This window comes from Seriola dumerili, unplaced genomic scaffold (assembly GCF_002260705.1).
Source record: "Seriola dumerili isolate Sdu_G_001 unplaced genomic scaffold, Sdu_1.0 BDQW01001815.1, whole genome shotgun sequence".
NCBI lineage: Eukaryota > Metazoa > Chordata > Actinopteri > Carangiformes > Carangidae > Seriola > Seriola dumerili.
Window position 1 is genome coordinate 1 of NW_019176070.1, and position 138,790 is coordinate 138,790.

Genomic DNA, 138,790 nt, shown 5'->3' on the forward strand with positions numbered 1-138,790 from the left:
ATGGCAAAAAACGTGAAAAAATGGCATAGTGTTTTAAGATATAATAACTTAAAAAACGACATAATATAGTCATGTATACAGATGTCATTGTATATTAATGCCTATAAAGTGAGAAAAACGACATAGTATAGTATGGCCAAAAATTTGAAAAAACGCCATAGTATAGTATGGCAAAAAAAGTGGAAAAAATGGCATAGTTTTTTAAGGCATGAAAATATCAGAAAACGTCATAATATAGTCATGTATACAGATGTCATGGTATATTAATGCCTATAAAGTGAGAAAAACGACATAGTATAGTATGGCCAAAAATGTGAAAAAACGCCATAGTATAGTATGGCAAAAAAAGTGGAAAAAATGGCATAGTTTATGTCGGCATAAAGACATAAAATACAACATAATATGGTCAGGTATACACATGTCATACTATATTAAAGCCTATAAAGTGAGAAAAACGACATAGTATAGTATGGCCAAAAATGTGAAAAAACGCCATAGTATAGTATGGCAAAAAAAGTGGAAAAAATGGCATAGTTTATGTCGGCATAAAGACATAAAATACAACATAATATGGTCAGGTATACACATGTCATACTATATTAAATCCTATAAAGTGAGAAAAACAAACCAGTATAGTATGGCAAAAAAAGTGAAAAAATTGACATAGTATAGTATGGCAAAAAAATGCAAAAATGGCATAGTGTTTTAAGACATAATAACTTAAAAAACGACATAATATTGTCAGGTATACAGATGTCATAGTATATAAATGCCTATGAAGTGAAAATAACAACCCAGTATAGTCTGGCAAAAAAAGTGAAAAAAACGACATAGTATAGTATGGCAAAAAAAGTGAAAAAATGGCATAGTTTTTTAAGGCATGAAAATATCAGAAAACGTCATAATATAGTCATGTATACAGATGTCATGGTATATTAATGCCTATAAAGTGAGAAAAACGACATAGTATAGTATGGCCAAAAATGTGAAAAAACGCCATAGTATAGTATGGCAAAAAAAGTGAAAAAAGGGCATAGTGTTTTAAGGCATAATAACTTAAAAAACCACATAATATGGTCAGGTATACACATAATATAGTATATTAATGCCTATAAATTGAGAAAAATGACAGTATAGTTTTGCAAAAAAAGTGAAAAAAACGACATAGTATAGTATGGCAAAAAAAGTGAAAAAATGGCATAGTTTTTTAAGGCATGAAAATATCAGAAAACGTCATAATATAGTCATGTATACAGATGTCATGGTATATTAATGCCTATAAAGTGAGAAAAATGACATAGTATAGTATGGCCAAAAATGTGAAAAAGCACCATAGTATAGTATGGCAAAAAAAAGTGAAATAAGGGCATAGTGTTTTAAGGCATAAAGACATAAAAAACAGCATATTATGGTCAAGTATACACATAACATAATATATAAATGCCTATAAAGTGAGAAAAATGACACAGTATAGTTTTGCAAAAAAAGTGAAAAAAACGACATAGTATAGTATGGCAAAAAAAGTGAAAAAATGGCATAGTGTTTTAAGACATAATAACTTAAAAAAATATGGTCAGGTATACACATGTCATACTATATTAATGCCTATAAAGTAAGAAAAACAACCCAGTATAGTATGCCAAAAAAAGTGAAAAAATTGACATAGTATAGTGTGGCAAAAAAATGAAAAAATGGCATAGTGTTTTAAGACATAATAACTTAAAAAAACGACATAATATTGTCAGGTATACAGATGTCAGAGTATATAAATGCCTATGAAGTGAAAATAACAACCCAGTATAGTCTGACAAAAAAAGTGAAAAAATGGCATAGTTTTTTAAAGCATGAAAATATCAGAAAACGTCATAATATAGTCATGTATACAGATGTCATGGTATATTAATGCCTATAAAGTGAGAAAAACGACATAGTATAGTATGGCCAAAAATGTGAAAAAACAACATAGTATAGTATGGCAAAAAAATGAAAAAATGGCATAGTTTATTTCAGCATAAAGTCATAAAAAACAACATAATATGGTCAGGTAGACAAATGTTACAGTATATTAATGCCTATAAAGTGAGAAAAATGACATAGTATAGTATGGCAAAAAAAGTGAAAAAATGGCATAGTTTTTTAAGGTATGAAAATATCAGAAAACGCCATAATATAATAATGTATATAGATGTCATGGTATATTAATGCCTTTAAAGTGAGAAAAACAACATTGTATAGTATGGCAAAAAAAGTGAAAAAAACGACATAGTATAGTATGGCAAAAAAATGAAAAAATGGCATAGTTTTTTAAGGCATGAAAATATCAGAAAAGTTCATAATATACTATGGTATAAAGATGCCATTGTATATTAAAGCCTACAAAGTGAGAAAAACGACATAGTATGGTACAGTTAAAAAAAGTGAAAAAATAACATAGTATAATATGGCCAGAATAACTAAAAATGGCACTGAAATACGACAAAGTATATTAATGCCTATAAAGTAAGAAAAACAACATAGTATAGTATGGCAAAAAATGAAAAAAGGGCATACTGTATTGAGGCATAAAAACATCATCAAAAACATCATAATATAGTAAGACATAAAAAGTCATAAAAACGTCAATGTAAAGTAAGGCATAAAAAGTCCTACAAACGTCATACTATATTAAGGAATGAATATTCATAAAAAGGTCATAGAAACTTGAAAAAAATGTCATAGCCATAAAAAGGCGCAAAAATGTCATAGTCTAGTAAGGCATAAAAAAGTCACAGTATTCATGTTGAAATGTTCATGGGATTTTTTTGACAGAAATTGAACTCATACATTGATATATCCAACATTTTATGTTTACTCCTATTAGCAACCTGACTGCTAACCTACAGAAGCCAGGATTAGCTTGCAAGTTAACACTAGCTAAAATAGTTAAATAACATCAGTTGATATTTTTCTGGTGACGTTAGGTAACACTGTGATATTCTGATACGACGTCAGCCTTCAGATAGCCCCAGCCTTTCAGTCAATCAAATGCTATCATGCCTAAATTGGTTGTGTTGGAGATGTAGCCTCTTGGAGGGCACATTGGAATGATCTAGTATGACTTCACTCGAAACATAGTGCGAAAGAGTTACTCAAATATTGGTAGGGACAATTCTGTCCTCCCAAAATATTGATAGGGACATGTCCCTATCATCCACATGCAAACCTTAGCCCTTGGTTCAAGTTAATCCAGACCATATGACACTTGACCAAGTGACCTCAAGAATATTCAACCTTCCACTGTCTCTCTGCACAGTGTGCTATGCACAGGCCCATTCTTCTTTGACTGACCTCTCTTTGACTCACACACATACACACACACACGGGGGGGGGGGGGGTATATGACCACTCGGTGACACTCACAGACAGACAGACACAATAGGAGACCCAGCACATTCCTTTCCCCAGGTGGTATAAAAGACGCAGCCAGATCAATGGCTTAATGGGCTCCTAACCAATGGTCGACGATCATTAACCCCTGACGAGTGTGAATTCCTCATAGCCTTAGCCAGACTATTGTGTGACCACTTTGTATTCGTACACAGACTATAGTGTGAGGGTTTTCTCTGTCGTGTGGAGCTGGTTAACTGCTGGAGTAGAGGTCTAAGGGAGATGGTGACAACACGTGCTTTCTTGACCTCTGTAAACTAAGGACATTAATGGCCAAATGGACATTAACATGTTCCAAAAAGGGGGACTCATGCAAAAGAGATCGACAAAGGCATAGATAGTTATGACTCCTCTAAGTTTCATGACAATTTAATAATGTGTTGTCACAGAAGACCTCAAGGACATGTGACTACAGCTAAAGAACAGTTCAGGGTTTTTTTTCCTTTGGTTGAAGACTGGCACTTAAAAACACTGAAAGGAAAGAACATATCAAACAGTTTGGTTATTTGAGTATTTGCAGTGATGCTACCAGTAAGACACCAAGCTTCTGCAGGAAAACTATATTAAGAAAGGTTTAAAGATTACATTTAAGAGTATAGGCATCACAATTTTCTGTCTATCCCAGAACTCCATCCAACAATGTTTCCTTCCACCAGATCACCTCTCTTCCTCACTTCACCTCCCTCCCCTAACAACTCTCAGATTCAGCAGGAGCTCCCTCATCCCCCAATACTCCATCCCTCTTTCTCCTCCAGGCCTCCACTCCTATTCCAATGAGTCCCTACAGCAGTGTGTGTGTGTGTGTGTGTGTGTGTGTGTGTGTGTGTGTGTGTGTGTGTGTGTGTGGAGGGCTCGTGGTGGGAGGACAATGGGCAGTAAGGGGGCTGGCTGAATAGGACCATTGAGTCTGCTCAGCCAAACAGAAAAGCATCTCCCATCTCACTTCAAAACCCACAGTTTCACTCTGTACAACCAGGCCTTTATTCTCCATAATTACTCCTTGACACACACGTATACACGCGCACACACACACACACACACACACACACACACACACACACATACAGATGCAGATACAGATACATACATAATGTATTATATATAAATATATTACATAATGTATTGCACCAATCACAAAAATAGCTGACTCTTGACACAGAAACATACTGTATGACAAGAGTCAATGTTCAATAAAAAACAGCTGAACCTGAAAGCTCCCATACAGAAAAATCATATACATATATGATGACTATAAAATTACACTACTGTATGTCCACAGAGCAGTTTTAATCCATGTGGAGATGAGATGATGATCAGTACAGCCACATAGAACCTGTATGCATGTCTCAATGAAGAATGCAAACTGTTTGTTACAGTAGGTTTGAAGTACATAGGTTATGTGTCATTATCGTAGACAACCACAACAAGCAAGAGTGGAGCCATTGCATCATATTCGCTGAAGAACACTGGTAAATACACATTTATCATGACAGTAGACATTCACAGTCTATATGAACATTTCAGCAGACAGCTTGTTGTTGTTTTTTTATTTTTTTCTCTCTTTCTCCAGAGCGTCACATTGCCTGTACGCACACTGTGGCTGGACTGCAGCCAGAGAAGTAGTAGCAGTATGTACAGATCTGACCACTTCCATGTGGTGTTGAAAGTCCAGCAGTAATGTGTGCAGCATCTCATGATCTGCAATGTAATGCGGTTGCATTTTCTGCTGAATTTTGACAATAACTGTTGCACTGAAGCAAAGTGCAACCAAAATATTTAAAAAAAAAACACAATGTCAGTACAGAACAGGGTTTGATTTGTTATTTATTACTAGATTACCAGCTGCTCACCCCATATCTGCAATATCCTTCATGTTTAGGTTGTTTGTTCTCTTACCATTGTTTCCAGTGGAACTTGTGGAATATTTTCTTCTTAATTTTTTTTGCTTTCTGTGAGTGTCTTTGCAACACTTTGATTTTTGGTGATGGTTAGAGTATTAACCATCTAGGATATTAGAATATCTATTTCTATCTGTACAGCTGATCTGACACCCGCATAAACTAGGCACCTGTGTTAAAAAAAGTAACCAGTGAGCAGTGAGTGGACACTCTCAACTTTTTCTCTCACTGATTTGACCATTTTTTTGGCACCTGGCCTAAATATAGGACAGGATGTGCACCCAATCGCCCTGGAAACAAACAATTCAGCCAATGCATATAGAGATTAATTTCCAAAGCCAACCAAGCCTCGTTTTCTTTGCTGTAATAGAAAAAATTGATGCAACAGCTGTGTCACAATATGTGTTAACAACCTAATTCACTGTAAGCCCTTTAACAAGAGGTATTAACGTGAACAGCCTGTCAGACAAAGGCAGCAGGCCTTGACAAAGAAAGTGCTGTCAGAGAGTGCAGTATCACCGACAGTTTTTGTCAGTGTTACACTGGGCAATTTAAACTCCACCGAGCTTGTTAGCCTAGATCCAGCCCTGCGGCCAGCCTGCTCATTGTGCGTCCAGCACACTGAATCATTGTGTAGGAGGATAATCCATACAGGGTAATTGGTACACCCTATCATGCAACACATAAGGACAACAGGGTTTAGGTATGGATGGATGGATGGATAGATGGATGGATGGATGGATGGATGGATGGATGGATGGGTGGATGGATGGAAGGATTGGATGGATGGATGGGTTGGATGATGCATCTCATGTGAATGATTAGAAGATCGTTATTTATAGAAAATTATTTAAAGCTCAAACATGAGCAGAATCAGCATTTGTCTCAAATCTCTCTCTCTCTCTCCCCCTCTCTCTCTCTCTCTCTCTCTCTCTCTCTCTCTCTCTCATACACACCCAACACAATTCCCTGAGTCCAGGGGGTCCAGCTGGGCTAGGTCATGACACAGTGGCCCCATAAGACCCATGAGCATGTGTGTGTTTTTGCTTTTTATCTATATCTATCTATCAATCTATCAATCTATCCATTTATCTATCTATCTATCTATCTATGCAAACACAACCCTTAATTCTCATTCTCTCCACCCAGCTTACAGCAGGTCTGTGTGTTGGAATGGCATGGCATCACACACACACACACACACACACGGTGGAACAAAGGCTGCAGGCAGCAAGAGCTGTGGTGTTGGAGTAATATGTGAGTGTGTGTGTGTGTGTGTATCAGGGACAGGGGTAGCTGGGTCTGGGGGGAGGGAGGGCAGGGGTGTTGAAGCTCCATATGGGCACCCCACCCCTTGTATCCCCCCTCCCTCCCCCTGCAAACAGGCAGATGTCAAATGGGACGTGCCTCCCCGAGGGGGCACAGGGTCACACTGCACAGGGGTAAATAACAGAACAGGAGGGACAGAGAGAGAGAGAGATGCCTTCCTGCCAGCATATCCCCCACCCCAAAACACACCAAAAGAGATGTACACACATGCTACCAGAAAAAAAGCTGCTGATACAAACATACCAACACACAGCCATAGCAGTGGTGCATTACTTTACAATCAATGTGGAAAAAGTTGTATATTAAACCAAATGTTTGATCAAACTGAATCACATTCAAATTGGTTTTCAAGAAGAAGAAAAAAGAAGAAAAACATTAAACTAAAAAGGAAAAAAACATGAATAAATATAATGGCTGTGAAAAAAAGTGTAGAAACAACCCATTTGAGCCTTCACTGTAATATAAAAATAGAAACATGCAGCACCTGTGTATAATCTCTCTTCAGGTAATGATCAATAACTTTCCTGAAAATCTTATCAAGTTCAATGGTGCATTTATGGTCATTTTTTTATTCTATTGTCATGTTTTATATCATTTCATACATGTTTTCATTAGACTGCATATGCTTTTTTTTTGCAAGCATGGCAGATTAGTTTAGGCCATAAAAGATCTCAGCCTGCTCTCACTGATTTAAATGTGGTCGCCATTTATGACCATGAAGTTGAACCAACACCTCTCTAAAACAGTTTCATTGAACATCATAACTTTCATGACGTCAGCATATATTGCTAGGCTGTTGTATTAGACTGCACTGGTTGTAGCTAAAACCAATGACTGGTGTGTGTTTGTGTGTGTGAAACATGTATGTCCCTAACACTGTTTGACCATGAAAGGAAATGCAACTCAACTCAAGGACAGGTGTCAGTTTTGCGTGTGTCTGTGTGTGTGTGTGTGTGTGTGTGTGTGTGTGTGTGTGTGTGTGTGTGTGTGTGTGTGTGTGTGTGTATGTGTGTATGTATGTGTGTCCATTCCCCTGCTTTGTTCAGGACTGCAGCCCATACCTCCACACACACACACACACACATACACACACACAGGCTGTTCTCTGTGTATTGAGCCCTGAATGGTTACGCCCGCAGGGCAGGAGTAAGGTTACTTTACATACTGCACTTACAGCTCCCTTTACCACTGGGGTATAAAATGGATTTGAATGAGAAAGAGGGGAACAGAGGGGTGGAAGGAGGGGGGAGATGGGTGAGAAAGGGGAGGAGGAGGGCCGGGGGACTCCCTTTGTGTAACAGGAGGTCTGCTGCTGCTCTGGCATGGCTATGGAGATGGAGGAGCGGGGTCACTCTCCCTGCTCTCCCTCCCTCTGTTCCTTTACTATAGGCTGGCTGCTCTGTCTCTCCTCCTCATCCCTCCCTCCCTCCATCCATCCCTTCCTCCCTATTAGCATAGCAGCTGCCTGATACAGGGCGTAGGGTGGGGAATGGCCAGGTTGCTGTGTGCATATGTGTGTGTGAGAGGGTGTTTTAGTGGAGAGGCATTGGATGGTGGTGGTGGGCCAGGGGGGTCTGGGGGGGGGAGGGTGGGTTGTCTTGTGGGGGTCCAGTCAATGGCGGTCCGTCTGGCTGGTGAATAGCAGCTAAAGCAGGCCCCCACAAGCTAGACAAAGGAGCCGGGAGGGAGGGGATGGGGTCGGGTGTGTGAGGGAGATGGAGGGAGGAGGGAGGGGTGGAAGAATGAGGCAGTGAATGGAGCGCCTTGTCACTAGCGCTATGGAAAGAAGCACAGAATGAACTGGAAGAATGAAAGAAAAGTTCAAAAAGGAGCGGAGGGCAAGGAAAAGACGGCCCGACCACCTGTCTCTCCCTCTCTCTCTCTCTCTCTCTCTCTCTCTCTCTCTGTCACTTTATTTCTTTTACTCCCCTTCTTACTCACAGGCAGACTTTTGGGGGTGGGGGTGTTCAGTGGTTGTGTTTAGCAACAGACATGTTTTTGTTTTCAGAGAGAAAGTGCAGTATCAGCAGGATTTCATTGCTCAGTGTCATCCACTAGTATCATTGACTCTGTGTTGATTTCACTACATATGTGGTGGTACTGTGCTTTAAATTATTTTGTGCTTCAGTTTATGAAATGACTACAACCAAAAAAGTAGTAGACAGAGTCTAAGTCTGTCAAAAAGGATGAGTGCACAGAAAATGTGCTGATAAGTTATAGGAAATGAGACTCTGGGATGTGATCATGGATAATTGTTACTAAGACAACAGCTAAACGGGATCCAAATCAACAATAAAAAATATCTCATCCCCTCATCAGTACCAGAAATCTGAAAGCAATGCAGAGAAGTTGTGCCTCATGTATGGATTATTAGGTATTACAGGCATCTCAAAGTATCATTTGCTGCAACAAACTGAAGTGCTGCAGGCAACATAGTTGCATGAAAACATGTCTATGTTACTGTTGAATGAAGAAATAAAACATTATATCAAGTTGTTTTCTTTCAGTTACACTCTTGCTTGTTACTCTTGGCACCAGGTGGCACTTGTGTAACTGACGATACTGAGTCAGGTTTTACTTCATTTCACACTCAAACTTTTTGCTGTTATGTTCATGCAACATTCAATGACAATGTGTAAAGATCCAGTGGATACTAACTATGATCAGCTGCTATTATAAACAGAGGATGTCAATATGTTACATGGACCCAGAGAAAGCGAATCACCATAATTACGTTTTATCAAGGTTTGTAGATAAGCATCACATTTAAATCAGTAATCAATAGTACTATATTAAAATTCACTCGAATCAGCATTTAGCTTCTGTAATTTATTATTTCAGTTCACTCTCGCTGCTGTCATACAGTTGTTTTCAGCCGCAGCAGGAAGCTGTTTTCAGCATAAAGCTTCAAAAAACCCACTGGACACTACATGCCCATTACCAAACAGCAGACAGACACAGTTAGGGACTATAGCTGCTAAACCTAATGGAGCGTTTAGAGGCTAGAGAATCATTTCCCTCAGGAGTTGATGGAGAGAACCAAAACAAAGCTAAAAGCTGAGTGAATTTTGGACACACATTTGCTAGGTAGACACTCCACAACTCCACAAGCAACTGTTTGCTGGCAAGTTCACCATATCACCTTCAAAGAGGATAATATGAAAGTGTCTTCATGGCTTGCTGTGCAGCCCCGCAACCTCTAAAATCAAAATAAATTAAGACAGGTTTAACACATATTTAGTCCCATTCTTTGACGTCATCATATAACAGAATGGAGGCCAGAGTCTGAGAGCATCTAATGAACGAGGCCTGTTGCAGACAGGTGTGCACGTCGTGGAAAATTCACCGAACAGCCGAGAGCACCGAGTACACGCCGGGGCTGCTGCTCTCCGGTACCATATATGAATCATTATTGTAAACATATTTAAAGTCCCCGCACACCCACATTTTCAGTCGCTCTGGCTGATTAGGCATCAAGTCAGGTGGAAGATGGGTGGAGCTATGCTGGAAAATTAAGAGACATCAACAAGCTATTAACATCTTCACTGATAAGAATGACAACATTGTCATTTTAAGGGTAGAATCCCATCAAGTGTGGTTTGTACATGCCCACACGGTCTACCCAGGCAACCCAACTGAAAACACCTGCACAGATGGGCTTTAGGTGTGTAGGGGCTTTAAAGCTTTACTCCCAAACAGCATCTAAAACACAGTGTTGTCATGATTTGGAATAAACCCAGTTTTAACATGGTGACTTTAAGCCCACATGGTTACAGTTATCAACCATTTCTGAAATGCCCTCATGGAAAACACTGAAAGCCAATGAGCCCTAGAAGCTGACCCTGTGCCTGGTGCATTCAAGTAACAAACAGAAAATCTTGCCACAGGGATAAATAAAGTCACATTATTTTCCCAAGTATGTTACACAGTCTTCTTAAGGTAAACCTGAGGTGATTTAAACAGTATCACAGGTGTCATGTGGAGGGCAACAAGAAACAAAAATATTACACATAGCGACGCCTAGTTCAAGATAATGGAAAGACTGTTAAACGTTTCCGTAAGTTCCTCTTTACATGGCTTTCTTCACTCAATATGTTCCTGAAGCAACTGTAAAGGTTCCTCATAGCTGTTCTCATCGTAAATATAAGACAGATCTCATTCAAACTGTTTGTACATTGTTACTCAATGACTGAGGAAGTCACACACACAGGATCTCACAATTAGAGCCCATATCATTGTAGACAGGTTGAACAGGAGCCATTATAAAACGAGAATTTCAATGTTGGCAAACCAATTAAATTGCATTTAACACGTATCACAAGATGTTCTGTTAATCTCTTGTCTTACAGATCAAGTGTTACCCTCTCAAATGAGGGTTGTAAGCATGGATATGAATATTTTATGAGACGCTGAACAATGGTCTTTTGAACAGAGATGAAAGATAATCACACAGATGCTCTTAAGATGCTGTAAGATTGATGCATCAACAATATTTAACTCTTATTTATCTGTGAAATACAAAAACAGACAATATATACACATACACAGAACTGCAACCAGTCAGATTTGCCAGTTTGGCCTGTTCACGCTTTTAATAAAGTGATTTTGATGTTGCTCCCTGAAGTTTTTCTGGATTTGATTCAATTCCCCAAACAGTTCTTCATCTGATTTTTCTGTCTTCTCTGCAAAATTCCTCCCAAAATGCCTTGTGTTGTCTGGCTCGCTAAAGCAGGCTGCTCCATGCAAAGGCCAGACCAAGACGAGCAAGGAAAGCCAAGGCACATGAAGAACCTATTAGGGGGCCTAGCAGCCAGCAGCAACCCTGGGAGGCCTGCCAACTCAGTGTGTGAACAATGGGAACCCAGCTCAACAAAAACATCCTGCAGAAGTGAGAGACTGGGAGGGAGGGAGAGAGGGAGAGAGGGAGGGAGGAAAGGACAAGCGAGCAGCAAGCCAGATAGCCCGTTCGGCCTGCCATGGTATCAAAACACAGAGGGGCTGGTGTTTAGAGGAGCTAACTTTCCTGGTTTAGAGTTTGTATCTGACAAAGAAATACATTAGCTCAGTGCACTTGATGTGGTCAGTGCACAACATTTGAGCTGGGGTCATCGATGGTTCAGCTGCAGCTCAGAGTGCAAGTTTAACAGCTGCTCTAACAATAGCATGAACTTTTACTTGTCAGTGAAAACCAGATGTAGGCTGCTGCTGCTGCCGCTACTCCTTATTTTCACTTGGCATTCAAATTCAAGATCAGACTGAAATGAAAACTCTCAAAAACCACAACTGTTAGGCTATTCCCATCACATTTGCAATCCCCTCTTTACTCAAACATTTTGCAGTTAACTGCAGGTCGACACCCAGTAAATGTTGCAACATGACCAGGTCTGACATGTAGAAAGATGTATTGTCGTGTCGCTTTTCCCACGATCCTCCCACGGCTGTCATGCAATATCAGTTGCAACTCAGCATTTTCATGAAATCAAAGGTTTCATTGCAAATAACCAGCTCCAGGCTCATTATGCTTGTTTTCATACTGCAACAAGTGAAGTGAAGACGAGATGAACCAAATGATTGGAAACTTTCATTTACAGTCAGTCAGTACAGAATACACACACACTCACACGTACACAAACAGTGTTCCTTAACCCTTTTGGCTGGAAATGAATGTGTGTTCCAGTCTTTTTTTTTTTCCCCCTCATAACCTTTTTGACTCACAACCAGTCAAAATGAAGTGAGAGTGATTAACAGTTTAACCATCTATTTTCAGGACCATTTCATGCACCATAACAGCAGGCCAGGAGGCTTCAAAGTACATATTTCACAAGAAAACACATAAACTTAGATATGAAAAAAAATCACAAGCAGCAATAGGTTTTGTTCCCGTACAATAAAGTGGCTGCTAATGTGGAGCCCAGAGCAGCTGATTGAGATCAGTGAATTTCTTTTAGGAGACGAGTAATAAAGGTTAGGAGAAAGGGTGGGTAAAATGAAGAAAACAAGGAGATTTTGAGAAAAAGAGCATAAATGATGAGCGCGAAACATACTCGAGTGTATGCAAAAGCAAAGAGTGAGAGGCAGAAGCAGGTTGTTAGCAGAGAGCTGAATTGTGGTGCAAAGCTTCAGCCTCAACAGTTAGAAAGAGAGCACAAGAGAAGAGTGTGTGTTGGAAAGTTTTTGAGTGTGTGGGGGTAACATAAAACCGGCTCTCCCACAACACACACAGGGGAGGGGACCCTTCTTTAAACTGAGCCTACCCACAATGCACTGGGCTCTTTTATCCCAGCAGTGAAAGGATGAGGCCAGATGAATGACAAAAGGAGAGAATGGGGATCTGGGTTGGGCCCGGCTTGGAAGACAGGGAGGGAAGAGAGAGAGATAGAGAGAGGGAGTGAGAGAAACACAGAGAGAGAGAGAGAGAGAGAGAGAGGGAGAGAGAGAGAGAGAGAGAGAGAGAGAGAGAGAGAGAGAGAGAGAGGAGTTTGGTGGTGGTGGTGGGGGGATGTTTCCCAAACCAACCTTTTCTATGAAAAATGCAGGAGGAGGGGGAAGGAGGGGAGGCTGAGCCGGTAGCTTTTGCTTGGGAGATGAGGAAGAAATGTATGCATACACAGTGAATTTGAGTTTAATGATTTCTTTACTGGCTTGTACACAAACGTACAAAAATAATACAGCACTCATCTCCACATGACATCACGTCATCATCACAGTGTTACAAACGTTCGAAAATAAAAGAATACAAACAAAAACAAAAAAAAAATCAAAAAATTAAACATGATGGAACATCTGCATCACTCATGAATAATCAGCTGTTTCCCCTTGCTTGAAATGAAGCAAGACCAGAAACACAACTTGGTCCAAAGAAGTCAGCACTTTTTTTTTATTTTTATTAAAAAATCATCTCACTCATGTACACCAATCCGGTGGCTGGCTCCTTACGTCATAAATGTTATGACCCTGGTAAGCCAAACAACCACACAACCGTGCAATTTTTAATCATGTTACAATGATCTTACCATCAAATGTATTATTCCCCTTTCAAAAAAAACAGGAAGACAGCACTTCAGAAAAGAAAGTGCCCCAAGATATCATCATCATCATCATCATCAGAGTTGATATATATATCCATATGTATATATACATACACCCAATCACAGAGATACACGCATCTTTGTTAAAAAAAAAAACATCGTGTTTTTTTTTCACAAAGTAACACACACATTAGGACATTATCACCTGGAGCATATATTTATACAATAGTATTTTGTTGTGTTTGTTTTTTTTCCATTCAGAAAAAAATTTAAATGTTGACACATAAAAGCCAACTTTTCAACAACAGTCATCAGTGCAATATTCAAACAAAAAAAAAAAGAAAAGAAAAAAACATCAAGTTTAAGACAAGCGATGCATATTTCATTTGTTGTCTGATATCAATCTATACCTTGATGTATGGATCTATCGCTTCAGTTACTTGTGGTTGTTCCAGGTTTAAAAATGGGAAGTTCTCAGTCTGGATGACTGTTTAAAACAGTGGCTTGGAGCCTCACGAGAAGCACACAGACAAACACACACACTTCAATTTAAAACAAAACACATACACACACACACACACACACACACACACACACACACACACACACACACACACATACACATACACTCAGCAGCTTCTCATGAGGTTAACCAGTGCTGCTGTGAAGCTTCTATACAACTGTTGGCCAATTGAGCAGTAGGCTTTAAAAAAAAAAAAAAAACATCAACATTAACAAAAAAAAGAAACATACAAGCAGCATTGATACAAACGTTAGGGTGCCATGACTTTCAAAATGCAGCAGGCAAGTTTATGGAACCAAATTCTCTTTTTTTCCTTTTCTGTGACATCCTGCAACAGTCATGTGTTTGATTTTTTTTTTAAGTCTTCATCGTCCAACAGTATTAGGGTCCTGCTCAGTAGTAGTAACTATTCCAAAGCCTTGTCTCCTGCAGTTACCCCGTAAAAACACTGGGGGCGCCACAAGCTCCGCATTTTTTGTGCAATAAAACTCCCTGCATTTATAAGTCTGCGATACAATTCCATTTTTATATGACTGAAAAAAAAAGACCAAAAACAGGCTGATGGAGAGAGGAGAGAGACGAGAGAGGAGAGAGAGAGAGAGGTTTATAGGGAAAACATGCAACAACGGCCAGTGACAGAGAGAGAGAGAGAGAGAGAGAGAGAGAGAGAGAGAGAGAACCACAGACTCCCTTGCAGAAAGGCAAAAATCAGGCTTTGCTTGTCAGAATAGGTTTGGTTGTAGTGTAAAATAAACTGTCCCGACTGAGGATGCAGGGATGGGTTCATTGCATCTTCTGTTTTGAAGTCCATCTGTCAGGCTACAAAGCAAAACAAAAAAACAAAAAAAACATACTGGCATGCGGATGATCACAGACAAATTGTGAATCTCTTCAGACTCCAAACAACGTGGCAGAGTGGTGAGAGAGCTGAACAACTTGAGAATACTTTATAGTCGAGGTAGCTGGCAAAAGGCAACCAAACAAAGTCCTTTCAATGGGAGGGGGGAGAAAGTCCACTTGAGGGTCAACAGGCGATAACAGGGGGTGGGGGGTGGGGGGTTCTGGGATGGTGGTGGATGAGGAAGAGTGGCAGGGCTACCTCCACACGGGACAGTTTATAACTACGAGTCTGAAGCAGCTTGAGTCACCCTAGATATTCTCACACTCATAGATTTTTTTTGTTTTAAGAAGAACCACAACATATTTAAAAAAAAAAAAATGCATCTTCTCAATGTACCTTCATAAATAAAAAAAAAACCCAGCCTGCTTTCACAGTGATGACTAGGATGTTAATAAAATACTGAAAGGAGATTATAAAGTGAATTCCAAATGCGACATTTTTTTTTTTGATACAAAGCGAAAGCAGCGGTTTTTCTTAGTAACACAGCGACCATTGGCAAAGTGGTCGCACTGGCCTGAAAAGTTGGACGCCAGCATGGCAAGATCTGCTGCAGCAGGCACAGCGCATTCAGCTACTGTCTCTTTACTCTTGAAAAAAAAACACAGAAATAAAGTAAAGCTATTGTGTACAGTACTTCACAACAACGATGAAGTCAGTTGTTGTTACATAATGATTACACATCTGAAAAGCGTGTTGGATAGCCATAATGCCGCTCTTTGAGTTAAAAAAAAAAAATCAATGAATTTAGCTATTAAAGAAAATAGACCACCGGTAGCCAACAGAGGGCAACCCTTCTTCTCTTGTTCATGTGTCTTCCCTTTCAGATATTCCAGCATGCAGCCATATAGCATCAAGTGCCGTGTTTTCATATAAAATAACTTAAAAAGGGTTTTACAAGTGAACAATGAGGAGCAACAGGTCAAATCTGTGCCCCCCACCCCCCACCCCCACCCCCCCCACAAAGAAACTATTCAACTGTACTGAGGATGGGAGGTCATGGATAGAGGAAAAAAAACTGGGCCATCTGCACTCTGGAGTCCAAACACACACATACACACACACATGTGATACACAGAGACTGGCTTCTTTTATAATGGACGACACGATCTAGTATACACATTCAAGAGGAAAGCTTTAGTACCAACAAACTCACCGAAATGGCGTTTCTTTTGTTAAAGAGTCGTGTTGAAGCTGAAGCGCTGTGTATGAACCATGCGGTGGCTTCACTCGGGAGTGCAGAGAGGGCCCCGTTTGGTTTACAGTGAGGGAAGATTACTGTGCAGGCCTATTTTGTATTTCCTTTTTATATAATTTGGCACAACTATGTAGATAATGGCAGTTTGTTTTGCTTTTTAAAAAGAGCCTGGCTTTCCCGTGTGTTGCAGTTTTATTTTCCACTTGTTGCTGTTGTTTTGTTATTTGTTACTTTTCTTATTTTACCTGACAGCAGAGACAGATCACCGGGCGCCAGAGGAGTACTTGGCCTTGGTGATGAGGTATAGCACAATGTCTTGGTGGCCCCCGAAGGCGGCGATGTGTAAAGCGCTCCACCCTTCCCTGTTGGCCAGCCGGATATCTGCACCAAACTTCACCAGCAGTTTTACCAGCTCCAGGTTCCCGTCAATAACGGACTGGTGGAGGGCTGTCTGCCCTTCTGGCCCGAAGGAGTTGACGTTGAACTCGCAGTTTGTCATGTTCTGCAGCAACGAGTGAAGCTCCTTGGTGTTGCCCTTCTTCACCGCCTCCTGGAAAACCCTCTGCGGCGCGGAGCAAGTCGACACATCCGCCTGGCTCATGGTTGCAGCTCGCTGGATGGTGGGGAACCAGTAATCCTGCCTGGGCTCTAAAGCTGATAATAATGTCTTCTCCCTGCTGAGCGTCTCTGGTCTGGTAACAATGCCACAGTTACACTGGATTATAACCAGCTATTAAGGCACTTTAAAGTACTAAAAGAGAAAAAAAGATCACTGTGTATATCCCAAAAAGGACAAGAGAGGAAATAACACACTCGGTGTGCAAAAAATGTTAATATTTGAGAGATCCTAAAATCCCTAAAACATTGAAGGGTGCTCTCATGCGATCCAGGGGCCCCTAGATGTAGTTTCCCCTCTGTAGCAGCAGCAGGTAGCCTATCGCAAGGGATGGAGAAGAGAGACGCCTCCGACTTCACTTGGGGAAATTGGAAGTCTGACCACTATCTCCACAGAGCAGCCTCCTCGTTGCTGGGTCCCCGCAGGTTTTTTCCTTAAACGGTCCGACCTGGTTCCTGGCTACGCATCCAGGCTATATGTCGCTGCTCATGTGGCCAGGGTGTCTGGGAAAGATAAAAAATAAAAATAAAAAAAACACAAGAAAAGTCAGCATGAATCCCGATTCCACATCTACAGACTGCGAGAGACCCTACATTCCGCCACATCCAGGAGTGAGCGAGGAGATCTCCGTGCGCACACGTTTACGCACGCATACACTGCTTGATTTTTGCCATTAAACATATCTGGGAATGTAATCCGCTGCAGATGTGTGACTTACCTGTGACAGATGGACGGGTCCGTAGCGACGAAAACGATAGAAATCCACCGTGTGGCCCGGTCTGTGTCCTCCGCGCGGTCCGCGAGTCTCTGCCCTGCGCTGCGCTCCGGGGGAATATTTTACGCGTCCTTTATATGCATGACAATACCTTCCCAAAGAATCAACTGTGGAGGAATGGGCGGAAACCCGGAGAGGTTATAGGCTGCCGGCTCGGTGAGTGGGAGGGACCAGGGCGCTGTGAATCTGCAGGGAGGGGGCGTGGCCTTCTGAGGGGGGAGCCAAATGTTGCTGTAGAAATATTAAACAAGCCGCCCGCAGCAATATTATGGTGAGCTGTATAGGCCTATATCCGATCTCCTGTAGCCGACCCCAGGAAGTGGACTCAAAGCCAGAGGCATGGTGCTGTCAGAGCTGGAAACCGCTGAGAAAACGGACACGTTGTAAAGGATCATCCACTGGATTATCATCGACAGGAACTTGAAACAAAAAGTCAGTCATGTCTCATTGACAGGGATGTAAATGGTCACTATAGCATCAGCGAGGATTTTACTCATGCAAAGCGAATGGGCTCCTGTAAAATAAACCAAATGGAAACTTTCTGAAAACATGATCTTTGACATGATTTTTTACGCAATCTATAAAATATGACAATACACTTTTATTTTGACTCACACAACAGGTAAAAGATCAGGGAAAACAATAACAGGCGGGTGGACTACACATTATATTTGTCTAAATTATTATTGTTTAAAGTAAAGTGTCTTTTTAAGCAATAAAAAACATCTGGATACATTAACACACTTTACTGTTACATTGGCTAAAGATGAAAAGCTACAGTACATGCTGCTGCTTGAGCTTTATGATACCCAGCCCTCTGTGCAGTGTGACCCTGACACGAATGAGAGACTGACTGACTGACTGACTGACTACCAGTGAACATCTCAGACCTCAGTTAATTTGTGCACAAATGTGAAATAAAATAAAAATGTATGGATCAGTCCCAGATTTAAAGTTTAATTCTCTGTGTAGTTTGAGCAGTGGCTGTCTCAGGTGTGAGCGCATCTTTTCATAAGTAAATATCTATAACCTCAGACAGTCAAAAGTCTCTGCTGAACCAAACGGACCGGGAGTCTCTCAAGTCATTTGTAGCGCTCTGAGGAGGCGCTTATAGGTGGCTGTTTAAATCATAAACTGCGGATATATTCCAGTTGTTTTTAAATGACGAGACGGTGGGACTTCACATAACAAAAGCCCTGCGCTACTTCCTTTTTGCAAGTGAAAAGAGATGACGCTGTGCGCAGATTGACACGCCGCTCAGCTGCGCCCGCCACCGTGGGAACTGGGCTCCTGAGTGTGTGTGTGTGTGTGTGTGAGAGAGAGAGAGAGAGAGAGAGAGAGAGAGAGAGAGAGAGAGAGAGAGAGAGAGAGAGAGAGAGAGAGAGAGAGAGAGAGAGAGAGAGAGAGGGAAAGGTGCTGATAGATACAGATAGATAGAAACACCGTTCGACGGAAAGAACTCATATGAAAGCGACAGAGAGATGGAGGGAAATAGAGAGAAATATGTGGAAACCACACATGTACATATCGGCTTCCCTCGCGCCGTTTGCTTCGTTTGGCTGCTGCATTCTCCATCTCATCTGTGTAACACTTTATAAACCGCTCTCCGCTCTGATGGTTTGGCGGGTTTCACACTGTCCTCTTTTTCCCACACTCTGAACTGTACATTTGGCGCACGTCTGTGGCTGCAACTGCCTGTACGAGTGTGTTCCTGTGCGCCGGGCCTGCTCGTCGGTGTGGGGGAGACAACACAGAGAACCCACACATTAAGGTCACAACCTACTTTATTTCACCTAACCTAAAAAACAAAAAAACCCGAAAATATGACTGAAAACATGATTGCAGCGATATATTAGATAAAGTTAGTTCCCATTATTCTTCTCTAGGTTGAGAGTGCATTATCAGACTGGGGCACCTGAAAGTAAACAGTTTACCACGTTTCTATGTCAACACACAAGTTGGTTTGTTGAGCTATACAGGCAACCACAGCAAACGTATTTATGGGTCCAGTTGTTCTACCAGAAACAGGAACTTAAACAACTACAACCAAACTTTAAAAATGATATAATATAGACTACAATGTGTCCTACTCTTCCCTTATTTTTTTGTTATTAACATCACTCACTTACTAATCAAATCGATCAGTGATTTTTTTTAAAGGTTTAAGCGATCATGTAAATCAAACTGGATCGTTTGGGCCCATTATTTTGTATTTCTGATAGATAGATAGATAGATAGATAGATAGATAGATAGATAGATAGATAGATAGATAGATAGATAGATAGATAGATAGATAGATAGATAGATAGGATTTTGTGCGATTTTGGGATATACAGCCAAAGGAAACCGACTTTAACTTATAGTAAGGGGAGTTTCAGCAGTGAGTGAAGTGGTAATGTGCACCTGTATTGTTGCTATGGTTATCTGCAACTTTACCATGCAGATGCATTTAGAACCGTGGTTTCCCCGTTCCCCCAGTTATGGTTAAAGGGATCCCAGTATAGCCTACTATGCAATTTAACCTGACACGTCCCAGCCAATCAGAAACGAGGGTTTCTTTTGCCCACTATGTAATCTTACACGTTTGTCACAGATTTGTTGAGATTCAGATCTTTGACTTCAGGACCTGCTCCAGTGAGAATAAAAAGGATGGAGAATATGTTTGCGGTGGTGACTGGGACTGTGATTCATCTGTTTTGGATAATTGTATAGGTGCATCTGCAGGTGACTGTGAGTCTGCTTGCTGCCTATTTTTTGTTTGTTCCTCTGCAACAAGTGGCCCACAGCTGCAAATGCTCGAAAACAAAGACTAACTCTGAGTCACTCATAGAAATGTGGTGAATAACCAACGCAGAACTTCTTACACAGGCCACAGCAACAGATGTGTGATGTGTGTTCCTCTATGGTTTTCATATAACACAGCGTGCCTCCTGGAGTTTATAGTTCAAAATTCTCACAGCATATAAATGTACACGTTATGGGTTATGGTTACTTTCAGATTTGAATAGTAGTTTTAGGAACAGTATACGTTTTATCGTGTTATATACATACGTGTATATATTATATATATATGTGGCATTTGCGCTCTTCTCTCTGCCCCCCCACCCCATATATAATATATATTATAATATATATAATATATATATATATATATACGTATATATATATACACGATAAATATGTATATATGAGAGAGAGAGAGAGAGAGAGAGAGAGAGAGAGAGAGAGGCTACATGTTTTTTCTTTGGGTTACTGAATGGCGCAGAACATCTTCTGGAAAATTAGGAACATCTGTCCGCTATCAGAGCTTTGGCTGCAGTGCGTCTGGACACTTGGAAAACATTTGCACAGACCGCAGGAGCCAAAAGTTTCTACGATTGGATGAGTTTCTCCCCCAAACTCTGTGGCATTTGCGCTCTTCTCTCTGCCCCCCCACCCCCCCCCACCCCACTTTGCTCTTGAGTCTTTCTCGGTAATGTTTGTCTGGGAGGCAGCCAAGACCAGATACAATCCTTGAGACTGTTAGGTATACTTGTTCAAGCAGAGGTAAAATGCTTTGATCGTTTGATCTCTGAATTTGTCTTTTATATATTTTGATACACAGGTCCAACTATTATCTCACCACTTGTGTAATGAAATATCTGACAGAAACAGAAAAGGCTAAATTCAATTTAAAACGACTAAAAAACGCATTCCCTGCGTGCGTAAATGCGCACGCCAATCACGTTCATAACTTGCAATTATCGATACTGTTTAAATCTGTTGTCATTTTGGGCTGAAGGGTGACCCGGGCACAGAGGCTACAACAACCCTCCCAAAACTCCAAATGGAAAGTGGTCACACAGAGATAATACAAGTCTATTCTGGTTCTGTTTGTGCAGCCATATCTCTGTTCTATTGCAGTGTGATGATAAACAAGACGTGTCTACTTTCCAGCGTCAGAGAAAGAACACAGTCGTGTGTGCAGTGTTGTGTTGCTGCGTTGTAAACGGAGCGCTGGACAGGTCGAGTCAGCTCGGTGCGCACTGCACAGGGCCGAGTTTTGGCGCCGAGACCCGGGACAGCCAGGGCCAGACAAGACAAGGAGGAGTCTCCCGTCCCGTCGCGTCCGTCGCGTCCCGTCGCTCACCAGGTGTTACTGTAGAGGAGAGGAGAGTCCAGAAAGGAAAAGTCACACAGAGGGGGAGATAAATGTGCAAGTGTCGTGCAAAAATGTCTATTTTTCATCATGACGCTTTAGCAACATTGTTCTTTAGCACTCATGCCAGAGAGCACGTTGAAGTAAAACTCAGTGTGTATGCGAGAACGAGAGCGAGAGCGCGAGAGAGAGAGAGATAGAGAGAGAGAGAGAGAGAGAAAGAGAGAGAGAGGTGTGACGTTTTACCGGGAGGGAGGGGCTTCTGAATCCAATTCATTCCGGGCACCACGTGTCCTCAGAGCGTGGGAAAGAGGCGAGCTTTTCTTCCCAGCAAAGAAAGAGCAAGGATCAAATAACACGGTGCTGCGGCAGAAAGCTCGCGCTCTGCACAGAGGCAGGGGCTGCGACCACCCGGACAAGGACGGGACAGGGCACACAGAGAGGGGCTTATTTGGGAGCTTGGGTGTCGACTTCATTCATAGCAATAAAAATACTTGAGGGCAGCTTAATGTTACTGTCGTTATTATAGAGTCTGCTTTAAAAAAAACCGCATGGAAACATGCCAAGATTTCTTTGGACTCCTGGATGTATGATTGAGCAAAAAAGGGTCATGGTATATACAACGACATCATTAGAGACAGACAGAAACTAAAAACTCAGGAGTCTTCTTCAACGCTCATTTTGTGGATGCAGTGATACTAATGACGTTTAAATTATGAGCCATTAATAAAAAATATTGTGGGGTGTCTGTTGCGAAAAATGCCTTGAAGTTCTGTTTTTCCTCCCCCAGCATGACTCTAACTTTGTCTTCTTCTTAGCTATTAAATACATGAGGAGGACCATGGATGACTGTGGTTCTACACCTGTATCTGCTGTTTTACAGTGATTCAAATGTAAACAGGTAGAAAAAAATCCAGTCTGATAGCCAGGATAGGAACAACCCCTCTAATATGGCAACCAAAGTGGCATTCTTATTAAAAGAATATGAGTTCTCTAGAAAGCATTAGTAAATAGTTTACAGTTACAACATATAAAACCTTTATGGGAGGAGTGTATTATTAGAATGTGGCATTACTAGAAAGTCATTATCATCACAGTATGCTCTCCTTGAGAACATGTAAGTCATGTCTGAGACAGAGATAATCCACATGATCTTCTTTGTCCAAGACAGTTTCTTGTTGGACTGACAGCCTATCACTGTTAGATTTACCTAGGGCATAGGAGCAGCAGGTTCACATGCTGAGTACAACAGCTCACCCAGCACTCACAACAATGAACAGTGAACTTCACATTCACAGCCACAGACGCCCACTTTTGTCACATTATTCTTCAGAAGTGACAATACTTGTCCTCACACATAACTGCATTACGGGCGGTATAACATTACTTGCTTCAAATAAAAGCACTATACCTACTTCTTCCAATGTCTTTAAGGTTGTGCAGCTGGTAATGTTGACTAAACATTTTACATCTGTAGCCTCAATGTGGTAACTCACTAAATGTTATACAAGGTTATTAAAAAAAAGCATCAAAATTAGTTGAGAGGAAATGTTTCCATTGTCTAGTGTCAGTGAATCATCCTGAGCTTCAAACCTCTGACTTCCTACTGCAGCCATTGTGATTCACTGAATAAACACATGTACCTCAGTGATTCACAGTATGACCTGTCTTTGGGAGCAACTGTGGCTTTTTTGATGCAAGTTAAGTGATCAATAAAATAAAGTGCACATCTGGCTTTGGTGAAGGCTTCTTATCTTTTATGAGCGTAAAAAGATTCAAACTCAGCACTGTAGTTTCAACGAAATGCATACTCTGTACAGAAAACACCAGAAAATCTTTAATTGTCGAATTTTCCACACACGACGTCTTAAAACCCTTTTGGGCAATCCAATTTTCTGCAATCACACAAATCTAATGTGGGATTTGTTAGCAGAGGGGAGGAGAGTTAGAAAGGAAGGTATGAGAAAATATGAAGGGATTCAGGCGGTTTATGTGTTGGGTTACTCTGTGACCCGTCTGCTCTGGAGCCTCGGGGCAGGAAACCCCCACACTGTTAGTGTTACACCTGACAGACATCAGTGAAGCTTAAATGATCTCATCAATCTGTCCGCTCTTAGTCCTCTACCAATGCTCTGCGAATTTTGAACCATATCAAAAGATAAAAACACCTGGAAAGGATTATGACTTTTCACGGATTAATAAATGAAATGAAAACTCTGTTTATTAACACATATTCAGCTTTTGCCTAAATAATTAAAAATTATATACATGTAATCACAGAGAATGGAAGTATACAGTATAACAGACTGCTAAAAAAGTACAAGAACTGAGTCCTGTCATCATTTAACCGTAGCTTTTAGGTCAAAACAATTAAAAAAAGTTTTCATCAAATAGAATATAATAGAAGCTGCTGAATGAACAAACTTAAGACCAATGCAGATACTGTACATACTTAGTGTGATTTATAGTTTGGAGATAAAATTCCCTAAAGAGTTAAAGTGTTTTTGAGGAATTAACACATTACAACTCAAATTATCTCAATACAAACCACAAATCACCATAAATGTGCCAGGGTTTAACAATGAACATAAACAACAACAAAAATTACAAAGTCAAGATGTGAGCATGACTTGTCTTTGGTTCATTGAAATTAAAATGAGTTTTTAACTCTTTAAAACACAATAGATTTAAAACCGTTGAAAATAGATACATTGGAAATGAAGTTTGGGATGACAGAATCGTTCATCCATATTCACCGCAGCTTTGTTTTTTTAATATGACTGTCAAGTTTTAATATCTGCTGGGTAACAGGAGGTCTGACTACCAAGGGCAGTAAGTTGATTTATTAACTCACCTATTTTTTATCAAATTATTTGTTATTTCAAGTGATACAAATTTTGTATCACTTGAAGTTGCTGTTGAAACTCACTAGTAATGTCAGCCTAAATTTACAATCTTTGCGCCTTATCGTTTTATCAAGTCAATTAGAAAAGTAAAAAATAGAACTGCTGTTATGTATGCAGCAGTTTACTTGGATTTCATGACAGCTGGGTGCTACATGTGCGCAACATTAGTCTGGATGTTTTTTGGTTTGGTAAACTGCAAGAGCTTTACATCAGTCAGTTCTGCTGCCCTGCTTTAACGAGTGCTGCAGCTGATTCACTGTCCTCGTCTGTTATGTGTAAGACCTCCTGAAACATGGAGAGGACACGGCCAAAGTGAGAGCCTTCCCAGAACACCTTGCCACATCTGGTACAGACATAGAAGAGCGGTATCCTCGGCAGGAGGGTAGGGGGCACGGTGTGGAGCTGTATGGGCGCACCCCCGGGAAAGGTCAGGGTGTCAGGGTCCAGCCCTGAAAGGGAGGCCCAGCGACACTGAAGGGCATACCTGGGGAGTTCAGGGGTCACGCTGGAGGTCAAGATGTCACCAAGCTTCTCCTCTTCCTGTTGATGGGACCTCTGTTGTGTGTGGTCACTGTTGTCCTGGTCCTGCAGAAATCCTACAGGCAAAACACAACAATTGTATGACTTGTTAAAAAGTAAAAAGGATGTGAGATTAGCCATAGCAAAGTCAAAACTACCTGAGCAAAAGCGCTGCAGACACATTAGCAGCTGGAGTAATGGCATGAAAATACATCCTCCTGTATTCTATTCAGCACCATAAGGAGTCCAGTAACAATAAACCCTCTCCCATCTTACAGAGTGAGTTTCCATGTAGGCAGAGGTGTTAGACTGACCTTTCTGTTTGAGCATCCTGACCATGTCCTCTCTGGGCACCGCCACATACTGATCACTGTTACACGCCTGGACAAACACATGAAAATAGTCATCAGCAGCAGGGTTAAAAGAAATGTCGAAATGAAAATGAATGTTGAAAAATGTCTTGAGAAGGAAAAACTGTATTTTTTTTTTCAAGTTGGTCTTCAAGAGTTTTCCTCATAATGTAGTCACATGGTTTGTAACTAATTACTGGTACATGTGCAGATTTACATCTTGCAAGGAAAAAACAAACACATTCATTTAAAGTTGTACCATGTTGTATAATTCTATCATGACCAAGAACTATTTCCATTGCCAAGACAATTTAAGAAATAGAGTTAAGGTGTTAAAACCAAACTTTTTTATAATGTTTTTATAATCTTTTATTTTCTAAACTACATTACTCTTATGACGCTTCTGGTAACTATAGTGACCAAAGTTCACCTGTTCAAGACAAAAAGTGTCAGACTTGTGTTAAGACCTGGTCTAAAGCAGGATCGCAGAGCCTAGTAACTTGTGTTGACCCATTCACACCGCTGGCAAACAGACATTTTTCCCCCGGTTGTTGCTTTGGTGTTAAAGAGCCTAAGTGTTACAGAAAGAGCAGATCACTGTATGAGTTTGTGTGTGTAGAGACAGCGTTTACGCCTCAGTAACGTTCACATGTCCATGCCATGCTATCCTTCTCCACAGTAAAGGTCTCCCTGGTGGGGACATTAGTGACCTCGTGTTTACCGGCCCCCAACATGCACACACATACTCGTCTGTAAGCCATCTTGACAGCATGTCAGTGCTAAAAGCCTTGTCAACACACCTGAGCTCCACCCAGCAAACAGCATTCCACTTAGAGGTGGGCTGTAAATCAAACCAAGGCTCGCGGACCTCACAAAAGCTTCAAGCTCACTTAAAGCCAGTTTGTCTCTCTTTACTTGGGAAAAGTTTGATGAAGACTGCAAATCAGTAGCATGCACCCAGCCAATGCAAAATTATGTCCTCTCTTCTGTGTGCACATGCAGAGCGGTGTTTGCCTCTGTGGTAACTGAGGTCAGAATAGGAGAAAGCGGCTAGACAGTGGAGGTGTGGGAATAGCAGAGGTGTCATCTCCTGTCTTGTCTGTGGGAATAAAGCTCATCTCTACCTCAGTACATTTTGTATTCTACCTTAAACACACACACACACACACACACACACACACAAACACACACACACACACAGACACACTAACAGGCTAACATGCATACACCACATAGACAAAACACATTACAATTTACACAAGTTACACTACAGTGCGCATAAACCATATGCATACAAATGCTCACAGCGCATACACATGGCTCACACATACGAGCGTGGCGGCAGCCAGGAAAACAGACCCAGCTATTTGCTCAGCTCAAAGTTTCCCAGAGTTGAGCAAGCCAGAACCTGCTCTGAACTCTCAAGGCTAAGCCACGGACGGGCAGGCACACACGCACATCGCCTCACACACACGCAACCTGGATGGAAATAATTCAATCTGTAATTAATCAAAACACAGTGAGTTACAAATGCAAAGATCCAGCAGAGATCTATTAGACAAATAAAGAAAGTGAAATGGTGAAAAATTTAGAAATTACAGTACGAAAAATGTCTCAGTGATGTAACACAGATCATAATGATATTAACAAATTTAGATATAAAACAGATTTGCTTTAAGTGCATTAATGGTTTGCATGGAAATGGACGTGACAAAATGAGCTTGGTCAAAGTGGTAAGAAATTATATTTAAATGAACACAGATGGTAGCTCTGTGCCTTCATTTAAGACTGGAAACTGGGTTGGATCGGATGATTTTGGTGACATTTTCTCTGTTTTTGGCTGACTGCAGGACATGAAGACTTGATTTTTCCACATCACCACTTAAGTACCAGAGTTTTCAGACATGCAGTTGTCACGGAGTGCATGCGAAGCACAAAGGCATACAGGTGCCTTCTCTGCAGGTCCCGCACATCTAGCAACTTGGAAAGCATTAGAGTGAAAGTGCTGTCAAACCAATTCAATTGTGGAACATTTCCACAGGCAAAATATCATGTTTGTGATAATCAAGAAACACAGCACATGGCTTCAGTCACCGCAATCTGTGCAGGTTGATCAGCTGGACTTTTTGAAGTTTTTATAGAAATGATGCCTGCAATCGGTCCACACTGCCATGTTATTGATTGTATGTTTAACGTGTGTGCATGTCCCCTCTAACTGTAACTCATAAGCTTCTCCATATTTGCAAACATTACAAATTATATTTCAATAATAGCTTTAATGTGGAGTTTTCACCAAATTTCTTCTTGTAATGTAAGACCACAGAAGAGTCTTAAGATCAAAATGCCACCAAAGATTAAATCAGCAAACAAATAACACATTATTTTTTATTCCTATTTAACCCTACATACGTTTTAGGCAGTTGCTACATTGCTGTATTTTCTTACTCTGCCTGTCCTTTGTTCTTTCTGTGTTTTTCAGGGAACCTCCTGCATTCTCACACTCCGTGTGGCCGTGCCAGAGAAAGAATGCTCCTTGCCGTGACAACAAAGGCTATCTAAAGTGTGATACTGTGTTTCAAAGGATGGGAGGTGGTGGAAAAAAGAGGAGAGAAAGGGGGATAGTAGAGAGGAGGTAGGAAAGAGAGGGAGGAGGGGGGTGGGAGATTTTTCCCTAACGTTCTCAAACACACACACACACACACACACACACACGCACGCACGCACACACACACACACACACACACACACACACACACACACACACGCACACGCCCACACACACACACACACACACACACACACACACACACACACACACGCACGCTCACAGTGCATTGGCTCTGTAGGCAGCTCCCATGGGAAAATCCTAGACCAATCTCAAAAGGCGGTGCTTTAAGGGCCGATGCAGATCACATGGTTAGAGCAACCAATTGGGCACTGGTGATTTGATTCAAATTGTGGTAAGTCAGGTAAGGGGCAGCGTGGGAACTGGAGAGAAGAAGAGCAAGAGGGAAGCAACAACTGCATCATCTTTTCCCTTTGAAAATGTCTCAATGTGAATATCAAGTCCGAGTTAAGGTTAAAAATACTTAATTCCACTGTCCAAGGTTTCTGTGGTCTAAAACATATACACAGTATATAAGAAAATAACAGATTTTTTCTAGAAGCTACAGTATCCCTTCCAAGGAGAGAAAAATAAAACATACAACACCAGAGATTGATTGTTTGCTCCCATCATCCCATATAAACGGGACGTTCTGCCATCTTTGATTCCCTGTCATTCTGTTGGGGAGATATAAATTTTTGTTACCACTGTGAAATGATGTAGTTCCATTGTAAGTGGGATGGCATGCTGAACTGGAAAAAGCAGCCTCATGCTACCAAATGATGAGTAAAGAGAGGCTAACAGGGTGCAAGCGCTGACTTTTTTCTCTGCTTTCCCACACAGCCCGTAGGTCATTCTAGGTAAATCTGAACGCCTTCCAACAGCGATAGACAATCTCATCCATGATTTTCACTGACGGATGCAAACTCAATGCAAAAAGTGAATTTTTTAATGGAGGGGAGAAAGGACTGGGAACATCTTACTTCTTTTAGTTTCTCTCCCACTGAAAAAAAGCTGACATCATCTCACTGTTAATCATTAAATCAAGTTGTTATCTTTGCGTGGAAAATAAAGCCTGCATGCCAGTCGTCAGTCGGAAATGGTGGAGGTGAGAGCGGGTCACGAAATTTTAACTGAATCGTCATTTCTCTTTACTAAGAAAACCGTTTCTGAAAGATAGAAATGAATTATAAATCCTTCCTCTCTCTTTGCCAGAGTCCCTTCACTCTGCTAGAGCTGAAAATCAATCATTTTTACTATGCTGTACCTCAGAGTTGGTAGAAGACTTTGTAATGTAATTTAATTAAGGTAATTGCTACCACTCTCCCCATGTAGAAAACTAAATGGTAAGATGATGGTACATGGGTAAATTATTTAGTTTATTCAGATGGGCTGTCAGACACCTACAAACTAGACAGACTACCTAAAAATGATATTGTATGTATAATGTAGTGGACACAGAAAGGACTCCACAAAAAAGCACTGGAAAATACAATTATTAGGTTACGGGTTCCAGTTTTAAAATAGAGATTTGTTTTAGCAAAAAACACATATTAAGTCATTCAGTCAACAGATGGGGAGTACAATATGATTAACACTGGTTTAAAAAAAAAAAAAAAAAAAGGACTAGGCATCTCTATAGCCAGATAAAAACTCTTTTATAGCCGTCTTATTATATTATTATTATTGTACCTCATATGCAATGTTTGTAGTTTGGTAGAGCCCTGTCAAAATGAATTCTTGCTGTATATGCTGTATCTTAACACCTTGAGCAGGGGTCAGTTTTCTGCTGCAGCAGGACCGTGAGGGAAATACTGCGGTGACCTACTAAATGTACTTTCCCACAGTATCCTGAGGGTCTGGCCAGTGTCTCAGCCCAGCAGTCTGAGGTAATTACCAGCTCTGTTAACTAACCACTACCACCTGACAGCAACCTGAACTTGGACCACAGCAGAGCCTGTCTGGGCTTGACATCACACACACCTTCCTCTGACTCACCTCACTCGCACACATGTACAAACATATGCACTCACACATACCGCAAAGGCATGCAGAGGATGTAAAAACTCACATGCATCTCTCTCTCACACACACTCTCACACACTCTCACACACTCTCACACACTCTCACACACTCTCACTCACACACACACACACACCACACACACACACACACACACACACACACACACACACACACACACACACACACACACACACACACACACACACACACACACACACACACACACACACCCTTCCCTGACTAACGTTGCACCCACTCATTTCACCTGCATGACACACAAATTATGGAAGTCATTATTTCCTCCATGATTTTACATTGGATCCAAATTCTCCAGTTGTGTTTTGAAAGTGAAAGCTTTCTGGTGCATATATGCTGCATAAACATACGGCTATTGGTGTGCATGAAGAAGAGATTACAAATCCAGTGAACATATTTGCAAATCAGCCAAGACAGATGTTCTGTGTTTTCTACTGTATATTAAATTGCTTTATTTTTTTTCCATTACTGTTTGATTGCTTGTTGTGCTCCACTCAATTCTCCAGGGGTTGAAGGGGTGTGACCCCGTTCACCAGCATCCATTTCTTTTTGGCAACGATTTCCATGAATAACATCCTCTCTAAGCTCTAAGTTTTGACCTTTTTCTTTGAACAAGCAGATTAAAAGTTCAAACCTCTTTCTTGCGCTATTTTTTTAATTAAGCAGCCTTTTACCCAGTAGAAACCTATTAACGCTTTAATTGTTGCTCATTCAAATCATTAAGTGGCCTAAATATATGAAATGCAGCATCTACTTCTCTTGTTCATTTTTATGGCATTTACTTTTTTTTTTTTTTTTTTTTTTTAAAAAAGGTGTCAGATTATTTATGTTTATCTAAGCCATTGTACAGACAAATCTCTGCATATACACATAACTAAAAACCCAAAATGTGACAATATATTCCAGTTACTGCATTACATTTGCTTTAAAGTTGAAACACAGCATACTGATTGTTATATGTAGGTAATGAATGGAAAATGCACTATACTGATTTAATGTGAATGTGGAGTTGTATCAGATCATCCGTAGCAACACAAGATGAGGCTGCTTATTGCTGTCCTTCAGAGTATGTAGAGAGACTTTTCTAATTTCATGTATTGCTTGTGCTTCCTTATTCTCTTCAATTCTTGCTCAAGCTCTTTTCGTTTCTTTCTCTTGTCAAATTTGTTTTCCATTTTGGATCATTTTCTCACCCTCTGCTAGGTCTCAAAATTTCTGCCTTTTCTTCCCTCCCTCCTTTGCTCCCTCAGTCCCTCTTTATTGGAGCTCACTAAAATGGGTAATGAAGAAGATAATAGTCTAGAGTCTAGCAGATAACAGTCTAGCCGTCACACAAATAGCACTAATGCTTTCCTTTGGCTTGGCACAGTCAGTTCATTCTGTTTTTTTACCCACTCAACCTTCAACCTCAACCTCCATCTCTCCCTCTCTCCAGTTGAACCTATGTCTTCTCTCTTGTTCTATGTCTTGCTCTACCCCCTTCCAGTGTTCCCCTCAGCCTCCCTCTCTCCGGTTTTCTCTCACCTCTAACCTCTTTCTTTCTTTCAATCTCCAAGTACTCTTTTTTTTCTCTCTCTCTCTCTTCAGACGCCAGATAGCTGGGGCTGGTCTAAGCCAAACAGCTCAGGAAAACAACGTGCTGAAAAGGTCCGTTGACAATGCTGTTCATTGGGCAATGGGTTTTGAAGAGGGATAGAAAACAGCTAATCTAAAAAACATAAAAAGCCGGATTAAACCACCAGCCAGCATCTATTGATACGTATGTTGCATTTTTTATGGGTTGAAATTAACAACCAGACTAAACAAGTTTGAGGGACAATGTGATGAGCGGCACATTCAACATTTGCCCTTTTGTGTTTTTCAGGTGTAGTACTGGTAAATTCCTACGTCAGTGTTGGGTTATCACAACTGAAAGGTGTTCTGTGACAGAAAATTCATCTGCAACAATTTTGAGAATCGATTAATCATTTGTATTTTAGGAACCTAAACTGCATACTTTTGGGTTTTTGTTAAACAAACAGCGTGTTTAAGAAATTATGATGGGATTTTTAAATAAAAAATAAATAAATAAATAAAAAATTTCTGACATTTCGTAGATGACAAGATTAATTGGTAAAACTAGAAATTACGACCTTGTGGTTGTATGCCTCTGCAAACCAGTCAAGTTGCAGGAAATGGTCACAATCTCCCCATCCTGAGTTACAGCATTGAATAATGTCCAGATGTATTTTTGCAGAACATTACGATGTCACAGTTAAGTTGACCTTTGACTGTTTGGATATAAAATGTCATCACTTCATCATTTTATCTTATTAGATATTTGTGTTAAGTTGTGTCATGATTAGCGCATGACTTCTTGAGATATGGAAAAGAAACTTGTTTTGTGAGGTCACAGTGACCTTTGACCTTTGACCATCAAATTCTAATCAATTCAACCTTCAGTCCAAGTGGATGTTTGTGCCAGATGAAATTAAATTCTTGCCAGGTGTTCCTGATAAATCGTGTTCACAAGAATGAAACAGACAGGTCAGGTCACAGTGATCTTGACCTTTAACCCTTGACCACAAAATTCTAATCAGTTCATCCTTGATTCCAATTGAATGTTTGCACCAGATGTAATGAAATTCCCTTTGGGTGTTCCTGATATCGGATCCTGATATCGCGTTCAAACGAAAGGGAGGTGACCTTGACCTTTAATCTTTAACCAACAAAATATAATCACATCGTCCTTGAGTCCAAGTGAATATTTGTGCCAAATTTGAAGATATTCCCTCAAGGCATGACTGAGATATGGCATTAACGACAATGGGATGGACGGACAATCCGAAAACACAATGCCTCTCCTGGCACCAAAGCATCATGAGAAAGCAATGAGAAGATAAACCAATAATGAAAATAATCATTAGTTTCAGCCCTAATCCTTTAAAAACTTGTCATGGATTCTGGACCTCTTTAAGAATCCTAGATGTGTTGCTTCTCTCATCAATGTATTGTAATGAAATAGAGAGCCAAAGTGAAACTGCTACAATTCCAAAAGTAAGAAAATCTCATTCAAACATTCAACATTTGGAGTAGAGACACAAAAGACAAGAAATGCAGCTTTATAACATAACTGGGTATATAGAGCAGTTCACTGCACTTGTCTGGACTGAATGGGTAGATGTTTTTGGACAGCAGAGACTGAAGCTAAAAAGATTTTGGAAAGTTGACATTGGAAAAAAAATGTTGGTGGAATCATGTGTTGTGCATGTGTGCAGTGCTGAAAAGTTTAACTTATAACATGATGAAGGGTTGAAATTACTCAAAAAAAAAAAAAAAAAAAAAAAAAAAAAAAAAACACTGAACAAAACCCTGCAAATATAAAAAGTTAAGCATACTCTGGTTTGACCCTGAGAAATCACAAATACGGCTTGCTTGTAGTTTTATACATGGAACGAAATAGTACTGGATCATTATCACAACCATTAACAAGGTTCAACTAAGATAAAACTCCACGTGCCCAGCTGCATAAGGTTGGGGACACCCTGGGATCCTGCTCTACCCATTTCCTTTTGGAAAACACAATAGTTGAGGAGACAAATGGTGGGTTTTGGGGTGCTGTCATAAGTGCAATAAAGACAAGTGGCTCTCTCACATATACAGCAACTGTATGTTAACATTTGTCTTTTTGACACAGATTTGGTGCTCCAAATGTTTGTCTCTGCAGGGTGACGTTTACACACGCTTACACACTAAAACGGTCTAAATATGCTCATTTTTCCCACCCATGCCTTCACTGCACTCATTCAACCCCATGTTACGACATCCACAGCTTTCCTCGACATGCGCTAACAGTTCTCAAACTGTCACTACACCCACACACAGCCCAAACAGAAATTCCACCCACCCAACCTAAATGCATGAACCAGAACTACATCTGCTCACACACACACACACACACAGACACAGACCCGTCATGGGAGAGCCACCGGCAGATTCCTTTGCTCAACGTTTATCGCTGCTGGTGCATATTTCACCCTTAAGCCCCCCTCTTCACCTCTTCTCTCATTTTTCCTTGTTTCTCATCTCTTCCTGATGTAGAGGCACGCAGGCATGCAGGGAATGTTATTGTAATGCAGAGTGAATCATCTAGGACTGTAAATATTGACAGTAGTGGCTGCTGCTGGTCAGATCTGTTCTCTCCTGAAGAACTGCAAGAGAAAGGAGAGGAAGTGACCCTCCCACACGGCTTCTTGACAGACAAGGTGTCAGTGTCGGGGTGGCATACCTGCTAATAATTTTATACATGTCCACTGGTTTGAAAGTTCAGTGCCTGCTTAACCAGATGTGGGAGTTCCTTAGCAACAAACACATGGTAGTGGATCGTGCACTGTCACAACGTGATTTAAGAAAAGACCACAAAGTGAGACGATGGTGAAAATGACCAAGGTGTAGACCTCATTTTTCACAGCCTGCTCAAGGCGGGAATGGTGTGCCTTTATTCCACCTCGCTGTTCTGTACAAAAGGTGCAGACATGGAATGGGGGCGGGGGCATTGATATTCTGCCCTTACGCCAGCAGCAGAAGTTGTTACAGAGCCAAAATGACATCTGTGTAAAAGGGAGAGCGGGACAGATGCCGATGCTGTTACGTTACACATCATGTCTCTGATACAGGGATGCCAGGATGCTATCTAAAATCATGTACCGGGGAGGCATTATGAAGCGTCTTCTTAACGACAATGTCTCTGTGTAAAAGGGGCTATTGTTTCAAACACTGGTGATTTCTCTTGCTATTTGATTTCAGTGTCCCAGCAGTGAACTTAGTAAGTCTAACCTCATTCCATTCTTTGTACTTCAGTCCAGTTCGAGTTCTTTTACAGTTTTGGTTTGTCTCAAAGTTTTTTCAACCTCATCTGCCGCATTGTTGTGGGAAACCAGAACATCTCATATATTTCAACAAGCACCTTTGTTTTGGTTTTCTTCTCTCTTTTCTCATGACTTCACTGGTAGGAAGTCTGACAAATTCTGCAACTTGCAGCATATTCAGACCAGGCCAGATTCATATGGGATATGGCACTTAAACAGGATCCCAGGGAAACAAATATGGTCTCTCATTTTGGTACAATCAGATGGATACGTCAGCAGACTAAGTTAAAAAAATTGGTCCCTTTGTGTGGGCTTTTACTGCATCATCCTGTACATAATACTCAGAAACAGCAACAAAACAACAGCCTAAGCAGAATTTTGTGCAATTCATAAATTCTGCACCATGTGTAGCCACAAGCTTCCGTGTGATGTGAATTTGGTCATCTTCCCATTCTTTCCATGTATACACAGTATACAAGGGATAGGGAATAAAGGGAAGAAGAAGCGACAGGTCATAATGATAGCAGGCTACAGTATATATACTTTCACACTTTTCGTCTGTCACCATGTTAGTCAATTGAAACTACTGCTTACACAGTCACTATATGTGTGTACTGTGTGGTTTTGAATTGGTATTGAGAATCATCGAATTTCAAATTTTATTGGTACTAGTATGATGATATTCCTAGGGCACACCCAAAAAGCTGGTTCTCAGCTCAGAACAAAGGTCAATAAGCAGTGTTAAGATGTGATTTTACTGGGACCAAAAATGACCAATTGGCCCATGAGACAATGGAGTGAGATGCTGTGCAAGATAGTAACATCATTACTGCTTCGAACTGTTATCAAACTCAGACCACTGCTGAGCTGCTGGAGCTACACAGACACATACATCTCATCACAGTGGACAGGCTATGAGAGGGTGAGATAAAGGCGAATAAAAGAGGGAAAGGGCTTAGGGTTAAGTGGCAGTAATGATGCAGGATAAGGCATCTATACGTGTCTGGGTGTCTTTGTCTGTCTGTGTGTGTGTGTGTGTGTGTGTGTGTGTGTGCGTGTGTGTGTGTGAGTGTGTGAGTGTGTGTGGGAGAGAGAGAGTTCAAACTCACTTCAAAGTGCCTCTGGGAGCCTTGTTCATGTCAACAGGAGACACAGGAGAGGAACACAACATTAGAAAAGCAGAGAGGTGGAGGGGGAGGTAAAAAAAAAAAAGGGGGGGGGGGGGGGGGGGGGGGGGGGGTAAAAAAGGAAGCAGTACACGATGCTTAACAAAGGCTGAAGGGAAAGAGAGAACTGAGGTGGAGGAGGGTAAAGGAGGGTTAAGGAGAAGTGGGTCGGAGGTGAGAGGTTGGGGTATTCGGGCAGAGGAGGGGAGGGGACTCACGGTGATGGGGTTCACCTCTAGTGTGAATGCAATGAGGTAAAACCAAAAGAAAGGACGATGGAGAGAGTTCCTGTGTCATACACCCTCTTTAATTCCACCCTTCCTTCCCTCCCTCCCCTCCTCTGTCCCCTTCCCTCCCTCCACCGCTGCTCCCTCTCTGCGACCGGCCCCAGCAAATTCCCTAGGGCCAGGGGCAGTCCCCTTTCAGTCTCCAGTGACACAGTAATTAGAAGTGTGGGAACTGAATCCGTCCCTCTTTCTGAGCCCCGTACTCCCACCCGCACCCCTCCCCTCTCTTGCTCCCTCCTTTCGCTGCATGCCCCCCCACCCCCTAACCTCAAACCAGCTCCCGGCCCCAGCCCTTCCCCTGCACTTCCTTTGCCACCTCTCCTTTTGTACCCCACCTCTGTTCTTGATCTCAGGAAGTGGCATCTACCCTTAGAAAGAAGTCTCACATGGCACAGGGCAGACGTGTGTTGATATCTAGGGTTAATGTTGATCTTATATTAAAATCAAAGTATCTGCAAGGCTGAATCATCCATATCTAATATGATACATACTGTCAAATACATACAACTGATGTTTTTCAGACACAATTTTAAGGATGCTGAAGACATGACGTCACCTACTGGCAGATTCAATTAAAAAATCATGTCTATTGAAAACCCATCCTGGTTAAATCCTCACAGGCCACCTGTGATGTTCATGGGATCTACACATCACACACACTCACACACATACGCACACACTCAACCCCATACCCTTAATTCACCCCCCTCCACTCCACTCCACCCCACCCCATCCCACCTCACCCCCGCCTCCTCTACAGCCACAGAGTCCCCTATCTCTTCGAACAGAGCAACGCTGTCTCTCCCGCTCTCTGTCAAGCCCACCACCACCACCACCCCAACCCCCATTCGCTATCTCCGCGGCGATAACCATGGGAACAGCAGCACTGTGGGAACGGGCCACCAGTTGACCAAAATAGACAGCAGGAAAATGGAGGGAAAGAAAGAAAGAAAGGGCTCCCTGCGTCCAAGGAGGCGTGTGTGTGTGTGTGTGTGTGTGTGTGTGTGTGTGTGTGTGTGTGTGTGTGTGTGTGTGTGTGTGTAGGAGGTCCATGGGATCATCCAGATAGACAGGTACTCAGGCACTCCAGTCACCTCTGGTTTCCACCGGCAACAAAGAGGGACGCTGGGTGGCTTGAGTTGCTACATTAATTCATTAATGGATATGCAGCTTTGGTTTGAGTTGGTGGGACATACTCAAAGCTGTCCTTCTCACACACACACACACACACACACACACACACACACACACACACACACACACACACACACACTTTTAACAGTCCTACACTTACTAGATAGCAGTGTTCCACACAAAAAGACTACACCCTCAACCACAAACACCCACACCCAAACTGCGCACTAATACTACACTATCACACACCCAGTCACACCCACAACCACGCACCTCTAAAAGCTCACATGCAAACACAAGAGTTCAGACTGAAAGTTTGCACAAGTTCAGGAATCAGATGACTGGAATGGTTGGCATTCAAAAACTTAAGAGCAGTGGTGAAAAGACTACTTAATACAAATTTCAAGCGCTGATGCAGCAAAACTTAAGCACTACAATGCTCTTTAATAAAAACAAATATTGACTGAAATACGTCACAATATTATATTAGCTCTCTGCCTTTTTTTAGAAAAAAACATGTTCATCATCATGATACATTTATTTTTGCAATTGGTTCAGTATTCTTCTCTTTTTTAAACTTTGTTAAATGAATTGAGGTTATTATTGCCATTTTATTATCTGTATTTAGAGACACGCTGATTTTTTATTTTGTGCATACATGCTGATGAGCCACTGGTCATATAAAATGGATATCAGAGAGTCCTTCCACTGAGCACATCACAACTTGAATACACACTTAGATAAATACATACATACGAACACTCTTGTCAGACTTTACGTCATGAGTTAAAATGCTGGGATACGGTTCCTATGAGAAGCATTAGATGCTGGTTTTCCTTGGCCTTAAAGAGGAGGAGGGAGGAAATGAGGAAAGACGGGAATTGCGCATCATAAGTCATGTTTTTTTTTTTTTTTTTTTTTTTTTTACCTACTGCGGGTCTAATTTTCCATTCCATTTATATCCCGCATGTCTCTCAGTAGCCGAGTCTTGGCCTCTACTCTCATTTTATCTCCCTGTATCTCTCCCCCAAACTTAGACTGAATCACAGAGAAACACTATTTATGCCCGATTTCTCCTCCTTGCTTTACCTCTTCCATCATTTGTTGGTACGATCCCTTACACTGAACCAGCCTCCTATCTATTTCAGTATTGCTCATTTCTTTTCCTCCTTTCCCTCTGTTGCTTTGTGTGTTTGTCATATGTCTCATCTGTACTCCTTGATCCATTCTCTTCTTTCCAATTTCTATCAATCTATCTACCCTCTCTATCTATCTACACTGCCCCTCCCTTTTGCTCTTTCAGGCTTTTCCCAGGCCAAGCAGCCTGACCTCTCCAGCTTTCTACCTCTTTGCTCCCTGGGGCTGGAGTGGGGGGTGTCTGCCTGTGACCATTCCCAACTTTCACTTTAATCTGACTCTGTGGGTAACAGAGAAGGAGAGAACAAAACAGATAAAATGTGTGTGTGTGTGCGCCCGCCAAGCCTGGAGCTCCCAAAGCAAACAGACTTCTAACCTCCTGATAGCATCACATCACGCAAACTGCAGGCTTTGGGAAGAACCACTGCAAGACATAGTTTAAGGTTTTAAGGCTGAGCTGGTCTCACATTCCCAAGAAATTCACATGTACATACAAGCAGCGAACATGACCACAGATCAGACATTTGAAGAATGTTCAGAGAATGTGCAGACCTTCACTTAGAACATAAACTGTGAAAACACGCAGTTAAAATGATGCCATTCACACTTTTCCACATGACAGAAAAAAAACATGCATGCATGTACACACAGAAAGTACAGTGGTGTAGTTCACAAACCAGAGACTATGTGGGGGGTTACCATCTATTATCTCTGTCTCCGTGAGGTTTAAATTTAATTGTTGACACAACTCATTCTCGGAAACCCCACACACACATACACAACATCACAAATACACAACTTCACACACACACACCCACACACACACAAGGTTGCCCTAACACACAGCGTGCACATACACAGGGGTGTCTGAAAAGCAAAAACAACTCAGCCCACAATGGATGGGGTTATTGTTGTAAAGATATATAGGTCAGTGGTTCCCAGTCTTGCTGATTTTCTATCTTATCAGCTGCATTAACCACATTCACATGACACTGAAGGTGTAAATCAGTTGTTTGTTGGTGGCTAGAACTAAAACTTGTAGAGCTCTGGTTCCTGTGCACCAGGATCTGGATCAGGATCTGAGCTTCTTTTTACATGTCTTTGTCTTGATTAGTTTACAGTTGCACAAATTATACAATTCTACAAAACTGGGAATCGTGGAGCATCCAACTTTTTTTTTTCTTTTAAATCTTTACAGCACCAAAACTATAAACAGGAGACAGGAAAACACATACAACAAAAGAATTTCAATACCCCTACTCTTGTGTGACTCTAAGCACAGACAACAGACCACACACATTCATCATGCAGAGAGACGGCAATCATGAGCTGAAAGGTAGCTAAAATTATGCAGTCTGTAACCTAACATTACCAAAACACAGCAGGGAAGGATAATATGATTTGCTGCCTAGAACTCCTTCATGCCATAAGGGATGTTGTTATTGTAAGCACAAACCTGGGATGCCTAACTCTTCTTCTCAAATACTGTCAAATGTCTACCAGAGCGTATGCTGGTGTCATGAACATGTGAAAAACTAACAACTAACACAACCATAAAGTTTTAGCTAATATTTTTCTGCTGTCTTGGGTGTTATGATGCAGTTTGGTTGTGTAGTTAAACTGGAATAAAAACCTACAAAGTTCATAGTAAATTTAGAAGAATGACGATCACATGGTGATAAGCAGTCTTGAATCAAACAGTAAACAGACGACTGGCAAGATTGACTTGTTTGCTTTAACAAAAACTCATGTACCCCTCATATTCTTGGCTTAAATTTATAATCAAGTTATTCTACCTCCTGCAAGTCACGACAATCAGATCGCAATATTAAAAAAACTCTGAAAATAGAAGGTTAAAAAAAAAAAAGGTTTCACCTGAAAGGCATAATTTCTAATATGACATGTGAGCAAGGATGGTTGCCTCAAAAGTATGACTGCATGAGGAAGAGTTACCCGAGCTACTTAAGTGGGCCCTTGTGCCAGAGTTGTGATATGAACAACCCTAAACCTCTCAGCAATTTCTCGCTGGCAGGTATTAGCATCGCTGACATCCAAGTTCTCATTCAAGTTGTGTGCAGCGCAGGCAGAGTGGGCTCGGACGGTTTGCTACATTGCACTGAGCGTTGAGTGTGGGAGAATGATGTATGATTCACTAAGCTGCAAAGACCGAAGATCACATTTCACTATTGCAAGGGAAACCATTATACCATGACCACAGACACAAAGACAGTCATACCAGCAGTATCTGGGAGAGGAAAACACAATTGTTAGGAGTGGTTCTCACAACAGTTTTGAAATGTTACCTGCTTGATTTCCATTTCATTGATGGAAGCAAAATTTGTGGATAACCTAAAGGTGAATCTAGACAACATATTTGGATGTGACATACACAGTTTAATCCAGTTGCTCAGAAATATTTTCAAATTTCTAAACAATACAATTTTGACCTACTTTTGCAACTGGTTTTATATAGTTAAGCTCTCGGCTTGCCCTAATTATGTTTTTAGCCTGACTTATGGACCTAAAAAAATGCACAAACCTTCAATTGATACAACAAAGTGAACAATAATGCACTTTTAATGGCTACATATCTGCTTTCTGTGTGGTACTGTTGTCATTAGCTGACCCAAGCTTTGTTATTATACTGCAAAGAATTCTGCCTCCCATAGGAGAGTATTTAGAAGCAGAGGGCAATCACTCAAAGTAGCACAGTCTGGCTGTGTAGCTACTGTGCTCTGCAAAACATGAGAAACTTCCTCTTTCTGTGTGTGTGTTTGAGAGGAAGGCATCAGTAAGTGGTTCCCTCTCCCTGAGCGGCAGGGGAAAGTAGACCCTCTCGAGTGCCTCTCGGCTTCCCCACCTCCCCCATGAGCCAATAACGCAGTCAGACAGAGAGTGAGAGAGAGAGGGAGAGAGAGAGAGAGAGAGACACACACACACACACACACACACACACACACACACACACACACACACACACACACACACACACACACACACACACACACTCATGCACTCTCACATACACACACACACTCAGACACACAGTGTGGTTTCTCCTCTGGAGGGGAACATAAACAGGGCTGTCTGTCTGCGAGCGGAGAGCTAGTTCTCATGACATCACCACCCAGCAGGAATGCTCTGCTCTGCCCCGTCAAAACCCCTCCACCGGCCAGCAAATCGCACACACTCATACACAAGAACACATGTTGAATGATTTATGCACGTCCACATTTTCACAGGAAAATGTACCATATACACAACATGCACCCACATGGCATTTTGAGCTATTTTCTCTCCTCTGGCATTTTCTTACATTGCAATTGTTTTTTTTTCATTTCTCACTGCTCACAGACATCCTCTTCCTCTGCATTTCCTCCCATATCTTTATCACGCTTGTTTTGCTTATTCTTCCCCATAATTTAATAATTTCTCATCCTGTCATATCTGTATTGACTGTGCTGTCTGCAGTGTCAGACCACACGTAGACCACAGGAACAGAGAGTAAGCATGAGGGAGACATTAGCCTGACCCCAGTATAACTACCTATAGGAGAAAATAGAGTATGAAGCTATGTAGCCTATGAGAAACTTTGTTTGTGTGTGTGTGTGTGTGTGTGTGTGTGTGTGTGTGTGTGTGTGTGTGTGTGTGTGTGTGTGTGTGTGTGTGTGTGTGTGTATGTGTGGGTGTGGGGGACATGGGAAATTACGCACTACTTCATTGTATTGGTGTTTGGAGGAAAAGCCCTATTGAAGCTCTCCCTCCTTCCTTCTCACCTCTCTTCCTCCCTCTCTAACTCTCTCCTCCTTTTTCCATCCCTCCATCACTTCCTGCATTATCTTTTTCCCTCTAGCCATCTCCCTCCATCTCCTCTCGCTATTCTCCCCTTCTTATGCCACCTTCTTGCTTCCCTCTGTCCATGTCAACCTGTCACTGTCATGTTCTCTTGCAATTTCTCTCCCTTCTCTTTTTCCTCCTCTCAGTTTCTCTCAGGCTTTTGGGGAAAGCAGGGGCAGGAAGCAGCTTGGCTCTCAGACAATGGAACACATCAAAAAGCAGCACCAGCCTCACCAACTTCACACAAACACACACACAATTTCACACAGACACACACACAGACACACACACAGACACACACACAGACACACACACAGACACACACACAGACACACACACAGACACACACACACACAAACAGAGCAAGACAAACAGGACATTCCAGCTGCCGGCTGCACCGGATTCCTCGCCTTGGCTAATCTGAAACGGAGAGTGAGACTGGGAGTGGAGCGGAGCAGGGAGGCAGGGTGAGAACAGTGGGTGAGGGAGCGAAGGGGAGATGGAGAGTGAGAGGGCCACGCAAAGGGTGAGAAGGAGAAACAGATACAGAAAAGGATTGAAAGACAGAAATGTTGGGGAGCAAAAGGGGGGGGGGCTGGAAAGAGGGGATTAGAGAAGGTAACTCACAGCTGAGGAGTTTTTAAACAATAATGTGTTACTGTAGCATGCATATTTGCATACAATTGTATCCTCGTGTATGTCTAAGAGGGCATGCGTTAATTGTGTTATGCATACAAATTAAGTTATGCACATGATATAATACAGTGAGTACCTGCCAACGGACAGCAGATGGAAAATAGCCAGTTGCTTAATCTCTTCTTTTTGTTTGACATTAACATTGTTTTGTAAAAGGACCAAATATAAAAAAGTTGATGTTTAAATTTCTATCAGAGATTTAAAAATAAACATGTGCTTAAATTAAATCATACCTTCCCCCATCTACTTCTCCCAGGAGGGAGTGTATTTGATGGAACAAATGTGTTGGCTTGCACATACGACCAAGAAAACAGGAAGAAAGCAAACAGTGAGCGGCAATGGTAAGGCAAATAGCAGAGGTGAAATAAAGTAGAGCGAATGACAGAAAAGGGGGAAAAGAGAGAGAAAGACTCAAGCCATGTCTACACTGTTGCAGGCAAAAATAAAACAATAAAAAAACAGTTACAGTATATTTTGAAACAGTTCCCACCACAGTGACGTTTCTGTATCAGTTTTTGATGGTTTGCTGTGGGTGGTTGGCAAACAACTAAAGAGATTGTTTGATCACTTTTTATGTTTCAATTATTGCACAGCACAGGTGTTCACGTTGACCTTTTTTTTGGGTCTGGTTTCACAAGAACTTTGCAACTGTAAAAGAGTAACATGACCGAAAGACAGGTGTTACCTGTATCTAGGCTAATTGATATCTAGGTCTTAAAACAAAAATAAGTCAGTGTCACGACACACATAAGACTGGCACTGTGTGATCGGCTACACTCACACAGAACAAGCATCACAGGGACACAGCAGAAAGTTGGCTTCTTAACATCAGATCATTACATTTTGAATTATCATTAAATGTCCCAATGAACAACCTATCAACACATACATCTGTCCCACAAGAGAAACTTCAGCACAGTTTGAGCAACTATAGATTCACACACGCACACACACACACATACGCAGGCACGCACGCACGCACGCACACGCACACAGATACATATCATGCATGCACCCGTACACACAGGTGTCATTGCATTGCTATGCTATCCCTGGGGCCAACTTGACTGTGGGAAAAGAGGGCAGGCATGATTTTTTTTATAGGGCAGACACTTGGTGAGTGATGGCTCATCTTCTGCCTTATCTATCCGTTTGTGTGTTCGTGTATTTTGCTATTGTGGCTGTCTGCTCAGACAGCCATGAGAATCAACTTCAAAATGAGTCAGGGACACTAAAGACACGTCCCACAGGTTACAAGCTGCAGGTTTTTCTGAGGGTTTTTCACACCGTTGTCAAAAAAAAACCAAAACAACCAAAAACTAAATTGCCTGCTTCTCACAAAATCGACACCAAACCACAACTGTACTACGGAAGACAGGCTACTTGTCAGATCCATTTACTGAAGCTCAAATGTGACACAGGGATTCTTAACTATTAAAATAAAGTGTGATCTGCAGAATTTCACATTCTAAGCTTAATCTTTTATACATATGAGGGTCAGCATTGCATTGAAAATCAGTTTGATTGTTTTATATGTAATTTAAATAACTTCTAGCCATATTATGTAGTTTGTGTGGTATATTAGAAATATTATTATTATTGAGTTCAATCATATCATCAACCATATGTCCTAATAATTTGTTTATTTTCATAATAAACGTGACTCAAATTTACTCTTGCATAAGACTATGAACCATTGTTCTTCTTTCAATGACTTCCTTATGAAAATGCTTTCCAGAGAAGCAGACAGGAATACTGTCAAATTACTGATGAATGACTCGTCACTACAGAGAGAATATTACACCCTGAGCGACTTCGTAAAGGCTTAATATTTGTGGTCACGTCTTACTTGCTCTCTCATTCATAAACTCACACATTGGAGTGACACAACAATTACAATGGCTTTTCCTGATCTGGCTCCCTACAGACAGAGAGAAAGACAGACAGCACGTCGCCCTTGAGACCAAAAAAAAAAAAAAAAGAAAAAAAAGAAAAACAGACAAAGGAAACGGACATACAGGCTGCCCATCAGTCACTCATAGCTGCACTCACTAACTATCTACATGTGTGTGCACTAGAAAGTGTGAGAATGACCTGTGTTATGTGTGAGTAGCACTTTCTCCCAGTGTGTGTGTTCACTTTTAGCACTTTCTCAAACTGCATGTGTGTGTATGTGTGTGCGCGAGTAACAGGAGACGCGGAGCCCTCGCTACACACAGTGGGAAATATTTGGGATGGTTTCCCTCGGAATGTCTTGGCGTGCCTATGGAATGCCCCCCCTCCCCACCGTGGCCTCCTTCTCTCTCTTGCTGTCGCTCCCCTCTAGTCTCCGGAGAGGGGAGGGAGAGTGGGAAATAGGCGGGACACACAAATTCGACCCCTGTTTTGTCACCATGCACGAAGAACAGTACATGCACAGAGATGTCGAGTGAAGCCACAGTGCTCAAACACACTTAAAGCGAAAATGTGACAATTTCCTAGTCTGCGTGTGAGCAAAGGGTGACACCGTGTATATTTGTGGCCATCTAAAAAAGCTGTGTGCATGTGTACTTAAAAATGAGCAGTGAATATGACTGAAGGTGTGAGAACAAGTGTCGCCTGTTCTCTGTTGAAATTGAACACATATGTACATCCTGACAATGACTAACACAATCATACACTCCCATGTGGACAAATATAAACACATGTATTCACACATAGCCAGTGAAGGGTAACTCGAAACGTGTCTCAACCTCTCACATTCCTCCTGTTTCTCAGCCCGCGGCTCTCTTTGTAGATCAAAGGACAGACAACAAGTCTTTCTATCGTCTCTCCCTCGTCCACCACCCCCTTGCTTCAATGCCACCTTTCTCAGACACTCTCTCTTCCTCTCACTCTTCCTCACTCAACAAACACTCATCTCACTTGCACACGAACTGATTATTTCTGACCCCCCTCCCCTCCTCACGCAGTCTCTGTAACACTGTCTCAAGTAATGTTATTTTTATCTCTTCTCCCTATCTCAGACTCACTTGCTCCTTTTAATTTTCTTTCCTTGCTGTTCGCTTTCTCTCTGTTTTTACCTCCCTGCCATCACCTCTGTTCTCACCCCCCCCCCCAAATCTCTCCCACCCCTCCCTCTCACGGTGTGGCGGTTCCTGTTGCTCTTGTTTTCACTTCCCCAGTAGTCTGGTGCGTGGGAACCAGCGTTTCTGCTGCAGTAATGTCTACGACAGAGTGTGTGTGCTTCTGTGACCGAGTCAGTGCGCTCTCAAGTGCTGTGTGTGTTTTGTGTGTATGTGTGTGTAATACTGCTGAGGTGACTCTGTATGCGTGTATGATGGTGTCGGTGTGTTTGTCAGTTTTGGGTTTTGACTGTGTGTACGCATCACTGTATGTGTGAGTATGTGTGTTTGGTTGGTTGGTTTCATGTCTATCTCTCAGGCAATCTCTGCTATCTCAACATGTCTATAAAAGGCCAGTATGGGACATCTGATGGAACTGAACTGTGCAACCGAACGGAAGTGTGTGTGTGTGTGTGTGTGTGTGTGTGTGTGTGTGTGTGTGTGTGTGTGCATGTGTGTGTTTTCATGGAAAGTATAGACGGAACAGGCATTAGTGGTAGGGATAGGATATAGCTGAGTAAGGAAACTGATGGACCGATTGCCAACTCCACCCTCTTACCCTACCCCTTGCAAGAATCCAGAGATGAAATTTAAGGACTAAATTAAATTCTGTGACACGTGTCAACATCTTGACACAGTTAATTTTATCTTTAATATATTTTTAAGGCATTTTGAGGTTTGATGTTTTACAAATTGATATATTATGGATAAACTATTGACAAATATTTAAAAAATAAATGCATTGCTATTTCAAGTGAAACTGTGTGTTTATTCCACAGGTCAATATTAAGACACATTTATTGTATGTTTACATCCTGTAGTTTTCATTTGTGTCAGAGGGGAGTGACAAAGCTATATTCCTCTTAGCTGAAAATTTACGAAGTGTAGCTAAAATACAGCAACGTAAGAATATGCTATTTGAACAACAATGGTTTTTTCATGTCATGACTTTGCTGAAAAGGGTATAAACGAGGCAACAAACTAGGAGCAGGTGCATTTGGATACAAAATTGACAAAAAGATTATGGATGAATATACATTTATGTTCACATTTACATTAATTCATTACATTAATATGAAACCATATTTTACTTTACTACTACTTATTACAAATTTCTCTTGACAATTAACTGCTGGTAAGTTCTCGCAGCCACACTGCATTTAGTCTTCGGATTCTTCTGCCAACGTTTTTTTTTTTTTTTGAAATAAAGAGTGTTTCTCTACTGTTTATCCCGTTCATCCTGTGTGGAAAACCTCTGCCGTGTTTATTTTATTTTGTTTTATACTTTTTATAGTATATAGCACAGAACAATGACACATACCACAACACTGACAGCCAAGGCTATTTTGCAAAGCCCGTCTGTAGATGGGCCTTTATAAATATACATAACAAAGTCCTGTTTTCCTACAAACAGACATGAGTTTTAAGTTGCCGTGATTCTGCCTCAAATATTATCATTATATTAATATTACCTTCAAACCGTCAAACACCAGATCATAAAAAAGTCATGCTGTGTTTTTTTTTTCCTTTTTTAAACCACTTATACACTGTATGCAGTAGGCATAGCCCTCCTACATCTCCCCTTCACTGATGGGGTCTCCATGGTGGACACACATTCCTATGCCTCTAAAATCTCTGTGTGGCCTATTGATACAGAGACAAACATTAACCCTTTCCCTGCACAGTCTTTAAAAACATGTACACAGGTCTGTGGTTAATCTCCTCTCCCCTGTCTGTTTTACTTCTCTTCCCTCATGACATTCATCAGTTGTATAAGAGCATGAGGGAAAGACAAAGGGGAGAAACTAACCCATCCTTGGCTTATGACAGAGCTCTACAATCAGTTAACAAAGGGGTTAACTTCGCCTGGGTGGCCTGTGGAGCAGCCCCCAGGGTGAAACTCTCTCTCACTCATTCACTCAGTCACACCTATACACAGAAATCATGTCCAGCTTAATCTGGAATTAACTAGTAATCTTTTAGTGAAATACATTAGTATAAAATAGAAACTATAAACTACTATTCAAACAGTAATCAACTAAATTTTCATATGAACTGCACATTGTATTTTATAACCTGTATCCATAAGGTAAAGTATTTGAATATACTCAATTTATTTTTGGTCGTAAATTTTAGAAATTACACTTTTAGATAATAATGTTTAAAATATTTGATTTCAGAAAATTATCAAGGAATAATTAAAAAGGCAAAGGCAGGGCCTTTTCAGTTACTTGTCATTTCCATTCATCCTGTTTAAAGCAGATGGTCATGCCCTGGTTGAGGTTGTAAACAAATTACCCACATCCGAAGATAAGGGTTTTCTCAGGTCTACTGCCTGAAATATGGGAAAGATCTGAGGCTGAGATGCTACTATTATGATTTTAGAGGCCACATTTGGCCTTCCTCTGGTGATAATATATCAAAGCAACTTCCCCTTGAAGTGGTGTCAGGAGTAACCAATAAACTGGGAAGGTAGGTGGGTAGGTGACCATATGGCCACTGATTGTTTCAGGCAAATTTTTTTGGTTTGTGTGTGTTTGTGGCATCATCATATCATCAAGACAGGAGGTAGCATCAAGGTGGTCCAGGTTTTAAACATATTGTGCCTGACACAAATGCACCCAGTGGTGTATCTTGACACATTTAGGGACCCCTACTAGGAGCATACCAGAACACCCAAGTTTAGAAACTGTGCTACAGATACCCCTCTCAGTGACCACCACTGCCGCCACACACAAACACAAACACAGCCGTCGGAGCACACACAGGTTTCCCTAAACAGCCACCCAGGGAGATCTCTACAGGTCAGGTACCATAAATCCAACATTCGATAGCAACTAACAAACATCTTTTCCGGTCTTTACAAACTTGAACAAATAAGAATTACAATAATGCTGTACATTCATACGAATCACTGTTCCTTTGATTGAAGAAAGAAGAACATGATAACGAAAGGCTTTTGAGGAAACTTATAGATTAAACTGTATGCAGTTTCCTTTCTCTTCCAGTTTCCTTTCTCTTCCAGGTTTTAACTTTTTTCCAAAGAGTTCTTTTTTCATTCATCCCCTCCATTTCAACACTTGCACAGATTCATTTAGTGGTGGCAGAAAGCTAAGCAACATAACCCAGACATCCCTCTTTCCAGCCACATCCTCCAGCTCCTCCTGGGGGTCCTGAGGCACTCCCAGGCCAGATGGGATATGCAATCCCTCCAGCATCTCTGGGGTCTGCCCCACGGCCTCCTGCCAGTTGGACATGCCCAGAATACTCCCACAGGGAGGAAACCAGGACGTCTGCTGATTAGACAACCAAACCGCCAGAACCGGCTACCTTCAACATACAGATTCAGCAGCTCTTTCCGAATGGCCGAGCTCCTCATCCTGTCAGTTATTGTGAGCCCATTTTGGCCACTTGTGCTGGATTGTTGTGGTGATAATGACTGAAAAAAAGGAGATTGCAGATACAACACCAACATTACTGCCAATGCCATACCAGTCTGCCTGCCAATCTTTCACTCCATCTTAACTTCACTTGTGAATGAGACCCCAAGACATAGTCCAATAGAGGTGAAAACAGGCATTCTCTCCCCCTAGGCAACACTGGAAAAGGAGGCCCCAGGCCTTATACAGGAGTTTGGTTCCAGAGCATGTCGAGGTTAGCCAAACTATATCAAGTTTGTGTAGCTTCACCTTCTGAACTAGCTTCAGCTTCTTCCCCAAAAGAGAAGTCACATTCCACGTGAGAAGAGCCACTTTTTGTAGCCAGAGTTCAGCATGTCAAGGCCCTCACCTTTGTCTTCTGCCTCAACTGACAACACTCCAAACAAACAAGTACAATAGAGGGTATTTTCTTTTCCTTTTCTCCATTTCCTTTTATCATACATTAATTTCTTCCTCTTTCATTCAGGATTACACAATACACCACATCCACCACAAGATAAGTTCTCACAATTCATGAAATTAAGCAGTTCAGCAGTGCTTCATAACCACAGAAATATTACATGGGTATTTGTGTTGCTTCAACTTCTCACTGATTTAGGACCTCAAGCTTTTTTCTCTTTCTCACTGAAAGTTTTTGTCTATGTAAGCATCAGCTAAATGCCTAAACCATAAATGTAGTACATGGTATGTAATATGTTGGAATGATTATTATCATCCTCCTCCTCCTTATATTATCGGACTGTTCTGTCTTAGGGTGTGTTCAGACTGAATTTATCCCTGCATGAAAAAGCATAGGCTCTTCATTCATTTGAATGAGGCCAGTTGATGGTGCAGCGGTGGTGCTGACACAGAGTGCTCTAGCAAAAAGTAACTATGTATATACAGTTATCTGGCAAAAAAAAAAAGACAACTTCTGCTGCAACACAATGCAACATCATCTGGCAAGTGCTGTGTTGGCCAATCACATACATCCAAGCAACGCATAATTGCCGCTGTGATTACTTTCAAGACATAAAATCCTGTCTGACAGTATTACAAACTGTTGTGAAGTGCTTTGGCAAATGATACGCCCTCAAATTCTGTTACTCAAACCTGGACTTCCTGGATTGTATTTCCCTGTCTCACTGTTACCTGAAACAACATGCCCACCTCCAACGCAAGCCTTACGTTGTTTTAAAGCTGGGCTGTTTTCAGTCTCAATCAACACTTAGTCTTTGGATGGTGGACTTCATTATTCTCTGTCCTCACTGTGCTCCACTCACATTTTCCCATGTGCAAGTAATGATAATCTTTGACATTATTTTAGTTAGAAGAAATATGCAGACCTCAGGTAATCCTATATCATTATATGATATCCTATATTACACAAGGTTAATTTTATGAAGACATTCAGAACCAACTTGAACTTTCCTACCTGGCAGCGGCTGAATATATCACTGGGAGTGGGCTGGACGTTGAAGTGTTTGAGGACTTGAACAGCCTGGTCTCTGGCCTTTTCAGAACAGTCTAGGGACAGACAGCGACCCTCACCCACCTGGGAACGCAACTAGAAATACGGGAAGGCAGAGGCAACACATGTATACTAGCAAACAAGGAACACAGGCAAAATGCATCATGAGTTTGATCAAACAAGATTTGTTCCTGACTTCACATTAGTTACTACTTACACTTTGGAATGGTTGTCCACATGTGAGTATGACACGGCCTTCGGCTTGTGCTAACTGACACACAACAAATATACATCAAAACAAAATAACACATTTAATAAATGCGGTACTGCTACTATTGGTCATTTACAACATTTAGTATTTTTGTTTGACTTAATCTTCTTTCTGTATGAATTTATTGTCTCTGTATGTTCTCAGTCCAGACTACTAACTCACCTTTGCAGCTACTCTGTGATCATCAGTGTTCTCCAACATGACCACGTCAACTCCTAAACAGCGCAGGTACCTCCCGAGTCCTTGAAGCATATTGTCGCACACCACCCGCAACTGCTGGGGGGGCAGAGGGGGGGAATCTTCTGAGGGCTTCTTGCCACACAGGAGGTCTTTCTCTGTGTCAGAGCGAGGGGGACTGACCCTTTGAGCCCCCTGAAATTCCTAAATGGACAGAGACAATAATGTGATACTTAACTGATCCCCACAGGGGGATTTTCTTTTCACATTCACCACAGTGCAGGGAGGTCAAAGCACAGGGTGAGCTATACAACCGCACCCCTGGAGCTCATAGGGACTGCTCAGGTCTTGGTCAAACACATATTGTCCCTCCCTGCAGGTTGGATGCTCAAACCCAGGTTCTTCAGTTGGGAGTTTTTGGCATTCATTCACAAGACTCAAGGTTATTGCATGCTTAAGAAATGGTAAATATATTAGCACAATAGTTCTTTAAAATGAAAAAAGTTCTTTATAGTTAACAGTTGCAGTCTGTGGCAAGGACTAAATTCAAAACAAACACCTGAAAGGAACATGTTTGAACAGAAATGTTTCTAATGACCTTAAACCACGATACACTTCTTAGAGTCAAAATGTCAAGAACAGGTTAAGTCGTAAATGGATCCTGGCTTCTACATATCTCATTAGTGAAAGTTCCTCTCCTGATCTTAGCTCATCTGTCTCCAAAAACATGTGTGTCTGACATCTATCCAGAAAAACTAGAGAGGAAGAAAGTAAGTTTTCCTGAGCTACATATTATCTTCTTATCTACCTTGTGACTTTCATTTAGCTATCTTCATATCTTCATGTTCATGGCAACCTCATAAAAATAAGTAAACTCTGTCAATAACTTAAACTGCTATGAAAAAAATGGGAATTGACCCCTTACCTCTTTACCAAGGGCCTGTTTCTTCTGCTTGGCCTGTTTCTCCTTCTGCTTCTTGTCTCCACTCTTCTCTGATTGGCTTGAAGAGATGCTGCGCAGGTCAGCTGGCAGCCCAAAGGATGCTGGGTTGCTGGAGAGGACAGAGTACACATCCAGCAAACAGTAGGCATCTGCCACTAGAAGAAGGTTAAGAAACAAGAAAGGGAAAAAAAGAGGAAAGTGGGGGGATTTATTGGTTTGCAGTTCGTCAGGGGATAACAAAATAATCTTTGATATTCTATAGTGAAAAGAATAGCGACCATCTGGCTCCCTGTCATTGTCTGTCTCTGCATGCATAATAGCTTACCTGCATATCTAATTTGGCTGATGCGCAGTGGACGTTTCTCCCAGTTGGACATCTGTTCCGTCTTGTCCAGGGGCTTTCCTATGACCTGTTGTACCAGTAGACTGAGGCCTTTCTCTGCAGAGTCCTCTCCAACCATCACCTCTTTAGGACCATTTTGAGTCCTGTTGACCTTACTACTCTGGATCTATATAAAGCATCACAGACAATAAACTCAAAATGAAATGGCCCAATGTTGAATATTTCTTCTCTAAAAACCTGTTTCCAAGGATGTAATTCAAGGAAGTTTATGAATTTTAAATGATCTAGAATTTGTGACAATGCAATGATCCAGGCAATGTATTTTAATTAGTCTCTACCTTCTTATGGCCTGCAACAACATCCTGTTTTAACCGGACATTCCTTGTGATTTTACAAAATATACCTTGCATTCCTCACATCCTGCAACATGCCGCCTGCTCCAGCAGATGGTGAAGAAACCTCATCAGTTACTGGCCCATGTTGTCATTTCCACATTCCTGTACCCCTCAGAGACTGTGACTTCAGCTACATATATCTCAGGCAAATTACTGGGACACAGCAGCAGTATGTACCCGGGCTATCTTCCAAATATAGCCAAGAACAGTGTTCACTATAAACACAGCAAATCTGTTACAACCTCTAGTACAGTATCCCTGGTTGCATGGGACACAGTAGTCAACAAACACTGATGCTTGCCGAGCTGAGCCAGACTAAGCCTGCTCCGTTCTTGGCCGCCGTAAGTACCAAAAAACTAACTTGCTCAGAAAATCAGAATAGCTTTATCTTACCCATTCTGGAGTTACAACTACAATACACTTACAAGCATGTATATGTTGAATGTTGTAATAAATTGAAAATAAATGTGTTATAAGTGTTCGAGAAATATAAGGTTATTGTCAAGCATGACGTTTGCTTCTTTTTTTAAGTTTATTAAATCAGAACCAAAAAATATACCTGTTCAAATTAAGGAAAAACAGCACTGAATTTAGTTTAGAAGCCTTTTAGTTATGTGATTGACAAGATAATGTTACCTTCTGGTGTATACTAAGAAGATCAAGTACCCCCTCCATCTTCAGTGGCTCCTCTAAAAACTGGTGCCAGGTGGCCAAGAGAGACTTGAGATCTCCTGTCATACCGTAACCTAAATTGAAATAAAAAGGGGAAATGTGAGGGACAGAAGTATGTATAAAAAAAAAAAAAAAAAAAAAAAAAAAAATTTAAAAAAAAAAAAAAAAAAAAAAAAAAAAGTCTTAAATACAACAAGACTATGATATCAAGACTGTTGCTTACCCAGTTTAAGGACATTTCTTTCAGAGAACAAGCTCCTGATGAAACTTATAGTATCTGGGTGTTGACAGAATCCATTTGCACAGAGGTCTAATAAGAAAACCTGGTCAAAAACTGCAAGCTGTATCAGGGCTACTTGCTGAGTTGAGATGCAGCCAAATGTAGGCTGCCACTCCATGTCAACTCCTACTATACCACCTTCCTAGGAAAGGATAAACAGGAGACGATAAGTCAGCTACAAAAAATTGTTTTTTTAAAAGAAAAACTAATTAATTAACAGATTTTCACTAATGGTTGCAAAATGACACAAAGAGGGCAACTATTTTCTTTTTTGCTGGCATTTACTTCTCTGTACCTTCAGCACAATGTGTTGACATCTCTGGAGAGCTTCTGCCGTGTCCACAAAGTGAACCTTGTCTTTGGTGAGTGGCACCTGGTAGAACTTCTGACAATGAAACTGAGATGGCGTCCACTCCTCAGTTTGTGCTGAATCACTCAGACATATCTGTCTGAGCAGAGGCGAGACATTTGTGTTATTGTGAGTGTGCACGTTAAAAGGAGTATTCATCAGTGAATGTACAATGAGAGTGGATAGATAGTTTCATTAGAGAAACAGAAAGGAATCACAGAAACAAATAAAAACAACAACAAATTAAAATTAAATATTATTCAACGACTCACACACCACACTGCATTAGATCTTATGAATTAGCATGGTGTCTCAATGAAATATGGGATATGTGGCATCTTTTACATGTCACAAAAATGTACCACTTGACGTTTCAAACTCTGGTAAAAGCTTTAACCCAAATTGAGTCTAATATTTCAGTCCACACAATCAATGAAAATAGTCAAACATAAAATTTGGCACAAGATGTCTATAAATAAGATACATTGTTAAGCAGCTTTGAGCAGCTAAGAGATGTAAATCAGTAACTTAACAATAGACTTGCAGTGTGTGAGAAAGGGGATGTGGTGAACAACACTTCAGCTCCATGTTGCACTTCTGGGATAAAACTTCAAGGCTCCAACTATTCCTCTTTATATAAATAAATACAGACTGTACGTGCCACAAGTTGTGTAATAGGATACGTTTATGCATGTTTGGGTCAACTTACTGCAGATCAGGTGGTAGACTCTGCTGCGTTTCCCATACTCCGCAGGGCAGTCGATATCTGGGGATGTTGTATCTCAGTGACCACTGAGAGGCTTTCTGGAGACCACAGTACTTCACCAACATCTCCACCAAGTTGATCTGCAGCTCAAGATCATCTGCCACTACATACTATATATAAATAATACACACATGCAATTAAAACAAACAAAACATCCTGCATATCTTATTGAGACTATATATAAGTACAAATTATCTACACATCATATCTATACACATCTATAAGCACAACTTACCTGAACATGGTCACTCCAGTTATCCTCTGTCATGCTTTTCTAAAAGAAAAATAGAATGAAATACTGATAGAAAAAAAGGATACAAAATCAGTATTTAATTGTTTCTGAGTAAAATTTCTATCCGGGTAATCTGACTAAGATTTGCTGAATTCAAAATAGACTATATTGATACCTGCTCAGTCTCTGCCCCTATTTCACCTACAGTTTTTAATATCCAGGAAACTCCTCCAAAGATCAGAGGCTGATATTAATTCTAACATCTAATTTGTTGTTTGCAGAAAACATCTGACAGTGCTCTTACAATCAAAAGTAAAAACTTGAAAGAAAATCAAAAGGGCAACAATATAGTGTATATGTAGTGCAGTATTAAAAAAAAAAAACTGTAATTTGCACATTTTCTTTCAACTGAATGAAGCAAAACTGAAATAAATGCTCAATATGGTCTTGGAATTTGGTAAAGGGGTGAGACTGCCAACAAATCAGTGAAGAAACCTGATAGAAAAAGGAGGAGTTTAATCAATTTAATTTAATTTAATCAATGTTGACGATGGTCTTAAGCAACAAAATATTACACACGACTATGAACAATACATTCAACAACAAAAAATACATGTCATAAAGACAGTGCGAAAAGTGTGTATTTTGGACACTAAACACAAAAGGATGTGTGTTTTCCATCTCAAAACGATTACCATACTAAAAATACAAGACACTAATGAGTAGCCTGCTTAAATCCCTGGTATATATTATTATGTTTAATGAAATTTGAAAGTGTGCTGCATCCTTTACCTCCACAAACCTCTTGTACATGAGGAAACGTAAAGAGTTCAGTCTCCTCTTGTGAAGAGCATTGGGACACAGTCCTGTGTCAAAAATAGGAGATCACAATCATTTCTGCCTGAGACAGACACAAAATACATAAAAAACTGCATGTGCCTTGTCACACACCTTGTTCAATACTGAATTTCTCCACAAGTCGAAAGATGTGTTTGATGAGCATTTTGGGCTGGATCTGGCTCATGCAGTGTTTGGACAGAGAGAGGCGAGGAAACCGCCTGTGGTAACACAACATAGATTTTTACAGCGGCTCACTCGTGCTTACATGTACAGTACAGGTTCTCATACATTCACACACGCTCCATACTTGCTTATCTCTTCTACACTGAAGCTGGGATGGCACCAGGAATCTAGCAGCGTGACGAGTCGTTGTTCGAGATGATTGTGGCCTGTGACGTAGGATTCTGCCAATGACAGCTTATCCTGCAAGATTAGCGGTACGCAGATCTGCAGAAGAAAGTGAAAGATCACAGTTTGGAAACGTGTTTACCGTTTTAAAAAAGAACTGTTTGAGAATTTCACATCTAACACATCTAAAGTATCAGCTGAAAATATTCATCTCACCTCCTCCATATTCAGTTCCTTCTGTAACTTAAACTTGATGCAGAGCACCGCTGCCTGTGAGAAACAGAGAGAAATTCAGCATTGCTATAGAAAATAAATCTTGTGTATCAGTATTAATTTTACTTTTTACATTTTCATCTGAAATCTTTCTGCCATTAAAAAAAATTATCCAAAAAAATCACCTCTTTGTAGCAGTTGAGGGCCTGCAACTTCACAATGTGCAGTCGGAGTATTGCTGGGTCCAGGGAGCTAAGGTGGTAGATGTAAATGAGGCTCTCTACAAAGCTAGGCTGGGTATCTGTTAGTAAACTCAGGGCACGACGCTGGAGCTCCAGTGCTTGCCGCTCTGAGAGTGAACTCAGGGTCACCTGGTGGAAGGACAAAAACAATGAGGAACCAAAAAATTTACAAATATTATCTAAAAAAAAAAAAGTATCTTGCTTTATATAGAGACGGAAAACATGAAGGACAGCATAAGAGAAAAGCCTGGAACATAAAGCAATAATTGTTGCTGATACAAACAAAGTCACTCATGAGACAACACTGTAACCACTGGAACGAATCATGGTGTTGTGGTAATAGTGGTAATAGATGTGTGGCCATGAAGGTGGCAGGATGTTGGCTCAAGTCTGAATTCAGTGAAGTCACATTAATGGCTACAGTCAACACAACTTTATGGTTTAAATATCCGGATATACAGCATACATGTACAATGCATATCTTCAGCAGGTTTACAAACGTGGCAGTGTAATAAATTTTACATATGAAAGTAATTATTATTTCAACACACATAAAAATTTAACATGCTCTTCAAGCTACTTATCAAGAAGAGATACCTGTAAGAGGTATCTTTTCTGTAACCTGTAACCCTCTGCAGGTTGCACAGGTGAAAATAAATACTTTTTTGCCTAGAAATGGTGCACATCCGCATGTGCACTAAACAGTAGAAGTGCAGAACTGCCCAGAAGTGTCTAAAACTGCTGGAACTGTGACTCTGTAGTACATTACTTTGATGAATCTCAGCTACCTCAGAATGGTCCTTCATCCATGTCTGGAATTCCATAAGGATGTGATAGCCGAGGGTGTGGCTCCGACTCTTCTGTTTGCCTGGACAGCTCTCCAGGATTGTCAGTAAGGCCTCCAGAGGCTCAGACAGCTTTGAAAATCCCTGGAGGGCTAGCAAATGTAGCTGTGTGGGTATATAGAGAGAGAGACAGAGTGGTAAGACTTTTAGAGAAGAAAAGCTGATTGTATAAAACATTACAGCTCTGTCTTTTTAATCTTGGTTTTCAGAAGGTAGTTCCATTCAAATCTGAACCCTACTGTATGTGCATCATTCATATTACAGCCACACAGTATTTACTGAAAAATACAACAATCTATGCAGACTATTGATCGTGTTAAACGCAATCTCAAGAAATCTCTCTACATTTGGAGCCAAAACACATATGTAGTTTGAAACACTGAGAGCGAGTTAGAGTGACCCCTTTTGAAATTTACAAAAAACATTTGTTTTTCAGTGTAAATAGTAATGTTAGAGCAGGTTATTCAAGGAAGACCCAGCTGTAGATATTATATGTTCCACTTTTTTTCTAAATCATCATCTGTGGGTGAGCCATAAGACAATTAGCATGCAAAGAGAAATGGCTAACTTCCCTCTCTGGGCACGGCAGACACACGCGCTTGTGACACATTTAGGGTCTCAGATTAAGAATGAAAACTCTGGCATTAGAAACTTCCTACATGAGAAAATAATATCTGTGTGAGAATGCCTTGGGCTGCGTCTTAATTTGCAAAACAGATGTCATCCACTCAATATCCTCCTCACACAGATCTCAAGTTCATTCAGTGCAACGCAAATTCCTTCCTTCCTACTGACAGACACTCTGGTTTCCTCATTAACACACACACGCAGTCACACACTGGAGAGCTTCATTTAAACATGTCCATAACCAGGCGACTCTCTCTCTCTCTCGTTCCTTACTGTGCAAGTGTGTCTTGTAAGAGACACAAAGACTCCATCTCTCTACCTTTGTAAACACACACACTCAATATTGCATGTATGAAACTGACACATGCTGTGAAAGTGACTCTCACCGTCTGCAGATCTTTCCGGTTCCATGGCTCAAAGAGTTGGTCTCTCAGCACGGCAGGGTCGAGACCTGGGGGATCACACACACACACACGCACACGCACACGCACACGCACACGCACACGCACACGCACGCACACACACACACACACACACACACACACACACACACACACACGCGCATAGATGAGGTGGGGTTTCACTCTGACCTTTCACCTCTGTCAACCTGTCAAGGAATAAAACCTATTGGCCTCTAGTATTTTAAGATCCTGAAGACTCAAAAACTAAAGAATTTTGAAAGAAGAAAGTTTGAAAATCAAACATACTGTATGCAAGATGTAAAACCTCTAGAGCTAGGGAACTGTGATTCATTAAAAAATTTTTAGGCTATGTACTAAATGGGTCCTATAATTAGAAGCAACTTAATTTTTCTACAATTTACATTTCCACTCAAGCCTACAATGACATTTACTTTGTCTCATTAGCACAATTAATATTGTTTATCAATTCCTCCAAACACTGTTTCCTGGTTGTAATAGCTTTTACCTTGCTGTGTAAGTATAAGTTTGGTACAGGTCATAATAACATTTCTGAAAGCCACGTTGATTTGCCCTTGCTCTTAAGATCTGGTCATGTTAATGTGATGTACTGGAAATATTGTTTGTTAAAAACAGGCATAACTGAGTAGCCATAATGTCAAATATTATTTCTTTAACAGGCACAACAGAGCAGCCGTAACATCGGATTAACAGCTGAGGCTGGTTGGATAGTAGAGGAACCCGGCATTAGCTCTGCATTCCATCTGAATCTACAGCCAAAATACTCAAGAGAAGACTCCCAGGGCAAATTTTTTGGAAGGCTACAGTGGGTAAAAGGGGCTGGAAACAAGAGATGTGCATGTGTGTTTCACGTTTTGTGTCTATCTGCCTGTGCATGTGTTCCACTGAGCCTTCCCAAAAGCTTCAGCTTCTTTCTCTGTCGCTCATGCTGTGTGGGCTCCGCTGTACCTGCCCCCCTACCTCCCTCCCTCCTTCCCAGGGCTAGTTTTCCTGTTCTCCTCTCCCTCCCTGCAGCAGCCTCTCTCGATTTTGTCTCGGATTTCCCCAGGAAAGGGCTATGCGGTGGTCATGGTGTAAAAAATACAGTCTTCCTGATGCATAGCCTGGGAAAGCAGACCAAAAGGCCTCTCCCTCTCTCTACGTTGGCCTCTTTCTTTACCATCTCTCTACGGGCTTGACACTTTTTTATCTTCTTCATATTGCCTCTTAAACATATACTTTACCTGCCTGAGAATATTTTCTTATATTTATCTCCCATGTGTACCCTCTCTATTTCTCACCACTGCACCAATTTTCTCAGCAAAGTCACCTTAAGTCCCATTTACTACACTTCCACTCTTATAGGATTACCTCTAATTTTGTCTCACTTTCATGTTCATTATTTAACATTTGTTTCTGAGTTTTCCTTCCTTCCCTGCAAGTTTCTCTGGTCTTTGTTTCTCATTTTAAAACAGCACAGCACAGCAAAGAAAAAAATAATCTCACGTTCTGGCCCATTTAGTACTAATCATGTATACTTTACATTAATGACAGTCACAAGTTTCTCTTCAGTATCTCATCATGATGCTACACCTCTGACAGGAACATTACAGCATGTTATGAAAAATGGTCAATAACAGCGTAGACTGGATTTGTAGTAAATGGACTAATGTGCAAAAAGACTTCTATAGCTCACTGAAATGTGAATGGCAAAGTTTCATTTGCTGTTCTCTCTGGTTCTCTGCTGTTATAAATCCCACTCCAGCCCATTCATCCCACTGACGAACATGCGTACGTGCACAGGGACTCACACAAACACAAACAGCACAACCCACTTCACTTCACCCTCACTGTTTGTATGAGGAGAGGACAGAGAAGTAGCAGAGAGGAGAGGAATGTGGAGCAAGTAGTTTCTTTATAGTCTTGGATGGTGGGTGAATGACAGAACTGGAGACTCCCCATTCATTACAACATAATAACCCCATCACTGCATACAATTACATGGACACACATACAGTACATGCACTCATTCACCTCTGGGAAGGTGAGAGGTTCTTTTTATTTTTTGACACAAGAGAATTTGAAATATGAGAAAATACTACATCTTCCCTAAGTGGATTTTAAAGTAATCTGACACCATCCTTGTCTCCCACTCTTTAAAAAATAATAAAAGTCACACTTCAATTTCAGTAAAATTAGACAGAGAGGCAGGTCTGACAGCCTGTTGCCAGGCAGCTGCCAAAACAAAGGAAACACAAAGATCAAGTGTCTAAATGGGGCATTTGGTGTCACTACAGCCACCAGAACAGCTTCAGTGTGACTTGGCAGAGGTTGTGCAAGTGGCTCAACTCCACTGGAAGGATGCCACAACATTCCTCTACAAGTGCTTCTCTTCTTTTGTATTTTGTTGTAGGTGCCAGAAAATGCTTTCAACAGGTGCCATTACAGAATCTTGAAAATGAGGAGAGTACCAGCACTTGCAGAATTTGATTCTTATTAAAGCAGTGTTTGCATGTTAATTACCTCTCCAGAACTGACCCACTACAGCTTGGTTTCTGTGCCAGTGTGGACTGACACATACCTACAGGCTCTTCAGCGAAAAAAAGGATGATGATGCTGATATCATTATTAACCCCTTGAGGTCCTTGTGTTCACAAACATGTAAATAAATCTGCAAATCTCTACAAATCAGATGAGTGAGTTAGTAACTATACATAGGTGACAGAGTTATCTATAAAATGTATTTAACATTTATTCTATCAAAAGACCTGAGATTATTTTCATAACAAATCAAATTTATGAAATGAAGATGTAAACAGTCCAAAGGAAGGATGATTTAGCATAGTCAGGTAGCAGTTTCAGCACAACTATCTGCTGGCAATGACTCTATCAAACTTGTTGTTTTACTTAATGTTAACTCCTGTGATATTCAGAGTTAAGGTATTTTGTTTTCTGCTCAACTGCTTTTCTCCAGATGTTAGAATAATTTAGATAAAATGTATGTGAACACACATGCCTAACAACCACTGTATAAAAGCTATGTTACACTAGAGTTAATGTACATTTCACTGCAGATATTATTCAACTACACCTTCGAGTCTGTATACCCACCATTACATTTGAATTAACCCTCATATATACTTTGTCTATACAAACGGAGGTGTGTGTAGAAAAACTGTGACACAGACCCGTTGCCTCTGGAGCAGTACGGTTCATTTCTGTCCACAGGATGGTCTTTTGCTGTCACTCTGTAGGAGAAGGCACACAGAATAACACAGTGCTGTAAACAGGAGGTCTCCACCACAATCACTCAAGTGTATTACTGTCACGACCGAAAAGTAGAGATACTTTTCTTATTTACTTTAAATATGTGGAGCTGCTACTACCAATTATCTTTATTATTTTTCTCCAATTTATCAACTATCAAAAAATAGTGAAATAGATGCCTATTGCAACTCCTCAGAGCCCAGCTGTCATCTTAAAAAGTCGTGTTTTGTTTGGCCAATAGTCCATACCCCAAAGACATTCAGTTTACGATGATGTGTTATTTAAGTGCTGATGAAAAGTGATATACAAATAAACTACTATAATTATTATTATTATCATTTAAAATAAAAAACATGTTTCATTAAAACATGTTAATATGTACTACATACAGTAATACACTAAAGCCATTACACTAAGCTAACAGGTCAAGACACCCTATATTTGTTCTGAGTTATGTTGGGCAGCAATTTTGTTGTCTTCTGAATTATGTCACTGTACCAAAACCAAGCTTAAATTAAAAATCAAATCAAAAGTAAGAAAATATCAAGTATAGCTACAGCAGATTAAAACAACATCGAGGAAAATGTTCAGCACCTAATGATTATGAACCAGTTTTGCTGATAACATCATTCCTTCATATATATACACACGCACACAGAAACCTGTGGGAACAGCAGCCTGAGAAAGGGCAAGATGCCAGCTGGCAATGAGACTAAATTTCAGGCTGAGGATGTTTTTTTAGGCCTGAAGTCTGGTTGTTTCTCCCTGTCTGAATGTCTGTAGGCTCTATAGGCGGGCTTTGGCAGTCAGCACTGTCCGGGCAACTACTGCACTTCTCCAGGGAATGGAGGAGAAAGAGAAAAGAGATACGGCACCTGCAGTCTTTTTGTCTTCTATCCCCACCTAGTGGTAAAAAAAAGACACCCTACTTCCTCAGTGCTTCATGTTAGCAAACTTTAGCTTGTCTGGCCCCGTCAGGTAAAGCGCATTCTCACGACACCTGAGGGTGTATTAATGTCGTAGCTGCTTCAGTCTTTCTGCTGTAAGAGCCGACGAAACGACACAACAGTTGTCGTGTTGCCAGCATACTTGCTAACAATAGCTATCGTAACTCATTTTAAGCTAGCTCACAGACCTCAATGCTAGGTTGTCATGTTGCTCTCCAATACACAGTCGACTTTATTATTTAGTGTGTCAACAAGCGACTAATGTTTAATTTCACTACTGTAACGATATATTATCGATACAAAAAGACTCACCGTACGCTACTTTCTTCCACTATTCTCAGGTGCACTAGTGTCTAGCTAGTTACTCCAGGTTAGTTTGTGTGATTGAGTAGACCTATCTGCCAACGGCCAAATTTGCCCTCTGTTTAACCTCTCAGGCAGCGCTTGCCCTCATACACAAATCACCATAATTTACAGATCATAATACCTGAACCATGGCATAGCTCTAGCTACCAGGCAGTGGAGTTTGATTGAGTTTATCGTGAGCGGTATACGACACACATTGCCGATAAAGCTGCCTGTAATTCTATAAGTAGGGCAAAATCACCCAATGTAATTCTTGATCTGCTGTTTGTTTTTCAGAGAGGGTTATGCAAGTTCAAAGTACACGACCGCCCCCTACTGGTTTTACTATTTAATACTTCCATGAGCTTCCATGACATAGTGACTCCTTTTGCTTTTGAGAGACACGTCTTTAAATATATATCAAAATATTTTCTGTATGTGTAACCATTACCATGTATAACCATAATATACCATGATTTAAAAAAAACATGCTTTACTTACATGAAAAATATTTATTTTTTTAAATAATGAATATTATTATTTTAAATAATCTGACTGCAATGAGGAATATTCAAACTAAACTTATAAAAGTTCAAATCTTCACAGCAGACAACATAATATAACAATAACATAATATAGACATAACATAATATTATAATAGCGAGCCATTTAAATTCATTCTCCAATATTTTAATCGTTTTTCCATATTTTTGAATCAGACCCTGTCTCTTACACATAGTTTGACTATGACCAGTCCCTTACAAAAGTCAACGTATTGAAATTAGAAATTAATTAATCATAGAAATTAGTAAAACTCAGTAGAAAAACTCGAGACCCTGTCACGTGATCAAAGTTGTTTACCACGTGCTCTGTGTGTCACTTCTTAAAAATACGCAACCGGACAGAGCTACCAGTGTGGATGTTGTTGTTGGAGCTAACGTTGTTATTTACAGGAGTTCCCCCTAACCCTTTAACCCCCGCCGCCCTGCGATGCATCTTATTCCCCAGTCGGTTCCGCTGACCTTTCATATATAAGTCTGGCAGACAGCTGATCACTGAAAGCAACTCTGTTTCTGATTCTGCAAACACAGCTAGCATTAGCTAGCGGGTCCCACAGCAGAGCTAACGGCTAGTTGCTTAGCAGTGATGGAGTGGCGGGGCAACGGGACTCCAGTTTACCCCGGTGAAGAATCCAGCACTGACCCGGCTTCAGCAGCCAGGGGCTACAGTGGTGTTTATCATCACCAGCAGGTAATTAGCTCATACTAGTGGTCGAGTTGTTAGTGTTAGACGTGTTCCTTACTTGGCATCACAGATGTGGGTTTACATTATTAAAAGCATGCTAGCTAGCTCAGCCTAGATCATTGAAGTTGTCATGTTACATGGCGTGATAGTTAGCAACGTATGGGCTACTGTGTTTCAGTAGTGTCGCATTTTTCAACTTTTACAGTAGTGTCAATGTCTTATCAGTTAGCTTCGCGGGGGCATCTACAAAAACATCAGTGTCCAGGCTGCATGCTATAGTTCATGCTAACCTGTCGCAAACCCAGAGATACATATATTCCACTCTAACACATGGCTACAAGGTAAACAGATCACTTGCAATGTCGCCATGTTGTGACACTCTCTTTCCGACACTGCAAAAATCAGTGTCGGAAAGAGATCACCGATGTGTTGGTTGGCTGGTGAGATCAGAGGTCACAACAGGACATGAGGCAGCAGCAGCTCACTTTCCCATTCCCCCAGGTCCTACATATTCTCAGATACTGACAGCTGTGTGTGATGGCTGTTGGGGACTAGAAAAGGCATTTGGGTAGCCATGAAGACAAGATGGAAACAAGCATTTGTTTATTTTTAGCCCTCATGCCCCACCCTGATCCAAATGCAGTATGATTGTGGCCATGAAAGCTTAAAAGCCAAATGGGCCTACATTTAGTTTGTGATTCAGCCGCAGTTTGTAGCTGTCAGCTGTTCACTCCCAGGACAGCCAATCATTCTATGGAAAAAGATGTTTGCGAAGAATGAAGATAAACATTTAAAGTTAAGATCGCTTGTGATAACAGTAGCTAGCCAGCGTAATCCCTCTCTCCTTTGGAGGAGGATGTTATGACTTCAGGGCCTTTACACATTTCGTCAAAACTTAGCCTGGATGGACTGTGTTTAGACAAACTCACCTAGAAACCTGCACAAACACAGGGTCAGTTTTTGTATGTATTTGCAAATTTGCACTTTTGTATACAAATCTTAAACTTTTTTTTTTATTCAGCACATTTTTCTCTATTCTACTTGGACTGGTAATTTGACGTGTGTCACTGACAGTTTGTTCCTTTTCTCTCATATCCCAATCTCGTTTTCTTTCCATTTACCTCACACCAGTCACCATCATCACAACTTTGTGATTGTGCAATGGCATCACTGTGCCAGAGCCAGCAGCGCTGTGTGAAGGCCTCTATCGTCTCCAGCTGGAGACTGGCTGAGGCGCAGGACCAGCTATGTTCTCTTGGGGTCCACAGCTCAGAGTCCCTGGAGCAGGAACGTGCTCGGACACTGGCCTGCCCCACAGAACTCACGCACACTGAGGAGGAGTGGCGTCGCAAGGAAAGCATGCTGGGAGGTCAGGAACCCAGCCGCAGTCCTGTGCTCGGAGCTGTCGGAAGTTGGGACGTTTTTGATAAGGTAACAGAACTCCTGTCATCATTAGAAGATTGTAAGAGAGTAGTTAAATTTTGCTCTTGTCTTGAAACATTTTTGTAACATTTTTGCTGCTCATGTAGAGATATTGTAAACACTCAGTTAATCTCTTCTTGCTCTTATAGAGTATCATTAATTTCCAAAATCAACCTGCTGAAATGGATCAAGATAAGTGCAATACATTTCTCCAAAAGTATGAGAAAGAGATCAGGCATTTTGGTAAGTGACACACTAAAACATTCATCTCAACAGTTTCATCTCAACACATTACACTTCACTGTGGTAGAAGAAGGTATGTCACCCACTGTTTTTCAGCAAAGTCATTGTCCTTGTCAATTAAATGGTTTGAATATCAGTTGGTGTTAGTTACCAATTATCGAGCTTTTACAAAAGCTGAAAGTGAGTCATTCAGGTTCATTGGGATGAATAGCCTGTCTCATGTCTACAAGCTAATTTTAATTCCATAGAGGCATGATATGTCTGTACTGGAAGGTAGGTAAAATCTTAAAACAGTTTTAGCATGGAAGAAATTTCTGCTTAGTTTAAAATGTTATCATTAGAAATCAGGCAATAGCAACCAACTGGGTGGAAGAATTACAAATTTCGTGTAAGCTTACATAGTTGTAAAACCCTTTTTACCTTTTGTCCATAATTAGAACAACTAAAGCACCTAACAAAACAAAACTTTCATTTTGTTGTGCTGTGTTTGCCCTAACTTTAGTATTACAGGCAGCTATCTTGTTGTGCTGTACATATTTCTGGCATACTGTATATATGATCATCAAATATTCTCGCTAGCAGTAGCAAAGGTCTTGAATTATTTACTACTAGCTGTTTTCTAAAGATACACAGGAGACAAGAAAGCATTTTAACACTATTATTACATTTGCATATAAAAGTTGTTCATTTTCCAACAGTTGCTTCACATGCAGAGCATACAAACAGGACCATATGGTTCTTTTTTAAGTCTTCGTAAAACAAACTAATAAGCTTTGTTTCCATTTGTCAGGTATGCTGAGGAGATGGGACGACAGTCAGCGATTCCTTGCAGGCATGCCTCAGCTCATCTCTGAGGAAACGGCCAATTACTTAATTCTGTGGTGCATGAGACTACAGCAAGAAGGGGTAATGTACTGATAGGCTAACAATACCACCAAGAGACCAAAGCCTACAATAATTCATCGTGCTAACCAGTATTGTCTGTGTAGTCTCAGTCAGATGACAAGTGACAAGTTGAGAATTTGTTCCTCTCAGCTCGTCAGACTAGAAAAACAGTGTTAACACAGCCACATGTCTGAGCATGTGCACTGACACTGAAAATGTAATACTGTAATAGTTTTAGAATAAATTACACTGGCCATATTGATTGCACTTTCTGCAATCAAAACTGAGATTTTGACTTTTCATTGTAGGTACAGCACTGGTGTTACTAATAAAGTTAATGATGAAGATGAAGAATTTCCCTTCAGTCCTTCAGTGCAGTTTTGTGTACTCTGGTTATCGAAGTATGTCTTCAATGTTCAGGTGGTCGATCTGTTTAGCGGTGAGGATGTTATACTTCTAAATAAAGGAATGGCCATGCCTGTTTTGTTAATCCCATGTGTGGGTTATAATTTTCACATGTTCACTTTGAAACTAATTTTAAACTAATGCCATGACACACAGAAGGTGTTAGAAGTCTCAAATTCACACAAGTCATTTCAAATATGGCTTAAAAACTTGGGCGTTGGAAAAAAAAAACTGCTTTTACAGTTTGTGAGCTAAAGAGTTTGAATATAAGATGCAAGGTTCACAGACTCTTGTTATGTGTCCTGCAGAAAGAAGCACTGATGGAGCAGGTGGCGCACCAAGCTGTAGTCATGCAGTTCATCCTGGAGATGGCGTTGAACTCTCAGAAGGATCCTAGAGGCTGCTTCAGACAGTTCTTTCACAAAGCCAAAGTAAGATGCACATATCTTATCAGTACATTATGCACTGTGTCTACTTGTGTAGCTACCTACTTTGGGCTTTCATGCTGTTGGATGTAGGGACTTCATTTACATAGCTTTCCAGGGTTAAAAGTTCCATCATTAAGCACTTGTCAAGGCTGCAAAGCCAGATAATTGTAAAAAAAAAAAAAAAAAAAAAAACTGCTTTACGCATACATTTAGCTGCTTTTGTAATGGAGGATAGGTAGCATGCCTAATCTAAATTTCATTCATATCCTTTCAGATGGATGTTGTTTTGCTTCAAGCCATCTTGTGCTATGTTTTCCTAATATTGATGTCTTTAATGCTCTATAGGAAGGACAAGATGTCTACTTAGAAGTCTTCCATACAGAGCTAGAGGCCTTCAAACACAGAGTTAAAGAATATGCAGTCAAGTGTAGAGGTGATACACCCAACAATGCTGAACAACACAACACTGGCACAAACTGCAGACTCGACCCCAAAGAATCCCTGGACTCTTTACCTCCAGTAAGTGTTCCTGTCTTTTTCCCATTGTTGCTGAGACATAGGCTACTTCAGTTACCACACACAGCTTTGTTGGTACTACTGAGCTAGTGTATATTAGTTCTGATATAGAACTGGTAAATGTCATCTTTGGTTGGATCCTGGATTTTGACACAAGCATTTACTTGCTCATTCTCACTTTCAAGACACATGTGTCTCCACTGTTTTTCATGAATGGTGACAGCGCTACGATGCACCAGGGAAGGATTCAGCAAGGAGTAAAACTGCACAAGATAGCTCTTATGGCCACAGCAACTGCCAAAAGTTGACATTACCTACAAACCAGGCGAGGTTCATCACATTGCTGATGTTATCAGTGAAATCAATTTTTGTATTTGCAGACAGCCTATTTGTTGTCTTCCTTCATTTGAAACCCTAACTTCTGCTACCTACATAGCTGTGTCGATCCTTTCTGCACAGGGCTGTCCCTGCCTGGTGGGGGGAGTGCGGTCATCAGGGAAATCTGATACAACATCCTCATTTTCAGTTTTAGCTGACTCAGACAAATATGCCTGCTGGTAGTGTGATCTCTCAAGCTCAAACGTGATAACTTACCAGTAGGGCAAAAGGGAAAAGACAATTGATGTAATTTGTTAGGTATCACATATTCCACTGAAACAGCTGAACTGTGGATATTTTTTGCCCAAAAAAGTTGATGTCTCTAACTTGGATTACATCCCTAGAAAAGTAAATCAAGTCAAAATGTGTACTGAAGCTGTCAGCAGCTCAGGTATCTCAGATAATTCCCACTCAGATCATTATTTCACATCATTATGTTTCCTAGTTACATGGGTGGAGCTCTACCAACCTTTTTTTTAAAGGAAGGAGGTCACATGTGACGAGTGTCTCATACAAATTAAAAGCCTTTTCTTTATATGACATCATAAGCTAATTACAGACATATTTTTATTTTAGGCAAGTATTTCAATATTCAGATAAAGTTTAGTGTGAAAGTTGCCAAATAGCATATTACAGGTTTTTCTATTAAACTTGATCTTTGTAGTTTCAGAGCCTTTTGTAAGTGAGAGAGAATGAGGCCTTCTCCCTTCTGTCGGCCCCACAGCTTGACTAGTTGCCAAACATCTACTCTGAGAAAAGAAAAAAAAAAACTTCCCCCCCTTCTCCCACAGAGGAATGCAACCATGCCTGTTGAAAGTGAAGCTGGTCCTGGTCTTTCTTTTGGAGTTGTGCTGTTTTTCTCTCGTAGCATCTCTCCTCCCCCTTAGCTTGAAGACTCACTGTCAGCCTGTGAGGAGTGACCAGATGAGAATGTGTACATGAGAAGCTGTTCTTTTATAATAAGAAACACAAGTTTGTGCCCTCCAAGATTTGTTTTAGTTCATGGTGTGAATCCAAGATCAGACTTTCAGTGTCAGCTCAGATTTGAAATGTTAGAGGCTGAGAGTGCAGTTATATAACCATTATAATCCTCTAACCGGGCAGTAGTAGGTTAATCTCCCAGCATCTGTCTCTCTAGCTCTGTTTATTTTTACCTATTTTAGATTTTGATATTTACATGGAAATCCTCACCTGTTATTGGTTTTTGGCTGTCATTCGACACTCCTGTCTTTGTCTTCCTCCACCAGGTGGCAGAGTATCCTGTGAAGCGTTGTTTAGAAGCCGGACTGTGGACAAGCACAGGGAGGTGGACAAAGGATGATACTACAGAAACAGAGGACATACGCATGATGGAGACCTCCTAGGGATTGTGGGATCAGCCCCTGCTTTTCTTCCATCTCCATCATCTCCCCATTTAGGAACAACCTAAATTTTAAGCCCTCTTTTGACAGCAGACCAGGCTAATAAGCAGCAGTGTAGAGCAGGAATAAACTGAGACATGATCAGTCATTAACGCTGCATTTCTCAGTGGAGAACGGGTAGGAAATTATGTTTTACTGAGGACAGACATTTCCCATTGTTGCCGTTAGTATATCAGTGTGGTTAACCTTGGGCGAGTTGGTTCCTGCAGTGGCTCTTGCCAGCTAAATGCACGTCTTGTGCCATAATACTGGTTTTATAGATCTCTCATTATTTTCTTTCAAGCTGGTTTTTCTTATTTCTCCTGGAACAGAGAAACAAGTTAAGACAACACAAAGAAAACTTAACCAGTTAAATCCAGCGTCTGGAGAAGAGGTTAGGTTAGTGGACCTGTTGTTACAGGTGCTTAAAATAAATCCTATTAAGTTTGAGAGAAGCATGACTGACCCATGAATGGCTTCGCTCTCAAATGCAATGCTGAAAATAGTATATGTCCAGTATTTCAAACTAGGTTTTGAAGTAAAATTTTAAACTTCCTGATGTAACATTACCATAACATTTGGTAAAGACTGGGCCTCAGATCCTTTAAAATGTGTTTCCTTTTTTATTTTTAAATTGGATCACTACAGCTGAACTTGCTGGCTTTATGCTAATCTGCTAAAAGCCATTTAAATGGCTGAATCAGTAAACATATACAGAAAGCAAAAGTGTTTTCTCCAAGCTTCACCTTGACATGCCAGACTGAACGTACAGGCCAGTTGAAGGTTCAATTGAAAGCGCCTGTTGAGTGAATCAGATTCATCCTTGCAACGTTCAGGCCCACAACTAATCTGCATGTGGGGAGTTGCACACAGTCTCACAGGTCTCTCAGGCTGATTAACAGGAGAGGATTAATAATGCAGTGTGTGGGTGGCCAGTCAGTTCACTGACTCACTTGTCTAACATGAACAGATGACATCTATTGGTACAAATGTTTAACATTTACATTGACTATTGTTATACATTATTTTCTCATTACCTGATTGTTGCAATTCCTTGTTGTCCTCTGTCTGGGCCATGAAAAGCAGCTAGCCTCGATGCTCAAAGTGAAGCTAGAGTTCTAATGTTAAATAAAATGGAGGGGGTTATATTAAAGCACTGCTTTTACAAATGCAAAATGATAGTTAATATCAATGTGGCCTTACATCATTTCATTTGAACACTGCTAATTAGCAGCATGAAGGTCATGAAGTTCATGCATATCATGAACGGCAGGACAAGAGAGTTAATAATGTTTAAGGTCCTCTGAAAACTACTCTTAGTGTTGTCTGGGGAGGCTTAAGAAGCAATTAAAGTGTGTAACCTCCTTTACATTTGCCATTACCATGCATCTTTGGAATTCAGATTTTATCTAGATAGTGTACATGTATACATTCACTCAGGACATCAAACCTGTAGTGAATCAAAATACAAAATCATGAGTTTCCAATTAATACAAAATGACCAACAGAAGATAACAATATACAGTGTATTCTCTTGGGTCTTATTGTCTTGTTCTGTTATAAAAATAATTCAGCTTTGCAGAAAAATAATTAGTCGCTCATTTATTTAAGCTGCTTGACATGAGACAATAACAAACTAAAGACTAACAGTGCATGCTTTTTGGAAAGTGACTGCAAGATTATGTTTGAGACAATATAGTAACTCAGCCTCTATTGCATGACAGAGCACTCAGATTTGATGCACATAAATACACACAGTGAGAGGCGCAGGATCAGCCCCATTTTATGAGGATATTTGAGACATTTTTAGTTTTAAGTGACGGTTAATTATCTAAATCCAGGTATTATCTGGGTGAAAGAGGCATGGTGAGGTAAGGTGTAAAGAGGGCACTGCACTTGCTACATACAGTAGGTGGTTCGTATTGATCAGCTGAATTATGCTCCCGTGGAATTTATTTCATCAGCTGTTTAGGTAATCAAAGCATCAAATTTAAACCTACGCACAGGTGATATAGCTCAACCTTGAGTACAGGTGATAAAGTACAAAATCATGCCAAATTCTTCATATTTTACTTCATAAAAGGTTAACAAGGTCTGTATGGGCTTTGTATATTTATTTCTTTCTGGGTCAGTGACGTGCTTGTGTAAAACTAACTTATATTTTTTTAACCAGCTTGCCATCTTTTACCCAGCACCCTAAAAAGAGTTACAACCACCAGTTTCCTTAAACAAGTGCGCTGTGCACACTGTTGTCAGTTGTGTGCAGTTACAGTTCTCAATTCTGCCATCTACACCTGAGTAGGTGATTAAAAAGCACCAGTGTGAAGGGGAGGAAAAAAGGGCTGCGCTCTCCACAAAGAGACTTTTACTGTATATTTGTATGCAGAAGGGAGCTCTCTGCATTTGAATGTGTCCTGCACTTTATATTTCTTTTTTCAAAGCTGTTTTTAGTTTTGTCACTTTTTTTGTTGTGCTCCCAGTCATCGAATTGAATCTGAACATTTTTGTTTTACAAGCATCCCTTCGAGGAACTTGTGGGTTGAATTGTGTGATGTTTTGTTTTGTTTTACTGTTGTATTCTATCGTCTTCTGACCTTTGTTTTTTGTTCAAGGGAGCTTTTGCCAGATTCATTAGGCTTCCCAGTAACTGTCCCATTGATAATTGTATTCTTTTATTTAACAAGAAAATAAAAATCAGTGTAAAAATTTGCTGAGCGACATGATCAGCAAGATTTTTATTGCAGGCTATGGAAATAGAAATACCATACGATGCATTAAAGTACAATTCATCACAAGCTTCTGTGTGATGCATCGTTGATTCTGCAGTGAAACTTTCAGTTCACATAGGAAAAGCATCATATCATAGAGGTATTGTCAGCAGCAATGCTAAAAGAATGTGCTCTAGTGGACTTGTATGTTTTCTTTCTTCTTTTTTTTTAGTCCACAGTGACGACTCAACTATGCAAAATAACTGTTGGGCTTAAACTGCTGTTCTAAACCTGTGGCAGTGTCTCTTGACTTTTTACTATAAATCCTGTGTTTTTGAAGCTTGGTATAAGAGTTTCTGTCACTAAGCTATAAGCTTTAGGAAAGTTATTGGTGTTACACTTCCGCATCGACAGTAGGCAACAGTAAGATTTGGCTTCTTGTGCTGCTGTAAGAAACTCAAATATAAAACCAGTGCTAAATGTTTGTGTCTTGTCAACTGCTACAGTTCTGTGTAGACCTGCAGTGATTATACAATGGATGTCGCTGACCATTTAAAATTGAGCAGCCTGAAATGGCTTTATCATTAAATCCTTAAAGGGTAACGCCACCGATTGTTGAGATGCATCATTGGGCAATGCAGACTCCAGGTTTTGACAGGAAAAAGGAAAAAGAATGAGTGGAATAAAAAAAAAAAAAATATATATATATATATATATATATATATATATATATATGGTTCTGCGGCATCAACTTTGATGATTCTGACAATGTCATAGGAGTGCAATGTTAAATCAGTTGGCTACTCACTTAACTGTTGTAGAGGCAGCCATGTTCCTGTTGAAATCTGTCAAATTAAAACAATGACTGGGAAACTATACAGTTATGTTATTCTGGTGTACAATTATACACTAAATACAGTAACTAGTCTCAGAAGTTTATTGTGATCCATAATAAATACTCACGACATAGTTGTAAGTTGTCTATGAAGAGGAGATGTGCTTTTACACATTGTATTCAAGTGTCTAGAAATACACACTGTACAATTCAGGAAACATTCACTGCATAAATCTGTACTACACTGCGAGGCAGACTAGCATTTCTGTGGCTTTTAACATGGTGAAACATTCTTAAGACCAAAGTGCAAATACACAACTGCAGATCAACCTTGAACGCTATTATACATTCTAACAAGACGACAGGCTTCCTTTGCTTTGAATGTTATTATAGTTTACAGTTAAGTTTTCACTTGTCAAGTCATAGTAAATGGCAAACATCAATACATGTTTATAGACTTGGTCAGAATGCCTGGTTAAAATGGAAAGCGGCGCATTCAAGAGGCAACACTGTTAAGACTTGAGGTGTTTGAAAGAAACTGTTAAACAATGATGGTTTAATTTGAAGTTAAAAAATATTCAATATAGCCTAATAAGTCAGTTCAAACATTATTCAATCAGTGGTCCATATTCATGAAAGTATTTACAAACCACATTCACTGAGCTATCTGGTACTTTTCCAAAAGCAGCGAGAGGCACTTGAGTGCAAAAGTGAAATTTGCTAAAGAACATGGCACATTTCCCTTTAGAGCAACTACCCACTGCATTACAAACAGTCCCGATAAGGCAGTTACAAATACCTTAGTCATGCCCACAATATTGTCAATTGCCATCAACTAAGAAAATAATTCATGATTGCAACTAGAAAACGTAAAGGTTAAAAATGTATACACTACTCCACTCCTCCTTAAGGTTGACTGCATTCACCAGACAGGACCAGCCAAAACAACTGTTCCTGTCGTACTGCAACATCTCATCATGAGGGATATTAATATTTGATTCAGTGATGCCTTGTGGCTCTTTAAAGGCACATCATAGAAGAGATACAATCTGTGTGATTTCTAACGACTAATGTTTGAAGGAATTTATGCACACGTCCTGAGAGTTTGCCAAAGTGATTTCAGCAACATTGTGGAAACAGTGCAACGGTAGTACAACATGCACTTCAAATGTGGGGTTTCTCCAACAGCATCTGTAGTTTTACTATTGATACCTGACGACAGGTTGAACCATCAGAGTAGTTTATCACACAGACAGCTATCCTCTTGTTTCACAGAAAGTGACACCTTGATTGGACGATGCGTACAGAGTGGGTTCTGCTGGTAAACTTAAAGACTTATTGCACCTTTCTCTTCAGGCTCTCTATGCAACTTTTTGATTGACAGAGGTGAGTCGTCTATGGAGGAAAGCCTCGACATGTGGCCAGATCTTGTTGGTTTCTGTCCCAGAGAAGGTCTCTAGCACACCTTTACTCCTGGAGAGACAAAGAGACACAAAAATCCTTCTTTTTTTTGCAGTCACTATTTCAACTATTATTCCAATATTACAACACAATTAGAAAAATATGTGATTGATCTTTTAATTAGCTCTAAATGCACATAGATCTAAAATAGGCTGAACTGTTTTTCACCCTTTAAATTGAACCCTCTATCTCTTTCTTCTAGTCTGGAGTTTTCTGTGCTTTAATCAAATGAACAGCTTCTCACACATTGTGGTAAAATTAAAATTAAGTGGGACACTAGCTAAGCACATCCCTGCAGTTTGAGGGAACACTATGATATGTTTTCCTGTCTAATTAACCCAGAAATAGAAATTATTATGCATGCATTTATAAACTGGGTCCACAGCCTCGTAAGTCTGCTAGTATTCCTGCTTTCTTTTGTGCTTTTTGCCTAGGTTTTGTTGTTTCTTGTAAAGCTTAAAGATTAAAAATACATGTTTAAAATATTTGTATTCACTTCATTTTTGTAACAAGGACAAAGGCACAGGTTGCACTTGTTACTTTGTCCTCCAGGAATGTGGTTCTTAAGTATTTCAGTCATGCAAGCAACTGTGAAGAATGTGCAGGGAGGACAGAGCCCAAGGTCAAGGTAGTTTAGTATTTGGTTGTAGACTTTTACACATATTAAAAAGGAGGACTAGACTTCAATGAGACATGCTGTAATGCGGTCAAACATCTGCCCAACTTGCCTCATTAATTTCTGTGATTAAGTGAGTCCTAGTGATGCACAGATATGCAAGCAGGTTAAGCTATATTTTGATTTATCTGTATTTTCCTACCTGTAGTACTCTAAAACAGGCTCTGTCTGGGTTTCATAGGACTTCAGTCTCCGTGTCACTGTCTCTGGTGTGTCATCATCCCTCTGGGCCAGTGGTTCTCCTGTCACATCATCCAAACCCTGGAGAAAACACATGAACCAGTGTGGTTACACCTGCACACCATACTCTAATAGTACTTTTTAAATGCATGCTATTTTTTGCAATGAATGATTTTGTACATTTTTTTTTGTAACTGCTGAATAATAAACAATAAATGTTTACCAGAGGAAAGGGGAGGAAACCTGCTGAGGGCAGAGTTGCTAAATGAATGCTTCAGGCATTAACTTCCAACAACCACTAGTGCACAACAATGAGCAGGATTTGTCCAGCACAAACCCAGACGCAGCACAGGGTCTGGAATGTAAACACTGCTCAAGAAACACAAAGTGGTGCCAGTTGACTGAGAGGGCAGACGAGGCTGGCAATAGTAAAGCTAAATAATGTTGAAAGATGTTTAATATATGATTACAGATTTTTTGCATTTCCACCCTGTGTGCAATGTAAGGACTGTGTTTCTGTTATAGGCTATAGGTTTACACATAAGCCAGCAGAGCAGCTGGTCATCTCTCTAATGATGGTCTCAAACTGAAGCAGTAGCAGGAGGTATGACTACAGAGGCTGACATTTTGACTTGACACAGTAGGAAAAGCAGGTATGTCACTAATAACATTAATGGTGCCTCTGGTCTTTTCAAGTATCTCAGGAAGCCATGGCAGTGTGACAGGGAGCCAGCATGAACAATACCAGGACCCTGAGACTGCAGCAGCTAAATACAATTCACCAATCATTCGTTTTATTACTTTTCCTACAGTGACATGTTCCATTATCTTCCATGAAAGGCTTAAATCTAACTTAACATGTAGCAAAGTGGATTTTCTCACTTCTATATCCTTTGACACCATTGGGGTTTAGTGGCACAGCCTGGAGAGTGCTTTATTTATTTCACTCTTTACAAGACATACTGTGTTTTGTTTTGTTTTTTGTTGCAGGGCACACAAAAAGTTTTCAGTGACCTGATGTCTCTGAGAACATTATTGAAAATGGACCACAGTGAAAACAGGACTGAAAGTCTAAGCTATGCGAGCAGCTCAGTGAGGCTGCACATATTAGCTTTTGAGCTGAGAGCTAATGCTAACATGCTGATATTTAGCAGGAAACATTTGCTATCATCATAATCCCAGTGTAGCGTGTTAGCATGCAGTACATTTGCTGAGTAGCATTGAACACAAGTTACAGCTGAAGCTGAATGTACTGTATTTGGTCATAAATCAAAGTATTGGACAAATCTCATAATGGCATTTGAGGAAAAGTCACTGGATCAGCATAGTAAGCAAGCTTCATGTCCAAATGTTTCTGTTTCTAAATATCTTGACACTATATCAAACCACACAAAGAGGAATGCGCACCCCAAGGTTCAAGGTAAGGATAATAATAATAATGGAGTAGAGGTGAATTTGCATGACCCTTAGTTCCAGTGGAGCATCATTTGAACACCACAAATATGTAAACCTTAGCACTCAGCTCCACCCCCTCAGAGCATCAGTCTACTTCTTGTATATTTCACCAGGAGATGTCACTATGAAACTTTCATAGACTGTATCCTCAGTTTACTCAAGAAAGTATGCACAGGCCCCAAAGATCACTTCTGTGTTGAATTGGCATGAGATAAGTGATTCACATGGAGCACAGTTCCTGAGGAATATTTGCAACACCTCATTGAATTCATGCCTCAAATAATTCAAGTTAATCTGAAAGCTGAACTCAGATCTCTGCATCTGGGTAGATGAACCTGATTAAAGTGTTTTACCTCATGAAGGGATGATTGAATGATTTTATTCCAGTTTTTATGTCTGTTTCTGTCACATTGCACGCTCTGAAACATGATGGTGAGGAATAGACTGAAGCCAATGTTTAACTATAAATGATTTGTTACTCCATCAGACTGTGAAGGAAATCTGGCAGGAAGGTGCTGCAATTCACCGCAACAGAAAAAACAAGCACACATGACTGTAGGCGTACGAGCTGTTAATCATCTAGAAAAATATGCTCAAAAAAGTTTGGAAGACTATACTTTGTCAAACTTGTTAGTGTAACAGTGCACAACTGAAATGAAATAGTAATATAATATCTTATTATGATTACTAATATAATCAGCATACTCATTATCCTCGCTATTATATATAATACTGATACACCAATTGATTGAACCAATCAAGGGAATAAGCCTACCATCCAACCAACCAACCAAAGCATGGCTACAAATCAACCAATCAGAATAACGCTACAAACCGCCACCGTGACCTTTGACTTTTAACCATCAAAATCAAATCAGTTTGTTCTTGAGTCCAGGTGAATGTTTGTACCAAGTTTGTAGAAATTCCCTCAAGGCCTTACTGAGACATCGCGTTCACAAGACCAAAACCATGTTTTGTGAGGTCACTGTAAAAACCTGTCAAGGTTGAGATGTGAGATGTTGACAACTATATGTAAATGGGCAAAAGATCAGAGAATAATATCAATGCCAGACACTGTTTTCTAAAGTATTTGCTTGCAATTCTCAAAGAGCTCTATCTGTAGCCATGGAAACAGATGCAATATGCACAAAAAGCTGCTGATGCTGATATAAATAAATAAATAAATAAAATGATCTGCTTGATGCACATCTTCACAAAACCTAAACAGTCAGGAACTTGGGTTACCATAGCAGTTGCATGCAATAATGCATATACAAGTGGATAATGTGAAAATGAAGAGGATTCTGAGATGATTTTTTTATTTTCTTATGTGTCCCTGTTAAATTGCAGCAGCCCCCATCCTGCCTCTTTCTTCCCACGTCTCTTTCTGTTTACTAGTGTATGATTGCATTGGACGAGAGCAAAGGTCCCCACTTGGATTTCCACAGCAATGAAGTGGCCTCTTGTTTTATCTTTTCTTGGTCTGTCACTGTTCGTTTCTCCTTTTCATTCACTCTCTCTTCCATTTTCCACTTTCCATTTTCCACTCCCAAAACCCCAAAACAATTCATTTCAAACAAACAGTATGATTTACTTCTTATGGAAAAAGTAAAGCCAATTGTTGGCCTAATAAAGTATTAGGATATTTATGTTTGATTTTATTCTAAGTGCAATGTCTTTACTGAGTAAGAGAGGATGTATTTACAGGAACTTTAGGTGGGTTGAAATCTATGTTGTAGACTCTGCCACTGGGAAGGTGAGTCCAGCGAGAAGTCAGCCTCTGTTTGATGGTCTGGAAAGGAACATTGAGGTTGATAACTGTATCCACACTGTAGGTGTCATCCAGAGCCTCTGCCTGGGAAACTGTACGAGGGAAACCTAGTAGTGAGAGAGAGAGACAGGGGAAAGACAAAAGACAAAATAAAACTCTGTGCCGGGATTTGAATTAAAAAGCAAAAGCTCAAATGACGTCTAAGAAAACTTTCAGCAGATGACTACAAACATCCCTCTGCTGAAATCTAAACTAGAGGAGGACATCCAAAATCATAATGCGACTGACTGGTGATACAAACTTACCATCGAGCAGCCAGCTGCTCTGGCCCAATGTTCTCAGGTCACTCAGGATGAGACGGGACATGACGTCATCGGGTACCAGCTGACCCTGATCAATACAGGACTTCATCAACAGGCCGAGCTCTGACACACACAGAAACACAGAGATGGGTGCTGTTGCATGCTGATCATACTAATTACAAAATAAAAGGATAATTTTCTCAACTAAATTTTTCGAATCTTGATATTTCTAAACTCAATTTTGAATCACAATATGAAAGACTGGCTGTATTTTTTGCATAATTTAGCTGCTTCAACAGTCTTTTCATTTCATGTCTTAGTGCAGTTTTGCCATGTGGATCTGAATATCTAACTCAGTGTAATGATATTGTAACTATAATCAAGCTGCACAAGCACACAGAGGAATATGTGTATAGAGTGACACAGTGTGGGACATTTTTTCTTTATTGCAAATGGAAATTTTAAAGGGATAATCTGGGTTTAGGAGGTTAAGGCACAAGATTTTTTTCCTGTCACTTCCACTGTAATTGGTCAGAGTTCAGCTGAAGAAAGGAATTTCCTGACAAGCCTTCCAGAAATGAGCTGACTGTGCTTAAATACTACTCTGATGTCACTATGAAATAGAGCAATGGCTAAAACTTGATTGGGAAACCATGGGCTGCATACAGGAAATACATGTCATACGATTGTTTTACATAGAGAGGACCTCTTGGTGTTATTCTGTGTTGCTCCAACAAATACAGACAAATAAGTTTCTGTTTCTTTTGTATTGAATACGTGACACATATAAAGACTGCACACCAGTGTGTTTTGGGTGTGCACACTGAACCCTGGACAAAGTGTTCAGAAAGTACAGTTGCTGAACGGCAACCAGTTAAGCAAGGTAAGTACTGGTAAAGAACCAACTTAGGAGGATTTGTCTACCTGTAAATGTATCAGTCAATTTAATACATTGTGATAGAGTTCATCTGCAGTGCTCTCACCCAAAAAGGGCTTTACAGATGTTCAGTAGGAGTGTGAGAGTGAGGCAGTCTCAGGAAGTGGAAGGTCACCGGTTCAGATTGAAAATTCGAGCAGGAAAAGCCAATAAGAAGAACTGCTTTGACTGCCAGCTGCTCCAGTGGAGCCGCTCAGCTGCCAACAATACAAGGATTTAGTTAAACTGAGCCTCTCGACAATGCCTGCACATACACAGTATGAAATTATAACACGAAGAGGAAAAAAACTGGTTAAAGCTCGGCTGTACAGCAGCAGCCTTTGCAGGAGTCTCCAAACCTCACTTCAGCCCCAAATTACTGCTGTGAGATTGTCCAGTCTTGTAGTTACTGTGTCATCCAGCTGTGATAGCACAAACCTTCATCTATAGCCAAGGAACAAAGGTGCACAGTCTTTCTTATCTTTACACCTCTCTTTTATCATCAAGGTGATATTGAGAAGTAGCGGGCCTCCAGTGTTTCCACTATAAACATAAAACAACATGCTCTATGACCCTACAAACCATTTTGACCTTGACTAAGGAGAGCACAGCTTCTTTTATATCCTGTCTCTGTGATAAAGATAAGAAACAAAACTGTAGGAGTGGTGCTCTTATCACAGTGGTCCAGAAAACAAACTTGCAGTTATTTTTCACATTATAACACTAATTGTGTAGTGTAGTAGTCTCTTTTTGTAGGCCACAACTTTCTTGTGTTTTGATCACAATAATAAGTTTTTGAAGTTATTTCTAACAATGCAGATGCTCCAGGAAGAAAAAGAGTAGGGATAACTTATCTCAAGTGTCTCTTTTGAAGCCTTACTTAAGGACTAAAACATGCTGACCTGTGTAGATTTTATTCAAGATTATACTTATAGTATTTGTTTGTGGTAGGACATCTCTATCTTACCGGTTTTAGCGTTGATGTTGGCTCTCAAAATGTCCCCACTAGAAAGGTGAGTCAGTCCAAAACTTTTGGTTATGCGTGCAGACACTGTTCCTTTCCCCGACCCCGGAGGTCCCATGATGACAGCACGAAATATCCTTTGAAGAACCATCTTTAGACGATCATTTACTAAAACAGATATTTCTAGCAGTAGAAAAACTGTATCCTGCCCATGAAACAATCCGCTCTGGATGCTCAGCCAAGACTGGATCGGAGCAGGTTTTCTTTCTTTCCCAAAGAAATGCGCAACGTAACCAAGAGTGGGCGCGTCTTTTCCAGGCAGTCTAAACTCCTACTGGACCCTGACTTTTATTTCCCCCAGCCCCGCAGAAAACAGAAGGAAGAGGAGGAGAAGGAGGAGGAGGAAGAAGATGAGAACTGTTCGCCAGTTCAGTGGCGGCGGGGGCAGATGAAGATGCAGTTCCCTGACGACGCACACCGAGCGAAATTAGTCCCTTTCTGCAGCGTGTTGACAAACTTCCTCGCATATTCCGCTGTTAACGGTTTAGTGGAGATGTATTTATTGTATAACACGGTTATGCAATTGGTCCTCGGGCGGAAAAGGCTTGTTGGCAAGGTAGCGGTGATTAATCCCTTCCGAACCTCGATCCTTTCAGCAGACAGACGTGCAGATTGGCAGGCAGGTTGAAATGAACAGCCCATCTGCTTCCTAATATTCGGTTTCTAAAATATTATAGAGGTGTTGGTCGTTTTAAAGGAATTAAACAATGTTTACAGACATTACCGGGCTTTATTAGGGCTTTAATACTTTTGAGAACATCTGAAACTTTTTGATTGGATCTAATTATTAGGTTGACTTATAAAAAGATCCGTCAATAATTTTGAGTTTAGTTTAAGGTATTTTACTTTGTTTAACGCCTACAATCCCTATTAAAGAAATATAAAAGTGATAATCCGTATAAATATCGGTAGTTTCCCTTTTGTTTACATTTTGATCACATTTTGTGCCTTTAAGACGCAACGTTTTCATTCAACCACTCCCACTTTGTGTTAATGAATGGTAATCTGGTTCCATCTAGTGGCCAACTTCAACAATGCACCCTTTTAAAAAAATATTTATGACCCTCTTGCTCTGCCGTATCCTCGCATCTCACCAACGTCTTCCTGGACAAACACACGTGGATTTCCACTGACGACAGTCAGAAACAACAATAACATGGCAAGTCAGGGACTCGCCTACGACGGCTGCAATTTCTTCAGACAGCGGCTAGTTTTCTCCACACTTAGCGGGAAGCGGGTTAAAATCAAGAACATAAGGTCTAAAGATAACGACCCGGGGCTCCGCGGTGAGTTGCAGCTTCACTTTGCATGTGGCGTCGCAGTTAGCTCGGCGGCTAACCAGCTAGCTGTTACGCAGTTGGGAGTGTGGTTAATCACTGGGCGTCGGACGTGAGGAATCGATAGAGTATTGGTGTAAATGTGAGATAAATGTTATCTCACGTTACTGTACTAAGTTGTGTGGTTGCTCTACATTTCAAGAGCACCGAAGAGCTCTGTTTTACATTATTTGACTCACTTATCTTGGAATATGTGAGTGAGGATTATCAGAAGTTACCATTGTAAATTCAAGAATTTTCCTTCCACTTGCTCGACTCCATATGTTTTGGTACAGTTTAAAAAAAAAAATACAAAAATGCATTATTTTTGCCTTAACCTAGGTGCAGACTTAAAAAGTTATGGCAGACTTTGATTTAGTTTAAATTAAAAAGTCTTCTTTTCTGTTTTCTGTCCTATTTGTCTTCTCCAGATTTTGAGGCCAGCTTCATCAGACTGTTAGACAAAGTGACCAATGGCTCCAGAATAGAGATCAACCAAACTGGTGAGTGTATAGCTGCAGTGGTAGCTTTGTCGCAGACTATGCGATTTATCTAATTACTGTTTACTGTCAAAGGGTAATTATGTTCTTTATCATAGTGCAGCAACAACAGACAGATAGTTTGAATGTGAATAATGGGATTTTTTAAATTGTTTTCCACGTTATTTTTTCCATTTATAATATTATATGATGTGTCATTCTGCTTCTTTCTGCATGTTGCTTCAGCTATAGTGATGTCCATGGCTATAACTGAAACCATCCGATTTTATGTAAAGGAATCTCAGTTCACGTGTTAACTAATTGGAAAATTTACAGATATATAATTTTCTGTGGAAGCGCTCTCTATCATTGTGGTAATAGCGATTATGTTATAATAGGACTATAAATCTCAGTGTTGTAGGGAGAAAACTGCTAATAGTAAATCTGTAGATTCACTCACTGTCCTCCTGTTTCTGTCCATTCAAGGTACTGTGTTATTCTACCAGCCTGGCTTGTTGTATGGAGGTACTGTGGAACATGACTGTAACCCGCAGCGCTCGATTGGTTACTATCTGGAAGCCCTGCTCATGCTGGCTCCATTTATGAAGAACTCTCTGAAGGCCACTCTGAGGGGAGTCACCAATGACTCAGTTGACCCGACTGTGAGGATGCACACTCATCCCTCTGATCACCTTTTAACCAATACACTGTTTCTTACCTCTGTCTTTCTGGTTTAAATCTGACTCTACTAGCTCATGATCATACTGGGTGGAGCTGAAACATGCTTCTGCATGCTATGTAAACTATGTTGTGGTTAAGTGCACAACTCCCAAATCAAAATGGACACTGCCCTCTAGTGCACACATCATTACGTGCAATTATATGCCAGTTAAGGTCAACAGTGTTGCTGAGAAGAGCTGGTGTCTGTGCAGTTTGCATCTTTGAAGTCATGTCACACAGCAGGTCAGGGTCATAGTCATGTTTTTCTAACAATCCAGTAGTTGGTATATTGACTTGGAAAATTGCTAAAACATCCACAACTTCTGGTTCACATTATACATTTGCAAAAGCAGATTGTTTTCCTTGTTGTGACCCACTCGAAGCCCACTACCTCTGAATGTCCCGTTTTTATCTTCAGATACTTTTCCGCTGTCTTTGTATACATGTTTCATCTTTATAGCAATCCAGTCTCAGACTCAACATCATCCATTTTTTGCTCTTTCCTATGAGCTGTATTGTTTCAAAGTTGATAACAAACCAGGGAGGCAATAAGAAATATGAACTGCAGACACTAGAGTGGTATTGTCATGGAAACACCGAGCAGCATCTATGCTTGTTGCTGTGATGAGAAATGGTCTTTTATCAACCAATCACTTTTTTTTTATTATTATTTATTTTTTACATAATACTTTTGTTTTTTTGCAAAGTAGTTATGATTTTCAAATTTTTGCATGTTTTAAGGGTTTAAACGCTGTTTCTCTCCTGCAGGTCGACCTGCTGAAGTCCACAGCCCTTCCTCTGATGAAGAAGTTTGGCATTGATGGAGAGGGCTTTGATCTTAAGGTGAGGCAATTTCAAATATCTTGTATTGCTGTTACTTTAAAGAAAGTTAGTTAGTTAGTTGATTTTTCTTGGTCTTACTCTTCTCTGCTGCTGCTCCCTCAGGTGGTGAAGAGGGGGATGGCACCGGGTGGGGGAGGAGAGGTTGTTTTCACATGTCCTGTCCGCAGGACAATCAGGCCAGTCCAGCTGACTGACCCGGGAAAGATCAAGAGGATCAGAGGAGTGGCGTATCCTTCCCAGGCTCACATAATGGCTGTTTTTCATCTGTACACAATATTAAAGTAATACAAATAGTTATTAAAAAATAACCTTTTTCACAGCTCAGTCCACAATTATTTTCTTTTTCAATGAATGTACTTATTATTTTCTTGATTAATCATTTGTTTATAAAACACATTATGTTCCAAAAGCCTAACTTGACAACTACAAATGTCCTGTTTTGTCCAACCATCAGTCCAAAGGCCAGAGATAATTAGTTTACACTTTATAATACAAAGAAAAGAAGCAAATACTCACATCGGAGAAGCTTGAACAAGACTTTTTTTTTGGCATTTTGCCTAAGAATTACTTAAACAATGAATTGATAATCAAATTAGTTGAATAAGTTTCTGTTGACAGATTGAATCAGTTCTGGCATCTTATCTCATCATAAATATCAGAAATGTTGCCTGGAATTTGGTAGCACACAATATTGTGAGTGAGTTGAGGTGGTTACTGCTTACAGGATGAGTGTAAGGCCCAGGGGACTTTCCTGGATTTGTATTAGATGCCAGGGAATTGTTTTTCTAGTTTGTGCCCTTTACAGAGGAGGAACTCATTTTTTCATCAATGAATATTGGTGAAAGTACACAGCAAGATGACAGTTTGTTTAACACTCACAAACTCTCACTGTTGCAAGCCTTGACAGTCTAAACCCAGGTATTCGGTGCGAGTTTCTCCTCAGATGGCCAACAGGATAGTGGAGTCTGCCAGAGCCGTCCTCAACCAGTTCCTTCCAGACATCTACATCTACACTGACCACATGAAAGGAGCCAACTCGGGCAAGTGAGTAAAACTGTGCATTTATAAGCTGGTAAGTTTCGGCTATTTTGTGTGTTTCTGTATGTCATGCAACACATATTCATAAAAAGACTCTTAATAAATAATTTCGGTTAACCACAGGTCTCCAGGTTTTGGTCTGACCTTGGTGGCTGAGACGCTGAATGGTTCCTTCATTAGTGCTGAGATGTCGTCCACGCCGCAGGGGCAGGGAGACCCTGTACTGCCAGAGGACCTCGGTAGGAACTGTGCCAAGCTACTTTTGGAGGAAGTACATCGGGTAAGCGCAGCAAAGACCACATTTACAGCACATTAACACACGTGTCCGTGTTGTGTTTTTTGAGGTTGATCATCAAAGAGAAGATAAGATCAGATTGCCTTAGGCCTTCTTTGGATGTTTGTTTAAGTCTGTTATTTGACGTACTGTAACCCTCTTTGATTCTACAGGTTTAGCTAGGCTGCTGTTAAAAGTGTAGTCAAGATCTTGTGCACTGTGAACAGATGTTGACATTCATAATCAGAAATGTGTATGAAACCATAGTTTTCATCATTTGCCCAAACAGGCCGTGTGTTCATAAACATCCCGGCTCTGTTTTCATCGAACAAGGAAAGGTGTGCTTTTGATTTGCAGCGTGAAGTCTTTTTTTTTTTTTTTTTTTTTTTTTTTTTTTTTATATTGAAAAGAAGCCTACTGTGAAAATGTGCTTTGTGTTTTAGAAAGGCAGTAGACAAAATTAAACCAGTGTGGCTTTGCGAACAAAAGGCTTTGCTACATCATTGTCCACAGAGTTTTTGGTTTCAGTTGCTCTAATACTGCAGGCAACTGAAGCCTCTTTCATCAACTGAGCTACAAAGCAACAGCTTCTCATCCAACACGTCTGATACTGGTTTACAGAATAGATCCACATGCACACGATTCTCACAATGTATTATTAAATATTTTCAGAGGGATTTTTTTTTCTTAGTCAATTTCATGCTCAAGCCAAATTCTCCAGCAAGTATGACAGTGAAACTTTATATGTAACCTCTTGTACTGCATTGATTTTCCACAGTGAAGAATGCAGTGTTATGATATGATGCTAAAGTTTAACTTCCTCAAAAATCCACTTTGTTTTTTTGTTTGGTTACTGTGCTGGAAAATCTGCATTATCACTGTAAGTTGATATCAGGACTTAGTTACCTTGCACGCAGCAGCTGGAGGATCGGTTTGCAGGTCACTGTCGGATTCAAAATTCTTGGGGAATACCTGACATAAACAGACAAGACACATTACAAACCCAGCATGCAACAATGACTTTCACTGCCCTTGTTTACCAGCGTTCTTGGGTAATGACCATCAATCCAAGTCTGGAATTCAAGTGAGAAACTGTTTGTGGTCAGACCCACAATGTAGAAAGCAACTACAGGGTATTTCCATTCTAAATCAGTCAATTTTTTAGCTCCATTAAGATGGATGCTGTAGCCTGCTTGAGGAAGCGGTCACATAAGTGTGTCTGTGTATTGGAAAAGTGTGTATAGGCATTTTCTGCGCTATTAAGTCTGAAAGGACAGAGTTTAACCTATATTGTTTTATGTGGAGAAACTGAAGATAACAATGAAGTGTATAAAATAGAGCATGGTTACTCTTCTCATCTTTGCTGACTGTCCACAGCATATGGACCAAAGCGCTTCAATTTCTCATCCCCATGTAATATGATTTAACATGCGTATATATATAATTTTAAGTCGGTAAAATTGAAAAAAAAGAAAGAAACCTCTGCAGCTGAAGAGACCAGTTTTAGCAACAGGGCTACATTTCATCAGTTCCTGTTTTTCTTCCACACAGTTACCACGGGTTCGTTAATATGTTACTTTGGTTGGTGGCTCTCTACCTTTTCCCTTTTTTAACTTTCTTGAAACATCCAAGTCAACAAAACTAGCAAAGAATGCCCACTTACTTACTTATTGTATTAATTCTACACCATTGAATTAATTGTAATAAATATGCTGTGTGAGTCTACTCTGAAGTCATAGATAGACCTCCCAGAGGTCAAATGTCAGTGACTGTTTTATTACAGCAGTATTTTAATTGATTAGGTGACATGTCAGCTGAATAGTGTTTGCTCAGCTACAGAAAAAAAAACTCTCACAAAGGCACATTTTATGTATCAGTATCTTTCTACTCATGTAGTGTGTCCCCAACTGTGACTTACAATAGTAGCTGTAAGACAAAGGGACATGGTTGTTACTATAAACATATACACGCACAAAGAATCTGCCATAGTCACACAGGAAAAAGAGCCCACTTCATCAGAATATATACAATTAGATCCAGTGACTCTGTGACTTCAGTTTGGCTCCACATGGCTCTGCCTCACACCCCTCTCTCATAGGAGCCATGTGAGTCCAGTTAGCTGGTCAGGGTAGTGCTGATTAACTCTGAAAGAGGAATATTGTTGGATGCATCTTCTTAACTCCAAGCGACAGAGTGGGGAGCTGATGTTTCTGTGTAGCAGACTTCGAGGATGGTGGATTAATAATCCGTCAATTTTAAACATTTTTGTCCCTTTTTTCATAAAGCCACAGCTGCTGGCAGAACAGGTAGATTCACCGTGTTGGAACAGCTTTTGAATAACTGCTGATTTTAACACCTAACTGCAGTAGGAGGGCAGGGTGAGTGCTACAGCTGAGAAGAGGAGAGAAAGGACAACACCGGAGTAAAATGGATGTGACTCTCCTGCTGGGATTGTTAATTTAAAAAAAAAAAACTGAGAAAGGAAAAGAAATCTGCCGGATTTGCATTAAAGGGCATGGGCGCTCTGTGTGTGTGCGCGTCTTGTTTGTTTTATGGTTAATCAGTACAGTCTGCTTGTAGTAAACCAAAGCTACACGATGGACATTTTGTTTTTGGCAGCAACATCAACACTGGGCAGGAGCTGATGTAAGTGGTGCTCTTAAAATTTAGTTTATTTATACTAAATTGATTAATTTTTATGAAATTTAAAAATATCCCTGAACGCTGTGTGGGCTTGTGTTGACAGTGAGAGTTTACATGTCAGTGTCTGTTTTTGTGATTACATTCAGTTTGACAGCTACAAGTTCAAAAAAAAAAAAAAAATCACAGTAGTGGTTACACAATGAGGCTGAAGACATTGAATATTCAAGGCAACGGTCCAGTCATTGTTCACCCAGGTATTGATTATAGTTTGATTATTATTTCCTATTTTTTTAATCGACGAATTGTCATTTGGGGTTCTCGCTAAATTCAGAACATCTCAGGTTGTTGTTGAAGGGTTCTGAATTGGCCTGAAATCAGTTCTCAGGAAAGAAGCGTGGCCTTGACTGACCGCATTGTTCACGGTTAAGCTAACAAATGCAAAACATGTTGTTATCCACTCAATGTTGTGTTTTACCTGTTTAGGTCGAATCAGTCTGTAAATTTGACACGATATTGCGTCACAGTAGAACTCGCTTGACTGTGTCTGCGCCCACGTTTTCTTTATTTGACTGTTGGGAAAGGGGGGTGTGATTTACTTGAAGGATTTAAGGGACTTTTCCATAAGGCCTCGTGGCTGGTTAGTGGCCGCTTGCCTCTTGGGGCATCTTAACTGTGTGATGTTTCCTTTAGAAGGCACAGCCTGAAACCAGCTGTCGGAAATGGTGTTGAGGCATTATTTTTTTATAGTTTGAAATGCATAATATGTTCTGGAAAAGCTGAAGTAGTTTAAACTTGTGTAGTCCAGATCAGCAACACAACAAGGTAAGGTGCTCGGGCACAACACTTTCTCAGTAGCCAAACTTATCTGCTCTCCAAGTTGCGGACAATGTTCGAGGGAATTTACTGAAGTTGGGTTAAACCTCACTTTAAAGTTTAATCCAAGTTTCTTCCTTTTAAAGAGCACTGTCGAGTTTTTACTGGAGGCAAACAGCATGCTTTGTTTGGTAAAATGTCTTGTGTGAATTGTTACAAATATGAATAACTGACTCTAGGCAGACTGTTGGAAGCTTACTGTGAAAACATTTGTAACATAAAAGTAATAACCATTAAGAAGATAAAAACTTCTGTTAGAATATGGAAAATGAATTAGTCATAGTTATTCTTCAGACTTTTTTAATGGAGTAAAATTTTAGAAATAGGTTGTGATGAAGTTGCCATTCTCCATAAGGGCGCATAATTAAAGTCATGAAGTATTTGAATTCATTTTGACCAAGTCTAATAAATCTCAACCACCTGTGGAAGGAATGTAGTTAACAAAATCTCCTCCTCATCAACAATAAAAACAATGTCACCACATTTTTGCCATGTGGTCGCAGTGATATGATTATGTAATTGAATCATATTCCTGCTGACAAGCTGTCACGATGCCAAAATACTGGATGACTGGGCCACATGCTTATTTAGTTAGAATGGAGACACAGTAGGATACAAGACAGTGATCCTGTGTAGCTGCAGTCAAGCTGTTACACATTTGTATATCAGGTTAGTGCAGGACATGAAATGGTAAATGTCTTGCTGACAGTGGACAGCCATTTTAAAGTTCTTTCATTTTATAAAATGCTCTTGGGTGTGTCCAGTTTTGCATAGGCCTCTTCATACGGGCTGGGGAGTAGCACATAACTGTTATCGAGTAATCACGATGGCATGTGATCACTTGGATACAGAGAGTGGAGCCTCTGTCCTCTAAATATCTCATATGTGAAGGAAAAGAGGGGTAAATTGGGTAAAGGGCTATGATCAGAGGTCAGGTCAGAGGGGACAGGAAAATGCAGCACTCTATGGGGGGAAAAAAAGGAGAGGAATGTTTTCGGTAACTGCTGCTAGGATATATGAAGAACTGTGTTTGTAGAAAGTGTCATGTGAGTAGAAACGAAGAAATGTCACAGTAGCAACTTATAGCCGAAACCATCCACTGTCATTAAGAAAAGCTGATGAAATAAAAATGGTGTACTTTAGATTAAAATGCACAGGTGAATTCAAAAATGAAAAATAAAGGTAAAATCTTCCAGCCCAATTTTTAAGAATTGAAAACGTATTCGCTTCAAGATGTCTGTTTTGAAGCATTGAACATAAGTCTTTCTTTAACTTGGATCCAAATAGTTTTTAGTTCTGTGTTTGTGTAAAAGACACTGTCAGCCTAAATCTTCTGAAAAAAATCTAACCCACAAATGACCTCATGGATTCCCACTATGTTTTTCACATGTAGATAGCTATCAGTGTTGGACCTGAGATAATCAGTCCCTCTGTCAAGGGGTTGCCGAGTTCTTTCTAAACATCTCCACCTCTATGACGTATTTCTCTGTTGTTTTTGTTGCTGAAACTCATCCCCCTCCTCTTTCCCTGTTTTAGGGCGGCTGCGTGGATTCATCCAATCAGAGCTTGGCGTTGCTCTTGATGACTCTTGGCCAACAGGATGTGTCGAAGGTTCTGCTCGGACCCCTCTCCCCATATACGTAAGCTATTTTCCCCATGAACTTTACAAACAGACCCATGGTCTATTCATAAGTTAATATACACTGTCTCCAAATGTAGAACACACTGGACCTTACATTTAGTTATTCTTCTACTAGTGCTTACTTGGCAAGAGACAATAATCCAAAGTTCTTGACCCACTGTTGGGCACAAAATACTGAACAAATAAACAACATGATTTTCACTGGAAAAATACAAGGACTTTTTAAGAGAACTAATTTTCACTTAAATCTGATTTCCCAGAGTAAACAAGCTTTTGTCATAGACACATCTCAAAAAGTTAAGAGAAAATGCAAATGAGCTGCTGATTATGTGCCAGAATTATTCTAATTAAATAGAATTTTTTTTCTCAAATGATGAATAACAAGCCCAAGTTAAATTCAGTCAGCTTTTGATCTCTATTTTTTATCCTTTTCAAATTTTCTCACATACTTTTGAACACTTGCATTATCACAGTGCTTTGCCAGCTGTTCATTCACACGGTCATTTACATGGTCAGTGTCTGTTGACTCAGAGGTGCTAGTAAATAAATCGTTTCAAATGTCAAAGGGTAAAGGAGACAAATAAAAACAGATGAACTCAAAGCTGATTTTCAGACATCGCTCGTCACCATAAACGAGGAGAGAACTATGAACTGTCCATTTTCAGTTATCATGGTACCGGTGCTGTGTCCCTCTCAAGTACAGTACTATGATAACTGAAGATTGGCAGTGCCATCACAATACATTCTTCCCTTTACTCAGGTAATGCTAATGACCCGTTACCTCATTGATGTGCATCTATTGTTTGTTTGTTTTGTTTTTTGAAAGAACTATAAAATTCAGTTTAAATGTATGCATTTTTTTGTCTCTGTAAATTGTCTTTTCCATATAAGTGTTTGACATCGTAGCTTTAAGAATTTAATGTAATGTGCATTAGAGGCAAAACATGGGACTCATGACCTTTTACCTTTACTGAAGCAAACAGCATGACGCAGACCCAGAGCATTGTTCTAGGAAGTCAGTTTGTATTATTTATTGACATTTGGAATATATTTTATCCAACAGAGGGTGAACGCCTCTCCTTTGGGATTATAAAGTGTAAAATCGTGGATATGTCGTAAGCAATAAAGCATAAAAATTAAACTGAAGTTTCATCCCCCATTTCTCTTACTAACTTTCTCCTGTCCTTCCTCTCCCTCCTCTACCCATCTGTCTCGCTGTCTCTCCAGGATCGAGTTCCTAAGACACATTAGAGATTTCTTCCAGATCATGTTCAAGATCGAGGTCCAGAAGCCTTTAGAAGACGAAAGGAAAGGGGGAGACAAGGTCCTGATGACCTGTGTAGGAGTCGGTTACAGCAACATAAACAAAGGTCTAAAATAAAAAAGTATTTTTATATAAATGGCATGGTGTTGTCTCGTATCTCTTTGCTCACTCACATCCAATAGTAGAACATGGCATTCTTATGTGTTTTTAAATGTTAAAGTTATGACATTGGTTATCTGTGTGTATGTTGCCAACTTTAAAGCTTTTTGTGTTACAATATACCACAAGATAATACTGAAGTTAGACGTTAGCAGTTATATCAGTCACATGGAATATAAACAACTTCATATGCATGAATTTCAGCTACTGTTGAAGTGTTGGTGTTTGAATCATCCAGTCTACACGGCACGGTAGTGAAAACATTAACATCTAGTTGCACATTATTGGAATTCCACATTAAAAAGCATTTTGAAATGGTTAGTTCCAGTCATCGTCCCGGCTAAGCTCAGGCAAATGTATCGGTATGAATCTAATGAAAAGGTAAGTGACTGGTCATCATTATCATTAGATGCAGCTCTTCACGTCTACTTTTTGATAAAGCTGCAATTTACACCATATGTTTCACATCACAAGAAATGGGAGGAGTTAGTCGTCTTGGCCACAGAGATGTTTCAGGGTGTTGCCATAACTGCCCGAAACTTCAGACTGCAGAAACAAAAACAGGAAATCGTGTTTATGGTTTAAGGACATGTAAACATAATTCTTGGCCAATGTCTAAAACAAGACACTGATATTTCACCACTGCTGAATATTTATATTCATATGTTGAGATTTTCTTTGGGTGTATGTACTGACCTCTAACTGGGAGTAGAGGGAACATCCAAACAGCTTCTTGTACTCGGCTCTTATGTCCAACAAATCAATCTCTGAGCGGCTGACAAGTATCCTGGTCAGAGAGGACTCTGTGGTCCCTAAACCCTGGACAAAGCAGCACAATGAATTTTGGGATCAAACAGTTGTAAATAGGTTCGTGCTAGATCAAATGAAGAAGCAGTATCTACTTTCTCAGTAATGACTTCTATTATTTGTTCACTTCAAATGTAATATCCTGTAGTATGAAATAACGGCTGCCTCTGTGTCTGCATAGCTTTACATTTCTGTTATCTGCTGCTTTAGCACCTGTTGACACATTTCAACCAATGTTGCACATTTTGACAAAGCAGCAGCAATACAACAGTGGCTTAACATTCCTTTCCACACCACTAGTGAGCAATGCAATTGTCTACTGTGGATAAAAAGGGCACACACAGCCACCAAACAATATGTGGATTTCGATGGGACATTTTGCACAGCTTACCTTCATGCTCTTGAAAAGCCTCTCGGCGAAGTATGCAGGAACGCTCTTCACACATTTAACTAGACAGAAAAATAAGTTAACAGACGAAAAACATTTTTTATGATAACTTCTGTGCAGTGATTTACTTATCTCACGTGAGAATAGAGATACAACACAATAAAAATGGACCAGTGTTCAACGGTATAGTGAGAAATAGGCACATTTTTCTCACCGACAGCCACCAGTAGCTTCTCCATGTTTCCAGACATCTCGCTCTCAATGCTCTCCTGCAGAGTCTTCTTGCTAATATTCTTGTACTCAACCAGAGCTGCCAAAATATAACAGAGATTTGAATACAACTTTTTTTTTTTCCTGTTTAACAGATTTCTCTTATGATTTTTTTTCACCACAGTGGCTGCTCTAGAAATACCAGTGAAAAAGTAGTGGATGTAGAAATAGCAATGTTGGTCTGTTGGTTAGTCCATCACGTTGGTCAAGACTGAAATATCTCAACAACTGTTGGATGAATTGACATGACGTTTTTTTTTTTTACAGATATTCATGGGTCCCAGAGGGTGAATCATAATCACTCCTAACTTTGCCTCTAGTGCCACCATGAGGTGAACATTTTTGAATTTTTGACTTGGTGAAATGTCTTGAAAACTGTCCATGGTGCCCTGGGGATGAATCCTAATGAATAACTAATACTTTTCATCTAGCATCTAGATTTATTTGTAACTAATGACATTTCCCTTCACCTCAGCTTTGTGTTTTGTGCTAACTAGCGAAGTTTAACATTAAAACATGCTAAACTAAGATGGTTAAGATGGTAGGCATAGCTGCTTGCATTAGCATTGTCATTGAGAGCATGTTAGCATAATGACATTAGCATTCAATGGACCATTGTTCCAAAGTACAGCCACAAAGAGTACACAAGCATGGTTGTAGACTCTTAATTTTGTTTTTTATTAGATTTGCATCTATTAAGAAAATATGTAACGGGTGCACTCACTCTGTCGAAGCTGGGGAATACTCCTGTGGCACAGGATGTCAATAAACTTGTCCTCATCAGTACCCCACTTCTTCTCCCCTGCTTCATACAGCGCCTGGGTAGAATGAAAATGAGTGTGAGAATATATAGCTTTACACTTTAAATCCAATTGTTCTGTCAGTGGAAAGTTCAGAGAAACTGCATGACGTCATTCAAAGGATTTTAGCATGGGAACAGTGAGCAGGTTCAGACTGGCATCACATAAGCAAGTAAGGTGTGTTAACTGATGTGAGCGGTGCCTTCGAGCCCATTGAATATGAGGTCAAGCTAAAAATATCAAACTAGCAAGTGAAGAAGTGTCTGACACAGTTGACTAAACTCTACAGTGGTTTTAATGCCACTGCTCTGATTTCTTTGCATCCATACAACCTCATTCAAACTACCACATGCTCACTACATTAGCTTGCTACATTACATGGGCTTCGTGGCTGCAGTGAGCAACATTGAAAAACACAGAAAGAGATGAGAAAACAAGGGTTGGTTACATGATGAATGATTTAAATGTAGCGAACGTACCTTAGCATCTGCTTTAGCTTTGGCAGTATCCACATTGGTGCTCTCGTCTCTCTTTCCCTGTGAGGATGAAGAAGAAAATAGAATAAATTCAATTAATTTGTCCTTTGCTCAGAAATCCATTTAAGTGGTGAGCCTTTTTGAATTTAATTTTTAATATCCTTGTCACAATTCAACATCTAAGTAAATATTGTTTTTCACGTCATAGCAGAGCTTCCCAAAGATTTACAGATCTTGTAGAAAACAATTAAAGCCTCTTACTGAAGACTGATTGTATTATTGTGTCAACTGCGTTTTGTCTTACATAATAAAATATGAGTTTTATCTGAAGTTCTAGATAAGAAATATGAAACTTATTTTTCATATGAGGCTTTTTGTTACGTAGATTCTTTATTTATGAAGAAAAAAGAAAATGTAGGTTAATTTTTTTTTTTCCATGACATTTTTTGAGACAGGATAGGAATGTAGCTGCTGTCTGGCTACAATAAATTTATAGCTTTGGGTCTGATTCTCATTTGCTGGAAATACCTTCTGATAGCACATCACTGCTTTAATTTTAATATACAGTACCTCAGCCAAGGTGAGCAGTGCTTTGCCATAATCTCCAGACACCTCTGACTGCAGATCATGAATCAGCGACCTTCCCGTTTCTTGAATGAAACAGCACAAAATTAAGTTTTTCAAAATAATCAGCCACATAGCATCATGAACTTCTGCCAGCGGTTTCGCAATAATTTGAGTTACTATGTGATCTGTCCAATTACAAAAACATTGGGTAGACGATACAAACCTGCCAGGTATGTTTCAGATATGGTGTTTATCTGTCTGTTGGATCTCGAGGCAAAGATTTCTGTCAGCGTACTCTCTGTGGTCCCTGCGCCCTGTATGTAATGCACACAAAATGTGATATACGCAAGCAAATGATGACAAAAATATTAATGATAATAGAGTTCTTAGAGTATAAATGCAGATATAGTAAAATTTCACAAATCCAAAAAAATCTCAAGCAAATTAAGTCTGTTTAGATAAATTACATCATGCAGCACTGAGCTGGACACACAATCTCACCTTGATGGCTTTGATGACTTCATGACAGTCATAGACAGCAGGAGGTGTTACCAAGGCTACTAACAAGTCTTCAAAGTCTCCATGGGTGTCACCCTCCAGGTCAGCTACTAATTTCTGATGGAGGAAGGTAATAACAACAACACATGTTGTACTCCAGCTCTCATTTTTTCTTTGTCCCACAATTAATATCTGAAAATAAATATGCAGTTATGTACCCTTCCTGTGCCCTTCTCATAGGCCTTGGCAATAAGCTGACGCTGAGCATTACTTCTTTGGGTCAACACTTCAATCAATGTTTTTTCTGTTGTACCTATAAAGAAGAGGACAACACAAAACAGGCTTACCACTCACACTGCACTTGGAAAGTTTTACAACCTTTCATAAAAGATGAAGTTTGTTCCACAAACTGACAATTGCTTTACATGTTTCTCTGATATAGGCTGATAATGGTTACTCATTAGCTTACCAAGGCCCTCCATGGCCTTCCTTAGTGCAGCCACATCTTCTTCCACTTTGAAGTTTGCCTTGTCCTTTATAGTTCCTCTTGCACTGGACTGATAAACACACAGCACATGCTCACATTGAAAAATGATCACCCAGTAACCATGCCGTTATGTATATCTTATATTCTGAGCTGTCCCATATGTCACTATCCATTCAAGCATTAGCAAACTGAATGATAATAGTCATAACCAACATTATCATCATCTCCATGAACAGGCCCTGCACATGAAAAAGGTAAGGGTATGTTGAACTTACAGTCACAGTCAATGAGGAGGGGGAGTCTAAGAGCAGGTCCAAGTCATCCTACAAAAGGAGTCAACAAACATGCTTACATTATTACCTGTAATTTTCTCTTATATTAGGGCTAACCTCTGATTTAAATCATATCATCACTCACAGATTGTCTACAACTACTTACCCAAACAGACATTGTTGTGTTTGTAGAGAAACAGTCTTAATCTAGGGAGAAGAAAAATCATATAGGATTAATATCTTCATATCACTGCGTAGTGATAGAATTTATTTCTTCACTTATGACTGATTGTCTTTGCTGTCTGCACATTTCTCTTCAACTTCATCCTCTGACCGTCAGTGCTATTGGTTTGAACCACCTCGAGTAACATAAACATATACGATGGATTATTCTTCTAAATGTCTGCGTGTAACTCCACAGTAACCACCCGGATTTGACTGTTAAAAGGTTGGGTCATCCAACGTAGTCTAGTGGACACTTGAACAGAGCTGAAGAAAAATCAAACCCATAACATTTTAATCTCGATCGCTGCAATGTGAAATACAGTTTTGCTGAACAACAAAGCGTTAAACGAAAAAAAAAAAATCAGGATAAAGTCAGAATATTGTTTTTTTTTCGTCTTTCGTCTTACCTATGTGAGAGGAGAGGTTTGATGTCAAGGGAGGAATTTCACAGTATGTCAAAATCGCCACACCTTTCAGAGAAGTTCAGAACGCAACGCCCATTACAAACGAGGAAGTTGAATCATGGAGACGTCTCATATAAACTCCTCCTCGTGTGTACACAGTAACAGTGCTGCCGTGTCACCGATCTTATGCAGATACTCACTGGGATTTATACTACGTCCTCTATGTAGTTTGACTGCTTTGTGCAACAATCTATCCACGCCACGACAGAGTAACATCATCTGCTGAACAGCGTTGCTTAAACAGACTTTTGACTTGAACACAGCATTGAAGCGTCCGCAGCAGCGATTAGGTTTCAGGAACAACCCATGCAAAGTAGTGGGTCTAATGTCAATGTTTGCTCTCAGGGCAGGGGCAGAAAGGTATGAGTCAGAGAGAGGAAGGAAATTAAGAAACAGGAAAAAATATTTGTTTTAAGTCGGACTTATCTCTTTATTTCATCACAGTATTTTCCTTTGGCAGAGCTAAACCAAGCCTTAGTTAACTTAAATATATTATAGATAGATACTTCATTCATCACCTAGGGGGAAATTCAGGTGTCCAGCAGCTCACTAGTAGTTGTAATAATAATAATAATAATAATAATAATAATAATAATAATAATAATAAAATTAGTCTAGTTCCTTTCCCTGAGATGTTATACAGCCTGGTGGCAGTAGGGACAAAGGATCTCCTGTAAATGTGATGTGTGATGTGTATTGGGAAATTATTCAAAAATAATGAAATGGATGTGCTCAACTGAGACAGAGCAAAATTCAGAGATAGCTCTACTCAGCATCCCGAGGCAAAACTAAATGTGTACAAGAGCTGTGTCAGCTCACCACCGCATCCTACACCGTAGACGACTGTTATCAAAGGGAACCAAGGCAGCAGGATCCGGACTGACCCCTAGGAGACTCAAAGCAAATCTTCAGGGCGGCATGAAGATCCATCCTGTGTGTGTGCTGTCACTGATACACCATAGGAAAAATATCCTGTAGTCAAGTGTCTATTAACAAACAAATGCATAAAATCCAGGTGATGATGACTTGTTCTGAAAGACAGAGAGGAGAGGGCCCTCTTGTGGCTGGTTGTAAACACTACAGAAGTGACCTCTGGGCAAGGAACCAGACAGATAAGATATGAGGGTTTGTGAATAATTTAACTGCATGGATACTTTTCACTGGGTATGGGAATGAAATGTTTCAGGTTCATTGTGATCTAGTTGAAAATACAAAATAATATTAATTGAGTGTAAACATTTAGACAAATATAACATGCACAATGCGTTTGCTGACCCAATAACAACTTTTTTTCAATACAGGTTTTTGAAAGCCATTGTTTTCCTTTTTCAGTTCAGGTTTTATTTTCGATGTCATATTTTATTTTTGAGCGAATTTGGATTTACAGTGTAGAAGAAGGCGGTAATCCCTATTTCTTCAGAGATTGCATTTTCTAGTATTATGTATTATACACCCTTCTTGACTCCACCTACATTGTGACGTGTGTCTGTAGAATTATGATTTTGCACTAAGTAACGACTGTAAGGGAACCTCCCTCCTGCCTGGATAACAACCCGACGCCAGTTACATTAACCTAACTGTTACAAAACCCTAAACCACTTGAAGGGTTGAACTTGTTACAGACGAATCTTCTTGTTAGCGTACGTGGAGGTGAGGTTTGCCTAAGAACCTACATCAGGGCAAAAATTTCACGAAGTAGCAGCACAACCGGTCGGGTGGCGAAAAATCCTGCCTGTACTTTGACAGCTCGGTACTCGACGTCTGTCATAGAGTACTGTATGGTCGTGATACTTGAGGACGTGTCATCGACCATTTAACTGTATGACAGTCACTTTACACGGCAAGTGAATCGTTTGTTTTCAGATGAAGGTGTTAAGCTAACTTTATCTAGCTAACACTTTATATGTAGGTAAGCTTGTAGCTAACTGGCGCTGCTAAAGACTGACATTGTGCTAGCAACTTGTTAGCTGGCTAGCGGCGACAGGGATACTCGCAGCACTGTGATGGCCAGCGAGGGTTAGCCGCACTCTGCCATCAATTTGGTAACTACATTTTTATTTTCTTTATATCTCTTTCCGTTTCTAGATTTAAAAAGTGTTCTGTTAGCATTTTTGGGGTTAGCCGGTGCTTATTTTTATTTACAGGATAACGTTGACAGATATTCTTCATCGAGGCTAAGTTGTAGCTTGCTGCCTCTGTTGTTTACATGTGTATACATGGATAGCGGTCAGCTGGAGTGCTCTTTGTGTGGCATGCGGTGGTCGTAACAAGACTGGATCGACTACAGAACAACCCAAGTAGAGATATGGGAATGGAGCTGGGAGGTAGCTAACGTCTGTCGACGTTAGCCAGAACTGTACAGCCGACTCTCCGTTGAAAATGAGGAATAGTGGGGTTCTAAAGGAGGACATCTGTGCCTGCTTGGCTGTTTGATTATCAGTGGGCGTTGGACAAAGGACAGGAGCTTGTTTGTCCATTTTAAAGCTAAACGTGAGGCAAGACTACACGAGGAGAATAAGAAATAAACTTTGCTGGGACCACCGTTCTGGCGCTGGGATGATGATGCTAAAGACCCTACTGATCACCAGTCTTCTTGGCTGGGTGAAATGTCAAGAGAGCCAGAGCATGACATCAGAGGAGAAGACTGTTATCAGGTGAGCAACGTTTAGACATACATAATGTTTATGTTTGTTTGTAATTTTTTTTATTGCAGAAGTCTCTGCAATATTGTGAAAAATATCACAGAGTATATGCCATTTTCTCATTTGATTAATTTATATTTTACCCTTTTTGCAGGGACCAGATTATTGAAATGTTTGATCACGCTTATGGCAGTTACATGGTAAGGTGTTCACTTGGATTTACTAATTGCAATTACCACTATATTGAGATTTGCATGTTTCAGTTGTCTGAAGGGAAGTTTAAAAAGAAAGATGAAGCAGTCACAACTCAAGTAACACTTGTAGTCTAAAGAACAACTTAATCGTGAAAAGAAGTATCACAAGAAGAAGCGTTTTGGCTTGTGGCCTTCAGCAGGGCCTTCCAGTAAAGACAAGTTTGAATCAGTGGCTGGACAGAGTCCTCAGTGCATATGGATCAGATTTAGCAGGGTTGTGCAGAAAGGAAACATGCAGGATTTGGTTGCAGCTACAGTGACAGCCAGGTGCAACAGATGCCAGCTGAACATTCTGTGATCCAGGATTCAGGCTTTTCTTCATGTGAAGTAAGCCAAAAGTGATCAGGTCATGGGTGGCTCAACTCATTCAGTGGACCAGAGTTTTAATGTGACCTGGGTCTGTATAAGTCCAAAACTGGACCTGGCAGAGTGAGAGACGCAGCAAGGAGCTTATAACTAAGCCAAGTGTATTATAGGTTGCAAAGACAAAATATTGGTAAGAAACTGATGATGGTAGTTCAGAACAAGAGCTGTGGAAGTGTTTAAAAGTGGGATATTGCAGATTGAAGCATTGGTGACAAAGATCATTTTTAGTTGAAGAGAGTGGTGTTACTGAGTGTTGGACATGGTAGACAAAGAGGTGAGATTACCCCATTATGAAGTACTGTTTTCTATGAAAGAAACCCTTGGTATCAGTTACCAGCTGTTAGCAGCTGTTAGCAGATAATAGCCATACAAATGCTTTAACAAATTACTTTCCTTAGTTAGAATTGAGGTTTTTACTTAGTTTCTGTACATGTGTGTCCCTGTAAGTCAGGTCTCAGTTTTGGTTCTCAGTACCCAGAACCCTAATTATTTTCATTCAAGTCATTTATTAGTAACTAATTGAAATACGGGATGCAAATTGGATCAGGGGAATGGCGTGTGGGAAACAAAAAACTGTTCACTATTGATGCTGCAGTTGCATAAGCTTTGGACTGCTCATTTCTTTTTTCCTCCGAGAGAATTTTCAACCCTCCAGCCATCTTTGCTTAATGACGCCTTTTCTGTAGACTGTTAAATGAAGCCTGAACACTGTTACTATTGGTTGTGTTGCAGAAATATGCCTATCCAGCCGACGAGCTAATGCCTCTAAGCTGCAGGGGGAGAGTACGTGGCCTGGAGCCCAACAGAGGCGACATAGATGACTCCTTGGGAAAGTAAGTTCATCATCCACTGGCATCTGGAGTCTAAAAGGATCCAGTGAGGTTAATTCAGCCTCAACAGTTAAATTCCCTCAAGCAAACAAAGCCATGTATATTTAATCCATCAGTTGGCATTAGTTCAGACCGAAGCCATTATCTGTCCTTTAAGTTTAACTAGTTTGAAGGGGTGTGTGTCTTTACAGCATTCCTTCATAGAGCTGTGCAACAGTTGTTTGTTAAACACCTGAATTGCTGAATGTTAAAACTAACCAGAAAAGCAGGCCTGGGCATTTTTTTTGTAATTTGTATCCACCTTCCCATTTTAATTGTAGTACACCCTGATTTAAACTTATCATCTAAAGTTGTGTAGATTGGAGCATCTTTGTGTTTTTTGTTACTGGCCATGATACAGGCTACTATAAATTAAACATTGAGCAAATATGTAGGGCGAATGTAGGAATATAAATGGTGATATTTGTGCGATGTCATCTCTTCATGGAAAACATTCTGCATCTTCAAATAAGACAGGGACTGACTAATGACTGCTTACGCAATACTATTCTCTTCCAAACAGATTGAATCTGACATGGAGCAGATGCCCTATTTTTTCAGGAATACATGAAGTTGATGCCAATTTAAGTCTTTTATAGTGAAATTTACAAGAAGGAAATAAATTATGGATTTACAGTACAGTACATACATTTATGTACTACACATGTTGCGCAATGCAATTTCTCTGCAAATGCAACAGAGCTGACATTTAACAGTCAGTGGTTCATTACAAATTAAACTGGATCAGTGGTAAAGTGGGACACCAGCTCCACTCTGCTGTGCTTCATAACATTTCTTCCTCCTTCTCTGTAGGTTCTCTCTCACATTGATTGATACCCTTGATACCCTGGTGGTGAGTACTTGCTTTTCATGTTCACTAGCATGAAAGCAGTTTTCTCTGCTTTTGTTTTTGAGCCTCCCACAATGTGTTTTTTTTTTCCTTTTTAACAGTAAATGTATTAATTCTTGTCTGTTTGTGTGTGACCAGGTGTTAAACAAGCTAGACGAGTTTGAGGACGCAGTGAGGAAGGCTGTGAAGGATGTGCGCCTGGACAATGATGTGGTGGTGTCTGTGTTTGAGACCAACATCAGAGTTTTGGGGTGTGTAACATGTCTGAAATGAATTTACTTTTCTACTGTGTATATATATATATATATATATATATATATATGTATGGTCTTTTTTTAAATAGAATAGTCTTAATAACTAAATCTGATTGATGTGGAAGGTTTTGAATTTTTGAATTATTCTGAATGTAGAATTATTCCACATCAATATAGCATATTACTGTTACTGCTGTATAAAGAACCCTGACCTTTCTACTTAATTTTGTATTTTGAAAAGAAGATTTCTTTTCTTCCTTCATGTAATTGTCCCAGAGGGCTTTTGGGTGCCCACGTGATGGCTGACCTGCTCCGTCAGCGGGGGGACAGGATGCAGTGGTATCAAGATGAGCTTCTACACATGGCCAAAGAACTGGGGCATCGATTACTGCCTGCCTTCAACACCACAAGTGGCCTTCCCTACCCTAAGGTACTCCGTATTGTATTGTTAAATATCACAGGATCTTATTTTAGGTCTTGATTTTGCAGATGGAGCAAACAGCCTGTTATCAGACCTTATTATGGATGACGCTGACATTTGACTCATTGCATTGATTGAGAACAATTCCTCACACTCACCACAGAGAGACTAATGAAGAAGATATTTCTAATTTTAGTAACTGACTAAAAATAATTTGAGCTAAGTGAAGTAACAATATTAATTTCTCTTTTTTGGTTTATCAGGTGAATCTTCGGTATGGAGTCCTGAACCCACTTTCACGCACAGGCACTGAATCAGACACCTGCACGGCCTGTGCAGGAACAATGATCCTGGAGTTTGCTGCCCTCAGCAGAATGTCAGGAGAGTCTGTGTTTGAGGTATTACCTCCCTCTGCCTCTCTAGAAGATTAGGCTTTTTTAATGTTTATTGATTTTCTAATACACGCTTAATCTTAAATTAATGATATCTAATATAAGAACACAGTACAATATTCATTTTGTTACAACTTTAGCTGGCTATGGCTGATTTCAGTTTTTGAAAGATGAAAACACACGTGAATGATGTACCTGTTTTTACCAAAAAGATTTTAGGGACATAATATTCACTGTTTTACAGGAGCATGCAAGGAAGGCTATGGATGTCCTCTGGGACAGGAGACAGAGAGGAAGTGATTTGGTGGGGACTGTCATCAATATCCATAACGGAGAATGGGTCCGCAGGGGTGAGGCAATTTAAACACACACATGTGCATAATGTAAAATTGTCAAAACTTTGGTAAAGGAAAGGGAAGAAATCACAGCTGTGCTCACACAGACAGTGAACCAATACAGAATACTGATAGTTCAGAAATACACATACAATACATACATGCACAGCTCTCTCCTTGAACCACATTGCAGTAATCTGACTGTTCTCTCACTTCTGTGTTTGCAGACAGTGGAGTTGGGGCAGGTATCGACTCATACTATGAATATCTAATGAAGGCCTACATTCTTCTAGGAGATAATGTTTTTCTGGAGAGGTTCAACATTGTAAGTTCTCCATTGGTGTATCCCTCGATATACTGGTAGTTTATAAGTCTATAGTCCATCCATTTGGCCCCTGTAGTATTCTTGCTCCATATTGCAACATCATTAGCCTGCCATTGATTTTTTTTTATATTGTTATTGTTTGGATTGAAGACATTTTTCAGTGTTTGCTAATCTATTTTTCATGATGTTTGTCTATGACAGCACTACAGTGCCATTATGAAGTACATCAGTCAGCCTCCCCTGCTGCTCAATGTACACATGCACAACCCCACTGTGAGCGTGCGCAGCTGGATGGACTCTCTCTTGGCGTTCTTCCCTGGCTTACAGGTCAGGTATCCTGTCTTAAGATACACTCGATTAATCACATTTACCCCCATTGAAGCAGCACTGTAGAAGGTGATAGCAGAGAGGTGTCGACAAGTGCTAGTTATTTAATTTAATTAGAAAATTGTTGCGTGCGTGTTGCTGGAGTGACATTTTATTTATTTTTTTCACAGGTTTTAAGAGGAGATCTGAAACCAGCTATTGAGACTCATGAGATGCTTTACCAAGTCACCAAACAGCACAAATTTCTTCCGGAGGTAAACAATCTCTGCTCTTTTCGCTCTAATAATCAATATTAGTGGGAAAGATGGATAATATCTTATATCATGGTAAACATAATTTTAACCAATAGAATTCTTATTTGTTATATGACTCAGATCAGAATGTCTCTTATTGCCTATTTTACTGAATTCACTGAAATAAATATGTGACAAACTGAGGTAATTTATCATTATAACCAGTAGGAAAAAAAATTCTATTATCTCACTAAATATATAGTTATATCCATATAACCAGCATATTTCAGGTTATGACACATTTATTTTAAAGTTGGTGTGTAATATCCATTTAAAACCACAGAATTAACAAATACTGTAGTTGTGCAGCAGCTGTAACAAATGCAACTTTGAGAAATAAGTGGAACTGTTTTGTGGCTTCGTCTTTGTGAAAACTATTCATCCATGTAAAATATGAAAATATTTTTAGAGGAAGCCAGTGTCACTAACTGTCTCTTTCTTTGGTGAATCTCCCTGCAGGCTTTCACTACAGAGTTCAGAGTTCATTGGGGCCAACACCTACTGAGACCAGAGTTTGCAGAAAGCACCTACTACCTCTATAAGGTGAAAAAAGCTGACTGGACCGTGTCACAGACAGAAATAAACTACAATAATCTTGTAATTAAGAAGGCTCAGGTCTGTTAGAAGTAAGCCAACTAATGAAACTACTTCACTCTTGTACTGTACACCAATGAGCCAAAACATTATATAGTTAATAACATTTATTATATCATAACAATGGTGCATGTCAAGGTTTGAGATATATTAGATGGTAAGTAAACCGTTCTCGTAGTCACCGTGTTGGATGTTGTTTTGGTGGCATGTGAAAAACCAGCAGCATATTAGGCAGGGGTGGCCATGAAGTTTTGACTCATCAGTGGATACACAAGTCTTTTTCATAGCAAACAATAAGTACCATGTCAGACTGAGGGAAGGAATTTTTCAGTTAGTCTGTAAGTGTATACACACAAGGTCAGTCACAGGGCACCATAGCCCATTGTTTATCTCTAGCCTTGTGAATGTGCAGCTGCTCCACTATCATCTGCAGTTGCCACAGTAACCAAGCAGGCCTCTTATTGATAGTGAGTATTGGAAGATACAAATTTTGAGGCACCTATAGTCCCAGAGACAAATAGTGTGCATACTAAGAGAAAAGTAAAGGAAGATCCTCAACATGAGTTTGGTAAGACTTGGGTTTAAGTGTCCTCTAGAAGTTTAACATGAGTATGTGAGAGATATGGAATAGCCTGATTGGGGAATATAGTTGATAACAGGCGAGTTTGAGCCATGTGACAACTTGGGGGTTTATAAATGCCCTGTCTAGAGGACAGCTTCAGATTTGGGGTGGCGTTACACTAGTTAACCTGTTAACATTTGTAATTGTTCATTATCTATCCCCTCGGTGCTTCGAGCAACAATTAATATTTCTGATTTAGACATTGATGTCTCCTGAAAACTCCTTCATCCAGCTCACAAGATTTCCATCACACAGAGATATGGTCAAGATTATATTTTATTTTTTGCAGGCCACTGGTGACCCCTACTACCTCAGAGTGGGACAGTCCATTGTGGAAAAGCTCAATGCCTACGCCAGGGTGCCTTGCGGGTTTGCTGCTGTGCAAGATGTCCGCACTGGGGCACATGAAGACAGGTATCATGTGAGAGAAATACCATTACAAACATGTTTAAAATTACCTGAAAAGGTGTGGACTACTGAAATGCATTTTAATAATAAATTGTAATTCTATGTATGTGTATGTATGTATATGCATGTTATGTGTGTGTAGGATGGACTCCTTCTTTCTGGCAGAGATGTTTAAATACCTGTACCTGCTGTTTTCGGAGAAGAGCCAGCTGCCCATCGATATTGATGACTACATCTTCACCACAGAGGCTCACCTCCTCCCCGTCTCTCTCTCTACCACCAAGCCGCCCTGTAAAGGCAACATTACGGTGAGAGCTCTTGCTTCATCACTAACACAGGTACACACATTATAGTACAGTTTTTGATTTTGAATCTCTAATTGATGCAAGCTGATACTTCCAACAAACATGACAAGAGTAATTTAACTTTGTATAAAACAATTATTTGTTCATTTAGTTTATGACACTACTTTATATAATGCAATTATTAATTATTATTGCCATAATTTATACTTTATATTATTGTGTATTAGAAGTAAATGTTGTAATTCTGTGTGGGATTACATTATGGAGACTTCATCATTCATTTGGTTTTTATGACAGTGCTGTAGATGTAGTGCACAGTTAAAATGCAAACTTGACCCTTTAATATGTAAAGTGTAAGAGCTTATAAGTTTTGTTTAACTGTGGGTCATGTTCTCTAGGAGACTGTTCCTGTTTCTCAAGAAGAAGATCTGTTCACACATTCCTGCCCCAGCACAGAGACGTTGTTTCCCAACAACCCTTCATTTGCAAAAACCATCCGGGACAGCTACAAGTACCTCACTGGGGTGGGACGAGCCTTCCGCCCCTTACCTGTCAGGTGCGTCCAGTTGCAAGCAGTTTTTGATTTTATAGTGAAATCACTGGTGAAACCTGCTATCCATTATTATTTTGAGTTTTAACCTGTGTTTGTTTGCACTTTACAGGGAAATTGAACTACCACTCCACGATAATGGCATGGAACCAGTGGAGTTTTTGAAAAGCATGGGCATTTCTCTCACTCCACTGAATGAGCTCGCAGCGGGGGACACTGGAAATCTGAAGGTATTTTTGTATTAATCTCACAACCTGACGTTCTGCCTGTCTTCCCCACGTTTATCTGTTTAAAGTGACCCATAACTGTAGGCAAGTAAGTCTAAATAATTATAATAAATTTACTAAGCCACAGCATGGTCCCATTGACGTATTTAACTGAAAACCCTTTAGAATTGAGTCCTCACACCAAACTTTTGTTTTGTATAATGCAATGCAGGATGTTTCTGTTAAGTAGCGTGTAGTATCCAGTCACTAAAATGTGTAATGGAGTTGCAGATATTTAAAAAGATATAGGAAATGCATGTTATTATGACATATGATTTTAAAGCAGATGGCCAAATCAGTCAAACACTATTGTGCCTCTATTTATCTACTTAATGTAATGTACTTAATGTACCTCATGTAGGACCTTATTTGATCCATTTGGCTTCAGTGATGCACTCAAGCAAATTGAACTGTACATTTTTATGCTGTCAGTGTGCTTCAATGGAGCTATCAGGTTAATTATACAACCTGCTGTGGAACCAATTATATATTTCAGATTATACAAATAACAGGGCTTTGAGCTGCATCGATTTAGAAAATCTAACAGATTTCTTGATAATCTTATCAGCTATGCTATGCTCTGTATTTACTTCAGCCGTAAGCATGTCTCCTCTGGAGACACAGCAAATGGGTTACCAATCTAATTCCGCTTTTCTAAAAGGTTTGTAAGGATTGGGTTAATAGCAAAGTTAATTGGGTGAAAATTGGGTCAAGGTAATGAATGCACTGCTTTAATGGTAAAAATGCCTGGAGTGTAGGTTACTGTACACTACCACATACACTGTTTTCAATACAGTTTTCTAAATATGAATCCCTTCAGGAGCACAAAGGAGTCTACCGGGTAAAACTTGTGGCAGAGGTAAGCCAGACAGCAGAGGAGGAAGAGGTGGTGCCTCATGTTGTTCAGCTCATATCTCCCCCATTTCTGGGTCGGACAGTCCTCACAGCGGGACCTGCTAAGTTTGGAATGGACCTTTCCAAACAGGAGCACGGGGTGAGTTTCCAGTGTGACAGTCATATGGTAAATAGTGTCAATATCAAGGCTTGTAAACAAATCATATATCTTACTGCTGTAGAAACAGGTGATGTTAAATGATGTTATGAAATCACTTACTTTTCAGTGGAGTGATTAAAAAAGATGAACTTTAACAAACAATATAATTAGCCCTGGCCAAAATATTTACTCCTACAAAAACATTACAAATTTCTTCCCGAACTGTACAAATGTTACCTGTTCTGTTTAACCTGCGATTCACTTTATCTCCCTCTATTTAAGATACACAATAATTTACAATAACACACTCAAACTCTTGTGCCACAGGTGAAGGGCAGCATAGTGAAAGCCTCCCCCTATACTGCCTGTGGGCCAATAGATAACACAGTGGAGCTTAAAGGCCGGATCGCTCTGGCATTGCGTGGTGACTGCATGTTTGCTGCAAAGGCTCGTCGGCTACAGGAGGCCGGAGCCATAGGAGTCATCTTTATAGGTGAGGAGCTGAAATCAAAATGCTGCTCAATATGCAGAGTTTAGAATACCTGCCAAATACTATGAAGAGTGGACCTCACAGAAATGAATTGATTCTAACTATTCCCTTATTGTCTTTTTCAGACCACCGTGAGGGAAGTAATAGCGAGGAAACTCCCCTCTTTCAGATGGTTGGCGATGGAGACTCCACTGAAGACATCACCCTAGCGCTGGTCTTCCTGTTCAGCCGTGAGGGTGCAGTGCTCACAGCTGCCCTGGAGGAGCATCACAATGTGGATGTGCTACTGCTGCCCAAGGAGAGGCAGCTGGGACATGGTGAGAACCAGGAAGAGACAGATTTAAAGGATTTTCTATATATGTGATATACCATATTGTTGTTATTGCCAAAAAATCCCATTACAAGACTAAAACCAACCGACCATCTTTCAATACTTTTCCGCTGAAGACCTACATCTTTTAAAAACGGGTCACAAATACATAGTTACATTATATAGTTTCCTAAAACAGCTGGGCACTGTATTTTTTTTTTTAAATAGGAGTAAAATCTGTATTTGCTGGGGACTACTTCCGGCTGTTGATTGCATGCAGTAGTGAGTATTAAAGACAGCATGACTGTATATGTGGGATTTACTCAAAATGAATCCAGTTATAAAGGCAGCAGTTGTTAGATGGATCAATTCATATTTGAGTTTTGGTCCTCTCTTGGAATTTGTTGACAAGAAAAATACACTAACAATTTCTTAGACCATGGCGATGACTTTCCGTGATAAAGTCTGGGAAGTGGCGTATTGCATTTTGTCCATCTCTTACACACAGTATCTTAGGCATTTTCACAAAATGTTGGTCTGTGTTGTGGATCTTTCAAGTGTTTAAAAATTACACCCCATCTGCAATTCTGTTCTGGATTTGTTAACATAGCACTGACTATGGGTGATCAAAACTTTAGGCACTAATGCATCTCACCACTGATCTGGCATTTTGAGTTTTTGATTTCTGGTCTACTGAGCCCCGACCAGCTCATGGCAGAGCATTCCAACATTGTATTACTCATCTACTGTATGTCAGATACAAAATCTCTGATGCCTTGATCCAATTTTGATGACACTGGGGCAAATGATGTGTCTCACAGCTCGATTTCAGCATTCAAAAATACTCTGATTATTGAGAAGTTGAACTGCAGTTTGAGCTAAAAACAAAATTACATCCAGGTCAAATCTTAGTTACTCTCTCAGATGTAATACTTCTCTCTGCTCTCATACTGATTTTACATGTAATTGGCTCTCTTCCACATTGTCCAGATAAGACAGAAAAACATGTCGGCATGAACATCAAACTCCGCCTGGCAGAGGAGGGGGAGCTGGAGGAAGGAGCAGCCAGAGGGCCCACCCTGGAGTTTGTCTTGGAGAAAGACGAAGTGCTGCTTCAGGAAGAGGAGCTTGGAGAAGAACGACAATCGCAGCAGCAGCAGAAGTTTTGTGCAAAGGCAACAGAGAACGACAGAACTGAACCATGTTCGGCAGATTCATCTCAAACCCCAAACTCTGGACCAAACACAAATCCTTGACTGCTGCAGATCACGAAGCAGCCAAATTTCTTAACACTGATCCCTCGTCAGTTTCTGAATGGCATGTGCCTCAGAGCCCCTCACTGCCCTACAAGGAGCCCTGACTGACCCAGCCTGCATGTTTACAGCCGATGGAGGAGGATCAAGCACTGCAATGGCCACACTCACATCCTGCCTTGACTTTGAAACATAAAGACGGCTCTATATTTATTAGACAGACAGTCAAGTGTAGCTCTTATTCTGTGTGGTGCAGAAAATGAGGGCTGTTATGATCTCATGTGACTAGACTAGGTAGTTAATGGCCAAAAACTGTAGGATGAGATGGCTGGGTTGGTGCTACCTAAACCTAGCCTGTAGTATTGCTACTGTAGGTACATAGAAGGTGTACGTGATGATATTGACATAGATTATTAACTAGAATTTAAAATTACCTCATCTTAGAGGAGATAAGGCAACAAAAATGTACTCCGCTATGTTTTTATGCAATGCTGTTTGTTTTCAATCTAGACTGCACCTTTTACATCAACAAGTACTGTTAAATATTTAGTAATGATGAATTACTGGCCAGTAGGTGGTGTTAGCTACCATGGCCTCAGTAATATAATGTTGGTAGATGAAGTAGAAGAGCTGGGGCCAATTTGGAAAGTTTATTTTACTTTTTAATAGGAAGCAACTTCAGGGAATTTCAAGAGTGAATGCAGTTTGCTAGGTTGACCCATTTGATGAGACATTTGTGTGTGTGTGAGTGTGTTCTGCATTTCCTTTTTTTGCTAATATGTGTGTGAGTGTGTGCGTGTGTGTGCAAAGGTGTGTAATAACTATAATACCCAAGAAAGCATCTCAGCTGAAACATCATTGCTATTAGATGGAACCCTCCAATCTTTACAAATTCATCATCCAAGAAATAAAGAATGAAAAGTCTGTTAGATTGATCACCATGAACCTTTTGATATTCAGTTTGGATTTTTTTTAGCTACTTTTTTTTCTGCACCGATAAATAACTGTGTAATCATTGTTGAGTTGTAATTAATATGTCATCTTAAAAACATTGCAAAAATCACCAAAGCTGTTTTTTTTGCAACTAAAGTCTACATGCACAGTAACTCTGGTTAACTCCAGATGCAGCATCACAGGTTGGTCTGCTGTCTCTGGTCATCTGTGGCAGATTCAAGCAGAAATTACCAATTCAGCCTGTCATTGCATTTGTGTGTGTGTGTGTGTGTGTGTATGTTGTAATACTGATGTCTGGTAGGATTGCTGGAGTACTGCAGAAGCATCATTCAAAATGCTAACTGTTTCACTGTAAAGGCTAATTGGATCATGCACATTGTTTCCAAAATATGACTAATACAGTTGTACTCCACAAATTTCTTGGATGCACTTTTGATCCAGTTTTGTTGTTTCTTTTGTCAAGACTTAAGACTTCAGATTTATTCATCTTTCTGTCACTCGCACTCTACACAAACAAAATAGTTTTTTGGGCATTATTATGTGTAATAATTTTATGCAACAAATGAGAATAGAGTAACTCTTTAATCGGTTTGTTCACATTCACTCGTTTTATTCTCACTATAAATCACTGCATGTGTTTTGTCTTTGTTGTACGTGAAATGTGAGCTGAAGTTTGTGTGGGGTTAGCACTTTTTGTGCCACGGTGTGTTTTCTTTGATGTTTGTACAGTGGGCCTTTTCCTGATGCTGCTGAGTTTATTTTGAGTCTTAATCCAACATGACATTTTATTTTTGTGTTAAGCCTGTATGAGGCACTGCCAACCCGTATACCTCAGGACTGTGTACGTTACTGTTCACACAGAGAAAAAGGACCATGGACAAGAAGTAGGGGATTGTTTTTTATTATTTTTCTTGCTATTTAATTTTGTTCTGTTTTCTAAGGTTTCTGTTGATTAATGGCTATAGCTCAAAAAGTGCCAAAAGAGATGCACGACAAGTCTCTGGTTTCTGTTACACATCTTCTCTGTATTCGGTTTCTGACTGTGAGCTGAGGCAGTCTCATCAATAAATTCAAACTGACAATTTTCCCCTTTTTACTTCTGTAATTTACTCTGCATTGTAACTGTAGTTGGAAACAACTGTACAGTTTAATTGCTGCACTCTTCAGACAAAATGCTATATAAGACAAAAACACTTTTTCTTTGGAATCATTTTCATCTATGAGAACATAATTTTAAATGACATTTAAAAGGAATACATTTTTTATTCTATTAAAGTATAATCAAGTCTTGAACTTGGCACTCAAACACAACTTGAATGCTCAAAGTGCTGAAGAATTTGACTGTAAAACTATATTTCATTGTATTCTACTTCAGTAAGTAAGTAAGTAAGTTTTTCCTATGACATATTCTTCCAGGGAAGAAATATGAGGATTAATTGTGTCCAAAAAGCAGAAAACAAAATGCTTATGTACTTGTATGGTAAACACACCGAATGTGAGATAGACATTGAAACCTTTTGTGCCAGATGGTAACAGCTGCCACAGAATACCACCATGACAAGAATGATGACATTTATGATAACGAGAGTGGGGATGCTGACGAGCAATGGAAAAACATTATACCGCAAAATGAGTCACATTTTGTAGTATGTTTTGTGTGGATAAGATGTGGTGCATTAAAATTCACCTTTTGTTCCTTAAAATTAAATGATAGATGTTTCCTACAGGATAAATGACTCATTTTATTTTCACAAAATTCATACTCAGTGTTGATATTCACTAGGAAGAATTATCTACAAGTACATGTTACGAGTAGTCACTTAAACTGATGCTGTCCAGCTGAAGGTTTTGTCTCTGCTCTGGTCACTGAATTTTGGCCTTTGTTTGGACATGGTCTTTCAGCTCTAAGCAAACAAACAGGTAACAGCTGCCTCAAACCATTTGGCTGTGTTTGAGAAAGAATAATGGAGTTAATGGGTTGATTGGATAACAATAGACAGAAATTATACGTGATGTTTGTTTATTTGATGTGTATTCATACCTCTTCAAATGTGTCCTGAGGCATCGTTTTACTGCACCTGCTGCACTGGCAAACCCCGTTTTATTCGCTTATTATCTTTCTTCCTCAACCATTATCTTCATTAGGTTATTATTAGCCCATCTAGGTTGCTTAATTAAGAATTGATTTAAAAAAAATGAATGACTTGTTGATAAACGTGTAAACTCACCAACACTAGAATAAGATGATCAGTTTGTATCAACACATGCCCCCCTCTCTGGTGGTGCTTAAACCACGTACCCAAGCGCATCCAATTACTTAAACCGGGTTTTCAACGTCATGGCGCTACACGTAATTCCTGCGTAGTGCCCTGTCTCCCAGTAAACTGCTGCCTTCAGGAGTAGTGGGGAAAAACTTTTATTACGGTGAAAGACATTTTAAAAAATGAATGCGAATGTGGAAATTTCCACCGGTGTTTTATTTGTCAAGGTGAGGGAGTGGAGACTGTATATCAAAATGTGAAGTTCAAAATGAATATTCCACTGCACATTTTAAGTAGGCTAATCACACTATAGGCTATTGCTGACATTCATTTTTACTCTAACATTTATATGCCATGTATGTTTGTCTTCAGTAGAAAACTAAAAACCATTTTCACCAAAACAACACTCAGAAAACAAAACACAAAAACAGCTTGCAATTGTATATTACTGTCATTCATGGACAAATTTTGATACATCAGGGCTCTATATACGCTGATATTTTTTTAGGAGTTTACGAGGAGACCGTGAAGGTAGCAAGTCAAACACGCACACATACAGGAGCACACACGCCCCCTCCCTCCCTGACTGAAGCTCCGCTATCTTTAGCACTGCCACGGATTACAGTGCGCAGTGTGTGGACAGACTGCTCCCCGGTGTAACCTGCTCGGCTTATCACTGTGTGTTTGTCGCGCTGAAGCTTTTCGCCCGCATCAAAAAACGAACACAAATAAAGACGTAAAACAAAAGCGATGGGGGAATGACAACAACCCTCGTCCCCGCCTGCGGTTCTCCGTCCCCGAGAAGACCCCAAGGATGCTGCTACTCTCCAGCCCGCGGAGCGGACGCCAGCGCCGGGCCTCGCTACTGCTGCTGTTCGCCGCGGTCCTGCTCTGTGTTGTCTCTGTAGGTGCTGGCCTCCCAGGTAAATACACATCACACTAACACGCACACTAACACCAGCACCAGCACCAGCACCAGACAAACCAATTATCCTCGATACCATAAGCTCATTTTCCAATAACCCGGGACTGTCTGTCTCATCGGTAAGGCATCTTTAACAAATGGTGAACAGGTGACAAACAGAAAGGCAGGGACTTTCTATCTCAAGAGCACAGACACGACTGTTTTTATGTATTTGTTATAAAGATAGCTGTTTTGGACAGGTTAAACAAGAAAGCAGGCCTATGCCTTTAAGCGGGTGAGAAGGGCACTAGGCAAAGACAATGGTGAAAGCAAAATAAATTCCTTCCTTGATAGGTGTCTCAGTGCATTTCCTCCTATTCACTGCTTTTAAAAAAGCTCACACATATTTCTTTTGACAATATTACACTAATCTAACCCAACTGAAATGGAGAGGGAATCTGTATTTGATCACTGATCCAGTCTTACTTTGACAAATGATGATTCACCATAAATCAGAATAATGGCATCTGCCTGTTACAGTGAAGTTACTAAGAGTGACATTTTAAAAACAACACCGCTTGAATAATTAATCTGAGCCACACAATTCAAATATTGGAAAAAGCAGTAGTGCAAGCAACTGTTTATACTTTTATATATTTAAACTGTAACATTTACATAAGCTGTAACTGAACATTGCTGAAAACTGGAAATTGTTAATTCCCATTTTTCTCAATTAAGTAACTTGTTAATCTGGAAACTGGAAATTGGTTTGAGTCTGATTATGATTATGAGTATGTGTATGTTTGATTCACAGTGATGTTTGCTGCTGATGTTTGCAGGGGAGATAATCTGTGTCTCAGTTTTTAACACAGAAACCCTGTGGGAGAACCAACAGATGGACTATCACATGTAATCTTTAGCCTTTATCTGGGAGAGAGAGAGAGAGAGAGAGAGAGAGAGAGACCCACAGACATGTTGCACACACACTGAACATTTGCTGCTTTGGTCTGGTCACAGATTTGTGTGAATTTATAGTTGTTCATATATTTTTTCCACTAAAACCCATCCATGCAGTCATCCAGCAGCTCGCTCCATCCCACTGAAGTCTGTGCATGAAATCAAAAGGGTGTGTAGCTTCATTGTTGCTCATACACAACAAAGAGGATGGAGGCCGTGATGCTGTTTTTTCCCCCAATAGGGTAAATTTGAAAAGTCCAGTGGTTTTCCCCCTCTCATCACCCTCAGATCAAAAATCTACCAATGCAAATGGAATTATTTTCTCTCTCAAGTGCCGAAGAAACAAAGTGAGAGTAGGAAGAAGACGTATTAGCTGATGCAGAAAAGTTTTCCAGTGTCAGAAAAAAATCATCATCTTGTACAAGCTGGAGACAAGACGAAGCTGTCAGTACACTGTAGTCTGTGACGTGTCTCTTGTTTTCCATGGTCAGGAAAAAGTAACGTTTCGGTCTCATCAGCAGTCGTAGGCTTTTGCCAGCGTGATGGGGGTTGTGAGTTCGACACGACACCTGTTACACTTGAATGCAGCTTGTCCATAGCAGCGTGTGACAGTATTGTCAGTATGTGGGCTATTGTTTTGTGTATGTTAAGTTGAAATCACAAGACGAGGCGGAATAACACTTTCTTTAAACTTTTTTTTTTTCAAGCCAGTGTGAAATGAGAGGGATTTACAGCACCGTTGCATAATGTAGCTGTACAGCAGTGTTAGCGGGATCATATCTACGCCACCACACTTTAAGGGACTTTATTAAAGACCATTAATTATATTGGAGGCGTCTACAGAACCTCAAAAAGCACATCCAGTAATGCAGTGAGTCAGCTCTCAGGGTGATACTGCTGGAGTGTGACAACAGCATGAAGTGCATAGCAATCAGGTGTTTGATTCACCAAACATCGACACATCACCATGTGTGAATATGCCAGAAAGCTTTCACAGAACATTGGGTTCTTGAGATGGATGTAATCCAAAATCTCCATAAACCCAATTAATTACATAAACTATGTCTAGTCTGCTGGCCAAGATACAAAATAATTATCTTAGCATGAAGAATTTGTTGTATAATTCAGGTTCAGCGGGGGTATTTTGAATTAGTAGCAAAAGAAAAGACACTTTTTTGCCACTAGAAAATCAAATTATTTGCATGTTCTTGCTTTTCTAATTTTAGCATTTCTCTGTAGACACATCATCTTCACTTCTCAATATTCTAATTCAGCCTGATCATTGTCGTGCTGCCACGTTTAAATGCCAGGTTTGTCATTCACCAAGCAACACATGGAATTGGTGTCATTATTATTCAGAGAGCAGCTGCCTCCGGCCTTTTCTTCCACCAGGATTAAACTTTAACGATTCATATCTTCAGTGTCACGCTCTGTCTCTCTTTTCACACGCACACACGGCGACTGGCCTTAGTGTTTTTCAGTCACCTCTTTTTTTTCTATTTTTTTTGTTATCTGTGTTGTATAGTGGGGATCAAGAGCAGAAAAACTCAGGTGGAACGACACCTGCACACTGCCAGGGGACAAACACACCACTAACTCAATGACCAAGTTCATATGTAATGATTCCTACCCTCATATGACTGGATATTAAGTTTTGTTTGCATATATTAGCGAGCAATTAAAAGAGTGTATGAGACAGATTTTATTTTCCTTTGGGGTTAAAGAGGAATATTTGATTCCTTTAAACTAATGAGAGCCATCAGATTGAAGTGGCTCTGTCCAGACCTGTCAATAATAATAATACTACCTCTAAAAGCTTTTGATGCAAAATCACTAAATCTCTGTTGGTTGAACAGTTGATAAGCTGCACGGTTATGACCAGACATCAGGAAACACAAGTAGTGACAATGTGGCTGGAATGAGGAACAAGGCGGTGTTTATCTAAAGATCTAAAAGGGCTTCTTTTTTTCAAAAACAGTAGACAGTGACGCAAATGATCGTCAGTAATACTCGGCCAAATTAATATACTGTATGGGTCCACATCCATATACATATCTTTATTTGTTTTTTACCTTATTTTTGATATGTATTATACGTGAACTCAGTGCCTCCAGGAAGTCATTTAGAAAATACAGTTGAAAACTAACAAGTGGTCTGGTTGCAAATGGACTTGTGATATTGCCTGTGTGGTCTTTGAGGGGGTTTGACAACCAGTGTTTCACGAGCAAGAGAGAGGTTATATGGTGGTAACCATCCTACTGAAATTATCTAACAGCCAGGAAAGACGTATTGATTCACCCCATTGTGGTCACTGTTGTCTCAACTTGGAGGTCTGACAAAAAAAAAAGGTGGTCAGCCAAGGCTTTGCTGTGGTCGCTGCTCTTAGCCCAATATTTGGCTTCTTCATGTGAGAGCACACTGTCGGCAACCAGACCTCCAGGAAACTGGAGGGTCATAATTGACTAATCAGCTTACAGATTGCTAACAGATATTTGATCAAATCAGAGTCATCACAGTTTTAGCTTGAATGAACACGATGCCCCTTCAGTTTTAGTTTAACCATAACCTGTTGTAACCAGCACTTTTTCTTTATCGAGCCCCATTTTGTGATGAAAACGGGCCAATTTGCTGTGTCAGCCGTTTTACATGCCCAGGTTTGCATTTGTGTGTAGCCACATCCTTACCAAGAATGGCAGCATCTTTGTTACACCGATGACACTTCTTCCTTCATGCTCATACCAAGAATTATGTCTGAAATCTAGTACGACGTTTTGAGGTAAATGTGAGCCAAAGTAGTCCGATCAATCTGGCAAAATATATGTTCCATTTCAAGAAATACCCAGTCCCTGAATCAGTTCTGAAAAAAAAACTGAAGTGTTGCACCACACTGCTCTAACATCTGAATCAGCCGAAGACCAACAAACATGATGACCCTGAAAAAGACAATGAAAAAAAGACTAAATGAAGCAGCTTCTATTTGCCACCTACATGTTGCCATTGTATAAATCCCTCTAACCTTTGTTCTGTTTGCTGCGGGGTGTGCTGCTCCGCTCCACTCCACTCTAATTATAATGACACAGTAATTATCCCTTGTGTAATGGGTTAGACTCGCCATTGTCTGACATGACAGAAGTTACTGCAACAGAAAAGACAAATGACAGACGCAGGGAGAGATAAGGCAGAAGAGACACGGCAGCAGCATGAGAGGAGACAAACAAAAACTCTACCGGGGAAGAAATTCTTTGACATTTTTTTGATTTGCTTCCTCCTCACCTTTATCTCTATTTAGTCACGCAACTACTAGTATATTTTCTGCCTCAGCATTATGATGTCTGTGTGTGTGTGTGTGTGTGTGTGTGTGAAACAGGTGCTAAGTCATGCCCCATTTTCCACCAACTGGATATTAAAAACTTTTTTTTTTTTTTTTTTTTTACATGTAGGAGTCATCGCATCAGATTGTGTGAGAACTTTAACACCTGTTACATGTAACTGACAAGGCAGACAGTTTCCACAGAATTAAACATCTAAATTAGACTCATGGCTTTCTGACACAGGGTTCTGAGAATTGAAAGTAATCTAGGTTGATGTTGCAGCTGTTTCCGCTACATTGTTAAAGACAGAGCTGACTGAACAATTCTATGTCTTTTTTTGACAGTTGACTTTGAAACCGATGCCTTGCTTCCATTTGTCAGTGTAAAGCCCGGCGCGAAAGCCAGAAGTGGTTTCAATGCCGGGGGCTATTTGCATTTTTTTCCAATACATTAAAAGAGATAGCTGTAAAATCAAGGCACTTCATCACGTTAATGCCAAAATTGATATAAAAACAGCTACAGGTTCATAGAGTTTTTATATGAAAGCTTCGAAAGCTTTTCAGCAGCGTTTCCACCTTGATGATGAATGACCAGAAGCCAAAAAGGATAGCTACCACTGAATAAACACTAAACAGTAAAACAAGAAAATCTCAGACAATGAAAAATTCATATTGCCACATGGTTTACACCGTATATCATCATATGGCCTAATCCTAATTCCCAGCATGCAATAGCAGTGTTTGTCATCTGATGCCAGTGAAAACAAAGCTTTAGAAACAGGCTGCTTGGCGTTTGTTTGACTTTATCATTTGAGAGTGAGGCATGGTGGATAAACAGGAACATAGCAGCATGGCTACACAAAAAGTCACACAAATGTACACTCACAGGGGACCACATACACACTCTTTATCCATGTGGAAATGAACACTGGTTGCGTATCAAGTGAAGAGCGCTCAGCAGAGCTCTTTAATGTTTCCACTTGATTTGGAGTGTTTGGCTTACTTCCTGGCTCCTATCAGAGGGTCAGGAAACACACACAATGGGAGTGTATGACCCTCTTGGCCTACCCATTTCCTTCCTCCCCTCTAAACCTCTCTCTCACATACACACACACACACGCACGCACACACACACAATTACGGAGTGGGTGACATTTGTTGCATTATATCTGTAGAGCGTCTTGAAGCAGCACAGGTTAACGGTGACATAAAACTGTGCACTTGCTTGCGAATGCATAAGTGTGTGTGTGTGTGCCTGTGCGCCTGTGAGTGTGGGTGTTTACCAGGCTGTGTGAGAATGCCTGTGTTTGCCTCTCTGTTCTCCCTGGCAGAGCTGCTGCTGAGCACACAGCCTGGTAACAGCAGCAGCAGATGGTGAGGAAAGTCATTTTTCACTCGTTCCAAGGAGTACTTTCTGAATCCCTGAGTTGCATTATAATTTTTCACACCTCTACTGCCTTCACTGATATACTGCAGTAGCGTGTCTGTCTTCTTCTTTCTCCATCTCCCTGTCTGTCTCTTGTTTTCTATGTCTCTTCCTCTGTCTCCTTGATTGAGCTGTCTAATTAGCGACAGCACTGTGTGGGAGGCATGTTGATGCAAGGCCACGTCCTATGGCGACTTCGCATTCACTTCTCTGGCTCCTTTGTTATGCTGCTAAATAGAATTGAGCTGCTTTGTCGTATGATCATCATGATGAGTATCTTTCATTGGTTCAGCCGTGTTTAGAAAAAGTGCTATTATGTAAGTTTGTTAAAATTATTTTATTTTATAAAGTTATTGCAGTGCAAAAAAAAGATTTTCGCAACAACAGCTGGTGAACGGTAATGAATGCAGCTTTTATTTGACTGTAGCTCGTCCCTGATTGTCACACCTGTTTTTTTTTTTTCATACCATCTTTCTCTCACTGCTCCACACTTTTATAATGAAGCACACATACTCTGGATTTGTGTTTGTGTATGTGTGGCTGCTAGTGTGTGAGGAGAATAATTATCTTCATTCATGTGACTGCAATAGGTTCCAGCACATTAACTTCCCACGTGATGAATAACAGATGAAGTGCTGACCAGAGGTGTTGAGATTCGAGCTGCATTGTTAGAATCAAGAGTGCATTGCAGATATTTTAGAAAATAGAACACACCCTGATATTTCCCTTTCATAACAGGGATTAAATGTCTCGTTTTGTCTTAGACAACAGCGACTCCTTAATGTGGAAGGAAAAGCAATTGTTAAATTGTATGTCTTTGTTTGTGCACGATGATATTTAGGGGTCAGGACGAATACAGTGAGTGATTCAGCAATGCAAAGAGACTCTCTTGCAGTGCATTTTTAATACAATTGCATGATGGTGCTGATGATCACTGGATGGCTGACATTTAAACGATAGCACACGTGCATGTACTGTTGTGTGTGTGTATTTTTTATTTTTTTTTAAAGTCTGAGAAGCTTTTGTTCATCTCATTTGTCCATAAATTTCAGTGAAACCGAAAACACCTTGTGAGTCAGCGAATAAATACATGACTAATCCCTGTTTCCATACAAAAAACTTCTTTTAAAAGATTGACCCTGACAAGGAGCTAGTTTGGTCTTGAAACTCTTTCCTGTAATGAATATAAGTATGAAACATTAAAGGAGCTATTTTTTAAGTTTTGCTATTGCTATGTTGCCAACGTTAGCATTAACAGCTGTTTAGAAACATTGCTACTTCAACTATCAAACTTCATTCCTTTATGCACCAAGAACTGTCTCCAGCGGTGGAAAGCAACGTGAATGTTCACTCTTGTATCTATCACGTCCAGCAGTTTGAAATAGGTCGGTTAGGGTCAAAATTTTGGACTCAGCATCAACACAAAATAGATGTGCATGTGTTTTTACATTTTCATTGTGGCTTACCCTCAGAATGAGGTAAGGTCATGGACATGAAGACATGAGACATCATTTGAGACATGAATGGGTGGCTCTATCTGTGACATGAGTGCGGTCATCTGGAGCTGACCTTCGCTTAAACAGCCCTTGCTCCTGAGACAGTTACAGAATCAAAGAGTCATGAAAAATGGACAATGGAACGATTTGACATCAGGTCTCATGATTCAGGTGATACCGGCAGGATCCTGTGTCTTGAGCCTTGGCTTGGTGTTATTAGAACTGGCCTGGATTATAGGCTCTTGCTCTGCCCCTCACTGAGATGATTTACAGAAGGAGGGACACTACAACAGCTGACATTTACAAAAAATGAATACAAAAAAAAAATTAAAACATATAGTGAATGTGAGTGAATCGGTGTTTTTGTGCATGAAGTCTCGCATTGCACATGCCCACAGACATGTGCTAGAGAATTAATACCAGTGACACAAACTGCACACACCCATATTAAAATACCACAAGGACAGAACAAGCTATTTCTAGCTAGTTTTTTTTTTCCTCTCTGATGTTACAGGAAATCAATAAGAACATGTGAAAAGATCAGACAAAGGTTTGAGATCTGGAGGGGAAATGAGAGGCAACGCACGTGGCAGGTAAAAATAGAAGCCACTACAGCTGAAGGAGGAAACCGAGAAATAATAATTGAGAACGTTAAAGTCACAGGGATGTTGATTAACTTGGCAACAGGGCCGAACAGGTGGTGCAGCGATTAAACTTACAGGTGACAGAGTTGGTAGTAGACCGTGGGAGCAGAGGTGGAGCGTGACAATAAAGAAGGAGCTGCGATCAAAGGCGCTCAGGGAGTTGTCCACCTTCATGTTAGTTTTGTGGCACCAAGTAAAACATTTGCTTTTCTACCCACAGACACAACAGTGAATACACTATTTGCTCACAGCCACAGATGTTTCACAGAAATTAGAAAAACTCATGATTTCCCATCTCTAGCCCCGCCCCCTTCTTTGACTCAAACAGACAGAAAAACAAAGCGTCTCAGATTACACATGCGTCACTCCCTGAGGCATCAGACCAGTCAGTGACATAAGAAGATGTCGATGTGTGTGTCCATCTCCCTGTGGTGTAATTGTGATGTGTAGATTTGTTGAACTGTTTGTGTGTTTGCATGGGTGTGTGTGTGTGTGTGTGTGTGTGTGTGTGTGTGTGTGTCCTAGTATTTGTTTTGCCATCGGTGGTGTCTGCAGACTTTTGATGTTAAACGTTTGAGATTTCCTTAACGTTTTTTGTTGTTGATACATTTGTTTTTTTACTTTAACTGTGGTTTTAGTATTTCTGGTAGGGAAGGTTTGACAAAAGTTTAGAACAGGTGTTTTTACCTTTATTGCAACAAGGATTGTGTAATAAAAAAAATGAAAGTTTAATTGAAAATGGGGCTGTTATATAAAGATACATATGACCTTAAACAACAAAAATCTAAAGATACATCAGAAACTAACCCAAAAACAAAACCTGCGTGTGGGAGAGACAAAGGGATTTAGTCAAATTAGCCAATAACAAGTTAGACAAAGCAGCAGTAACATATGTGGACTCCATACAACTCCATACATCAAGTATGTTGAGTTATGAGCAAATTATATATTTTAGTTAATTACAAATTTTAAATCACAAAAGTGGGGATAAAAATGTATCGATGGATGGATAATAACATGCATATGTATGTGTGCACAGACACGAAAAGCAAGTGCCTCTAGCTGCATTTCATCTCACCAACACTTCCTCTCCTTCGATAACTCACATCTTTCCTGATATTAGAGGAGGTCATGGAGATTTCTCCTATAGCGTTCTACTGTCATGTGTACTTCTCCCCTCTTATGCAGCCATTGAAAAAAATGGCTGGAGTAATGACTGCAGTCTGTTGCAAAACACAAAGAAAATAAGGGTTTTTTTTTTGTCTAAATTTAATTTTGTAGAATCTAACGCTGAATTGTTTTTAACGCAATGACCAATTCTGTAGATCAATCTAAGACATTAAATCTCTGTCTTTACAACACTGATCTGTCACCTGTAGACTCCAACAATGCTCACAATGGTGACCTATTATCCCTCACAAATACTGGGTTCATCCACTCTCTTCCCACCTCCTGTCTATCATCACCCACCGTGCTGTTCTCCTTTAGCTGACCCGCTGTGCTGCACCCCTGCGCTCCTTATCCGCTCTGGTGGCGTCTGCCGTGCTCTACCTGCCCTCTGCTACCAAACAGACCTGCTGTGACCCACTTCTTTCTTTGTGGTGTATCTCACGTTGTGTGTTGGTGTGGGCGTGTGTATATTTCTTGATAGAGTGTCTGGCCTCCATTTTTGTGCTAAACTGGCAGCAATCAGGTCAAGGGATTATCTCACCTGATTGCAGGCAGATCTGTGAGCAGCTGTCGCTCACTCTTTACTTTGGTTTAACCTGACCTGTATTGCCAAGCAGGTGGGGCTCACCACATTGCAAAATGCAGAACATTATTCAAAATGTACTTTTCTTACTGTCTAAACACTCTTGTCATATCTGACAAAACTTGCCTATGTGGAAGGCTTGATAAGGTCACAGCAAAAGCTAAATATCTTCAAAAACTCTGATGTAACTGTGCAGACGTTTTCTTTCTGAATGGAGCTGAAGAGCTGACACATCCACTAATGAAAGGAGTGACGATCATGACACTGAAGCATCTCTTACTCTGAACATTTTTATAGTACTTCATTCCTCACAAAGATTGTCATTTAACTGTCTCAAAATAATGGTAAGGATGATAAACTTTATTTATATAGCTCCTTTCATAACATATGATGCATCTGAAAATGCTTTACAAGAAAAGGTATTAGCACAGTTTCTGTTTGGCAGCATTGTGGCTGGGATACTAATACAACTGTTGATGTCACTCTCTCTCGCCAACCCACCCCCAGCTGGCAGTAAATGCCCCCACCATATAGACTGTGCCAAAGAGGGACGCCACTTCTGCATGCCTGGCTCCTCCCACTGTGGCCCCTGCATCTCGCCGCTGCACGAGAACGAGGAGGGACGCTGTGTGGAGAGGAGGAGGCACCATCAGCATGGTATGAAGAAAAAGATCTTCACTTCACACACAAACACACTCATACTGTATGACTCTGCATTCACTGTACATACAAGCTCCCGCTGTTTCATTTGAGCACATGGAGTTGAGCTGATACGCTCGGTAAATCATTCATTGTATGAACTTTATATACTCACAAACAACTCGACATGTTAAGCTCAGGTAATTTTACATGAGATTAATGGAAGGACGTCCAGCACCCTGCAGGCTTCACAAAGAAATAGAAGAGGAATGAGAATATGTTGACTTCTTTCTTTTTTCTTTCACATCAGTGAATTTTGAGCATCTTTGATTTAGTTTGGTCTTGATTACTGACAACATTCATATACATATATGTTTATAAAATACAATACATCAGACTGTCAGGGAGAGATCGAACACACCTTAATACACGCATTACTTCTAATGGAACCGGAGATGAAATGATGAGTTTATTAATCAGTTAGTTATAGTTTAAAAAGTAATTATTTGGATAATCTATTAATTGTTTAAGTTCATGTTCAAGTTAGTTCTTGAGCAAAAATGTAAAATATTCTGTGGTTCCAGCTTCTCGGATTTATTTCTGCCTAAATTGAATATCTTAGGGTTTTGGACAGGTAATCACACAAAACAAAGACTGAAGATTGAAGGTGCCTCTTTGTGCTAAAGGAAATTCTAATGGGCATTTTTCACTTCACAAAACATTTAATAAAGAAAATATTTATTGCAAACACACACTGGTAGACTTCATGACGAGTGTGTTTGCTGAATGAAAAGATTAAGCTTGTCGAGAGCAAATTGAAGACTAATGAATAACGTGGTTATGCTCATTCTGGTTGCAGCCTCAGCTCCAGTTAAATGACAGCTGAAACGACTGCGTCTCTCCAGTTGTAATTGAGTTATTAGTGTGCACGTAAAAGCACTGACTGACTGACTCACTGTCATTCTTTCCCTGTTCCTATCCTTACGTCTTCACCCCACATTCGTTCTTTGACACAGCCTCTTTTCTCTTATTTGACGTCTGTATCCTGTTGCCCACATCTCTTCTCCTCTCCACCCTTTTCTCTCGATTGCCTATTGATTCTGTTCTCTCCCTCTCCTCCTCTATCAGCCTTAGCTTCATGTCTTTATTCCCTCTCCCTCTTTCAGGATCCCATGTCTCTCGTTCTTTTTTTTTTTTTTTTCACTTCTCTTCTCTCTACGACCTTGTTGTGGTCCTTTGCTCTGCCTCCTTGTCTCCCATCATGGTGCAGTCTGATCCTCTGTGTTTTTTAATCTGCCCCTGCTCCTGCTGTGTCTACACACACACACACACACATACACACACCACCCCTGCACACTGCCGGCTTTAATCACTTAGATGACATGTATCTCTCTCTCTCTCTTTCGCCCTTCATCTCCATCACCGAGTCACATGCCACTCAGTGAAAGAGCCAAGCTGTGAAAATAGATCATATTTGTCTGATTTCCACGGCGTGGCATCACACTGCTGGCACGCACACCGTGTTTCAAGAAGGCGCTCCAGCAATTAGAGAGAGAGAGAGAGAGAGAGAAAGAGAGAGAGAGATTGAAACATCTTGTGTACATTTGAGTGTACTGGCTTGCCTCCGCACAAATGTGTGTGTGTGTGTGTGTGTGTGTGTGTGGGGTGTGTATTTATGTCTGTTGGTGGGCAGGTGCGTGTTCTCTGCAGGATTAATAATTCAGATGGGTCTGCGGCAGGAGAGGGTACAGTACAAACTTGGCTCAAATTATTGGCGACAGCAGCAGAGAGCGAAGTAAACATGAGAAGGAGATGTGTGTGAGGATGTATCGGAGAGAAAGGTCACATCATGCACAAAATGAGAGGATTTTTTTTTTTTGATACAGTCATATTATGATAAAAGCCTGGTCAGTTATTAGTATTTGACTTGGGATTGCATTTGTATCTGTGTCTCTGTGCATTTTTCAATATGAAGACATACAACATATGCGATGCTGGTGTGTGTGTGTGTGTGTGTGTGTGTGTGTGTGTGTGTGTGTGTGTGTGTGTGTGTGTGTGTGTTGCTGTGAATCCAGCAGATCGTAGGCCTCGGCTAAGCTCCCTAAAGTGGTTACATAAACCCCAGAGAGATCACAGAACACGGTGATCCGCATGGGGGACTGACACTGACAAGCACTCATGCATATACACACAAAATGCTAAAATGGAATGATTAAATTACTCCACTTTCAGTCCCATAAATGTACCGTGCTTGGTTTGTTTGGTTTGTCACGGGCAGCACACATCAAACACAACGGAGAGCTGCAGTCCGGCTGCTGACTCAGTAGTTTGGCAACATTACTAACTGCAAATTACACTTCAGAGGAAATATCATGCTGTGTTTCCAGGACTAAACATCCGACTATCTAAAATGTTAGTATGGCTTTTAAAAGCATGAAAAATACACATTTTGAAAACTGAATTTCTGTCCAATGATGCACCTGCATACCAAATAAATGTCAGTTAATTCTGTCTTTCTCTCTCCCCCTCTGTGTTTCACCTACTCACACACACATACACTCATCTTACTAAACCTTTGTTTTGTCAGTAAGCCCAGGGCCCTTTTACCCAGTTGTTCTTCCGATCCAGTTTCTAACTTCAATCTTACAAAAGCACATCTCAGCATCATCAAGCTGACTCACTTGATCTGCAGCACTTTTTTTAACTGATCTGTAGAATAATTACAATAATAATATATAATAATAATAATAATAATAATAGCAAGGATGAGAGTGCACAGCAGGTGAACAAGCGAGACAGGCAGCACATTTTATTGTAAGTAGGACCTGCTTGTATTTGACATAGAGGCGTGTACTGCCATTGGTAAACATACCATGCCTTGAAGCCATTTCCTTTGTTCAGAAGAGGCACAAACACAGTATGTATCCTTTACTGCGTATGCGGTGAAGTTGTGTTTGTGCTAAAAGCAGAGTTGTCGCCCGGTGTTTTATCTGGACTGTCTCTTTCTGTCCTCCTGGAGCTCTTTCTCTCTCATGCACTGCTTATTTACCCTCTTTTGTTTATATTATTTTTTTACATTATGTAATACACAACAGAGTAGTCAACAAAGTGGAAACAACAACAAAAAGGCCAAGACACTCTGACAGCTGTTTGTTACAGGGACATGCAACAAGAACAAATATCCTGTGGCAGTTTACTTTGCTGGCATGAGATTAGATCATTAAACTGATGGAGAGCCAAACAAGAAGTTGGTTCCTTCACTAACAAGGAAACATAAACGTTGTTTTACAGGCTTTCAGTTATAGAATAAATTGCTAACCAGTCAAACTGCATTTAACCAGTGGAAATGAATCGTATCATTTCTCAGTGGTGTTTTGTGTAAATTACATATACAGATTTATGGCTGTTGATATTAATCCCAGCACTTATACAACTTCCTTTATTCCACTTCATAAAACTAATCAGTCAAACGGTTTCAGTGTAACATTTACTGTCGACCGTTTACAGTTACAATGTGTGACTGTTTACAAGTGTAAAACTGTAAAGTAATCTTGAATAATATATTTTTGCAATATTAAATGGAATATTTATTATCCTTTATATACTCAAATAAAACTATTGCCATGCTTAGCTATACTTATTTTCATCATAAATATATATACATATATTTGTTTATTTTAATCATTGTCACCTGATTTTTTTTATCATATTCTAGAAATTAAGATACAATGTGTTATGTAGTACTCGACACTGGCAACTGACCCAATGTTTAACAGCCTGGAAAAAAAAGAGTAAAACATTTACAGTATTTTATTGCAGACTTTTTTTTTTTTCCATTGGTAAAGACAGGTGGGACTGTTTATTGAAGGTTAGAACATTGCTGGTCAGATTTCCTGTATTGACTTAAAGCTGTGCATTCAGTTGTGACTAACTTTTTATAGCAGGTGGGAGGGCGACTCGCTGGCAAAATTATGAGCTACGCTACGTTTTCAACTTTAGATGTCATGGGCAAAATAACATTTTAACTGCATGACACTCCCTTATATGAAGACAGACTAACTAATAAAGTACATACGAGTCTGTGTTTAAACTGTGACCTTTCTGGTTTCTTCCCTTTTAACTTAACCACCTGGTCGACCTTTCCCCCCCCAAACACTGGAATAGCACATGTATCAGATCTGAAACTAGCAGGCCCCTTTGTGCATTTTGTTATCTGTCAAGTCGCCTAAGAGATGTGGTTTCAGAGGATCTGCAAGTGAAGTACCAGTTAGACAGACCTGTAGTCTCTCTGTTGTCTTCTACATATGCCATATATTACATTACCCACTAGAGGGCAGCAGGACACACCAGTATAAATCATTAATCTATGACTAGGGCTGAGGACAGGGTGAAAGTGAGGGGAAGGCATTAAAAACTCAAAGAGGGACAATTTAACAAGGTTTAGTAGTTTGGAAACAAGGAAAAATTTTGTTTTAGCATGAGCAGTTGATTGACAGATCATCAGTCAAACAACAGATTTCTGACTGATGGATCATTTAAGTAGTTTATCGAGTTCATCTTAACGCTTCTCAAATGCTAGATTTTATTGTATTCCCAATTTAAAAATGTATTATTTTATTATTTTATAACTTTTGGCTGTTGGCTGAGGCCATCAAAATACTAGTTATTAGTTTGGGCTCCGTTAACTTGTGGTGGACACTTGACAATACATCCACTAACCAAATTAAATTAACTCAAAATAATAATCAACAGATTGCACAGTCACTCCTATCTGATCTAATGCCAGACAAAATACAAGACAATGATCTCCTTTTCTTCATTTTGTTTTGGTCAAGTAATACTGCCTGTTTCAACAAAATTGAATTCAAACAGACACAGAGTTTCATCTAAAAGCATTTAGATTCTTCCGGGGTGAGGTTTTCTTTTTGTTGTTTGTCGTTCGAGTTTTTTAACAAGGAGAAAGGAGGGGCAGGGAAGTAGTGTGTGTGCTCCTGCATGTGGTTTCGGGGAGGAAGAAATGTGAATGGTTTTTGAGTGAGAAAAGGGAGCAGCAACAGATGTGTGTGACCCACAATCCCTGTTGAGCTGTTTAGTGTTTGTTTGTTGTACCCAACTGCCCCCTGGGTGCCTCTCAAGAGGTTATGGGTCATTATCAAGCCAGTGACAAAACTCTCTTACACAAGGAGAGGTGTTCGTGGTTAGTCAGTGCGTGACAAACTACACACATACACACAATTGACACTTTTTTTTAGGTGAATCGTCAACTTTGGCCTTGCCGCGCTTTCGCTATAAATAAATAAATTCTCCTCTCATCCATTTTCATCCATTTCCCTGCAGATTTTAAAACAATCCACATTTAAAAAATACCACCAATAAATCTCTCATTTTGTTGAGTAACTACAAACTCCTGCCAAGCACTCGGGCACGGTTGGAGCTCTCAGCCACCTGCAAAGTACAGATGGTGCATCCCGCCTCCACAGACACCTGCTATGGAGTGCACTAAATGGCCATTAGTGGAGGGGGGTAAGAAAATAACAAAGCAGGCAGTGAAAGTGCTGGCATGTCATATCATACACATTAGCTCAGCCAGATGGTCAGCCTTCTGGAGTGAAAGTGACAGTGTAATCAGTAAAAGTGATGCTGATGGTGATAATAATTTGTAATAACACATTTGTTTAGATAGATTTACTGGCATCTGCCTTTTTTCTTTTTTTTCACATTGGCACATATGACATCAATGTCACACAAATCAGCTGTACATATTGGCCCACAATGCTGAACAAATGGTATGATGGTATAAGGCACGATCAAGAACTTTTTCTTTGCAGTTTTTCTACTGCTTTTCTCATGACTCACCAGTTGTAAGAGCGAATACTTGTATTTTGATATTTGATATATTGCAGGGTAACTTTATAGAGGGAAACAACACTTTGATCACCTCCATTAGCAGCGAGCTATGGGATCTATTGTGAACATAGCAACTCAAGCCCAGAGAGGCAAAGGTCTGGCTGATTGCACCTGCCCCCTGCGGTGCCCCCCCCCCGGGCCACACACACACACTATCGGCCCTGGTCTCCCTGGAGACCGCGACAGTACAGCAAGAATGTGGCTCACTGTCTGGCCTTAAGGGCTGTTAACAACAGTTTAGTATTGTCCCTTTTTTCTTTTACCAGTCCACAAACAAACAAGACACATGGGCACACTCCCTATTCATCACTTCAGAGGCAAGGCCCTGAAAAACACATGTAAAGATTGGGAACAGGCCGGTGTACATGACTAAACCATGCGCATGTGCTATCTGTCTCTCCCTCCCCTACACACAACACACAACAAGAGTTACGTGTCACCTACAGTCATGAAACTAATTAGATTTTCCAGATATAGAACTGGCAGCAAATTAATCTGCAATCTATTTTTAATATTTTAATCGTTTAAGTCATTTTTTAAACCAAAAAACCCCAAATTATCTTGCTCCTGTTTCACTGTTGTGAGGATTTTCTGCTTTTCTTTGTCCAGGGTGATCTTAAAATGAATAATACTGGACGTTTTTCAATGTTATCTGATATTTCTAAGAAAAAACGATTCATTGAAACAATAATTGGAAGATTAACAAATAGAATACGATCATGAAAAGAAGGATTAGTTTCACTTCCTTCCTTTGAAAGTCAGATTAATTAGCGAAATATCTGTTAATAGAGAAATGTCAGTAGCTGTTTTGCCTTGGTAACTCTGTTTGTGATGTATATGAAGTTGCTGTCAGTGATATGTATGTTATGTGTATGAATGAAGGTTCTTTGTGTATTGTAAGAAGCCTTTAGTGTCACTGGGCAGAGCTGCAGCATTTTATGCATGCCTGATTTCCTGCTGCATTTTTCTTTATTCTTAGCTCTCATACACAGCACAGACTATTAAAGCCAGTTTAATTTGTGTAGAAGCTAATCCTTGAATCTTGTTTGTCTTTTAAAGGGGCACACTACCCTGAACTGGACGAAGAAATTGATTATCTTCAGTCTGTCATCGAAAAACAGGAAGTGTTAGAGATCACACAGCCAAAAAGGCCTGGTAAGAACTCAACAATCTATATCTATATAAGAAAGAAACATATCACTTCCTGTTTTGAGTTAAGAGTTGTGTGTTTTACTTCAAGCCATACAACTGCCTTTGTTGTATAGAAATACTCTGCCTACATATTCTGATAATTTGATGATTATCTCCGTCAGATATTGTGTTTGTTTTTTTTTTTTTGCCTTTATGCTAGCCTTTAATTATGACTCTTTCTTTCTTTATGTCATGAATTTCCCCTAGGGGATAAATAAAGTATCTATCTACCTATCTATCTATCTATCTATCTATCTATCTATCTATCTATCTATCTTTCTCACTCTCTCAGTTGCCGTAACCTCCCAGACAGATGTTAAAAAAAGCAAGATAAATGCCTCCAAACACAAACAGAAAAGCAAGGCTCCACCCTCATCTGAAAGCCTGCATGCCTTCACTACAGCCCCCGGCCCTACGGTGTCTGCCCCCCCTAACACACCGACTCCACAGCCCAGAGCAACTGGAGTTGAGGGCAGAGCTGGTCCTATAGTGGTTCCAGCTCCCAGGAATGACAGAATTATTGTCAGTGAGTATGACTTCATGCCCTCAACACAGTGACAAGGCAAAATGTAGGCGCCTAGAAGGCTTTACTGCACCCAGAAATGCTGGTACAAGATACTGATATAAATAGATGATGGATACAAATTCAATCAAATTACATGTTGTTAAAAAATTTGGGTGTCTTCTGCCTGGATGTTTTCACCAGAAAGATTTCACCGCTTATGTTTTCTAATTGTCCCGAACAGAGCCGTTAATCCTTGACATCCCAGTGTGTTTACTGCTTTTATGTTTCTTATCATTTTACTCGCGATGGCAATAATTATCCATCATGAGAAAATGAATTAAAATATAATTATATTCAGCAGCCATTATAGATTTCTCAGTAGGGTTATCACTCATTATTTACTCCTTTAACATTCCCTGTTCCCCTTTCTTTTCCTCTGTCTTTTGTATCTTTGTGCAGTCATAATCTCGCTGTGCGTCGCGGTGGGTGCTGTGGCAGTGATCCTGGCAACTGCCTGTTTCATCAAGTAAGTCTGAATACATAAAGTCACAAGTAAAGCAAGAGGAAGCTAGATTTTGTCAATTTTACACAGGACCATTCTTGGTTTGTGTCAGTGATTGTGTGAATTGTGTAATAAACCAGTCAATTAATTAACGCAAATAAATTAATTAAGTTTTTGTTGACAAATCAACAAAATTAAATATCAAAAATTATTTCCCACTATGTTTTGTTCTCTTGAACATCTCACAAAAGTACATTTAGGTGTGAATTGAAAACCAATGTAAGTTGACATCATGATATTCAAATTTAAGAATGTATCATATTGTTCAAGTCAAATCTTATGAGCAGTGACAAATTACACAACAATTTAAGGAAGGAGAGGTTAGCCGTCACCTCTCAAACTTTAATTAATTCAACTGTAAATTTGTTGTTTTACCTGCCAAGTACCTAAGCCTAAAGCCTAATTACATTTGCTGTTCATATATCATCATCTGTGAGTTTAAGTTAAAGGATGTTTTAAAGGCAGAAGCAGGAAACAGCCCTCAGTGTTGCAGGAGACTCAGATTTATGATGCCCCTCCACAGGTTGCAGAAAGAATCACATCTGACTAAGAAGGTAGACTACCCTGCCTTCAGAGGGGCAGGCATGTCTGCTTCCCCAGCCACCGGCACTACGGTAAGACCACAGTTCCTCCTCCACCAACCTACTACAGTTAAAATTTGCTTTAGTTTCTCTCTTCTTCCTCTACAGTAACCACAAGATCGAGACTTCTGTCTTCCAGTGTATCATTGTCACTTCCTCTGTTTCGCACCCAGACAGGAGATAACACTCTGGCCCAAAGCGCTCAAATGTATCACTATCAACATCAAAAACAACAGATGCTGTCAATGGGAAAGTACGTTTCTCTTCCCCTGTTTTTCTTCAGTCTCTCTGCAACTGCCCTTCCCCTTTTCTTACCCTTCGTGACTTTATGCAGGCTTAAAATTTTCAACCACATCCTTGGACCCAGTCACCTTTCCGCCTCAACTCAAATGTCTTTTTTTACCCCCCTGTCAGTAATAAACCTGAACAGAAAGTCCTTGACAACGAGGTCACATCAGATGAGGAAGAAGTGGGAGGAGACTTCACAGTATACGAGTGCCCTGGACTTGCACCGGTGGGTAGACACACACACAAACACACACACACACACCATGCATGCACAAACCTAATCTTTTCCGATGTTTGTTTAATGACTGAAAATTCATTTTCTCTCCTTAACAGACTGGAGAGATGGAAGTCAAGAACCCTCTGTTCGATGACTCGACTCTACATTATCAGGGGAATCTCAAGTGAATGCTGAACATTTTATGCGCTGTGCGGCACACACACTATACACACAATATACACAGTCACATATACACACATCTACATACAACAACACACACACACTACACACACACACACACACACACACAAACACACACACACACACACACACAACACACCACACACACACACAGCCACACACACACAACACCACACACACACAACAACAAACACACAACCACACACACACACACACACACACACACACACGCGCAGGCATAGAAGCCATTTCTATGTAAGGTCCCAGCAGAGGATGTGGTGATAAAATTGATTTTTTCTTGTAGGCCCTTTCTACATCTACCCCAGCTCTGCTTTTAATACTACAAATATGTGTTGGGTTCCTTTTTAATTTATTCCTCTCACTGTTTTGGAGCACTCCTGTCTTTTCAAATATGGTTTTCAGAGTCCTCCTACATTTGTCCCTATAGGTGTTTCTGTCCTGTTTAAATGTTAAAGTCTAAGTTAAGCTCATTTTCTCCTCACTTACTTTTGTTATTTTCCTTAATTTCTGCAGCTGTTTCCAAAGAATGTGATACAATGTCAGACATGTGCACAATACACACACACACACACACATACATAAGTTGAAAAACAGGTGCCCTCCCTTGCATTTTGTCATGCCTAGCTAGTGGCTAAACCGCATTCCCAACGGATACCCAGGAAATATTTAAAATCCGATCTCTGTGATACCTCTGTAAAAATAACTCCCTAACACAGCACAGGGTTTAGCATTGAAAATGTTACCAGTGGTGTTGCTAATTTTATGTCTCGTCATATAAGCTGCACATACAGATTTTAAGATTATAGAATATAAATATATATCTGGAAATGAAGTACTCTGATGTCTGTTTGCATGGTTTACTGTACTGTGTTTGAATCATGGCAATGCTTTGATGAGTTACTCTGCCTCCTGTATGTATGCATCCTGTTGATGGAGGAGGAATGTACAGTAAAAGTGACTTCTAAGCACTTGAATGAAATTTTGGAGACAAACTATACTGATGGATGTGTAGGTGGTAAATATCATTATCTCGTATCGTCCCTCTTTCCTCTCTGTCCTCTTGTCATTCCCAAGTTAACCTCGTGCTGCAAAATGTACATACAAAGTGTGAAAGTGTTCACCTTTTATACATATTTGTACATGCAGACCAAGGAATTAAAACTTTTTACCACATGTGAAAATGACTTTGTTTTGCCTTTTCTTTGTGTGGTTTTCATGGTATGCATCCAATAGATTTTTTGTTTTGTGATATTTATTGCCTTTATTAGTTATTGATACTGGAGAAATGACAAGAAGTGTAGTGAAGCTCCCTCGCCAGATTCAAACCAGGGACATTTAAGTAATGGTTCCCCCATAACAATATAATACAGCTGTTTTGTACAATCTGATTAAAAATTACAATAAAATAACAAAGAACAGGGGAGAAAGAAAGAACATTGTTCAAACCCACCTAACGCTTATAGCAAAGCAGACAATATGGAGGAACCAGTAATTGTGTTAAATATACATTTAGTTTTGTTGCATCAAAAAGACAAACTGCAGTTCTTTAAACATTTCCACTATAATGAACTTTGCAAACACAGTCACTCCCTTCATCTTGCAGTGACATGTGGTGCTGCCTCTGCTGCAACGTGTTGCTGACTTTCTGTGTGGTTTTTGGTGACTATCTAACCAGAAGGTACAAATGACTACACTGGGAAAGGGTGTGGGTGGGTGGATGAGTGTTGGAGGTAGGGGGAGAGAAAACGCTTGCATGTACCCCTAGATGGGTGTTGTATATGTAGTTACATGTCTGAGTGTGTAGGGGAGGGGATAAGTCAGTCTCCTGTCCCCATTGAGCCACATGCCAAGGGCCATTAAAGCCCTTTGTGCCGGTGCACAGTGGAAGGAAGGCAGCCATTGGCCCTCGGATGAAAACCTGAGTGGGTGGAGGGTCTGTGAAGGTGGGTGTCAAAGGCAGGGCCATTAGGAAGAAAATCAAAAAGCCATCAGACTTGTTTGTGGGAGACGATTGTGCTGCTCAACAGGAGGGGCGGTATTTAGATTCCAGTGTTATGACGTTATCAATCAGTAACTTGTGACTGAGATTTGTTCCCATGATGTTTGAGGTTCATTCATCATGTTTCTTATCTTTTAAAAAATGACAATTAAGCAATAAAACAAACTTTTGTTGTGTTCTGGGGGGAGGGTGTTTTAGACTGTAGAGCTATTATTTTATAGGCTCTTAGAATCTTATGAACATAGGCCGCAGTTTTACAGGATTTTCATAAATATATTTTCTAAGAAGTGCTTCTTTTGCAACCACAGGAACCGCTGAATGAAACCATCTCATCTTGAGGTGACAGTGCAGTTAAACCACTGTGTCATTCTCACAAGTTTATGTATAGACATGAGTAAACCCATACATCCTAAAATGTAAGACGTTGGTATGTCAAGTTAAAATGAGAAACAAGAAGAAGATAATAAAAAGAAATACAAATAAAAGTATATAAACGTCTTATATCCCTTAGAGACGAAAGACTTGAGTGAAGCAGGAGTTGGGGGATGTGTGAACAGACAGACATTATAGTTGTAACCATTATTTTCTAGATTCAGGACAGGATGGTGTCTTTACAACGAAGTCACAGCAGCTTTTACAGAACCGGTTCAGAGCTCATCTGCAACTAGTTTCTTACAGCAGGACCAATCGCCCATGCAATAATTAAGTGAACGCCTCTCAATCACGTACATATATAACACTTATATATACACCTACTAGGCTATACATTTCCATTAAATGTGCACAGTCTACATTGGTGGTTAGAGAAAGAGCGAAAGAGAAAGAAATGTACAAAGAAAACTGAAGAGGTGAACGTGCTGAACTGAACGTGCAAATGAAGCCTGACATGTTGGGGTTTGTTAGAGGTAGTTTTCTCTTCACTGGTGTGACTGGTTGTGGTGTGCAGCTCATTCACTCTGCGTTACCAACCAGATTTCTTTTATCTCAAACTTTCTTCCTTTCCCTGCTTGACTGGACCTGCCCTGCGAGTAGCGAGCAGACCTCTGAGGTGTCTTGGAGAGGCCACTTAAAAAGAACTAAAGACAAGATCTGAGGCATCTGGGGGGGTGGTCAACTAAATCCCTAGATACTCCCCTCACACATCTCCTCCTCACTGTATCAAGCTATTCAACACTGCCCCCCCCCCCCCCCACCCCCCCCCCCCTTCAC

At 40.2% G+C, this 138,790-nt stretch overlaps 8 protein-coding genes across 12 annotated transcripts; 4 read left to right on the forward strand and 4 right to left on the reverse strand.

The window, feature by feature from the left end:
* Positions 1-16,066: 16,066 nt before the first annotated feature.
* On the reverse strand, positions 16,067-17,730 carry nrarp (NOTCH regulated ankyrin repeat protein). The gene is made up of 2 exons (XM_022768691.1): positions 17,635-17,730; positions 16,067-17,419 (listed from the first exon to the last, which is right to left on the reverse strand). The coding sequence occupies exon 2, from the start codon at positions 16,899-16,901 to the stop codon at positions 16,563-16,565; it is 339 nt and encodes a 112-aa protein (XP_022624412.1). The 5' UTR covers positions 16,902-17,419; positions 17,635-17,730; the 3' UTR covers positions 16,067-16,562.
* A 6,299-nt stretch (positions 17,731-24,029) lies between these two features.
* exd3 (exonuclease 3'-5' domain containing 3) lies at positions 24,030-63,934 on the reverse strand. The gene is made up of 21 exons (XM_022768679.1): positions 63,858-63,934; positions 62,520-62,579; positions 59,299-59,363; positions 58,229-58,390; positions 57,384-57,569; positions 57,202-57,255; positions 56,945-57,084; positions 56,749-56,855; positions 56,590-56,663; positions 55,801-55,839; positions 55,509-55,675; positions 54,746-54,899; positions 54,394-54,592; positions 54,135-54,244; positions 53,086-53,269; positions 52,743-52,915; positions 51,803-52,021; positions 51,587-51,640; positions 51,334-51,465; positions 25,570-25,636; positions 24,030-25,332 (listed from the first exon to the last, which is right to left on the reverse strand). Exons 2-21 carry the CDS (start codon positions 62,545-62,547, stop codon positions 24,950-24,952), a joined length of 2,697 nt encoding a protein of 898 aa, XP_022624400.1. The 5' UTR covers positions 62,548-62,579; positions 63,858-63,934; the 3' UTR covers positions 24,030-24,949.
* Positions 63,935-64,747: 813 nt separating this feature from the next.
* cdc37l1 (cell division cycle 37 like 1) lies at positions 64,748-73,607 on the forward strand. The gene is made up of 7 exons (XM_022768675.1): positions 64,748-65,141; positions 66,267-66,566; positions 66,707-66,800; positions 67,591-67,706; positions 68,399-68,521; positions 68,864-69,037; positions 70,660-73,607. The coding sequence occupies exons 1-7, from the start codon at positions 65,037-65,039 to the stop codon at positions 70,774-70,776; spliced, it is 1,029 nt and encodes a 342-aa protein (XP_022624396.1). The 5' UTR covers positions 64,748-65,036; the 3' UTR covers positions 70,777-73,607.
* Positions 73,608-74,441: 834 nt separating this feature from the next.
* Positions 74,442-82,884, reverse strand: ak3 (adenylate kinase 3). Its single transcript, XM_022768678.1, has 5 exons — positions 82,084-82,884; positions 80,204-80,323; positions 79,833-80,005; positions 76,635-76,753; positions 74,442-75,828 (listed from the first exon to the last, which is right to left on the reverse strand). The coding sequence occupies exons 1-5, from the start codon at positions 82,229-82,231 to the stop codon at positions 75,717-75,719; spliced, it is 672 nt and encodes a 223-aa protein (XP_022624399.1). The 5' UTR covers positions 82,232-82,884; the 3' UTR covers positions 74,442-75,716.
* Positions 82,885-83,221: 337 nt separating this feature from the next.
* On the forward strand, positions 83,222-93,368 carry rcl1 (RNA terminal phosphate cyclase like 1). Its single transcript, XM_022768674.1, has 9 exons — positions 83,222-83,426; positions 83,888-83,959; positions 84,422-84,597; positions 85,424-85,498; positions 85,601-85,725; positions 86,417-86,542; positions 86,660-86,816; positions 91,863-91,966; positions 93,196-93,368. Exons 1-9 carry the CDS (start codon positions 83,297-83,299, stop codon positions 93,347-93,349), a joined length of 1,119 nt encoding a protein of 372 aa, XP_022624395.1. The 5' UTR covers positions 83,222-83,296; the 3' UTR covers positions 93,350-93,368.
* A 106-nt stretch (positions 93,369-93,474) lies between these two features.
* On the reverse strand, positions 93,475-98,683 carry LOC111238944 (annexin A3-like). Its single transcript, XM_022768677.1, has 14 exons — positions 98,589-98,683; positions 98,123-98,163; positions 97,960-98,007; positions 97,667-97,754; positions 97,416-97,510; positions 97,201-97,314; positions 96,923-97,013; positions 96,703-96,782; positions 96,136-96,192; positions 95,581-95,674; positions 94,801-94,896; positions 94,590-94,648; positions 94,088-94,210; positions 93,475-93,937 (listed from the first exon to the last, which is right to left on the reverse strand). Exons 2-14 carry the CDS (start codon positions 98,132-98,134, stop codon positions 93,878-93,880), a joined length of 1,017 nt encoding a protein of 338 aa, XP_022624398.1. The 5' UTR covers positions 98,135-98,163; positions 98,589-98,683; the 3' UTR covers positions 93,475-93,877.
* Positions 98,684-100,191: 1,508 nt separating this feature from the next.
* LOC111238930 (ER degradation-enhancing alpha-mannosidase-like protein 3) lies at positions 100,192-113,805 on the forward strand. 5 transcript variants are annotated; one of them, XM_022768656.1, is made up of 21 exons: positions 100,192-100,687; positions 100,870-101,299; positions 101,442-101,487; positions 102,640-102,740; positions 103,590-103,629; positions 103,765-103,877; positions 104,157-104,310; positions 104,565-104,699; positions 104,938-105,043; positions 105,256-105,353; positions 105,555-105,680; positions 105,851-105,934; positions 106,433-106,516; positions 107,479-107,603; positions 107,740-107,935; positions 108,301-108,458; positions 108,565-108,682; positions 109,539-109,712; positions 110,040-110,205; positions 110,328-110,519; positions 111,503-113,805. In XM_022768656.1, the coding sequence occupies exons 2-21, from the start codon at positions 101,202-101,204 to the stop codon at positions 111,766-111,768; spliced, it is 2,580 nt and encodes an 859-aa protein (XP_022624377.1). In that variant the 5' UTR covers positions 100,192-100,687; positions 100,870-101,201; the 3' UTR covers positions 111,769-113,805. The 5 variants fall into 5 exon arrangements, with proteins under 5 accessions (XP_022624377.1, XP_022624381.1, XP_022624376.1 ...); XM_022768660.1 differs by having other exon boundaries at positions 100,192-101,299; positions 107,479-107,610; positions 107,801-107,935; XM_022768655.1 differs by having other exon boundaries at positions 100,192-101,299.
* Positions 113,806-115,620: 1,815 nt separating this feature from the next.
* LOC111238934 (neural proliferation differentiation and control protein 1-like) lies at positions 115,621-135,597 on the forward strand. Its single transcript, XM_022768663.1, has 9 exons — positions 115,621-115,903; positions 125,978-126,127; positions 133,076-133,171; positions 133,500-133,733; positions 134,172-134,238; positions 134,798-134,888; positions 135,029-135,108; positions 135,270-135,369; positions 135,477-135,597. Exons 1-9 carry the CDS (start codon positions 115,795-115,797, stop codon positions 135,546-135,548), a joined length of 999 nt encoding a protein of 332 aa, XP_022624384.1. The 5' UTR covers positions 115,621-115,794; the 3' UTR covers positions 135,549-135,597.
* Positions 135,598-138,790: the final 3,193 nt, after the last annotated feature.

Bases quoted from the DNA above. Each gene is read 5' to 3' on its own strand.
- LOC111238944 (XM_022768677.1), bottom strand. The intron at 96,783-96,922 runs GTTTGTATCGTC...GTTTCATTCAAG, and splicing joins ATCTGAAACATACCTGGCAG to AAACGGGAAGGTCGCTGATT. The intron at 96,193-96,702 runs GTACTGTATATT...TCATCCTCACAG, and splicing joins CACTGCTCACCTTGGCTGAG to GGAAAGAGAGACGAGAGCAC.
- LOC111238934 (XM_022768663.1), top strand. From the start codon at position 115,795: ATGCTGCTACTCTCCAGCCCGCGGAGCGGACGCCAGCGCCGGGCCTCG. The intron at 133,172-133,499 runs GTAAGAACTCAA...TCACTCTCTCAG, and splicing joins CACACAGCCAAAAAGGCCTG to TTGCCGTAACCTCCCAGACA. The intron at 134,889-135,028 runs GTAAGACCACAG...TTTCGCACCCAG, and splicing joins CCCCAGCCACCGGCACTACG to ACAGGAGATAACACTCTGGC.
- exd3 (XM_022768679.1), bottom strand. From the start codon at position 62,547: ATGAACCGTACTGCTCCAGAGGCAACGG. The intron at 54,245-54,393 runs GTAAGCAACAGT...ATTTCAATTTAG, and splicing joins AAGAAATGTCCTTAAACTGG to GTTACGGTATGACAGGAGAT. The intron at 52,022-52,742 runs GTAAGGGGTCAA...CTGTCCATTTAG, and splicing joins AACAGGCCCTTGGTAAAGAG to GAATTTCAGGGGGCTCAAAG.
- cdc37l1 (XM_022768675.1), top strand. From the start codon at position 65,037: ATGGAGTGGCGGGGCAACGGGACTCCAGTTTACCCCGGTGAAGAATCC. The intron at 65,142-66,266 runs GTAATTAGCTCA...ACCTCACACCAG, and splicing joins GTGTTTATCATCACCAGCAG to TCACCATCATCACAACTTTG. The intron at 67,707-68,398 runs GTAATGTACTGA...TGTGTCCTGCAG, and splicing joins TGAGACTACAGCAAGAAGGG to AAAGAAGCACTGATGGAGCA.
- ak3 (XM_022768678.1), bottom strand. From the start codon at position 82,231: ATGGTTCTTCAAAGGATATTTCGTGCTGTCATCATGGGACCTCCGGGG. The intron at 76,754-79,832 runs GTAAATACATCC...TGTTTTCTCCAG, and splicing joins TCAACCCACCTAAAGTTCCT to GGTTTGGATGATGTGACAGG. The intron at 75,829-76,634 runs GTAGGAAAATAC...TTGTCTCTCCAG, and splicing joins CCTGTTTTAGAGTACTACAG to GAGTAAAGGTGTGCTAGAGA.
- nrarp (XM_022768691.1), bottom strand. From the start codon at position 16,901: ATGAGCCAGGCGGATGTGTCGACTTGCTCCGCGCCGCAGAGGGTTTTC.
- rcl1 (XM_022768674.1), top strand. From the start codon at position 83,297: ATGGCAAGTCAGGGACTCGCCTACGACGGCTGCAATTTCTTCAGACAG. The intron at 84,598-85,423 runs GTGAGGATGCAC...TCTCTCCTGCAG, and splicing joins ATGACTCAGTTGACCCGACT to GTCGACCTGCTGAAGTCCAC. The intron at 85,726-86,416 runs GTATCCTTCCCA...GTCTAAACCCAG, and splicing joins AAGAGGATCAGAGGAGTGGC to GTATTCGGTGCGAGTTTCTC.
- LOC111238930 (XM_022768655.1), top strand. From the start codon at position 101,202: ATGATGATGCTAAAGACCCTACTGATCACCAGTCTTCTTGGCTGGGTG. The intron at 101,300-101,441 runs GTGAGCAACGTT...CCCTTTTTGCAG, and splicing joins GAGGAGAAGACTGTTATCAG to GGACCAGATTATTGAAATGT. The intron at 110,206-110,327 runs GTGAGGAGCTGA...TGTCTTTTTCAG, and splicing joins CATAGGAGTCATCTTTATAG to ACCACCGTGAGGGAAGTAAT.